Source organism: Ictalurus furcatus, chromosome 23 (genome assembly GCF_023375685.1).
Source record: "Ictalurus furcatus strain D&B chromosome 23, Billie_1.0, whole genome shotgun sequence".
In the NCBI taxonomy this organism is placed as follows: domain Eukaryota; kingdom Metazoa; phylum Chordata; class Actinopteri; order Siluriformes; family Ictaluridae; genus Ictalurus; species Ictalurus furcatus.
In genome coordinates this window covers 11,583,321-11,705,216 of record NC_071277.1, presented here as the reverse complement: position 1 = coordinate 11,705,216, position 121,896 = coordinate 11,583,321, and the positions used below count along the sequence as shown (strand labels likewise).

The following is a 121,896-nucleotide window of genomic DNA, read 5'->3' as shown; positions in this document are numbered from 1 at the left end:
GCAGAACAGAAGTCCATTCAATGTCAAGTTTTTCCTTAGAACACCCAGCTCTCAGGATTTTGTCATGAAGAGAGCAATCAGTGATCCACTGAAGACCATACTTGATAACGTCCAGGAAGCTTAACATTTGTTGTGTGGTATGGGGTGGAGGATGACCCCAATCATGTCCCGTCAGCCTTGGGAGCGTGCGAGGGAGTCTCTGACCACAGAGGAGTAGACCGCAGGGAAGTCCACAGCCCCTGATGGAGACGCACGCAGGCGTATTACTGATTTTGGAATGTTAAGGCAAGTAACGGCCTTGAGCTCATGCAGGCACACTGGAAAAAGAGTTGAACACAGGTCAACAACAGAAAAATAATAATTATCATGTGGAATGGAAGAGGATACAGTAGGGACATTAGGCACTAATGGAGTTATTGGGATGACCAGTTCATTGATTTTGCAAATTTTGTGTAAAATGCCATCCACTTCCAGCCTTAGACATTGGTTACTGGGTGTGTTGTATAGCAGAACTGTTGGCACAGTCACACCCTGCTGTAATAATGCTATAATAATTGGGCATATCCCTTCCTCCTTTTCTGAGGATGGAGGGTATTGTTTACAGGACACAGGATGACTATACTTCACTTTAGCTTAATACGGTGTAGATATCCTGCTTCGACTTTATGTAGCCCATAATGTGCCAGGTATGTTAACGAGTTCAAGATGAGGGATGCCACCATCACTGTCCGATTTGAAAACACACTGGGAACACACAACTGCAAAACCCATCATCAAATGTTCAATTTATGCATCAGATCAAGGCCTACTAAAAAAGGTGAATAATTATCAAGTGATTTACTGTATGCTGATTTTAATAGTGCAGAAAGCCATTCTGTTAGATTTCCAAGTATCTCAGGAATCTCATGTCTTCAGATCTCCGTCACCCCTTTCAGCCTGTTTTACAATTACTTCTATTAACTTTTAGTTCTGTGCTTAGAAAGTGTGGTTTTCCTCAGAGCGTTTCAGATTGATCTGGGAAGTCTACGATGAACACACACTGACAAAGGCATGCTCACAGAGACAACCCGTTTATTTCGTCTAAAACAAGAGTATTTATACACATTGATAACAGCAGTGCGTGAACGGTTTCTACTAGTGCAGGTGCCAGACAGATTTAGACAAAACACACAGCACACAGGGTCATACTACAAAATAAGTCTACTATAATAAAGATGGCAGGTAATCAGCTTATTCAAAGAGGTAATTAAATGTATACATTCATCATAGGTATTTGATAGCACAGAGACACACAAACAGAAACTATAACCCAGTATTCCCCATAACCAAGGTGTCTTAATAGCAGTTCATAATATAAGAGTACATGATATAAGAGAATTTCCTTTCACATTCAAAATGAGGAGTTCAGTTTTAAACATACTAAGTGTTCTGATGTTTACAGAGCACTCAAATTGCTCGATATAAACAAATCACTAGGCTCTGATTGTGTGGAATCTGTGTTTTTGAAATTAGCAGCTGATATTATTCTGTCACTTTTAACTTATTTTTTAATCTTTCATTAGACACTGGTGTCAGGGCTCCAGGCAAAAAAAAAAATATATATATATATATATATCTAGGAGCCATTGGCTCCTAAACCCAAAATATTTAGGCGCCAAATCAAATTTTCAGCAGCCAAAATATAGTGATGTCATATGACATATGATGATATCATTGTTAAACGGCTACCTCACACTGCCTTTTGTTTCCCCTCTGTACTGTCTGCCTTTGTTTACTCTGCCTCCCATAGTTTACACAATGTATTCTTTACATACACAATATGTGCAATGTTCAGTATGTCATATTGAATCATATTACCGTAAAAACTTAAATGTCCAGTCATTTGTTTCTTTTTTCACTTTTTTATTCATCTATGTACAATTAGTTGTTTCCTGCTTATTCAGGCTCAGAGTCATGTAGGCTGCATCGAATTTTATTTTCCATTCCCTCATCTCTTTTTCTGCGACTTTATCACTAGCACTTTGCACTGCTTTCACGTTTTGGGTGGCAGGAGGGGCAGACCTAGCAATGACACAGTCCCTGGTGTTCTTATGTTTTTTTCTGTCACCATGCTTCTTCACGGTTTCTTTTTTAAAATGACTCGAAGTGGTAATGAACTCTGTTTTACCAGCAATATCTTGTCCTGATTTAGCACAAAAGGTGCAGTACATTTTCCCATTGTCATAACGTAACCAGGCAAACTCTTGTAGCCAAGCTGATTTAAACTGTCTTGTCGGGATGGGAGCCGCAGGGACGGGGGAGGAAGACTCGACTCGCTGCTCTTGGCTGTCATCATCTGTAAAAGATTGCACACCGATTAAAACGGGCTGGGATGACTCAAATGTCACTTGAGAACTTTCACTGGTCGAGTTAGTCTCAACATCGTCGGCATCTGATGTAGAGAAAGGCAAGGTTTGGACGGGCAGGGAATGAGAAAAAGTCTGATATTTTTCGTTTGCGCATTTCGTTTTCTTGTCAGCTGGCTAACGTTAGTTAACTACGCAGTTAGCTAGCCTACATATAACGGATAAATTCAAATTCCAACGAACTAAACCACATCAAACTAAAGTAAACACCTTTAATAAAGTTTACACTTCCAACTTTTTAACCCGATAAATGTGACATTAAACCTGTTTCTGTTCATCTATACAGCCGACGCTTCAACCACTGCAGGACAAGAGTGCAGAGTTTATTTACTGGAAACCATACAGGAGTGCACGCGATAGGGCAGGTAGACGCATGCACAAGAGGAGATGAGAGTTCAGTAGCCTAACACAACAAGACGTATGGTCACTTCTATTTAATTTGTTTTAAAATTTTGTTTGTGGGTAACGGTGGCCACTGGCGACTGGCAGAAAAAAACATGGTCACAAAATTAAAAAGTTAATCACATTGCCGACCATTTTAGTTATACGAGAAATATGGAAATCAGCTTTTGTTGTTCCTTCATTAAAAGAAGGAAATCGCACTATATTAGATAATTACAGTTCAATCCCAAAGCTTTGTGTCCTATCAAAAATTTTAGAAAGCCTTATCAGTGAACATTGACATGTTATCAGATTGCAAAAAAAGTCTTTTCTGGTAATCAATCAGAGTTTCATTAAAAAAAACATAGCACCACAACAGCCGTTTTGAAAATCTTAAACAATATTGTGTAATCTCTAAATAAAGGTGATTACTGCACTTCCCTTTTTATCGATTTATCAAAGGCTTTCGACACAGTGGATCATGAAATATTGCTGCATAGATTAGAGTGTTGGTCTATCGAATCATTTAAAAATTATTTAAGTAATCCCAGAGAGGCTATTCAGGTTAAGTAAAGGTTAAATAAATAAATAAAATATAAAATGGCTCTTTCCACAGGTGATCGCTAATTCCCTGCATTTCTTGTAATACTTGATTTAATCTTGCATCCATTCACTATTTTAGTCTTCGTGTAATGTCTAATCAAAGGAATAACGGCTCTCATAAAGGGGTCTTCTACTCTCATATTTAGTTAATCTGTCAGAGTTCTAGCCTATTGTCTACAAAAATACAACCCCAAGTGGCAAAGATTCATTCTTATCCCTTCCTGAATTCCTTTCTTAATATCCTTCTGGTGAATGAAAAAACAAAAAATCCTTTAGTCTAGGACTATTTGTGATGTACACTAACCTAACATGTTAATATCCCATCTATGCTAAAGTGTGATAATCCCAATAATACAGAACTAAAGAAAATAGAGTAAATGAGATTGCGATCTAGACATGTATTTACAGTTCTCTAGTTTCTTTTATCCAACAAATTTTTATTCAAAACAACCTATTGAATTAGTTTTTACTGTGTACAACAATAGTGTTTAGTTTAAAGGGTAGACATGCATGCACCCTTTGTTCCTTATTAACTTATAACTGTACCGCACTCAAAATATCACTCAGACCCTTCATACATGAGACATTTAAATTTTGTTCACTTTATTTAAATATATCTAACTAGGAGTAATGCATATGTGTATTTAAGTTAGTCTAACATAAAATTTATCATCTATGAGCTTTGTTTCAATTTAACACAAATATGTTACCCTTGTTGAGTGCCATTTGTGAAAGGCATAAAAAATTCCCTTTATAAATGTATTCATTTCATTTAAACTGTATATGATCATATTAAGTTGGTGTTAAGTTTACTCATGTCACGAACTACATTTCCCATCCTGCACTGCGGCCTATAAACATGGCCGCCATGGACTGCAATTCCCAGATCACACACACCTGCATCCAATTCACAGCATAATCACAGCTACAGTATAAAGGGACTTTCAATTGCTTCACAAATTGTGCAGTATACGCTCTATTCCTCGTGTTTGTGACCATTGCATTGTATTATTTAAATATTGTGACTGTTTTGTATACATTGTATTACATATCCTTAGCACACCGTATATAATATATATATATTTGTATATTCACACATTATTTTATTCTATTTACCAGTCCATGGTTCAGAAAAGAAACAAATCACTCAAACTACACTGTTGCAAAGAGACTATAATTGAACTAAACTAAAAAACATCTGTAATAAGACTCACATCAGCACAACATGTCACATCAACAGCAAAGGAAACCACCATGCAATGCTGCCGATCCAGACATATATAATGCAAATTCTGAATTCAACATTAACAATTCACCATCTTATTCTAATGTGAAGGACTCAGATAACACATCTTTAATAGACATAAAATACGTTACAAAAAGTTTGAAAATAAGTGCAGACTAATATTACTATCAAGTCTTACTAATTATTCATCACTGGACATAGGCAATGTTTTAAAAGAAATATGCAGCAAATTATTCATCATTGTGCAACATGAATACCACACGCCAAAAGAACTTACACATACACTGCTCGACTTAGTAAAACAGGAGTTACATTATTTATTTATTTATTTATTTATTTATTTGCTTTGCTTTGAGTTCATTGCGATCGTGACGTGAGTGACCAGTTGGCATGGCAACATCAGGGCACGTAAAGATTTACAGACACGTACACGTATAGGAATCAAAGATACACAAATTAGTTATGGTTATTCCAGTTCTTTTTAGTGAGCCAGTTCATTTGGCTCCGCTCAGCAATAAGCTTCCAAACGGCTCTTCATTCAGTACGACTAATGGCTTTTATAATTCAGCCAAATTTAGCAATATTTGGACCTATGATAAGTGTGTGCGCACATATATCACTTGAATTGTTCAGTGTAGGCTACTTACACTAAACCTTTAATTGTACATAATTTTGGATTAATTTTAGCATAAAACCTTAAATAATATAAAAACATCAAACATAATTACTTATGTGTATTGAGCGGTTTATTTAGCTTGATATATCCAAAACTCAAACCATTACAAGCAAATCATACTCACTGCACTGCTGGACTACAGGTCTAATATGACTGTGAAGGTTGTCAGTACTCTCTAAAAACAAATGTTAAGGCTCAACAAAACATTAACCCAATAGTTTGCAAAACATCAATCATTTTGAGTTATGACAACTTTAAATTAATTTCAACCAACGAACTACACTGAATTAGAGAAATTACCTTTTCCTCTACAATCAAATGTATTTTCAATTAAAACTTAATTAATAATCTGTATATTAAACACAAGTTTTTAAGTTGATTACTCATAAAAAGTACGTTGTTCCAACTATTTTTTTTTCACATTATTTAAAAGGAATTTAAGTGTTATGTACTTAATTACCATAATTATGAACACAAGTTACTGGCACCCTGTCCAGGGTGTACCCCGCCTTGTGCCCGATGCTTCCTGGGATAGGCTCCAGGTTCCCCGTGACCCTGAAAAGGAGTAAGCGGTAGAAGATGGATGGATGGACGGATGGATGAACACAAGTTTTTAAGTTGTGTCACGAACCTCGAATCGGCACGGAAGCAGGAGCGGGCGGCGGTTGTAGAGTGTGGTATCGGGAAGTACAAGAAATGTAAGACAGGCAAAGGTCAAGCGATCGGACGAACAACACAAACGGGGTCAGGCAGAGAGCGTAGTCGAAACCGGAAACAAGGGTCGAGGATCACAAGAAGACAAACTAACTAGAACGGCTTGGTAACGCAGAGAACCGAGTTGACTGAACGTATACTTTATGGGTGAATGACTTCCCTAAGTACTAGCGGTGAGAGTGTGTGTGTGTGATTGGTGTCAGGTGTGTCTGATCAGAACTCCGGGGATGGTGAGCGCATGCGTGCATGTGAAGTGAGTGTTGCATCTTGGGAATTTGAGTTCTGATCTGACTGAGCTGTGACAGAACCCCCCCCCCAAAGGGCTCACTTCAGGAGCCGAGTTCTTTCTTGGCCTCCCCCGGGGTCGTGGACCAGGGAGATCAGGATAAGTTGCGTGAAAGTCTTTAGTAAGCTGTGGATCCAGTATGTCCTGCTTGGGAACCCAGCATTGTTCCTCAGGTCCTCATTGTTCCTCGATCTGCTTTGCGCTTGTATGTGTCTGTGGTCTCTTTCAGGTGTCGGTGGGTGTCAGCCCAGACACGCTCGCTACGTTCAAACCATTGGTCAATGGCAGGAGCTGCGGTGGGAGTCGCGTTCCACGGGAACAGTGGAGGTTGGTAACCTAGTACGCACTGGAAAGGAGTGAGATTGGTAGCCGAATGACGTAGTGAGTTCTGGGCGTACTCGGCCCATGGCAAAAACTTGCTCCAATCCTCTGGGTTATTGGCACAGAAAGTACGGAGCAATCGCTCTAGTTCCTGGTTGATTCGTTCAACTTGTCCATTGGCTTGTGGGTGATATCCGGAGGTGAGTTTCACTGTTACTCCCATCTTAGTCATGAAGCTGGACCACACTCTGGAAGTAAACTGCGGGCCCCTGTCACTGATAATCTCCTCCGGAATGCCGAAATATCTAAAAACATGCTGGAATAGAAGTTCGGCTGTCACGAAGGCGGTGGGGAGAGCAGGTAATGGGATAAAACATACGGACTTGGAAAACCGGTCCACTGTGACTAGAACTGTGGTATTTCCTTGGGATTTTGGCAAATCCGTTACGAAGTCTACGGATATGTGTGACCATGGGCGTTCGGGTATGGGTAAGGGCTTGAGCCTCCCAGCTGGGAGGGTCCGAGGTACCTTATTCTGTGCGCAAGATGAACAGGATGTCACCACCTTGTGTATATCTCCCTCCATATTGGACCACCAGTACTTCTCTTTTAGGAGATGGTGTGTGCGCTGTGCCCCTGGATGCCCTGTACCGAGTACCGTGTGTGCCCAGATGATGAGTTCTTGGTGGTACTCTTTGGGTACAAATAGTTTGTTCGGGGGACACTTTACAGGCACTTGTGACTGGGGAATCTGCTCTAGCTCCTGGTCCAGATCCCACTCTAGCGCATTGATAATACATGAAGGATGGATGATATACTCTTCATGCTCGTTGACACGTTCTGTGTGGTCGAGACGAGACAGGGCATCAGCTTTTATGTTCTTGGACCCTGGTCTGTAGGATAACGTGAAGTGAAACCTGGTGAAGAACAGGGCCCATTGGGCCTGGTGGGGTGTGAGTCGCTTTGCAGTGCAAAGGTACTCCAGGTTCTTATGGTCTGTGAAGATGACAAAGGGATGTGTAGCCCCCTCTAACCAGTGTCTCCACTCCTCCAGCGCTAACTTAATTGCCAAGAGTTCACGATTTCCCACATCGTAGTTTCTCTCAGCGGGGGAAAGCTTTCGCGAGAAGAACGCCACCAGATGGAGCTTTGGCTTCTCTCCGAGTCGCTGGGATAAAATGGCTCCTACCCCGGTTTCTGACGCGTCCACCTCCACTATAAACGGTCTGGATGGGTCCGGATGTTTGATGATGGGTGCAGTAGTGAAGGCTTTCTTGAGCTTGTCGAAGGCGGTTTGGGCGGTTGGATTCCATGATAGACGTTTGGGTTTCCCCTTTAGCAGGGATGTGAGGGGGTTGGCGATGGCACTGAAATTTCTAATAAACCTTCTGTAGAAGTTCGCGAACCCCAGAAACCTCTGTAGTTCCTTGATCGCTGTGGGTGGGGGCCAGTTTGCTACTGCCTGGACCATTTCTTGGTCCATGGAGATCCCCTTGGGGCTGATGACGTATCCCAGAAACGCAATGGTGGTTTTATGAAACTCGCATTTCTCAGCTTTGACATATAACTGATGACGGAGCAGTCGTTGTAGAACTTGGCGGACGTGGTGAACATGTTCCTCCCGGGAGTCAGAATATATTAGAATGTCGTCTATGTATGCAATCACATGGCGTCCCAGCATGTCACGTAACACGTCGTTGATTAGACATTGGAAGACCGAGGGAGCGTTAGAAAGCCCATACGGCATGACCTGATACTCATAGTGACCTGAAGTTGTGCTGAACCCAGTCTTCCATTCATCTCCCTCTCGAATCCGCACCAAGTTGTATGCACTGCGTAAGTCCAGCTTCGTGAAGATGGTGGCAGTGCGCAATTGTTCCAGAGCGGCTGGTACTAGAGGTAGTGGGTACTTGACGCAACACCGGTTTAGTTCTCGGTAGTCGATACATGGTCGTAAACCTCCTCCCTTCTTCTCTACGAAGAAAAACCCCACGGATGCTGGGGAAGTAGATGGTCATATATAACCTTGGTGCAACGCTTCCTGAATGTACTCCTCCATGGCTTTTTGTTCAGTTACCGTTAACGGATAGACTCTCCCTCGTGGTGGTGTAGTGCCTGGAAGCAAATCGATTGCGCAGTCGTAATCTCAATGAGGAGGTAGTCCACTAGCCTTCTTCTTACTGAATACTTCACTGAGGTCGTGGTACACACTGGGGATCAGAATGTTGTCCGCCTTGTCAGGGCTCTCAACGGATGTGGATGCTAAGGAGATCACAGGGACATGGAGACAGTGATTGATGCAGTGAGCTGACCAGTGAGTGATCTCCCTTTGATTCCATGAAATTTGTGGGTTGTGATGTTCGAGCCAAGGAAGACCGAGAACCACTGGATGCCGTGCCGTCACAATGACATGGAACGTAATTTTCTCCTGATGAAGAGCGCTGGTGCGGAGGTTAATGGGTTCGGTGCAGTGGGTGATTAAACCATCTCCAATGGGGGCTCCATCTATGGCTTGGACATGGCGGGGGGTGCTGAGAGGACAAACGGGGATGTTATATTGGACTACAGACTCTTGGTCAATGAAGTTCCCCGCCGCTCCAGAGTCGATCAGCGCCTCGAAAATACAGGAAACGCTTGAGTATTCTAATATAACTGGTAATACGAACGCAGACTGAACTGAGTACTGGGCAATGGGTTCTAAACTCACCCCTGGCTGAGGTTGTTTGGCAGTTTTGGTTTCCCCTCGGGTAGAGCACTGTTTGAGAGGGCATTGGTGCACGAAGTGGCCCTTCTCGCCGCAGTAGAAACAACAATGTTCACGGTGCCGTCGTTCTCTCTCCTGCATGCTCACCCGAGTCTGTCCCAGCTGCATGGGTTCACTAGGTCTCTCAGACACTGGTGCTTCCGCCTCGCTGCGTATGGAGCAGCGGCTCCGTAGTAAACGATCCAGGCGTATAGCTACATTCATGAGTGAATCGAGAGTCAGCTGATCATCGCGGCACGCCAGCTCCGTTACAATATCGGCATTTAATCCCCAGCGAAACATAGTCTTTAGAGCGGGTTGATTCCATCTGCTCCTAGCGGCCACAGTACGAAATTCAAGAGCGTAATCCGCCACACAACGTGATCCCTGCGTCAAGGATAATAATTCCTCCCCAGTCTCCCGGTTGTCTGGAGAATGATCGAATACAGTGCGGAAACGTGATGTCAGCTGATCATACGTGCTGATGTTCCCTTCCTGTTCCCATTCCGCGGTGGCCCAGAGGAGAGCTCTCCCGGTTAAGAGTTCCATGAAGTGGATTATTTTCCGATTCTCCGTCATGTCTGGGTACGTGGAAAAAAACAGGGAGCACTGGAGTAAAAAACCTCGGCAGCGTGCCAGATCTCCGTCGTACTTCTCCGGCGCTGGAGTGGGAGGTAAGCGTGTGGTCGGTGCCGTAGAAAGCTGCGCGGCTTGGTTTAGCCCAGCTACCTGCTCAGTCAGGTTTGCGAGATGGTGATCATGGTCACTAATCATCCGGCCATGTCCCTCGATGGCTTGCGGCCAATGGGGGTCTCCCGCTGCTTCCATTGGAAGGCGAAGTATTCTGTCACGAACCTCGAATAGGCACAGAAGCAGGAGCGGGCGGCGGGTGTAGAGTGTGGTATCGGGAAGTACAAGAAACGTAGTCGTAAGACAGACAAAGGTCAAGCGATCGGACGAACAACACAAACGGGGTCAGGCAGAGAGCGTAGTCGAAACCGGAAACAAGGGTCGAGGATCACAAGAAGACAAACTAACTAGAACGGCTTGGTAACGCAGAGAACCGAGTTGACTGAATGTATACTTCGCATAGATTATGGGTGAATGACTTCCCTAAGTACTAGCGGTGAGAGTTTGTGTATGTGATTGGTGCCAGGTGTGTCTGATCAGAACTCCGGGGATGGTGAGCGCATGCGTGCATGAGAAGTGAGTGTTGCATCTTGGGAATTTGAGTTCTGATCTGACTGAGCTGTGACAAGTTGACAATCATTTTTTTTTTTTTTTTTTAATTATGTTGCTCCAGTTAGATTTTCTCCAGTAGAATGCAGACTTTTAAACCAGGAAAAAAAAATACTAACTTTAAGTTGTATAACAATAGTCACTAGTGTAATTTACAATACAAATATCATACCTAACATCTCTGCAGGTTTTATAGACATGAAAGCACTGAATGAAATGAGCAATATAGACAAAAAAGAACTCTACGACTACTACTTTTATCCCTCTCATAGAACCGTCCACAGTCCAAAGGCTGCTAATTCTGGTCAAAGAGCAAACTGACTACAATGGAGCTAGAAGGCAATATGTGTGAATGACAAAAGATTTTTTTTTTTTTTTTAATGTGTCAGTACATGAAATTAGATTACACAATGTAGTTGACGTTTACATGAATAAGCAGAAATTTAATCAAGCTTTTCTTTCCTATATCACAAATGAAATGCCCTCTCTAGATGAGCAGATTTGTCAAATGAAACTTTACCATTCTTATCCACTGCTATGGTAAACTAAAGAGTAGATATTCAAATTACACTGCTAAATATGACTAGTATTAGCTAAAAATAGTCCATCAACTGTATTAGCAGGTGTAGCCTAACCTATACACAAGTTCACTATTGGTCATATCACAATTGAGAATATGACCAAATTCATTTCTTTAGTAGAATTTATTTGTAAATGAAATTATACTCACATTGAAATGTCCTTTGTATAGTATTTGTTCAGTCTACAGGTCCTCTAACACAGTCTTAACTGTGAATTTGTGGGACTAATCTTGTGACTTGAAATTAGTAACTTGAAGTTATCAAGCCAACTTCATTAAGTTACTCCAACTTAAATTTTGTTTTAAATCAATTAATGCAGAAATGTCAGGTTACATTGCACACAATCTTAAGTTGATGTAATTATCAACATTATGTCAACACAACTCATCAAAATGATGTTTACAACTTTAAATATTTAATCAACTCAATAAATTAGAATTTTTTTCCTGCAACCACACCTTTAATTAAGTTGTGGTAATAGGGCCCTACATTTCTCTACATTTCGCCTTTATTTTGTCTATGTTATTAAAATATATGTATTAAATGTATTAAAATGGAGAATGTTATCACACGTGATTTGTCACACGCACATATGTCAACACAACATTCATAAAAAGGCATAAAAAGAGAAACCCTTTATTATCACTTAATTTATAGAATATAAATTAAAGGTCCAAATGGACTCTCTCTTCCACATTCTGAAAGTCTGATTCATTCATTTCTCAACAAAGGCTTAGGGCCAGTTTACACAACAATGGCGTTTTGGGACCTGAAAATGCAAACTTTTGAAAGCAATTTTCAAAGTGCAAATTTCTATTATTATTATTTATTTACTTTTAGTATTTTAAATGAACGAGCACACGAAAGGCTAAATATGGGATTGAAAACAGAAAAATCCATCTCCACAATTAAAAATAAAAATAAGCCTAACCTATGCTTGACAAGCATGAGTTTTCACAATTCCTTATGACAATGAATCATTTTCCAAGTCTAACTATCGAGATTCTAAGTAACAGAAACTCTAAGTGCAGAAACCTTTCCGTCTTCAGTCTTTTTCTGGATCACACAATCTGGGAATATTTTTTATATATTACAGGTCCAGAAGTTCTAAGTGATTTACACAACGAGCAATCTGGCAGATGTAAAAAAAATTTACAATGCCAAGTTCTTGACTGCTCCACAATTTTTAAAACACTCACAGCAGTTATTGATAGCAAAGTAATTATTATAATAAAAACAGTCCCACCTGACTCACACCCCCACAGTCTGTACAAATGATGTAATCATTCAAACCAGATTCAAACATTCAATGAAAAAGCAGAAATATCTCACAAAGTTCTGTGTTACCCATCTCAATCTAAAGATCACACACACAGCGTCTTTTTTTCCCTCCTCTTTCTTTCACACAGATGCAGGCCGCCCGCGCAGATAAGAACACACACACACACACACACACACACACACACACACACACACACACACACACACACACACACATACTGAGGCCTTCACTCACACTTGTCTCCAAAACTAATTTTCAGAGCTTATCAATCACACCTGTCTCCTTATGTATGGAGTTCATGTACACACCTTATTCTAGTTATCATTCAGTCACATGTAATAATAGAGTGATATTTTCCTAATGGTAAGGTTCCCGGAGCACTGCCCCTCACCCAAGTGGAATCTCGCCTGGCATGGACACCCCGCTCATTTCCACCACCCACTCACTGGGGAGAGTTCAACAATCGTGCACGGCCGTAGTATCGAACCCCACGACACTCCTTACCTTACCACAGGAGAACGTCACTCAAAAATGAAGAAATCAGACATGCTGACTCAACAGAATTGGAGTGTTCTCCTGCTCGGATCAATATGGAGCTTACGATACCACGGCTCAGCAGCAAATGATACAGCTCGTGCCCACAGAGAGCCGCGGATGGATCAGAGTCATGTGGCCAGTCCGCCAGAAACTCACTCAAGTAAAGAAGACAACGACCGTACAGCCCCCAAACTAGGATCAATCACTCAACAAAAATAATAATGTAAAAAAAAAATTGTAAAAAATAAAACAAGAGTCGTCTCCACAAAAGAAAAAAGAAAAAAAAATACTTAAACCAACATTCAGCACATATAAAACTCTCAAACATCAATCAGCACATTAAAACAGCATTCAGCACTCATAATCAACAAACAGCAGATATAACCAGCAAACAGCAGATATAGCAAACAGCAGATATAACCAGCATTCAGCACAAATAACATGTAACATACAAGACTTACACCCCAGAACATATAACATAGACATACAAGACTTACACCCCAAATTACCCCTCTTGCGTGACCCCACTTAGGGTTTATTGGGCCCAATTTCACTCTCTCTTGAACGTCTTATCACTTAGTTCTCCCGAGAACTCTTAAACACAGTTCTCCCTAGAACTCTTAAACACTTAGTTCTCCCTAGAACTCGTAACATTTAGTTCTCCCTAGAACTCGTAACATTTAGTTCTCCCTAGAACATCACATCAGCTCAGCACTTCTCAATATTAAAAAAACTCATAATACATAACACACTTCTTAAAAACTCCTGGCACAGTGTACAGTGTCAACCGCTTCACTCTGACTAAGATACTTCTGCAGTACAGCAGTTCAGCAAGTTCACTGTATGACAACACTGTTAGGCTTTGAGTGTCAAACCACATTTCTCAGTATCCAATCTGACTCCATTTTACACATAGACACTGCAGGCTTGCAAACACACTGCTCAAGACAAAACACACTACAATATACACATATATCCCTCTTAGTCTGGCCCGCGACGGGATGTAAAAAAAATCATATAATCTGGCCCGCCAAATCTAATGATATTTTATAGCGGTTTCATGCCAATTCAACCTACCCTTTTGAAATAATTTAAATAAAAACACAATTCTGTTTTTTAAAAATGCATTTCGTTTGTTATGGCAAAGGTCAAAGTTGGCCAAAATGCATGCAAGGTGCTGAAGAACAAAGATGTTGCTGTCAAAATCAAAACGTAAGGTGGATGATGAACACAGACTGTTTCAAGAAAGAAGGACTACCCAGTATTTTTTGTGGAGTTTAATAGAAATCCTACCTGCCTGATATGCAATGAAAAAGTTGCAGTTTTAAAGGAATATAATATCAAGCATCATTATTGGACTAAACATGGACAGCAGTATGAAAAGTATGAGGGAGATGAGAGGGCAACACGTGCCACGCAGCTACAGAGAGGATTTATATCTCAGAAAAGTATTTTTCATAAAGTCAAAAAGGATGCTGATACTGCAGTTGAGGCAAGTTATGTGGTGAGTGAAATAATCACCAAAGCCGGAAAGCCATTCACTGAAGGCCCGTTTCTGAAGGACTGCATGATGAAAGTTGAGGAAAGTTGAGTTCTTATGTCCAGAAAAAAAGAGCTTGCTCAACAATATAGTGCTATCGGCTAACACGGTGGTGGAGCGGATCAGCGAGTTATCAAGTGACATTAATGATCAGTTACGTGATAAAGTTAAAGCTTTCACTGCATACTCTGTGGTGCTTGATGAAAGCACAGATAACACTGACAATGCTCAGCTCGCAATTTTCATAAGGGGTATTAATGAGAAGTTCGAAGTGACAGAAGAGTTGCTAAGTTTGTGTCCAACGCACGGCCGCACCACATCCAAAGATATTTTGAAAACGTGAAAGCCTTCTCCATAAAACTGAGATTGTGGAAATGTCAGCTTTCTGCAAAAAACCTTAGCCATTTCCCATCATGCAGATCTCTTGTGGAGGAGGGCACATCATTCAGTGGTGATAAATATACATCTGCTATTGACAACCTATTGCAGGAATTTGATGAGCGCTTTGCTGATTTCAAGGCACACCGTGACACTTTCCAGCTGTTTGCAGACCCCTTCTCAGTTGATGTGGGGAGTGTCTCAAGTGTCAAGTGCAGTGTAACAGTGAACTAAAAACTAAATTCAGGGAGGCACAGGGAAAAGCAGATCTCATTGGACAATTTCTGAGAGACTTACCTCCATCCTTCCCAGAACTGTTAAAAATGTTCAATCAGTTAATGTGTCTTTTTGGAAGCACATATCTGTGTGAAAAACTTTTCTCAACAATGAACTTTAATAAATGCAAGTACAGGTCCAGGATTACTGATGCCCATCTTGAAGCTGTACTTAGGGTTTCGACTATAACCTCTATCAGGGCAAATGTATCTCAATTGTGTGAGAAGAAGCGCTGTCAGGTGTCTGGCAAGAATTAAATCAAAACAAAAATGTGTGTGTGTGTGTGTGTGTGTGTGAGCTATTACATTTATGTTGAAATTGGTACCAAGTTATTGTTATGGTATTGTTATGGTTATGTTTACTACTACTAAATTTGTTTAATAAAATATGTTGGTAATGGTAATAAAAAAATGTAAATTTTGAGAATATTGCACTTTCTTGGGGTACTTTAATGCTCTTGCGGCCCACCTATGAGATGACAGTACCAAAAGTGGACCCAGGGCAATTTGAGTTTGAGACCCCTGTCCTAGACAGATCGCGTCGGGGTCACCAATTATGTCATGGATAAATCAACCTTTTTAGCCTAAGTCAAAAATTTCAGAGACAGAGGGTTAGTAGATGTCAAAAAGTAAATAAACTTTATTGAAAACCAATAAAGTGTGACAGTCTGCAGAAAGCCCAAATTATGCAAACACACAAAGCCCTTTATATAACTTTCTCCACAGCGTATCCATCTCAGGCAGGGTTTTGCCTTTCCTTATTAAAAACAGACCAATCTTCTTTGCCACAATTAAATATTCATGTCTATGTTATCTTAAATTTGTGGAGCATGCGCAGTTAGTTGTTTTTCTTGAAAAGATTTCACGAGGACAAGGTTTCTTTTTTACAAAAAGGTTTCACTCAGAGTCCTGACCTTGACCAACAATCTTCTTAGGCCTCATCTGTCTGTCTCTATCTGTTGTCCCAGTTGATATCTACCTCCCTTCCTGAGGCCCTCCTCTAACTCCCTAATTGGTATCTGGCCGCAAGGTTATTTACTTACAAAAGCAAATATCTAATACCAATTTATTGCTGTGCAGAAAAGTGCCAGCTGATACAGAAGAACAATTATTGTACACTAAGAAACAGAGTTCATCTAACTCAATCCACACTCAGAATATAACTTGATCAAACATTGTTCTATGGATTTAGATTATGCTTCTAACTATTGAATATACATATAGATTCTGCTTTTTAACCAATATTGATTATTTGATTATGCTTAAGTAATAATTCTAAATGTTGGTTATACATATTGAATACACTTCATTAACATATCCAAATGTTAGTTACACATATTGATTACACTTCATAAATATTTTCAATAGTCTCAACCCTGCTCTGCCTGTTCCCTCTGAATGATTGCTCCGCTGACAGTCTACCCACTGCCGACCTCCGCCTGGATCTGGTTTCCCCGTTTTCCTGAGCAGTGCCTGATTCTCTCGAGGCTTGGTGACCTGTTGTCTACATTTTCTGTTCATTGCCAGTTCATTCAGTAAAAACAGTTAAGCCTAGTTCACACTACACAACTTTCTATGTTGGCAGATCGCTGTGCTGTTCACACTACATGACTTGCTCTTTTGTAATCGGAAGTCTTGAAGTCATTGTGGTGTTCACACTACATGATTTCCCGGCAATATTTTTGGGCACACACTACACGATCTGACAAGGACTCTGTCACCCAACGACTCTATCTGGTGTCCAAACTATGTTTTGTCATGAAAACACACGCAAGAAGTGACACAGACATATGAAGCAAAAGCCATGCGCGAAACAGGAGTTGTTTATTTGAAGATGGACATTGGCCAGAAACAAGCAGTGTGAGCTGTTTGCGCTATGATTTGTGCTGAAGAAACCCCAAAAAGGAAAAGACAGAGATGGTACACAGGGGTAGCAGGGATTGTGTGCTACAGAGAGAGTTGGATTTGAGTAAAAAGGTTTCATGGGTTTCCCTTCCTCACGGTGACCTCACCCCATGCCTTGCTCTCCCATTGGCTGCAGATTGTTGCTGCAATCACTGACAGTGACGGCACTTTTCACACTACAGGATGTGGTGTCGCCCGACAGCTCCAGATATTTAGCATGCCAAATATCTGCCTGCCATCAGCGATGCCTCAACGAGCCTCTTTGATGCGTCATTGAGTAGTTCACACATAACGATCGACTGCAGGTTGGCGATCGCTGATTGCTTGCAGATTTGCCTCCGATTAAAGGTTTTTTTCGGTGAGCTTGGTGACTTGCAAATCGGGCTTAAAATCGTGTAGTGTGAACTAGGCTTTAACAATCTAGCTTCTGAGTACTCTGTTATTAACCCACCACAAATAGCGGGGTCAGTTAAAATTTTTGCAGTGGGCCACGGAAACATATGTGTTTGGTTGTGTGGACCGTGAGTTGAAAAGGGTTGGGAACCACTGGTGTAGTGAATGAATTTTATAAGGTTATTTTTTCATTCAACATTGGAGTCTGAACACTCCCCCTCTTCTACGTAATTAAAGTTGCAACAGTGCATGAAGTGTCCAATATTCCACACTTCGTTTTTCGGTTAATTATGTGCATCATCTGGGTGTTTAAAGTGTACTTTTTCTATTTGGAATTTTCAGTGTGAACACATTACTTGCACTATTTATACTACAAAACGGCATAGAATAGTGCATAAGAACACGAATTGGGACGCACCTTTAAGCCCTGTTCACACCTGGACGATTTTAAGCTTTAAGAAAAAACAGTCCATTTAACACCCCAATGGCTGTCAATGAGAGTGTTCACACCCAGGCATAAAACGCATGGTGTCAAAGCTTAATTTTTTTTTAACATCGAGGGGTTCATTTTATTTTTGACGCGCCACATCAAAAACTGGCTGACCAATGAAATTTGCGCTTTTGTTCACGTGCCGGGAGCTGCTGAAGTTACATAAAAGTACGACTTGATGGCACTCAAGTACAAAACTGTCTTACCGACGAAGAAGAAGATGAAAAAGAAGACAAAGAAGAGAGTGCATAAGTGAAATACCCAAAATAAAATGCTCTCTGCTAATAAATCCTTCTGCCTACACACATAAACAAGGTATCCTTTGAAAGCACCAGATTCAAAATTACCCACTAAATACTATATATATATATATATATATATAGAGAGAGAGAGAGAGAGAGAGAGAGAGAGAGAGAGAGAGCGAGAGAGAGATACACACGCATACAAGTTTATTTATTATGCTGTGGCTGTTTGCTATTTTTTTGACGACACTGAAATGCAAGCATATATTCTAAATGATCCATTTAATACATTCAGTGTTGCTTTCTACACTAAATAGCATTATTTGTTTCTTTGTCTCTTCCCTGAAAATATGCAAATGATAATCCGCTGATAGTCCATTGTACTTAAATTTTTCATTTAGCAGACGTTTATCCAAAGCGATTTACAAATGAGGAAATACAGTATGCATATAAGTATTCTTGACCTCTTATTCAAATAGCTAAGTACCCCATTATTGCATCGTTGTATTATCATACTGACCACAAAAGACTATTCCTATTCAACACCTCACCAGTTTACAGGAACATTTATATTTTTGGGCACGACAATAGTTGCCTTATACCCACTCTCTCCCAAAAACAAAATGAGATTTTAAAAAATAATAATTATAAATAAAAACATAATCTGTGTCTTCCCATAAGTATGTGAATACTATTGCTGTGACTTTGATATAACTCAAATCATTACTTATTTAAAAAGAGTATACTGTTTAAAATGAGAACCTTAAGGATTTAGCTTTAAATAAGTATTTGTTGCAGTGGCCAAATCACCAAATACCTTACAATTCGCAAAAGTACGTGCTTTAGCCAGTTTTACATTTAAACATTTTTACACACTCAAGAGCACGAGTATATAAACGTTTTTCCTAAATTACAGGATTTGCATGAATAATAACTCGTACGAACGAGTGTTAAATAAACGAAACCCAGTCTGCTGTTAAAATCACTACACAATATAAAATTATATAAAGGGGTACTTCAATTACATGCAAGTAGAAGCTTAAATGGCTTTTATTTTGATGTTACCAGGCTAAGGCGATGTATTATTTCTGGCTTCAACAGGCTAAACTTCCTCACTAATTTTAAACCAAACCTTGTATGTTTAAAATTCACTTCCAAACGCTTGAATCCATATCTAGTATTCTGATTGGAACGTTAGACCTTTTCTAAAACAAAACTAAACTTATGAACACGTTATATTCCATTAACTTACAGCTCGTAAATCGTTCGAGGCTGTTTGCTTGCTAAGGTTACATAACACCAGAGACAGACTTTCTTAAACTATGCTCTTAAAGTTTTCTCGACCATCATTACTTATTAGTAAGTCTAACATTTTTAAAACACAAACATTTAGGACACACGCTTGCTTGTATGGCTTAATTTACAAATGCAGTTTGGAATATCGTTTCATTTAATCACGGAGTTTTACAAACATCCGCCATAACCTGTGGGATTTCTCGTCATACAGATTTTTTTCTGAACGGAAATAGAATCAAGAAAACAACTGGCCGACATGAGCGGTGTTTTCTTGGCTCAAGACAGCGGTTCTGGAGCTCTGGGTACACTTCTGAAGAACACCCTACAGGTAATGAGTTTCGGGGGGGCTCTGCCGGCAGGGGGCAGCAAATACTTTCCAAATTGGCTATTAAACTGGGACGTAAAGCCGATAAAATAATATCCATATTCTAATTCATTGCACATTTTCTTTATTATTTAGATTTGTTAGCTACCTATCAACATAGACAAATCCTAATATCAATCAGACTTATTGACTGGACATGTATACCCTCACTGTCCAACTTATTAGGAACACCTGTAAACCTGCTCATTCAATACAGTATAATCCAATCCGCCAAGAATGTGGCAGCAGCACAGTTCATAAAATCATACAGGTCAAGTGCGTCAGTTAATGTGCACATCAGAATGGGAAAAAATGTGATCTCCGTGACTCTATTATCTTGGTTCTTGAGACCAGACTGGCTGGTTTGAGTATTTAATGAACTGCTGATCTCTTAGGACTGAACAGTTGAAGAGTTGACAAACATCGTCTGGTCTTTTTCCAATCTTCAACTTTCTAGTTTTGGTTTCTGAGGACAGCGGGCTAGGGCTGTGACGGGGGCTGGGTTGCAATGAGAAACAGCCTGAGGGCACTGTGGGATACGGTATTGTGATTGACCTGCAAGGGGACAGGAGAAGCCGCATATTTCTTTGATGAATACGTTATTTCTTATATTTTTAAGTGTAGTATACCACAAACCTATAAAACTTTGAAAGAAATACCAGTAGGAAGGTAACCTAAATAATAAATATTTATATTGTTATAATAATAATAATATTAATAATAAAGCTAAATATTAAATAATAATAATAAAAAAATGCAGCTAGGTCTCATGCCTGGAGATGGATCCTGAGATTTGTAGGCTAGTGTTTGCCCGTTTAACACTTATTTTCCCAACAAAGCCGACATATGGCTTCATCCAAATTTATTGGTTCACCTCTCTCATTAGGCATGAGTCCAAAATGTTCCCAGATCGCTGATGTAACATTTGGTTTCCCAAAAAGATCCATCGTGTCGCCAGAACCCGAAGAGAAACAGCAGAATTCGCCTGACTGGATTTTGCAGCACTCAAACAAACCTGCTCCAAACTAACAGACAACACCATATAAGGTTTGATTATGATTACGTAATTTGTGTATTAACATAAAATTTCCTGCTATATGGTAGACAATAAATAGAAATCAATATTACAACTGTTATTATTATTACACTTGTATACAAAACATTGTACTTTGTACTTATCATAGTGCCCACTCAAGCAGAAACAATAACATTGCATGTGATGTGACACTACCACACGTGGCACTCCACCACCTTGTCATGGTTGTCATGGCCACTGTCACATCCCTTCAGTGGGCTCTTTATGCTTTACAACTGTGGTGAGCAGAAAAGCATCACAGAAAGCCCAACATGACAAAATTTGAGGCAGCTGGGCTATGACAACAGAAGACCACATTGGATTCCAGTCCTGTCAGCCAAGAACAGGAATCTGAGGCTACAGTGGACACAGACTCGTCCAAACTGGACAGATGAAGATTGGAAAAGGACCTTTGTCAAATTGTCAACTGTATAGTCCCAGGAGGTTGGCAGTTTCTGAAATGGTCAAACCAATCCTGAATGATTCCTGGTGATGAGTCCTGTATCTGCATGATTTTATGCATTGTGCTGCTGCCACATGATTGACTAATTGGATAACTACATGAATGTGTGTATTGTGTTCCTAATAAAGTGGGCAATGAGTGGACATCTAAAATTACAACCTACTGCTAAATCTATAAGAAGCAGAAATGGTTCTTGAGGACCACTGTCCTCAAGAAAAGTAAGTAAACCTTACTGTCACAGTCATGGACTGGGTTTTACAAAATAAATAAATAAATCATTAACTTTACTATTTCAATACTTTTCAGAAGAAATGTCTGAAGTGGTCCATTGATTATAAGGAAGCCAGACAGAATTTTTCAACTTGGTGAAATGGCTAACTAAAACATTTGCTAATTTCACTTATAATAACAAAATATTGCTAGGGTAGTTTTGCAAAGAAATCATCATTCTAACTTATTTCTCTTGTTTTACTGACTCTCTAGGTTCAGATCACTAAGTGGAGTGGTTAATTGTCTTTAATCTGTACCACTTCAGGTCAAACAGTGGTTATTGAAAAGCAAGGTCCAGTGCTTACTGTGGGTATTAACAGGCCAGAGGTGCGTAATGCAGTGAACCAGGAGACATCCCAGCGGTTATTTGAAGAGTTTTCAGCTTTCAATCAGGATGATACCTTGAGTGTAGCTGTGCTACATGGAATAGGTTAGTGTTGTTCACCTGAAATTGCTTACTTGATGATCAAACACATGAAAATATTGATGATCAAATTCACTCATATTATTGTGTACACTTCCAAGTTTTTTTTAAAAAAGAAATATGGTTCTCATAAAAGCCTAGCAAACATGAACATTATGATTTTTCTTTCTTTTTTGAATTTATTCTCATCTATTATTCTTTTGTGTACTTCTCTTTTTCTGCATTTTTGGGCTGTTTTTTCAGGGGGGAATTTTTGTGCTGGTTATGATCTTAAAGAACTTTCCCAGGATTCGGTTTCCCTCACACTGGAGCAAAATGTTTCCCGAGGTCCTGCTCCAATGGTAAGAGGAGGAACTTAAACTTATTCCTTTTTCAGATTAACCGAGTATTTACACTACAGCATTATAGGATCACTACATTAGGTACACCACCAGAGGTGGACTGAGGTATAGTTCTGTTGACTCTATCTCTTCAGCAAGATATTAGCTCTAAATTGAATGGTTTATCAATTATTCATTTGTCAGAGCTGTAATTCAATAGTGTTTGTACTACCTACATATTCCATGCACTGATAGATTGGAGAAAAAGAACAGAGAAGCACACATGATTAAATTGGCTTAAAAGAGATGGAGTAACTAATGACATATATTGTGTATTTGTGTAAATTTTCATCTTACACAGTTACAAACATGATGAGTGCCTTTTTGCATCTGTTACTTGTTAATTCTAATAGAGCCGTACAAAGATGTCCACATTTACCCTTATACTGTACTTACTATTTCAGACACTTTTTAATGGGCTTCTCTACTTTGTTTGCTTGAAGGGTCCCTCTCGTCTGAGGCTATCAAAGCCACTGATTGCAGCAGTGAGTGGTTATGCTGTGGCAGGGGGGTTGGAATTGTCCCTACTGGCTGACCTCAGGGTTGTGGAAGCCAGCACCATTATGGGGGTTTTCTGCCGCAGATTTGGTAAAATACTCATATTCTTACTCCATAAATGGTAGTCCTTAAAAGTCCTTAAAAATTCACAGTTTTTAAAAAAAAAAAATCCATTGTGATCCTGTGCAAATATTACATGTTTGTCACAGCATGTGAAAAAGAACAAACCTTTTTTTTTACATAGAAAAAAGAAAAGTTTTCTTATTCTGAATATGTAAAAAAAAAAAAAAAAAAGTCCATGAAATGTACTTATTTTTTCACATGACTGTATTTTCTGACCAAAAGCTTCAGAAGATTGTACTCTGATTGGCTCTCTGCCCTGATGTGTGACAGTTTTTAGTGGGCAAACAAACATTTGAACACCATGACACAGAGGTTTTCTGAGCAAGAAAAGGTTTGTCACTGGTTATCTGTCATGTCTGTCAAATGGCCTCTTTCTGTAAAAGTAGGTTTCAGATAACCTTATCCCAGCTATTTCCAGGACACTCAGTCAGTAACGGTCCATTAATTTGATTGGGCGAGTGGTGTCCCAGGAGTGTTTATATTTAGTATAACCTCACCAGGATGTTTCACTGTTTGTATCACTCCTCTTGTCTGTGTTTGCCATGTAAATTTCCAATTCTAGCAGCAGTCCCACCGAAACTGTTCCTACAGTAGAGTTGGAGACGACATCAGCAGATATGGCAAACAATGTTTTTCATGAAAATAACTTTTGATTTCAAATATGAAGCTTGTCAGATAAAGATGAAAAGGAAGAAGGGAAGCCCGTTTCACTGTATGCACCTTTAAAGGGAATGTACAAATCATCATCAAACAGATTATTTGGCCATTTCATAACCGCACTCTTGTTTGTGCAATATTGCTTAAATAAACATTATTGAACATTGAATTGCTGCATAAGAATTCTTCACTTTGTCTAGTAGAACAACCCTACTCAGATGAAAGTACAAAGTCATTTGCTAAAAAGCACTGACTGATGTGGTGTCCTGACATTCTGTCACAGTCAGTGTTGGGTATAACGCATTACTGTAATCTAATTACTTTTTCTGATAATGCAGTAATGTAACGCATTACATTTTAAATTGATGTAATTTGATTACAGTTACTGATGTCAATAAAATTACGTTACTTGCATTACAAATTTATTGTTAAGAAAATGATATTAAGTAAAATGCATTTTTAAAATAATTCATGTTTTGCCCCAAAGATTTTTTCTTTAGCCCCGAATAATTCTCCATTTGCAGCAGTTTGTCACTATGTAACTGAACGTCAGTAAAAGAAGACAGCCTGTAATTTTATATCTTCAGTGAACGGAGGCCAGACCAATCAGACAAGGTTTACAGGAAAATACATGGAAACACTCGTGTCTTATTGGCTGACAGCTCTCAATTCTGCCAAACACTAGCTCTCACAGTCAGTGTGAGGAAAAAATGGTTATACACTCATTTTCGTTTTTTTAAACCAGTAAATGGATTGAAACTGAAACAGTAACATTCTCTGTTGCTGAGCAAGAAAACAAGGTGTGTAAATGTCTATATGAGTTTCAGTTTACTTGAACATGATATGAGCAGAGTATAAGGAAAGATAATGTATTTTGCATGGCAATACAATGATAGCTTAGCTGTGTCTCCTCTAGGCTAGTGACACCAAACTAGCCTAGTTAGAAAAGTTTTCTATTTTATCGGTCTGGTAGTTCTACAAACAGTGACAACACCCGAGGCAAATTTTATGATAAATCCAACTTTTTCTGGTCATGTCATACATTGACACACACTAAAATTACTGAAAGAACTATGAGTTTCACTTTGTAGTGTATTTTTGTATGTTTGATAGGTTTTGAAAGTAAAGTAATTAGTAATCTGGTTACTTTTTACATTCAGTAATCAGTAATATAATCAGATTACTATTTTTAAAGTAGTAATTAATATTATATTATTAATAGTAGTATTAATAGTATTATTAGTATAATCTGTAGTGGATTACTTTTTTTGAGTAACTTATCCAACACTGGTCACATTTATTTTATTTATTTTCAACTTGGGTAATTATACAACCCCTTTGCTCTTATTTTAACCTCTAATTTTCTGGAAATGGTTTTTACTTTGCAATGTGGCTGTGCGGATTTGCCCATTCAGCGACAAGAGCTTTAATGAGGTCAGGCACTGTTGTTTAACGAGGAGGCCAGGGATGCAGTCAGCATTCCAGTTCATCCCAAAGGTGTTCACTAGGGTTGTGGTCAGGGCTGTGCAGGCCACTCAAGTTGTTCCCCTCCAACCGTGGTAAACCATGTCTTCATGGACCTCACTTTGTGCACAGAATTACAACACTTTTTTACAACCCCCCTTAATAATATAAAAAATTTTATAGATAAAATATCTAGAGTTGATTTTAAGAGTGCAATTTGCATTTGGAATCTGTTGCTGTCAACTCTCAATATGAAGTCCAAAGAGCTGTCACTGCCAGTGAAGCAACCCATCAGTAGGTTGAAAAATTAAAACAAAGTCATCAGAGAGATAGCAAAATCATCAGATGATGCCAAATCAAGTATTTTGTACATTCTTAAAAAGAAAGAATGCACAGGTAAGCTCAGGAACACAAGAATGTCCAAAAGACATTAGAAAACAACTGTAGTGGATGACAGAAGAATTCTTTGCCTGGTGAAGAAAAAAATGTTTCATAATTAGCCAGATCAGTAACACCCTCCAGGAGGTAGGCGTATCTATCAACAGGTCAACAATCAAGAGAAGACTTCAGGAAATACAGAGTAACTACAGATGGTTTACCATAATGATGTAAACCAGTGGTAAGCCCCAAAAACCGGAAGACCAGTTTAGAGTATGCCAAAAACATGTAAAAATTCCTGTACTGTTCTTATGTACAATCCTATGTACAAAATGATGGGAAGAGAAGTGTATGGAAGGAACTGTTCATGATTCAAAGCATACCACCTCATCTTATGACGTGGGCATGTGTGGCTCCCAATGAACTGGTTCCCTTTTATTTATTGATGATGTGACTGCTGACAAAAGCAGCAGGATTAATTCTGAAGTGTAAAAGTTTATTGTTATCTGATCAAATTCAACCAAATGCTTCAAAACTCATTGGTCAACACTTCACGCTGTAGATTGACAATGACAGGAAGCATACTTCTAATGCAACCCGTGACGTTTTTTAAAGTAAAAAAGTGTAATGTTTTGCAATCACCTGACCTGAATCCAATTTAGTATGCATTACACTTGCTGAAGGCAAAACTAGAAATAAAGTGAACCAGGGAAGAAACCAAGCATCTGGTGATGTCTGTGGGTTGCAGACTTCAGGCAGTTATTGACTACATTCCTACACTGTTCACACGATTTGGATGTAAATACCTTAAAAAAAAAAAACTTAAAGCTGAAAGTCTCACTTTGAGGACATATTATTTAATTTAAAGTCCAATATATGTGGTAGACAGCTTAAATAACAATATTTTGTCAATGTCTAAATATTTATGGACCTGAATGTAGCTCACTGTGACAATGTTTTCTGAATGACCAGAACATGGTGATGTCTAAGAACCAGCAAAATCTTCTTCAATCCCAGATGGACCACCTTCAAGTTGATGTGTTCTGACCTTCACCAGGGTATCATTTGCCCTCAGTACCTATGTGGCTGAAATGACAACACCCCAAGGGTGTCAGGGAGGCGTCCCACACTTTTGGAATACCTGCTGTTCTAGCAAGCCTAGAAGTGGCCATCATCAGTCTGAGCATCCATGCAGATGTGTAACCTCTGTAACCTGGTTTCTGGTTAGGGAGTTCTTCTCTAAGTTCATTGAAATTCTGAGCTCCACAATCTGTGACAGAAGGATGGATGTGTTCTGGAAAGCTTTATTCTTGGTGGGGGCACACAGTAGCCAGTTGTCCAAATATGGCAGTATATTGAGGAGATAAGCCTGTCTGAGTATATCATGAAAACATCAGTGGAGTTAGAAAGAGGCTAAATGGCAGAACTCTGTTCAGCTTGGGCCCACCCTGCTTAAAGATAGTGGTACAGTCCCCTATAGGTGTTGAAACACAGAACTGAGATGTAGTGTCCAAGGGTTCCATGCTAAAAGTGTATTTAGCCATGCAGGTTTTTTGACTCTGGTACCGGCACCCTCCTAACTAGGGGTTCTTTGGCACCAAGTGCAAAAAATGGCCCTAGTACATAAGGTAGGTTTTATGGGCTGATTTGCACACATCAGGCAGAACAGATTTTGCTGAATACACCTGGTGTCATGTATACACTAAGCTGGTAGCAAGTTGCCCTATATTCTGGTATCGGATTCCCACTGCTAGGAGGTATCAATCAACTCCCTTACAGAGGGATCAGCATCTGCAGATTGAAGGGACTGCTCCACTGCTGTCAAAAGAATAGGCAAGAATATTGCCAGTGCATTCTGCATGCAATGCAATATTATAAGTTTTCACCAGGGAGTCATCAGTGCATCTGCATTCAGCACTTGTGCAGCACATATCTGCTTCGTTTGTTGAGACCAGCGATGTGACACAAGCATCAACAGCCATCATATTGCCAACGCCAATCCAACAATTTTCTGCTTGAACAGAAGTGTGAGGATGTGTCGATTAGCATAATGAGCCACAGTGGCAATATATACAACCCATTAACAGTGGTGGATTAAAGAATAGTGGAACATGTTGGGGGCTGACTCTGCACTACATTTTTCTACACAAGTCATGGGCAAAGTGTCTATGGCTGTACATATTTCCATGAGCATGGAGCTTACAGTACAAATTAGGTTTGCACATGTTCAACTGCTTTGATGCAGTTATGCAGATACTGTCATTTATTTATTACACATACAGTGCTGTAAAAAAAATTTGTCCCCATCCTGAATTCTTCTATTTTTGTGTATATCTCATAAATTGTTTCAGAAATTAAAGCAAAAGCTAAGATAAAACAAAGGCAACATGAGTAAACACAAAATACAGTTTTTAAATGATGTCATTTAATGAAGCAAAAAAGTTATCCAATACCAGCTGGTCCGGTGTGGAAACGTATTTGCTCCCATAGTTACCAATTCCCCAAATCTATGAAACTGCATTCATAATGGGGTTCAGCTAGACTAAACACAGCCAGGCCTGATTGATGCAAACCCTGTGAAATCAACGTTTAAATACAATTTTTTCAACAGCATGAAGTTGGTTAAAAGGTCTTACCCAGCAAAACACTATGCCAAAATTGAAAGACATTCCAGAAATGATGAGGAAGAAGGTGATTGAAATAGCTTTGTAACCCTTCCCAGACTGATGTATTTCAAAGGCTTTGGGGACTCCAAAGGAGCACAGTGAGAGCCATTATCTCCAAATGAAAAAAACTCTGCACAGTTGTGAACCTTCCCAGCAGTGGCCAGTCTTCAAAAATTCCTCCAAGGGCACAGCAACTACTCATCCAGCAAGTCACAAAAGAGCCAAGGACAACATCAAAGGACTTACAGTCCTCTCTTGTATCAATAAAGGTCACTGTTCATGACTCCACTATCAGAAAGACACTGGGGAAAAATGTTATCCATGGAAGTGTGGCAAGGCAAAAATCACTGCTAACTAAGAAGAATATTAGGTCTCATCTGAATTTTGCCAAAACACACCTTGATGATCCTTTGGAAGACAGGGCTCCTGTTTCATCTAGCGTAAACCAATTCCACAAAAAGAACATCATACCTACGGTCAAGCATGGTGGTGGTTGCTCAAGCGCAACTGGATTATGCAGCAAGACAATGATCCAAAGCATAGGAGTAAGTCCTAGTCCTAGAAGTAATTGAAAGACTGATCTCCAGTTATTGGAAGCATTTGGTTGTAGTTATTGCTGCTAAAGGTGGCACAAACAGATTTTAAGCTTAAGGGGGTAATTAGTTTTTCACATTGGTGAAAAGTATTGGATAATTTTTTTGCTTCAATAAAAATAAATAAATAAATACAAACGGTTTTGTGTGTTTACTCATGTTGTCTTTGTTTTATGTTGTATTTTTGTTTTGTTTTTTGTCTGCTCACAAATTTAAATAACTCGCAGTCTCTGTTAACTATCATGCTCACGAAAACTGTTCTGTGCACTCAGATCAGACACCCCATGCTCTCTATTAACAATACTGATTGCACACTAGAATTGTGTCTTTCTTTTTGTTTCCCATCCAGCATCAGCAACTTCTCCCATTCGTTTACCATCTCTGCAGCAGTAAATGGCTTCCTATGTTTTGCTAAAACCCAGGCAGTTCTTAGCAAGCATTCATTTGCATGCTCTTGAGCTGTAAGAGAGTGGATTAGCACTATGTTTAATATTTCATATTGAACTTTGATTTACGTTATCTTCAGATCTGATTTTTTTGAGTATGTTACTTTGAACGGTTACCGTTTGCTTTGTAGTGGCACTTCACATTAGCCTGTTTGACTAATGCTACAGACTCTGAGCAGACAGGTCAGTTTTGAACTTGAAGTGGGGAGAATAAATGCATGTCACTTTACTCAGACCAGAAAGGGCAAATGAAATGAAAACAACTATGCAAAAGTCTGTAGCATTCAGCCTTTTGTAATCAAATATCTCTAGAATCTGTTGTAAATAACTTACATAAATGCATAATTTGATAAATCCATAAAAGAGAATCTTATAAAGAAGCTGTGATGGTTCATGTTTAAAATACCAAGGTCATTAGACTACAGCCAGGTTTTTATATATATATATATATACTTTCTGTTAGGTCCACAGAAATATTTTACTGAGTCTGCGTCCAAACCATGGTTCACCAAATGATGACCTTCTGTCAGTAGTCATGTGGCTTATTTTCAAATCTAGTGAGGCATCTTAATGAAATCCATTATGACAGATCTTAGGAATCCTTTTTTATTCATCATTTACTTATTTAACACATGGCTTATGTTTAATGCTTTGAAGCTCTGCAATAATCTACAGTCAGGTCCATGAGTATTTGGACAGTGACACAGTGTGAAGTGTAGACTTTCAGCCTAAGTTCAAGGGGTTTAAAAAATATCTATTTTTTTAACAGCCAATGGATTTACAGGTCAATAAAATTTAATTTGGTTTTATTTCTATAGCACTTTTAACATTGGACATTGTTCCAAAGCATCTTTACAGAAATATATAAATTGAGAATATATATTTTAAATGTATGAATTTATCCCTAATGAGCAAGCCAGAGGTAACTGTGGCAAGGAAAAACTCCCTGAGACAATATGAGAAAGAAACAATTATAAATTGTTATAGTGCAATTATAAATAAATCCCTTCTATAAATGTGCTAATTCTACATGGTCAAATAGTGCAATTGTGTAACCAGGAAATTCATTACAGTTTTTACATGAAGCCTGTTTTGTTGAACTTATCCACTGTTCAATGATGGAGACTTGAGTGCAAAACTATTTGTGACAGTTGAAGTCCTTAGCCATCATAGCATAACTGTTCATATGAGTTGAGGTCCAAAGCCATCCTTATTGTTTTTAAGTGGTACCATCCTCAGTAATCTCAATAAACTTTAGGCTGTGTTATGTGGAGCCATCTTCAGCAGCAGCAGCCATTCTAATTGGTATTGATATTCCAATACTCCAACTAGAAGTAGGGCATCAGGATATATCAGGCAGGTCTGGAGAGCAGAAGGGGTTAGGATCACTGGCATCACTGGCAATGTGTAGCTCAATAGAGAGAAAGGGACAGAGAGGGAGAGATTATTAGGTATGATTGTTTTCCCATAATGGTTAAGGACAATGTAATTTTTGCAAGCAGGGACTCTTGCAAGACTAGCTATGACCTCATAACCAAATTGTTAGATTTAAGGAATCTCAGAGAGAGCCAGAAGGTAACACAGACATGAGGGCACCCTGGGACATAAGGTGACCAGCCACCCCACCATCAACAAACGTGTTTGAACGCGTGAGAGTAAACAAATATATTTCAGCCTAGACTTGAACACTACTTAGAAGGCTGTTTCATAACTGTGGGGCTTTGTAAGAGAAAGCTCTACCCCTGCTGTAGCCTTCACTATTCGAGGTACAGTACAAGTACTTATGTCTTGTCAGAATTAAGTAAAAGGAAGTTAACAAGCATCCAATGTCTAATGTCCTTTACACCTTCCTCAACTTTGTTAAGCTGTTGTCTGTCATCCAGCTTTGCTGAGATGTACAGTGGAAGTTAATTCCATGTTTACGAATAATTTTACCCAGAGGTAGCATATATAAAGAACAGAAATGTGGGCCTAAAACAGAACCTTGCGGAACACCAAACTTTACCTCGGTATGCATAGAAAAGTCACCATTTACATCTACAAATTGATAATGATCAGTCAAATAAGACCTGAGCCATTAGAAGGTCGTTCCCTTAATGCCAACAACATTCTCTGGTCTATCAAGGAGAATAGTATGGTATCAAAAGCTGCACTAAGGTCAAGCAACACAAGCAACGAGACACAAACCTCATCAGGGGCTAGTAGTAGGTCATTTACCACTTTAACCAGTGCTGTCTCTCTGACTGATACATTTCATGAATGTTATTCCTATATAGGTACGAGCATAGCTGCTGTGCTACAACCTTTTCCAGAGATCAAGGGGAGATTTGATATTGGCCTGTAGTTGGACACTTGACAGGGGTCGAGGTCAGGTTTTTTAATCAGGGGTTTGATAACTGCTAGTTTAAATGATTTAGGTACAAAACCAGTAAGGGAAGAATTTATTATTTTTAGAAGGGGTTTGATTAATTCTGGAATTATCTGTTTAAAGTAACATGCAAGTAAGGGATCTAGTATACAAGCTGATGATTTTGATGAAATTAGTTCGGTCTCCCAAAGGGGACTAAAACATTCTAATCGTTGATCCGATAATGTTATATTATTATCTACAGGGTTAGTTATAAGAGTGTCTGGTTTTAAATTAATAGTCTGAATTATTTGTCTAATATATTCAGTTATGCTAACGGAAAAATTTGTGAAAATCATCGCTGATATATAATGATTGTGTGCATGTTTCTGTTGTTGTAGTCTTATTCCTAGTTAATTTTGCTACAGTATTATATAAGAATCTAGGATTATTTTTATCTTCAATTAGGGTGGAGAGATAGAGATAGAGAAATTTTCTATATTTCAGGAGGCTGTCCTTCCATGCTGCTTGAAATACTACCAATTTGGGTTGATGTCATTAACGTTCTAATTTTCTGTCTTAAGGTACGTGTGTGATCGTTATTCCATGGTGCTAGCTTTTTCTCTCTAATTATTTTTCTTTTATGTGGAGCTACCTTATCTAGCATGTAGCAGAACTTTGACACAAAAACATGTCAAACCTAATGAAACATTATCCACCGTCATTTTGTGGCTCTTTTTTCGGTGTCAGTTCAGACACTGTGTAGGCGCCGGCATCATTTTAAAAGTATTGATTTGACACCGGTATTGTAAAAAACCCAAACGATACCCAACCCTAATTATGAGTGGGTCCTATTACATTCTGATTGACCCCTACTGAATCTAGAATGGACACAACTGCTGTTCTCAGAGGGTCTTCTGGGTTATCAAAATTAATATTTAAGTCTCCATCAATTAATGCTTTGTCTAAAGAAACATCCAGGTTTGAGATAAAAATCTGCAAATTCACAAAGGAATTCAGAATATGGCCCTGGGGGTCTGTAAATAATAATTGGTTGAATCGACTCAGTAGACTTATTTTTTGCGGCTACATATGTTATACTAGTATAAAGAACTTCAAAATTGTTGAATTTATGACTAGTTTTTTGTGTGACACCTAGATTATTGTCACGTCCCGAGACGTAAGGGAGATAGGACGGATGCAAATAAGGTTTAACAGTTTCATTTAAGAGAGACACAGGTAGGTAAATCCAAATTATGATCCAAAAACCTAATCCAGAAACATGCAAGGGTCAAGCGATCGGCAAACAGGCATAAATGGGGCAAAGCAGGAATCAAGGTCGCGGTCACGGAAAACAGGGTCAAGAAACAAAACAAGAAACATAGACTATGACTACGAACTGGGAGCGGAAAAACCAGCGTGAACTAAACAAACTAATCTAAAGTTTAACTTAACTAAATCTAACAAGGCACATAACATGGACAATGACTTTCTCTAACGAATGACTCTATCTAACGTATCTAATCTAAACTAATACTCCGCGCCGTGTGCTGGGAGGCGCGCGGTATATAAGCAGACATAATCAGCGCGTAAAGTGCTGACGGCTGACACCAATCTATACACATGCTCAAACAACAGCCAATGACAGAACAGGGAGACATAACAGAAACATAACAAATGCACGTGTCCATAGTAATGTCACGGTTGTCAACATTCACAGAGCAGGCGCTCACGCACCTTGCTTGTGCACGCACGCACGGCCCTCCTGCTTTCCAGGGCGCTACCTAAAGGGGAAACCGTGACAATTATCATTAAAAATGAGTGTGACACCTCCTCTTCTGCCAGTTAGATGGGAATGATGTATATAACTGTATCCAGGAGGACTAGCTTCATTTAATGCTACCTACTAATTTGGTTTAATCCACGTTTCTGTTAAACACATTATATTTAACTCCTGATCATTAATGGTTTCATTAACAATAACTGCTTTAGACAGAAGAGATCTGATATTTAATAGACCTATCTTGAGATCAAAGGTGCTGGCTGTGCATTCAGTATCATCTAATTTTAGGTTAATTAGGTTGTTAAAGCAAATTTTCTGAATAGTTCTACATTTTTGTTTAGCTCGGGGAACAGACACAGTTTCAATATTGTCGACCGTAGGTGATGACCTAGGTGTAGCTAGCAGACGGTTGGTTTAGGCTGCTTGTGTGCTCCCTGGCCTTGGCGCTGGATTGTCACAGATTAACTAGGCCTGTTCTGAGACCATGTGCTATCCTGCAAGAAATGAGAGCAGCACCTTCCCAAGTGGGATGGATAACGTCTCGCCCTAACAGACCAACCTTGCCCTCAAAACTACTCTAATTATCTATAAAGCCCACATTGTTTTCGGAGCACCACCTGGACATCCAGCAGTTCAGCGACCATAACCTGCTGGAAGCTACATCGCTATTACTGCATCTGACATTGCCTTCGCTAATTTACACACCTCTACAATGTTACTCTTAGTAACCTCTGACTGATGAGGGCATATATCATTAACTCCTACATGAATAGCTACCTTAGAAAAATTGTGTTTGCCTAAGACCCTTAGATTACCTTCTATGTACAACGCCCTGACTAAAGCTACTGGAGCCCCTAAAGGCCTAGCTAATTTCACATGCCTTAAAATAGAGTCTCTTCTAACCAGAGCTCTTTCAGGTTTCTTGGCAGGTGCTTCACTGAGGAGAGCAAACTTGTTGGACACGTGAAGCAGAGAGGAATGGTGCTCCCAAAGCTTTGGCATTGTGGTTATGCTGCCGAGTTGTCACCCATTCAGATGTTTACAATGACTAAACATCCTGCATCAACATACTGAACAAGCTGAACATTTGCCATATTGAGTGTTTAACATACCTTAGTCAAAGATTAGTTGATATTATTTTAGACAGATCCGACATGGAAGGATTAGTCAAAAAACAAAAACGTTCTTCTAAAAAATTTAAGTATGGCAGAAGGGAAAGGGGCGACTACAACAAATGAAAACACTAATGAAAAATTATTGATGAAAAAGGAAGGAACAGTATAGTTTAAACACTGACACAGGCAAGAAGCCAGGCCTTTTGGTGTTGCTGACCTCACCAGTGCACGGTTAATGCAATATATTTCTTAAACTCCTTGAAGTAAAGCGGAAAGGTATCTTGATTGGTTCATTTCAAATCCATTGTGGTGGTGTACAGAGGCAAAATTACAATAAATTTACACTGTCAAAATACTTATGGACCTGACCTGTATATAGTGTTTAGAATAAATGTGTTTGTGTATTTGTTTTTTTTACGTTAATTTTTCTATAAATGGTCAGTTAGCACAAAAACACTGTGTCAGACTCTGAACTCTTCTACTGTCTTCCCATCTTTCTAGGCGTGCCACTTATTGATGGTGGGACGGTGCGGCTCCCACAGCTAATTGGTTTGTCTCGAGCTCTAGACCTCATTTTGACTGGAAGACCTGTAGGCGCTCAGGAGGCACTGGCATTTGGACTAGCAAACAGAGTGGTACCAGATGGAAAAGGTAAACAGAGATGCAGTTAGTTTTTAATATTGCACTGGTGTTCAGTGTCTGCTTAAAACCTCCATTAATATTGAAGTTTTTGTGATAGTTGTTCATGAGTCCCTTGTTTGTCATGAGCAGTTAAACTGGCCATTGTTCTTCAGAAAAATCCTGCAGGCCCTGCACATTCTTTACTTTTACAGCATCTTCTGCATATTTGATCCATTTCCAACAGTGGCTATATGATGTTGAGATCCATCTTTTCACATTTAGGACAACTGAGGGACTCATACACAATATTAAGGTTGTGCAAACTAAAAAGGTGTGAACATACATTGAATCGAACCCCCAACCCTGGAGGTGTGAGGGAAACATGCTAACCACTAAGGCACCGTGCGCCCCTCTCATTGATAACATTTCGTTATTCATGTATTACATGTTCAGAAGCTAAATGTACCCTTTAGATAGTATGCTAATCCATTTCAGAGTCCATTCTTGACGTAATGTTGTAGTCCGGCTGAATGAAATTGATCAGCTTTTGAAAACCATGTTGCCTACCAGTTTCATCGAAGGTGATGCATCAATATCAATAGATGTGATATTCTTCTGTGGAAAAAGTAAGTACACCCTTGGCCTCAGAAGCTAGTATTGCCCCCTTTAGCAGAAATAACTCCTTGTAGGCATTTTGCATAATTGTCCAGCAGGCTTGCTGGAATTTTTGACCACTCTTCCATGCAATCTGGGCTTTGACTAGGCCATTCCATAACCCTCCATTTATTCTTTTTGAGCCATTCCTTGGTGGATTTGCTAGTGTGCTTAGGATCATTATTCTGTTGATAGGTCCACTTTCAGTTCAACTTCAACTTTTGGACAGATGTCCTCACATTTTCTTTAAGCACGCTTTGATATGATGCATGATGCAGAATTTATAGTTGAATCAATGAATGTAAGCTGTCCAGTCACCAAGGCAGCAAAGCAACCCCAAACCACAGCATTTCCACCACCATGCTTAACAGTTGGTGTGAGGTGCTTCTCCTGAAAAGCTGTCTTTGGTCTGCACCAAACATGTCTGCTGTGGCCAAACAACTCTATCTTTGATTCATCTGTCCAGAGCACATTATTCCAAAAGGACTGGTTTTTACCTATGTGTTCACTGCAAAATTGTAGTCTTGCAAAGGCTTTTTCCTGGCATGCCTCCCATGTAGGTCAAATTTGTGCAGTCTCTTTCTGACTGTAGATGCATGCATTTTGACAGCAACAGTTGCTGTCAGACTCGCTAGCATATCCTGTGATTAAATTTTGGGGGTCTTGGAGACTTCTTTTTGCATGAGACGGTCTGCTCTTGGGGCTGAATTTGCTGGGATGGCCAGTCCTGGACAAATTGGTAGTCATTTGAAATTTGCACAATTTATAGATTATTTTCTTTACAGTGGAAGGATGTATATGAAATAATTTGGAGATCTTTTTAAATCCCTTTCCAGACTCATAGGCATCCACAACCTTTTTTCTGAAAGCCTTGCAGAACTCTTTAGATCTTGGCATGATGACACCACACATCAATAGCAAAGGGAACACCAGATATGAGATTACATATGAGAGGGGTATGCTTTATCCATTCCATAACCAGCTTTGATGTGTGTTTGGAACACCAAATTGTGTCCACGTTTCAACCGTCTGGCTGATGGTTTGAGATTATGCTGAATAATTCTAAGGTAGTCCTCCTTCTTCAATATTCTATCCACTGGCAGCAAAACAGCCCCAGAACATAATGCCGCCACCACCACCATGCTTAACAGTCGGTACAGTGTTCTTTACTCCTCCAAACATACCTCTAGTCATTGTGGCCAAACAATTCAGTCATTGTCTCATCTGACCATAAAACTTTCCTCCAGGAGACTTTTTCTTTGTTCATTTGATCAGCCACAAACTTTAGATGGGCTTGAAGGTGTCGATTTTGGAGCAGGGGCTTCTTTCTTGGATGGCAGTCGTTCAGTTCATGGCGATGTAAAACTTGCTTGACTGTAGTCAGTGACACTGATGTTCCAGCAGCTTTCAGTTCATTGCTGGCCTGTGCCTTGGTGGTTCCTGGGTTTTTCCTGACCATCCGAACCAATTTCCTCTCACCTGCGGGTGACAGTTTGGGTCTTCTTCCAGACCTTGGCAAAGTGGCTACACTTAAAAATAACTTGTACTTACGTACAATTGTTTGAACTGATGATCTTGGAATCTGCAATTGTTTCGAAATGGCTTCAAGAGACATTCCTGACTTTCCCAAAGTACTGTGTGTTGGTGAATCCAATGAGTGCTGTCAAACAAACCCTTTTTATGTTGGCACAGAGAAACCACCAGCTGTAGTCAATCATGATCACTAACAGGAAATTAAGAGGCCTTGGTCTTGGCAAATTATATGTATAAAGTATGTATAATTTTGGTCCTGTGTTGATTACAGAAAACCCCGAATGAATTAAAACTTGAGAACCAAATTGTTTTTTTTTTATTAAAGCTGTATGTTGTACAATTATTCTGCCCCAGAAAAAGAAAAGTTCAAAGAAATTATTGAAAGCCCAATATTTCCATGACATTCATGTCCATGTTGAGTGTATGTACTTCCAACCGCAACTCTGTATATATGTGTTTGTGTGTGTGTGTGTGTGTGTGTGTGTGTGTGTGTGTGTGTGTGTGTGTGTGTGTACACAGTGCATGTTCTTTATTGAAGCAGAAATGTTATCCAATACCATCTGGGCCTGTGTGAAAAGGTATTTGCCCCATAGTTACTAATTCCCTAATTCTGTGAAACTGCATTCATAATGGGGTTTAGCTAGACTAGACACAACCAGGCCTGATTATTGCAAACCCCATTCAATCAAATTAACACTTAAATAGAACTTTTTCAACAGCATGAAGTTGTTACCAAGTAACACACTATGCTAATGAGGAAGAAGGTGATTGAAATACATCAGTCTGGGAAGGATTACAAAGCTATTTCAAAGGCTCTGGGACTCCAAATGACCACAATGAGAGCTATTATCTCCAAATGGAAAAACTCGGCACAGTAGTGAACCTTCCCAGAAGTGGACGACCTTCCAAAATTCCTCCATGAGCACAGCAACAACTCATCCGGGACGTCACAAAGACAAAAGACCCAAGAACATTAAAGGACCTACAGGCCTCTCTTGCATCAATAAAGGTCACTGTTCATGACTCAACTATCAAAGAGTCACTGGGCAAAAATGGCATCCATAGAAGAGTGGTGAGGTGAAAACCACTGCTAACCCAAAAGAACATTAAGGCTCAGCTGAATTTTGCCAAATCACCTTGATTATCTTAAAACCTTTTGGGAGAAGGTTCTGTGGACTCATAAGTCAAAAGTGGAACTGTTTGGAAGTGATGTAAATCTTTTCTGGATGATTAAAACCATGAGTAAGCAAAAATCACAATGAACTGATCATAAATGATTGAATCATAATCATGGAAAATAAGGAAGAATATTTCACAGTAGACAGAGGTCTCGTTACGTCTGGCATAAACCAAACACAGAATTCCACAAAAAAGAACATCATACATACGGTCAAGCATGGTGGTGGAACTGTGATGGTGTGGGATGTATTGTAGAATCAGGGCATGGGCGATGGGGATGAATTCTGCTCTCTACCAGAAAATCCTATAGGAGAAGATTTATGGTCTGAAGTCCATAAATTGAAACTCAAGAGCAACTGGATTATGCAGCAAGACAGTAATCCAAATCATAGGAGTAAATTCTAGTCCTAGAAGTAAGTGAAAGATTGATCTCCAGTTATTGGAAGCATCTGGTTGCAGTTATTGCTGCTAAAGGTGGCACAAACACATTTTAATTTTAAGGGGGAAGTTAGTTTTTCACATTGGTGAAAAGTGTTGGATAACTTTTTTGCTTCAATAAAAATAAATAAATAAAAACTGTATTGTGTGTTTACTCATGTTGTCTTTGTTTTAAGTTGCATTTTGTTTAAAGATCTAAAACTATTTATTATGCGAGATACACAAAAACAGAAGAAATCAGGAAATATTCACAGCACTATATATATATATATATATATATATATATATATATATATATATATATATATATATATATATATATATATATATATATATATTGGTCCGCACTTATATAGGACCTTTATCCAAAGCGCTTTACACTGTGTCTCATTGACTCATTCACACACATACTCACACAACAATGGTAGCAGAGTTGCCATGCAAGGTGCTAACTTGCCATCAGCAGCAACTTGGGGCTCAGTGTCTTGCCCAAGTACACTTCGGTATATGGAGTCATGTGGGTCGTGAATCAAACCACCAAGCCTATGATTAGTGGACAACCCGCTCTACCAACTGAGCCACAGCCACCCATATATATATTTGAGAATTGAGCACATATATTTTTTTTTTGTGCTCAATTCTTAGCATTGACGCTAAATCTGATTTTCGTTTGTTGCATTTATAGCATTCACCGCTCAGGTAAACTCAGTTTTTAAAAGGAGGAAGGGAATTTTACTTCTATTCTTTTCGTTCACCGGAAAGGAGGAAGGGAATTTTACTTCTATCTTTTCTGGACAAATTACTATAAAGAAATACCCCCATTTTCTCTCCTTTTCCACGATTAGCTCAAAGATCATCATGCAAAATTTTTGTACATTTTTTAAACCTGCATGTGTACCTGTCATTTTGCTGCTTATCTGCTGACTTATTAGCATGGGAAAATGTTGCTTCATCCTGTTCAGGATCATGTGGATGAATTCACATTGAATTCTACTTAAATGCAACCAGTTTAATCAGTAGGTGTGCTTTTTGTTAAGTTCTATGACCTGACTTCCATAGTGTTCCACCTAATGGAAATTTACAACTGTTGCAACTCAATTTAATTCACACCTTGTGACTCCCTTGAGGCAGAAAATGGTTTCATGGATTTTGGGGATAGTTAATGGTTTTACTTGAAATATGTTGTAAAAGAGAAAGAGTCCTTCTGTGAAGAACTCTTTATTGTGACTTTTTTGTTCCTAAGAGTGTACCACCAATCAGTTATCACTTGTGATAAGAATTAAAGTATCTGTAACATTTTGTAAAAATAAAATTTTGGTTCATTAAATCAACTACTAGTGTCTTTGTGAAATTCTCATTTGTAACATGAGTTTATAATGCATCATTATAGTCAGTGCTTGGGGTATTCCTTAGTTCACATACAGCAGAAGCCTTAATGAGGTGTCACATTTGTTCATACCTGAGATATGGAAAAATTGACAAATACAAAAATGCAGATATAAAAGTTGCATCCATTTGTGTAGGCTGTGCAGGGGTATAATGATCATAGCTCATTAATGAGGCTCAGATCTCTCTCTCTCTCTCTCTCTCTCTCTATTATGTGTGTGTCAGCCTTACAGGTCGCTGTTGAGCTTGCAGGGCAGATAAGTTCCTTTCCTCAGCTCTGTCTCCGTGCTGACCGTAACTCTGCATATCATGCAACTTTTGATGCCACCTCGTTCACCCAGGCCATGCAGTATGAGACTAACTATGGCCTGCCAATAATCACAGCTGAAGCTGTCCCCGGGGCAACCAGGTTCAGCTCTGGCATTGGAAGATCTGGAAAGTTCTCTTGAAAGACATGATAAATGTGTTTTTACCCTCCAATAAAAATGTACTATAATTACTCGTGTTTATAGTATTTCACTTGCGAGAAAAGACATCAGTGTGATTTTGACAAAGGTTCCACTTGAACAGCATAGAGTTTTAATTGTGATTGTCTTCCTTTGAACAGCCAACATTTATGGTCACTTTAAAGCTAATAGAAAAACCTTTTTGTTGCAAAAATTCCTAACAAACTAGAAAGCTGGCATTTCTGGATTAGTAAACCACCGTGCAGAAAAGCTGAAATTGTGCTGACATTATTAAATAGATGTAGCATTAATTACACATGTAGATGTAGACCTCCTATGGCATTACTGACTGTCGCACCTCCTCCAGAGCCCATAGGATTAACTCACTCTTCCTTCAGCCTTGCCAACATGCTTACAGGCCATACAGGCCTCCCCAGTGACTAAGGCTGTAATGAGCCCCACTGACACGATTAATGCATGCTCAGTGCCACTGGTTCCAAATGGTTTCCTGATGTTACACCTAATACCACTCCAGCACATTTGCCTAACACAACCATAGCCAATAAGACCTTCCCACTGACAAAGACAAGCCCCACTGGCACTGTTAAATAAAGGAATATCAGTGTCATACACTGCATTGCTGCAAATCTCCTTGAGTCAAACTATAGGAAGGTTGCTAGTGCTTGAAAAGCTCATTTGCTTTAAATGGTCTGTACAGTCAATTATAGTTGTATAAAGAGTTAATGATTTGCATTAAAGAACTGTTCTCTATATTTACGATACAGCTGCACTGATTCAAATTAATGGCTATTGGGCAAGCAATTGTGACTGAAATTGCAAGCAAAACAATGCATGCATTTCCACACACATCTCTTTTTCCTTTTTTCCCTCTTACAGGAATGGTTTAATAAGTATGTAAATAATATGGTATTGCCTTCTAGAACTCTTTAGATCAATCTAATTGAACACCTATGGAAGAAATTGAACTGGTGTGTTAAGCAGTGATCTCCACTGCCATTGGACAGTGCATTATACAGTGCATCCGGAAAGTATTCACAGCGCTTCACTTTTTCCACATTTTGTTATGTTACAGCCTTATTCCAAAATGGATTCAATTCATTATTTTCCTCAAAATTCTACAAACAATACCCCATAATGACAATGTGAAAGAAGTTTGTTTGAAATCTTAGCAAATGTATTAAAAATAAAAAACAAAAAAAGCACATTTACATAAGTATTCACAGCCTTTGCTCAATACTTTGTTGAAGAACCTTTGGCACCAATTACAGCCTCAAGTCTTTTTGAGTATGATGCTACAAGCTTGGCACACCTATTTTTGGGCAGTTTCTCCCATTCTTCTTTGCAGGACCTCTCAAGCTCCATCAGGTTGGATGGGGATAGCTGTTTTAGTGGCTCATGATAGTCCAGCACCTTAATCTGTCACCTGTCTGTGTATATTCCAAAGTTTCAAGAGTGCAGATGATATATTGTATATGTATACTGTATATGACAAACAATGAATGAATAACAAATGTAGAATGTACACTCACTGGTCACTTTATTAGGACCACCTGTAGATCAATCATGTGGCAGCAGCACAATGCATAAACTCATGCAGATACAGGTTAAGAGCTTGAGTTAATGCTTATAGAATGGGGGACAATGTGATCTCATTGACTTTGACCATAGCATGGTTGTTTATACCAGACAGGGTGGTCTGTGTATTTTAGACACTGCTGGTTTCCTGTGATTTTCATGCACAACACAGTAAAGCATGATACTACATAACAATAAATCCTAAAAAAAAACTGGTAGTAACTGAAGTAGCCTAATCTGTAGCTGTGCAAACAGGTTATTCAGTTTGTCGTTCAGCACCTTCTGTGGTGCTATTTTCAAATCTCTACATTAAATTATGCATAACACTAGATGGTGTTCAAACTCAGTGCTAATTCATTCTGGTCCCAGAGTACCCCTGTCCTTCATATTTTAGGGTGTACACACACTAGGCTATCTGTACCATGCCCGAACACATTTGCCCCCAAAGTCCAGTTCGTTTGACTAATGTGAACTGCGCCCAGGCCCGCTTGAAGAAGTGGATATGGTACGCATCTAGTGTGGTTGCTAACCATGGCCGAGCACGGAACTCGAAACATGGTGTCAATGATGTAACTGTCCGATGCCTCCGTAAAAATGTTCTGATACATGCATGATTAAGAGAAAATTGCTACATAACTGCTAAATCTATTAGACATGTGAGAGGACTGTGTGTCAACATGCCCCAAATGACTCCAAATAAGCCATAATAACAATAAACTTTATTTTATATAGTGTCTTTAAAAGTAGCTTCTCAAGGTGCTTTACATAAAAACACAAGCATGTATAGATACAAATCATAAAATAAGCATACATACCAACAGTTTAAAATAATTATTCAAACGTCAATTAAAAGCTAACTTAAAAAAGCATGTTTTAGGATAAGTGAAGTTACGATGATGGATTCCATTGTGCTGTGCGAGAGTGCTTTTCTTTTAAACAAAAATTTGCATCACAATGACGTACTGTAAGCATGCTCAGGCCCGGAACATTAAGTGCAATGTGAGTGCAGGCCAGCGGGGGAGTGGAGACGGGGAACAATTGTGCTTGGGCACGACACAAGACAACCTGGCCTAGTGTAAATATGCCCTTAGTGTTTGCCTTCCCCCCGAACACACATGATTCAGCTAATCAGCTAATGAACAGCCCTCTTTGAGTGGGTGTGGATGTGCTGAGAGAAAATCTGCCTCAGTTTTACACTAAGAGAATAGTTGTTAAGAAGAGTAGTTAACTCCCAGCTAGCAATTTTTGGTTCCCAGAACATAATATTTTAAGTTTCTTGGTTAGCCAGGAAGGTTTTCTTTACAGAAATAGACCATTGTGTTTAGAATGTTTTTTTAGAACATTCCCCTAACATTCTCTTAACCTTCATTTTCAACATTTACTTAAACTATTCATACATCCATGCATCATTAATCATAAAAAAAAGAAAATCAGTCTACATAAATAAATCGTCAGCATACAATCCATGTTTTTGTTGATGCGTTGTTTACATAAAATAACATAAGCCATGAATCTCAGGATATTCAAAACAGTAATTATCATTTAATAAAAAAAATAGAAATTTGCAAGAACATTTTATCATTAAAAAATAAAAATAAACTGTAACTATAAAAACAAATAAATTTTTCAACTTTTTCCACCATCATCTGCAAATTTAACAAATAAATGAGAAAGGCAAGGTAAGTTACACGGACATTAGATTAAACAATTAGAATTAGATGAACAATTAAATAAATCAACTTCTACTATATAAGCCTTTAATATCATGAATTTTGAGCATTTAGTGGTCTGCTGTTACATTCAACAGCAAATATATATATTATATATAAATCTTCTTAAAAATATAAATTTACATGAAAAGCAAACATGCAGATACCAGAGCACACCTTCAGAGGTCTTGTCGAGTCCATGCCTCAACAGGTCAGAGCTGTTTTGGTGGCGCGAGGGGAACCTACACAATATTTTTTCTACACGGTTGCTTTCAGACAGCTTTCATTTATTTGAGAATACGGCTTTATAATATGCATCATAAAGTCATTAATGTATTGTGGGAAGAAAAAAACTTATTTTACAGTTTATATGCTGAAAAGTTTATCAGAAAATTTTTACCTCTCTGGATCCACCAGGAACACCATAAGAGAAGTCTGCTTTATCTTACTGGTACTCATACTTCTCACTGGTCTGGTCACTCCCTGGTTGGACAGTGTGTCTTTTGCCTGCCTGTGTTAGTCAAAATATTAAAATGAGCTAGTTAACCAACCTAACTATTACATAACCATTTGAGACAGATGAGGCAGATGCTAGCTAGCTGATTCAACATAGCTGGCTAGCAAACAGTTTAGTAGCTAACTTTCCATTTCATTTGAGAAAACTGGAATTATCTCAATCTTTTTCAAGTAGATTAATAATAACACTAGTTTGTTCCAACATTAGTTACATCGTTTAGGTCTCTGTTCCTAACACTTATGTTTGGTTGTCAGCTAGTCGTCGGCTCCTAATACTTCCCCAAAAAAGCAATGTTCAGGAAATGCTCAGTGCCTAAAAGACAATGAGATTGACACTGTTATCCCGTCTCTTTCTCAACTCCTAAAATATATGCCACATTACCTATCGCCACATCTAAAATTGAACGGTCGTTTTCAAAGTTAAAAAGTTAAAACTTGTGAAATCCAGACTTCTAAGTCTATGTAATGAAGAGAGGCTCTCTGACCTACTGCTACTCTCATTCAAGTGTGACATTCCAATTAACCATGAGGAAGTCATTAAAATATTTAAAAACACCACAGACAGACGAGTACTACTGCTTTAAATACATGTGATTTATTTAAGAATTAATTGTGTGTTAAAATACTGTAAAAAATATTTTTGGTTATGTACATTAAAGTACTATTTTTAAGTGCCCTTTTTGGTCCTTCCACCACTGCACCTGTCAGTAAAGTATGCAAACAAGAGGTGATGCATCATTTATGCTAAAACTTAAACAAGAAAACATATTGAAGTCCCTCAGTCTTGTTACTGTTATATGCTATCCATCCACTGTTCATACAACCAAGCAAGATTATGGTCTGTTTTATTACCTAGGCTGGTGCAGCATATGGATGGTTACTCAGCAGGTTAGGTGTATAAGTTACCCAAATTCTGTGACAAAACCTTTCAACAAAGTTGCAGACAGTCCCCTCCAAAAGTATTGGAACAGCCAGGGCAATTCTTTTGTTTTTGCTATACACTAAAGTAATTATGTTTGAGATGAGAAAATTTATATAAAAAATGTGTATAAAAAATTATATGAGACAATAGGTCAGAATTTCAGCTTTCATTTCCTATTTACATCTAGATGTGTTAAACAACTTAGAACACTTTTGGTGACAGTCCACCCAATTTTTAGTTAAGCAAACGTAATGCAACATATTATAGTAAATAGCACTTAATATTTGGTGAACATCCCCTGCTTGCAATAATAGGGTATATGTCGAACGTCTGCCAAACGCATGACATTATCTAGTGACATTTAGCGACTTTCCATTGAAAGTTGTTGACAACAGTGCTCCTGTCACTCACCTGGAGTATACTGACATTATGGTGAAGACAAAGCAATGCCTGGGAAATGCAAATTTAGTCCAGCATGGCTGGAAAAGGTGCCATATAAAAATTGTTTGTTTTATTAGTATAATTTTTTTTTGGAATTTAAAAAGAAAAAATAAAGAACATGTTTGAATGACATCTCTTGTGTGGGCATGGTGGCTTAGTGATTATTACATTTGCCTAAAACCTCCAGGGTTGGCAGTTCAATTCCTGTCACCGCCCTGTGTGTGCGGAGCTTGCCTGTTCTCCCTGTGCTTTGGGGGTTTCCTCCGGGTACTCCGGTTTCCTCCCCAGTCCAAAGACATGCGTTGTAGGTTGTAGGCATCTCTAAATTGTCCGTAGTGTGTGAATGGGTGTGTGCATGAGTGTGTGTGGTTGTGATTTTGCCCTGCAATGGGTTGGCACCCTATCCAGGGTGTCCCCTGCTTCATGCCCTGAGTCCCCTGCTTCATGCCCTGAGTCCCCTGGGATAGTCTCCAGGCTCCCCGCATTGAAAATCGATGGATGGATGGACACCTCTTGTATAGTCCTTGAAAACAAAAAAATAGCATGGACTTTCATGAAACAAAATTTCATGGACTTGAAAAGTCCATGAAAGCCCTGGAATTTCATTATGAAGAATCTGTACGAACCCTGTTCCTAACCCTTCCTAACTCAAACTCTAACCCAGAGACAATTCGAAGACAGCTTCAACAGTGAGTTAATGGGGGAAATAGTGGATTCCTCTAGAAGTGATTGTGAAACTACAGTAGTAATCTGGCTCAGGGAAAGGTACCCCATCCCCTTTCTCCACCAGATGGTTTTTATTTATTTATATTTTTGCTTCTGCAGGAGAAAAGAGCAAAGTACTTATAAAAAGTCAGTTGCCAAATATCAACAACAGCAACAACAAAAAGTCAAATGGAGCAGATGTACATTGTAATGTTTTCAGCTCTACTTAGTGAAAAAGGAGGGGACCTAACAGGTTTTAATACAGATTATAGCCCATATCTAACGCTAATCAAAGCCTACATGTAACTAAACATTCAAAATAGTAAATTCCTAAGCCTTGAGAATGTTTATCAAATGTTTAGTTGCATTCATTGCTGTACAAGGGGGATTCTTTGATTTGGATTTTAACTAAGTGAACATGATGTCCGATGTTTCATTCCTCAGTTTGTCTTGGTAGAGAATCATGAGCCCAGAAAGACTGAAAGTGTTTTTATTCAATTCAATTTATTAGTATATTGCTTTTAACAGGAAACTCATTTGTCAAATGCAGAATTACAGCACATCAAATCTAAACAATATGATCAAATATTCTCAGCAACATATAACAACAGACAAGGAGGTGTTTCAGTTTTGGTGCATAAAAGATTAACATTTAATCTACATTCAATTACTACAGATTCCGAGGGGCGGTATGTCATTATCAGTTCAACTATATATGACACCAAATTAACTATAATTAACATATACAGACCCAATAATGATGATCCTTCCTTTTTTTCATTTCATATTTATTTATATATAATATATATCATATATATTTATTCATATTGAATGAATCATCAAATATTATAATTGGTGGAGACTTCTGACAGTTCTAAATCCAAAAATATGTTGCAGCAAAGGTAATCATAATAATATAATAAAACAATATATGAATGACTTTGGCCTTGGCAATAGTTGGAGATTATCAAATCGAACATTAAGAGAATATTCATACTTCTCCCCCTACACCAATCATTTCCCGAATAGACTACATCCTTATAAGCAATACATTAACGACATATGTAACAGATACTACAACACACCCAATTATAATTAGTGACCAGGCAACTGTATCTCTAACACTAAAAATAGAACCGCACACAAAATCTTCTCCTAGATGACGCATCAATATTTCATTACTCAAAGACCCAGAAGTCATTACATTAATAAGGAGAGAGTGGGCATCCTTTATGGAAGTGAACGACTCCCCAGAAATCACAGCATCAATATTATGGGAAACAGCAAAAGCAGTAATCAGGGGGAAAATAATATCATACTCATCATATAGGAAGAAAAAACAACTGGAATTAGAAACTCCACAACCAAAACCAACTAGAAGAAATCATACATAAAAAAAAAAAAAAAAAAAAAAAACCTTTAATATACAACAACTCAAATATCATAATTTTGAATTTTGAATACAACAATAAATCAGGTAAATACTTGGAAAATCGTTTACAATAATAATAATAAAACAAAGATAAAACAATAATCCCATTAATAAGAAACTCAGCAGGAGAAATCATCCAAGATCCACTAGAAATAAACAAGACCTTCTGAACATTCTATAATAAGTTATATTCATCAGAACAAGAACCAGACCTAGGAGAAATTCAGTCATTCTTAAATAACCTAGACCTACCTCAGCTCTCCAAAGAAATAGCTAACACTCTCGATTCTCTATCATCAGAATAACTTTATAAAGCCCCCCTTCAGATGCCAAATAATAAAATCACCTGGACAGTATGGTTTCCCTTCAGAATTCTACAAATATTTCTGGGACACACTATCACCATTATTCAATAGACTAACAAAGGAAATTAAACACGCATCTAAAATCCCTTTGCATATGAACATGGCCGCTATAACAATGTTACAAAGACCCAATGCAACACAACAGTTACCATCCCCTCTCATTAATGAATACAGATTTGAAAATAATTACACAAACGTTAGCCACCAGATTAGAAGCCATGACCCCCACATTAATCCATCCCAATCAGACAGGTTTAATCAAAAAAACAAAAAAAAGTACTCATCAGATAACATCCATAGATTATTTAAATTGATAAATATTTCTCAACAATCTAAAATTAATATGATCATTACATCACTGGATGCTAAGAAAACATTTGACAAGGTAAACTGGACATTTCTATTTCACACATTACACAAATTTGGCTTTGGGGAGTCATTCAACCATTGGATAAAAAAAAAAAACAAAAGAAAAGAAAGAAAAGAAAAAAAAACAAAAAAACAAAAAACAATTCACCAAAAGCCACAATCACCAAAAATGGGATTACTTTGCCTGCATTCACACTTCACAGAGGAACAGGACAAGGATGCCCACTCTACCCTTCACTGTTTGCCTTTTTTATAGAACCGCTCGCAATAGCAATAAAATCAATTGAATTCCACAATCAACTGAAACGCACAAGAAAAAATTACTCTCTTTGCAGATGATATCCTACTCTATCTGCAGAGCCCTGAACCTTCACTTCAGGAAACATTTAAAGTTACTAATACTTTTTCCAAAATATCAAACTGCACAATAAATTGGAATAAATCTACCATACTTCCGCTCTCTGATGAGGCTTGGGATTGTGCAGCTCAGGATTCACTTCTTCCAATCCGTGTTGGAAATATTAAGTACGGCATCAGTATCTCCTCCAGGCTGTCAGAGTTGTTCTCGCTTAACTACACTCCACTGCTTAAAACAACAGATGATGACCTTAGACGCTGGATGAATCTTCCTCTTTCATTAATAGGACATATAGCAACTATCAAAATGAAAATTCTGCCTCAGATTACTTATTTCTTCTCAATGCTCCCTGTCATGCCTACAGAAAAATGGTTTCAACCACTCAATTCTTCAACCTCTTATTTTTACTGTAGGAATAAAAAAGCACAAATTAAATATTCTACACTACAGAAAAATAAATCTCAAGGTGGGTTAGAAGCACCATTATTTAAAAATTATTATTATCTGGCAAATCAACTGCAATATTTAGTTAAATGGATTCATCAACACAATAATAACATCTCATGGATACAACTGGAACAAACATACTATAAAAAATTTACACTGGCATATTTGCCATTTCTCAACAGTTCGCTTAAAAACCACACTTGCTTTAAAAACTTGCTTTATCTCTACAACACTGACAGCCTGGTGGAAAGCTGTGAGAATCACCAATTCTACTCTAATACCATGTAAATATATCCCCATCTGGCACAATCTAGATTTTCACCTTCACAAGGCTCCTATTAACTACTGCACATAGGAAAAGTAAGGAATTACACATCATCATCTCTTCCACAATAATCACTTCCCATCATTCAATAGATTTGGCCCAGAAATACAAATTTGGGAGCCAGCAGTTTCTTCGATACATACAAATTAAATCAATTATTTGAAGTAAAATTGACATAACATATAATACACTTAATCCCCCCCAAGATACTAGATGACAATCCAATTTAAAGATCAGAAAAAAAAATCATTTCTAACTTATACAAACTACTAGTCAATACAGACTCTACCACCTGAGCCACAGCCGGCCATATAAGTGCTAGTTAGGTTAGGTGCTTCGGTTTATGCCATCACTTTGTTCACTCAAATTGTTTTTTATAGTTTCAGTCCCCTCTGAAAGTACTAGAATGACAAGGCCAATTATTTTGGTTTTTTATATATATACACTGAAGACATTTTGGTTTGAGATCAAAAGATGAATATGAGACAATAGATCAGAATTTCATGGCACCTTTTGTTTGAACCCACTCATTTTTCAAGTGTTCAAATATATTCAAATATGTGACTGACTGGGGTTTCTTGTTGCCCAGGTGTGCCCTGTTAGACTAATTGTTTGAACAATAGCTCTTAGTGTCTTGGTTTGCACCCAGGGTTTCACCTATGAAACCTGTATGGCTTGTTAAAAAGGATTAACTAACATGAAGACCAGAGAGCTGTCTATAAGAACAGCAAGCCATTTTGAAGTTGAGAAAAGAGGGAAAATACAGCCAATACAACAATTTGGGAATGTCCTGCAAAAGAAAGAAACAACTGGTGTACTAACCACCAGACAGTAAACAGCCATGGAAAACAGCAGTTGTTTGTGAGAGCTGTGAAGAAAAACCAAAAAACAGCAGTCAGTGACATCACCACCAAACTTCACAGGGTAGGGGTGAAGGTATCACAAGTCATTGTTTGAAGAAGAGGGCAGGAATACAGAGGCCATACCACAAGATGTAAACCACTCATCAGCAGTAAGAATTGGTAGGCCAGATTCAAAGAAAATAAATAAAAAGTGCTTCTAGAAAGTTTGTGAACCCTTTAACATTTACTGTATTTCTGCATAAATTTGACCTGAAAGGTGATCTGGCCATCATCTAAGTCCTAAAACTGGATAAAGAGAATCCAATTAAACAAATGACACAAACATTATAATTTTCATTTTTATTTATTAAGAAAAATGATCCAACATCTTTATCAGAAAAAGTAAGTGAACCTCTAGGAGTACTAGTTCATTTAAGAGAGTATTTGAAGTCAGGTGTTTCAATCAAAAGGATGGCAAGGGAGGAGTTTAGCAGGCCCTCCTATGTTTCAAGAACATAAACTTGGGTCTTTACCATTAAAGCCTGGTCTTCACCCCACAGGTTTATGGAAATGTGCCATGCCTTGATCAAAGGTGATTCCTGTGGACCTCAGAAAGAGAGTTATTGTTGCTCACCAGGATGGAAAAGGTTACAAAACCATTTCTAGAGAGTTTAGCCTCCACCTGTGAGGCAAATGATACACAAATTGAGGAAATTCAGCACTACTGTTACTCTCCCAAGGAGTGGTTTTCCAGCAAAAACCACTCAAGGGTGCAGTGAATAATATAACGGGAAGTCACAAAGAATCCTAGGGTGACAGCTATGGACCTACAGACCACTCTTGCATTGAGTAATGTCAATGTTCAGAAATCCACCATCAGGCAAACACTGAACAAAAACAGTATGCATGGCCATATAATAAGGAGGAAGTGACTACTCTCCATCAAATATATTTAAATGTTGGACAATTTTGTTCAATAAATAAATGTAAAAACTATTATGTTTTTGCATCAATTTGCAAATTTGCAATAATTTTGTTCTCTTTATCTAGTTTTAGGTGAAGATCTGATCACATTTTAGGTCAAATTTATGCAGAAATACTGAAAATTGTAAAGGGTTCACAAACCGTCTAGTGGCACTGTACAGAGATGAGCCACAAAAGTTCTGGAACCAAGATTAACCTCTACCAAAGTGATAGAAAGGCCAAACTGTGGGGTAAGAAGGGATCTGCTCATGATTCAAAACATACAAGCTCATCGTCAAGCTTGGGGAAGGCAGCATCATGGCTTGGGCTTGCATGGCTGCTTCTGGAACAGGCTCACTAATCTGTATTGATGATGTAACTCATGATGGTAACAGCAGAATGAATTCAGAAGTATACAGAAACATTCTGTCTGCCAATTTAAAGAGAAATGCACCCAATTTGACTGGGAAGAACTTCATCATGCAGCAAAACAGTGATCCAAAACACACTGCCAACTCAACACAGGACTTCATCAGAGGAAAACAATGGAAGGTTTTAGACTGGCCAAGTCAATGAATAGACCTTAACCAAATTGAACATGCATTTAACCTCCTGAAAAGGAGACTAAAAGTATGATATTCTACCAGCAAGCAGGAGGGGGATGGCTACAAGTAGCCACATGGGCATAACCTTAAAAACTAGGAGAACAGATTTGGAAACATGATGACGAATGGTACACAGCAGAAAAATTCAAGAGGATTAGAGGTAATCAAGTCCTTTTCAGTGTTTTGTCATGATGCATGGCCATGATGTTACCTATGGCAAGGAGGAAGTTGACACTAGTGAATTGGTACAAAGAGCTTTTGACAAAGAATGGCTGTGATGTTACAGCATTGCAGAGGGAATAGAGAATGCTGAAAACATTAGTGAATGGTCAATTCATTGATAAGTCATACACTGGAAAGTGGTGCTAAGGAAGGAGCCATTCTGGGCTGATTTTGAACATTCTTCACTTAGTTTAAATTATGCTGGCACTTCCTATAGCTGCAGCTCAGTATGAAAGAGGATTTTCAGCACAGAACCAAATCAAGTCATAAGTGCACAGTTCCCCTTTGATCCAGAACCCAGTGTAATGTGCTAGTTGACAAAAGGCAAAAGTAAGCGCAGACCAAACTATACTGGCTGACCAAGTGACACCGACTCTGAGCCTCAGGAAAAATCAAGAACCAACTATCTTTAAATCGCTAACAAGCAGAACAGACAGCAGCAGGAAAAAAAAAGATTGAAAAGGCAGTGTGAGGAGGGAGGAAAATACAACAATTTGTAAAGGTGAATTATTTAGAATTGATAAGATATTACATGATTGCAGTATTCTTATTTCTACAGGTTATTTATTGTAGCGTTATTACACATAAGAAGACATCACAGACAATGGGAGGTAGAGCAGACAGCACAGATAGGGGAGAGAAAAGGCAGTGCGAGGCAAACCTGAGAGTACAGTGAAGCACACAAAGTAAGTGTGTGATGAAGTATAAATTTTTATTGATTCATTAAGAAAATTTGGCTCCTAAATATTTTGGGGTTAAGACTCCTTGAGATTTTTGTTTGTTTGCCCTGCAACATAAAAAAAACAACCAGCTAAGGATCTGTTACAACACTTAAACATAAAACAAGACAAGGCTTTGCTATAGAACTGTCAAAGCTGTCAAACACTGTAAATCTACATAGTTTTAAAATATGTTTTATAAAGTTCACTGGGATGTAATCTCAGTAAGAGCTTCAGATGCTCTACCCAAAACTGTCAATCGGCTCATCAACCACACCCGTTTATTTATCATCACATAACTCCTATCAAACACATTTATAGTAAGGAAAAATATTCAAGGTAAACATCAAGGTGGCAGAGGGAGCATGTTTGTGACAATTCATTTGTATTAAGTTGCGCCCAAAAAACTCCAGAAAAGTTAAAATGCAACAGAGGGCTGGAAACAGGAAATGGCAACTAACAGTGAAATAAATGGCAGAATGCCAACTTAAATGTTATTCTGACTCACTTTTGAAAAGGTCAAAACCAAGAGATAAACAAAAAAGATCAATTACATCTGACTTAGCCTAAATCAGAAAAGAAAGTGATTGGACATGAAAACGGAGGGGAGAAAATAAAAAGATCCATCATGTACACGGCACATGTCGCACAGGGAAACTGCTTTCTTAAAATTGTTTTAAGTGTCTTGGCTGACTTGCTGGAAGTGTTGGATAGCGTTAAGAGGTGCTGTGTCAAACGGAACTTTCATCCTCCAAACATCCTTTCCCTTATAAATGAGACCCTGATCTTCCATCAGGGGGGCATTTGTTTACCGCTTAAGGCTATGTTCAAACAGACCAGCCCGTCCTCTGTTTATATGCCAACATTTTTGTTTTAACTGAATGATTAGTTTCATTATTTACACATTTTTGTTGGCACACTTTCTTAATTTTTTATATTCTTTACTTAATGCCAGTTACACAAACAACTTATTCAGACAAATCTTGACTACTTTTGCAAGCTACTGTATCTGTGTAAAATTGCTGATGCTTTCCAAGTTATTTATTCCACCCCTTTTAGAAGCATTTTATAGAGATATGCAACGTCTCAATTTTTGGATTTAAAAAGTTTAATAACATTTGTAGAACAATTTTTAAAATGGTTTTGTACAAAATCATTTGGTAGTGAAAGATACTGCACCACTTTTTTCTTTCATTAATCTTTCAGGTATAGAAACAGATGTAGAAGAAACCCAATGAAATGTACGCAAAAATAATCATACAAAATTGCAGTGTTCTTTTAAACTTGTAACTTCAGTTTTCAAGTGTCATATTATGATGCTAATCCTGGCATCAAGCTGCAAAAGCTTGTTCTGCTGAAAAATTAAATTTTGGAGATCTCCCTAAAACCCCACCTGTGGTTCTCAACACAAGTCTAGGACTAACAGAATCCTTGTGTTTTACCTGCACTAATCACTGTGTACTAGTTCTAAAAGGTTATGATAATGAAATGGTAAGGTGTAATAAGTAAGATAAAGACCAGTGACTGAATATAGACCAGTTATGACTGAAGATGGCTTCACAGTCCGAGTTTTCCCACAGGGGAATCTTATAAAACTGAAATGTGAGACAACACAAATGTGCAGTTTTAACATGTAAAGAAAATAACAAATGGCAGAATGAAGGAACAACTCCTTATTTAAAACAAAAAGTTCTCCCTGAGAGCCAAGTTACAAGATTCTTCTTACAGTAACAGTAAACTCTATTCCTGGCCCAATAAGTCAGGCTATAATGATTACTAGATGTTGAATAGACAGTTTATAAAAAAAAATGAGGAGGGGGGGTTGGGGGGGGGGGTTTCTATTACTGGAAAAGTGGTCATCAATCAGAAATACCTTTCCATTCATTGGTTTCCAAGTGAAATGGACTTGGCTGAAATCAAATACATTCAGATTTTATTTAATGATAAAAATGGGAGAAAAAACAGAACAAGATCAGGTACAAGTATAGGATATTCTGAGTAATGAGGTAGAGCTACAGCTCATCTCTGGCTTGCTTCATGACAAAGCTGTGCAAGCTCTCCAAGTCCCGTCCACTATTATACTCTTCCACCAACTGGCCTCCTCGGAATATCAGCAGTGTTGGGTATCCGTTCACCTGTAGTGATGAAACATCAACAAAAGACTTGGTCCAGTATGTATTTTTGTCTTTATTCTTAATCAAAAGTAAAATTTCACATAAATATTAATGACATACAAAACATAAAATACAGTCCCCTCTGTAAGTACTGGAATGGCCAATAATTCTTCTTCTTTTTTTTTTTGCTATACAAAAGATATTTGTGTGTGAGATCAAAAGATGAATACGAGACAATAGATCATAATTTCAGCTTTCGTTTATTGATATTTACATCTAGTGGTGTTAACCAACTTGGAATATGGCACCATTGATGTCAGACCACCCAATTTTTAGGTGAGCAAAAGTATAGGAACAGATACTTGCTTTAGTTGGCTTTAATACTTAATTGTATCACTGACCAACATCACCTGATGCATTCTTCTTTTGTGATGTTTTCCAGGCTTGTACCACAGCTTCTTTCAGCTGTTTGCTTTGGGGGAATTTCTCCTTCAAGTCTTCTCTTCAGGAGGTGAAATACTGCTCAATTTGATTGGTGATTGATTGGCCAGTCTAAAACCTTCCACTTTGCCAACACAACAAAAGACTTCATTAGTGGGAAATTGTGTTTTAGGTCATGGTCTTACTACATGATGTTCTTCCCAATAAGGTTGGTTGTTCTTCCCAGCGCTCATCAACTGCTGCTGTTTTCCAGCTGTCTGGTCTTCATGTTGGTTTATACTTTTAAAAAACAAATACAGTCTTCACTGCAAAACCCAGAGCAGACCTCAATGCATCTATCCATCTTCTTCACCACTTATCCTACACAGGGTCACGGAGATCCTGGTACCTATTCTAGTGGACTCAGGGCACAAAGTGGGGGACACCCTGGATGGGGTGCCAACTAATCGCAGGGCACAATTACGCACACACTCACAGACCCATTCACACACTATGGACTATTTAGAGATGCCAATCAGCCTACAAAGCATATCTTTGGACTGGGGGAGGAAACCAGAGTTCCCAGAGGAAACCCCCAAAGCACTGGGAGAACATGCAAACTGCATGCACACAGGTGGAATCAAACAGGTGGGAATCAAACTCCCAAGCCCTGGAGGTGCAAGGCAAACGTGCTAAACACTAAGCCACCGTGCAACCACCAAGAGTAGATTAAGAGCAACTAAGTGTTTAAACAATCAATCTAACAGGACACCTGGTCAACAAAAACAGTCAGTCAGTCACATGTTCCAATATTTTTAAACAATTTAACAAAAAGTTAATTCTGATCCATCGTCACCAGTGTTGGGTAAGTTACTCAAAAAAGTAATCCACTACAGATTACTAATTACTACATTAAAATTGTAATCTGATTACATTACTGATTACTGCATGTAAAAAGTAATCAGATTACTAATTACTTTACTTGCATGTTACTTTCAAACCTACAAAAATACACTACAAAGTGAAACTCAACTCTTTCAGTAATTTTAGTGCACATCAAGGTATGGCATGTTCAGAAAAAGTTAAAAACTTTTATAACTAGGCTAGTTTGGTGTCGCTAGCCAAGAGGAGACACAGCTAAGCTAAGCTATCACTGTATTGCCATGCAAAGTACATTATCTTTCCTTATGCTCTGCTCATATCATATTCACGTAAACTGGAACACACAGACATTTACACACCTTGTTTTCCTGATCAGCATCAGAGGATGTTACTGTTTCAGTTTCAACCCATTTACTGGTTTAAAAAAAAACAAATCAGTGTATATCCATTTTTCCTCACTCTGACTGTATGAGCTGGAAGAATTGAGAGCTGTCAGCCAATAAGACACGAGTAAAACCCTGTCTGATTGGTCTCACCTCCACTCACTGAAGATATAAAATTACGCAGTGACAAACTGCTCCAAGTGGAGAATTATTCAAGGCTAAAGAAAAAATCTTCGGGGCAAAACACATTTTAAAAATGCATTTAACCTAAGACTGTTTTCTTAACAATAAATTTGTAATGCAATTAACAATTTTAGATTTTACAATTTTACATCAGTAACTAATCAAATTACATACATTTTAAATGTAATGCGTTACATTATGGCGTTATGAGAAAAAGTAATTAGATTACAATTACGCATTACTTTGTAACAAATTACACCCAACGCTGTCACATTCATATTTTGATCTCAAACCCAAATGTCTTCAGCTTATAGCAAAAACAGAGTTGGCCTTGCAGAAGTAGACTGTATATATAAACCAATTACATAATTGATGAGTCACAGAATGGTCAAACTTCAGTTTAGACAGACTCTGCTACATTTTTACTCTACTGTATATGTGTATACACACTAATTTTATATATATATATATATATATATATATATATATATATATATATATATATATATATATATATATATATATATATATAGCTAGCTTTAGGCAGATGCAAAGAAATGCTGTAGAGCAAAGATGCCTTTAAAATAATGAAAATAATTAAATGAATAATTAATTATTTATTAATTTATAAATTAATAATTAATGAAATAGTCAAAATCCTAATCAATATTCAATTAATTGTGCAGCCCTAACACACACAATATATATATATATATATATATATATATATATATATATATATATATATATATATATATATATATATAATATATATATATATATTTATTACACACATAGTGCCTATTAATAAAAAGTGAGACTATCAAAGCCTAATAGTATTTAGTAGTAAATTTAGTAGCAATTTTCACAATTAAAATTACCAAAAAAAAAACAAAAAAAAAAAAAAACAGATCAGTCAGATGGAAAGTACACACCTATATTTATCAAATCCTACACTTTCAAATCCATAAAATTAGAATCAGGTGTTCAAGATTGGGTGCCGCCAGTGATTAGAACCTGCTTAGGGAGGGCAGGTGGAACCAGTCTTATTTAAACCGCTAATATCCAGTGTCTGGTGTTCCCAAAGCTATTGAGGTATGTGGTGTCATCGTGCCAAGATCTAAAGAGTTCTGTAAGGCCTTCAGAAAATAGGCTGTGGAAGCCTAGGAGTCTGGCAAGGGATTTAAAAAGATCTCCAAATTATTTGAAATACATGATTCCACTGTAAGGAAAATGGCACAGATTTCAAACAGCCGCTAATTTGTCCAGGACTGGCCGTCCCAGAAACTCCAGCCCAGGGACAGACCATGTGATGCAAAAAGAAGTCTCCAAGAACCCCAAAATTTCATCACAGGATCTGCTAGCAAGTCTTGCAACCGTTGGTGTCAAAGTGAATGCTTTTACAAATCAGAAAGAGATTGCACCTACATGGGAGGCGTGCCAGGAAAAAGCCTTTGCAAGACTACAGTTTGCCAATGAGCATATAGGAAAAGACCAGGCCTTTTGTAATAATGTGCTCTGGACAGACGAATCAAAGATAGAGTTGTTAGGCAACAGTAACAGCAGACATGTTTGATGCAGAACTGTGAAGCACGGTGGTGTAAATGTTATGGTTGGGGTTGCTTTGCTGCCTCAGGGATTAGAGAGCTTGCATTCATTGATTCAACTATGCATTCTGCATCATATCAAAGAGTGCCTGAAGATAATGTGAGGCCATCTGTCCAAAAGTTGAAGTTGAACTGAAAGTGGACCTTTCAACAGGATAATGATCCTAAGCACAATAGCAAATCCACCAAGGAATAGCTCAAAAGGATGAAATGGAGGGTTATGGAATGGCCTAGTCAAAGCCTGGATTAGAGTCTCATTGAAATGTTGTGGGGGGATTTGAAACTGGCAGTATACGCAAGAAAACCCTCAAACATCTTGCAACTGAAAGAATATTGCATGGAAGAGTGGTCAAATATTCCAGCAAACCTGGTGGACAATTATGCAAAATGTCTACAAGAAGTTATTTCTGCTAAAGTGGGCAATAATAGCTTCTGAGGCCCAGGGTTACTTACTTACTTACTTACTTTTTCCACAGAAGAATATCACATCTACTGATATTTCTCTTGAATAAATGATTGAAAAAGCTAATTTTCCTTGTGGTTTTGTTCAAGTATATCAACTTTATTAGAAGACACTGCTTCAAAAATGACCAAATGTTTGCTTGTTCAAAAATGTCAAAAAAAAAAAAAAAATTATTATATATATATATATATATATATATAAAATAAATCAAACATTTTTTAAAAACTTTTTTATTTTAACAAAGCAAAATTTTAAGTTTACCCCTAATGAGCAAGCCAAAGGAGACGACAAGGAAAAACTCCCAAAAGAACTCCTATGAGGAAGAAACCTTGAGAGGAACACACCACAAGACCTGTCATTTTGGAGATACTGACCCAGTTGTCTAGCTATCACAATCTGGCCCTTGTCAAAGTCTATCAGATCCTTATGCTTTACCCATTTTAAATGGCAACATAACATATCCACTGACTGTTCAAAGTGGCAAAAGTATGTGAACCTATAAGGATTAGCAGATAATTTGAAGCTGAAAGAGTCAGGTGTTTTCAATCAATGGGATGACAATCAGGTATCAGCACCCTGTTTTATTTCAAGACCAGGGATTCAAGACCATTATTACCCTTCCCAGGAGTGGTCGGCCAACAAAGATCACTCCAAGACCAAAATGTCACAAAGGAACCCAGGCTAACATCTAATGAACTAAAGGCCTCTCTCACACTGATAATGTTCATGAGTCCACCATCAGGAGAACACTGAACAACAATGGAGTGCATGGCAGGGTTGGCAGGAGAAAGCCACTACTCTCCAAAAAGAACATTACTGCCCGTCTGCAGCTTGCTAAAGATCACGTGGACAAGCCAGAAGGCTGTTGGAAAATTGTTTCATGGATAGGTGAGACTAAAATAGAATTTTTGGTTTAACTAAGAAGGGTTATGTTTGGAGGAAGGAGAACAATGCATTCCAGCATGAGAACCTTATCCCAGCTATGTAACATGGTGGGGGTAGTATTGTGGTTTGGGCCTGTTTTGCTGCATCTGGGCCAGGATCTGTCATTCATGGAACAATGAATTCTGAATTAAACCAGTGAATTCTAAAGGAAAATGTCAGGATATCTGTCCATCAACTGAATCTCAAGAGAGAGCGAGTCATGCAGCAAGACAATGACCCTAAGCACAAAAGTTGTTCTACCAAAGAATGGTTAAAGAAGAATAAACTTTATGTGTTGTAATGACCAAGTCAAATTCCTGACCTTAATCCAATAGAAATGCTGTGAAAGGACCCAAAGCAAGCAGTTCATGTGAGGAAACCCTGGGCTAAAATTCCTCCAAGCCAACATGCAGGACTGATCAGTTACCTGAAATGTTTAGTTGCAGTTATTGCTGCACAAGCAGGTCAAACCAGATACTGGAAGTAAATGTTCACATACTAGTGCCACTCACGCATATGCAAGATTGTTTTCCTCAGTGAATAAATTACCAGTTATATTTTTTTCCTCATTTGTTTAATTGGGTTCCTTTTATCTACTTTTAGGACTGTACTAAATATTTAAAATTCTTATATTTTAAAACTAGTGTAGAGTTTTACAGAATTTTTTTGGATTATAAATTAGAGAAAAAAAAAATCACAACAGAGCATTCTTCACAGGAGACAAAACAGGACAATCCTATAACAGAAGTTCACGCTCAATATTTCAAACTGGCAGATGACCAAAGACCTCCACACATGTCCAGTGTGACACAACACTAAGCCACGGGCATCATAAAAAAAAGTCTTTTAACTTCAACTGTCTGAATCAGATAGATTACAATGCCTCAACAGCACCAAGAGCCCCACAGGCAAGCAATTTAATGAGAGCTAATATAAGAGAGAATCCTAAGGTTTTAGCTACCATGCTAGTGTTACCTGGCTAGCATGCCACTATCAGCTTTAAGTTGTGATACATTCAGGTATTTAACACAGGTACAGTGGTGCTGCGGGACTGCAATAAAGAACAAAACAACCAATATTAGTATGCTAACTGCTAACAGTGGCAATGGATTCTCGTTGAATGTGTATTACCTGCCTTCCATTGCATTCATATTTAAAAAAAAAAAAAAAAAAAAAAAAAACCCCCACACACAGCACAACCCATTTTATGAAAGTTAAATGCTATTAAATTATATTAATGCTAAAATATACTATTGTAAGTAGGTGGGAATTGTTTTGTATTCTGTTGTTGCCAATTGTATTGCAAGTAGCTCACAATGCTTTGTAAATTGTTGCCACTTAAGGTACACATATCGTACCTAATAAACTGGCAACTCTCTACATTGGTGGAAATGAGATAGAGCTATATGAATAACTGCTCAAATAAAATAAAAAATCAGTAATGAAAGAAACAGTATGTGACTCACTGAAAATCTGTTGCAGAGGGTTCTCTCTACAGTACAGTCCACTTTAGCAATCTTGACATCAGTCAGACCAGGAAAGTCCTTCTTAGACAGGTCCTCCCAAACAGGAGCCAGGTTCTTGCAGTGGCCACACCTTCAATATAACACACAATGAACATTGGCATCCTGGATATGAGGCACAGCCTTAATAAACAGACATGCCAACCCCAATGAGGAATAATGTGCAGTCCAGGGATTTCCTTTCACAAATCACTTTCTAAAAGGTATAAACTGCAGCATATTATTTATATTATATTATATTATATTATATTATATATATATATATATATATATATATATATATATATATATATATATATATATATATATATATACACACACACACACACACACACATACATACACATATATATATATATATATATATATATATACACATATATATATATACACAGGGTTATTATGGTAACTACCAGCTCATCTGTTGTAGTTATGATGTAGACCCTAGAAGTTTACATGCAGAAAAGTGGAAAAGTTTCATATCTTCCCATTCTAGGAAAAATGTTATGCACATCAATATAATTACATGCATACGCATACTCCAGGTTCTACTCAGACAGTCTTGACCCAATAAATATAAATGTGGATGGACAACACAGCACCATTGACTCCTACTGTGCAGTTTCGAAGCCTAAATTTGATCTAATTGAAAATCATGATCTTGAATCATACACGCCAGAGGCTGTACAGTCAATGCAGCCAGACGTACAGTGTCTGCCTCTTGCTTGTCAATGTGGATAAGCCCCTGCTTCATGCTGCAGCCTTACATCAGAACAAGATGTGCCTTTGCTGCAGAACTGTCGAGTGCTTCAGGTGCATGTTGGAAAGTGTGTGCATGTGTTCATGAGGCTCGACAGTAGTGTCCAAAACTATCAATGACCTTTTTAGGGATGTCACGATACCAAAAATCTAGTAGGTGGTACCGATACCACCAAAAGCACACGATACTCGATACCACGGTGTGGTATAAAAATAAAATTTAAAAAAATTAAATTAAAAACTCTCCTGGAGGACATCCTCCTCTGGCTGATACTGGCAAAGAGAGAGAAAGAGGGAGGGAGGGAGGGTATTTTAGTTATCAAACACTGTCTGACAATGAGTGGAGGTGCACTCCTACGCGCGTACGCGTGCGTGCGTGCGTACATATACACACACACCACACACACCCCTTATACTCTGAATGCAAGCATTAGTTTAAATTCACTGATCTGGTGGCAGGCCAAAAAGATTTATTAAAAGCTTGAACATTTGAATAATTATTAGTGACATTAGGCTGCTTTTTGCTGACAGGACCCGGGCTGAATGGTGATGCATGGTGGCCCATTCGGAGTTAGTTTATAACATTGCAATGTGTTAGCATCGTTAACAAATAACTGGCTATCGCAAACATTACATGGAGCATAACGTTAGCTGGTTTCACGGCAACAATGCCAGCTGCCTCAAACAAACGAGTCGGGGCGGAGCTAAACTTGTTAAGCTAAGCTAATCTTCTGTAGTTTTTCCCGTGTTCTTGTAGGTGTTCTTCACCACTTGTGGACCGACTAAAACAGTTACGCGTATTTTCTACCCCCATCAGGTCTGGAAGAATTGCAACCGGTTAGAACCGGTTCCAACCGTAGTGCAGGAAAACAAGTACCATCACATTTTAAGAATGTTGGTACCGACTTGGTACCGAAGTATCGGCTCTCGTGACATCCCTAGACCTTTAAATTATCAAATAACTCATATAAAACACTGACAAATAGCATATAAGAATGAAGGAAGAAATCCCCAAAAACAAACAACTGAAAGAAGCTGTGGTACAAGCAATTTGGTAATGTCAGTGGGTTGCCGGCTTGATGCAGTTATTTATTTCACAATATGTTCCAATACTTTGTCACCTAAAAAGTGAAAGGTCTGCTACCAAAGGTGCCAACTTTTTTTAAACACAGATGTAAATATCAGGAAATGAAAGCTGAATTTCTCAGCTTTCATAAGCTATCATTGCTTATTGTTCTTATGATCTAAAACCCAAATGTCTTCAGTGTATAGCTGGTCAAATTAGACATTGAGAAGCACTTACCATGGAGCATAAAATTTGATGAAGGAAATCCCTTTAGCAGTAGACTCGGCAAAGTTGCTTTCAGTGAGGATTTTAACAGTGGACTAAAGAGACAGGAATAAACAAAAAAAATAAACAAAACAAACAAACAGACAACAATAACCATAAGCAGCAATCCTAGAGTCCTTCAGTCTTTGCAGACGGTATATGCTGCAGTGGTGAATCAATAAGGGTGATGATCAGACAATCTATTCCCAAATTTGTACGGACATGGTTTAAAGTAGCTATGAACTGAAACGTCCAATGTACAACGCTCTACAGAAGAGAATAATAGAATTTTCAGAAGCTGCATTTTGGTTATCAAACTTGGTTAGCTCCACAGACATAGAAATGAACACAACAATTCCAATTATGCACTGTCACCTGTATGCAGAAATGGAGGCTATGATGTTGGGATGGGGAGCGTGATGCTTAACTAGTTGAGCTACAGAAAAAGCAGAAGGGGCACACAACTCCTGAGGTTTTTACAATAATCATTAATAAACACTGGGGACACTGGAGATTTTCAGTAGTATGCAGAAGTTGGACCTTTTAAACACGAGTTGTAGGGCTGCACAATTAATCAAATATCGATCTCGATTACGATTTTGACTGCCCACAATTACATGAACATGATCGACTGCGATACTGACATTTAAAATTCGTCCTCAGCTCATAGAAAACTCCTGCTGCATATCAAGTCAAGCGCTTCCTAAACTTCCAGCCAGTCAGCATAGAGCGGTGCAGGGATGATGTCATTTTGTGTGCCAAAACCCGGAAACGAGTTAGCATTTTAGCGCTTCAGAGCGAGCCGCGCACTCCAGCGCTTGCGCGAGGGGAAATCATGACACTAACATTACTAAATGGCACTACAGACGTTGTCGGGGACATTAAACGTCATCACGCTGAACAGGAAAAAACTTTGCAGATAAACTGATCCCACCCCAAAAAAACAAAAACGTGGATGAAGATTCATCCAGAGAGTGAATCTTTATTATGGAAAATTTATTTAAATCAAGTTTGGGAAAAGTTGTCAGAAGCTCGGTGATGGTGTAGTTCATTTATAGCATACAGTTAGCTTTTTATTTCTGGCGATTGTATTTACGCTTCAAGTTTCATAAAAGTTGTTTATTTGTGAAAATTGATGGACAAAACGTGTTAGTATTGTAAACTTTTGTTGATCACAGAGCTTTTTTTTGTGCAATAATCCAAAAACCTATGGGAAAATCCTATTGGGTTTTTGTCGAGGGAACCAGTGCGATGCCAACTTCCGGGTTCCGATACAAAATGATGTCATCCCTGCGCAACTCTATAGGGTGATTTGGCATCTCTCCTCCTGTAAACACTGTTATTGCCTTTTCTGCACAGGCCTGAATTGTTTTCATTTGGTTGCGTATTGTTATATTTGACTGCATATTTTCATTTGGTTGATGCCATTTTTTTTTTACTTATCCTATATTTCTACGAGATGATGCACATTAAGGACCAATCTAATTTGATGCACATTAGCAGGAATGCAGCACAACAAGGTGAAATCAGTGGTCTGTTTATTCATATGTGAAAGTGCAATAACAATATGTTGTCCCTAAAATCAATGAATAATCGTGATCTCAATATTGATCAAAATAACCGTGATTATCATTTTGGCCATAATCGTGCAGCCCTAATGAGTTATAAAATAAATCTTTTAATTCCACTGTTAGAAATCCTATCACACACACACGTCTTACCTCATCTTCAACAGAATCCGTGTTCTGTGGTATTTCATTGCCTTTTGCATCCTCAGCAGCTGCTTTAACTTTTAAAGAGGCAGCTGCTAATTGATTATCCACAAATTCTTTAAAGGACTCCAGATCACGTTTTCCCCTGTACTGATCTACCTGTAAACAAACCAACCACGTGAAGGTTAAGTTAATTTTGCACTGGTGATGCAATAACAAGCTGAATACAGAGTTTAGAGTAAACTGGTTTAGCATTTGAATGGAAGAGACCTCTGAACAAGGTTTACAGCACCAAGCTGTCCATATATAAATTAAAAACAATTCATCACAATAATTCTATGCCTATAGACTACAAATGGTACTAGGGCTGCTACAGTGTCATGGTTTCATGGCAAGTCACAATAAAAGTCACTTCTTCAAAATACAGTTTACACTACATTTACACCCTTTTTTGATTGGCATGCCACATATCCTCACAGCTGCTCCCCATTTCATCTTATAATGACAAAATAATAAATACTGATGATAGTGTGTAGGCTTGCATATTAAACAGCACTAAAACCACTGCATCTGCACGTACAGTGAGGGAAAAAAGTATTTGATCCCCTACTGATTTTGTACGTTTGCCCAATGACAAAGAAATGATCAGAAAAACGCATGTCAAAAATGTTATAAATTGATTTGCATTTTAATGAGGGAAATAAGTATTTGACCCCCTCTCAATCAGAAAGATTTCTGGCCCCCAGGTGTCTTTTATACAGGTAACGAGCTGAGATTAGGAGCACACTCTTAAAGGGAGTGCTCCTAATCTCAGCTTGTTACCTGTATAAAAGACACCTGTCCACAGAAGCAATCAATCAATCAGATTCCAAACTCTCCACCATGGCCAAGACCAAAGAGCTCTCCAAGGATGTCAGGGACAAGATTGTAGACCTACACAAGTCTGGAATAGGCTACAAGACCATTGCCAAGCAGCTTGGTGAGAAGGTGGCAACAGTTGGTGCGATTATTTGCAAATGGAAGAAACACAAAAGAACTGTCAATCTCCCTCGGCCTGGGGCTCCATGCAAGATCTCACCTCGTGGAGTTGCAATGATCATGAGAACAGTGAGGAATCAGCCCAGAACTACACGGGAGGATCTTGTCAATGATCTCAAGGCAGCTGGGACCATAGTCACCAAGAAAACAATTGGTAACACATTACTCCGTGAAGGACTGAAATCCTGCAGCGCCCGCAAGGTCCCCCTGCTCAAGAAAGCACATATACATGCCCGTCTGAAGTTTGCCAATGAACATCTGAATGATTCAGAGGACAACTGGGTGAAAGTGTTGTGGTCAGATGAGACCAAAATGGAGCTCTTTGGCATCAACTCAACTCGCCGTGTTTGGCCGTGGAAACATTATGCTTTGGGGGTGTTTTTCTGCTAAGGGGACAGGACAACTTCACCGCATCAAAGGGACGACGGACAGGGCCATGTACCGTCAAATCTTGGGTGAGAACCTCCTTCCCTCAGCCAGGGCATTGAAAATGGGTCGTGCGTGGGTATTCCAGCATGACAATGACCCAAAACACACGGCCAAGGCAACAAAGGAGTGGCTCAAGAAGAAGCACATTAAGGTCCTGGAGTGGCCTAGCCAGTCTCCAGACCTTAATCCCATAGAAAATCTGTGGAGGGAGCTGAAGGTTCGAGTTGCCAAACGTCAGCCTCGAAACCTTAATGACTTGGAGAAGATCTGCAAAAAGGAGTGGGACAAAATCCCTCCTGAGATGTGTGCAAACCTGGTGGCCAACTACAAGAAACTTCTGACCTCTGTGATTGCCAACAAGGGTTTTGCCACCAAGTACTAAGTCATGTTTTACAGAGGGGTCAAATACATATTTCCCTCATTAAAATGCAAATCAATTTATAACATTTTTGACATCCGTTTTTCTGGATTTTTTTGTTGTTATTCTGTCTCTCACTGTTCAAATAAATCTACCATTAAAATTATAGACTGATCATTTCTTTGTCAGTGGGCAAACGTACAAAAACAGCAGGGGATCAAATACTTTTTTCCGCTCACTGTACATGTACGGCTACAAAATATATGTAAAAACTTTGACTATGTGTGAGACACCGTGCGGCTTCTCATATTCGTACATGGAGTTGACAGCACATTTTGAGATCTGTGAAGAGCTTACTGCTCTACAAAGCCTCAAAAGTACAATGGGAGAGGATTTTTTTGAGAAGGTTAGCCAAATAATGGAATATTTCGGATGGAATATTTGGGCAAAGCTCACAAATGTGACAACTGTCGGTGCAACCAAGCATGGTCATGTTACGTCCTGGGACATATGATTCACGGTTTGATGCAAGTATGGTGTTGTACTGGTATGGTGTTGTACGCTCTCCCTCCAACGGCAATCAATTATAGGCACGCTGATGAGCTGGCCGCTGATTAGACCTACGGAGAGGACGTATGGGATCTTGTTTACACCTACATTCAAGGTGCAGCCCACCCCACCTCGGCTACTCTGACCACATATCTGTTATGCTAATCTGAGCATACAGACGACTTCTGAAACATGCCAAACTGGTTCTGAAACAGGTAAGAACCTGGTCTGAGGGAGCTATCTCAGCATTTCAGGACTGTTTTGAGCACACAGACTGGAATATGTATAGACAGGATCCTACATACCACAACAACACAGACTTGGAGGAATACACAGCATCAGTGACTGGACACATCAACAAGTGCATAAATGATGTAACTTCCTTCAAGGCCATCACCACACGTGCAAAATAGAAACAGTGGATGACAGCAGAAGTGCGCTCACTATTGAAAACCTGTATGCTTCAAGATGACCACCATCAGCCCTGTGCCAAAAAAACATCTGTGTCCAGCCTGAATGACTACCGGCCTGATGCACTCACACCCATCATGAAGTGCTTTGTAAAAGGATGCCATGTCACTTGTTTCAACTGTAAAAAAGGATCCGTAAAATAATAAAAAATTCTCAGCAACAAGAATATGCACACTCCAGCCCTCCACTGCGAGCATAAAACAGCAACCTGGCCCTGGGAGCAAAAAGTTTCAGACCACTGATATAGACAAACCCCAAGACAGCCACACATACTCTCGCTCTCTCTGCTTTAAGCATGTCCAGGCATGTCCAAGTATTTAAAACAGTGATTTTAAGAATATCTCACCATCACAAATGTCTCAAACAAACAAAAGTTTCTGTGTCACGACGGGAAAAAATGTAAATTAAGGAGAATAGTGTGCCCATGATTTAGAAGGAGTTTTTGCAGCAAAAGCACATTAATCTGCTGATTTTTCTTATTTAGAAAGACCTACACATTAAAACTGACCTTCACAAATGACTGCTAAATCTTCCCGAGCATGAGAATATGTTGGTAGTTATTTATAGCGTAGTCCTTACCTTTTCACCATCTGTAAAGAAGAGCAATGTAGGGTAGCCTCGCACCTGGTTCTCCGAACAGATCTCATAATGTTGAGTACAGTCTAACTGCAGCATGTAAACAATCAAACCAATTAAACATGAAACAGTACAAATAATATATTTTGTACAATTCTAGTCTAGTACTGCAGTGGTAACTTTAGGCCAGAATCTTATTTTGCATCCATTTTTGTTTTTACATGGAATCTATGAAAATCAAACATTTTGAAACCTATGCACATGCAATAACATCTAAAATAGCTGTCATAACACACTGACACATAACGGCCACCACTGATGCCATAAATGTACAATGTAATAAAGTATTTTTATTGATGGATCATAGACTCAGCAGAACAGACTCAACATTATCAACAGTGTTAATGGCTGTACCTTGCTAATCTTGACCAAGTCAGAGTGTTCGAAGCTGATAGCAAGCTGCTCCCATGTGGGAGCCATAGCTTTGCAATGACCACACCATGGTGCAAAGAACTTCACAAAGTGAGCACCTGGCAAAGGAAATGAAAAATCTGAAACTTGGCATTTTCTGTTACTATCAGTTGCTATCATGGAAATGTTTTAGAACATTTAAATTGTAATTACAAAATATTTGAGAACAGTATTTTTTTTCTTTTTCAGCCAAAAAATAGTGGCATTTTGACTATTATCGTTTCAAAGTTCTATATTAACTCTTGTCTTTTTATTTATGTCTATCTTCATCTGTTCTTTCTTTCCATAATTTCTCACTCTCCATATTTCCTTCCATCAATCTACCTGTATCACTCTCACTACAGTTTTTCTACAAATAACACTCTTCCCATCTATCTACCTGTATCACTACCTCTCGTATATATTTCTATAAGAAATACTTTCTCACTTCATCTGTGTCTACCAGTAACTTACTCACTATCTACCCATTTCACTCTCTCTCGCTCTTTCTCTCTCTCCATCTTCTGGAGAGAGTATCACACCTTCAACCACACTATCCCTCTAAGTGACACTCGATCCATCAATCACTCTCTGTAACACCTTTTCTTTCTTCCTCCTTACTTTGTCTACATCTTCTCTTTCTTTCCTTCCTGCTAGTAACACTCCTTCTCCATCCATCTACATGTATCACTCCATCTCTACATCCATTTTTCTACCAGTTCTGCTCTCATTACTCTCTCCATCTCTCTTTCAATCAATAACACTGTCAACACTTAGTCACCACCCAGAACATCCCTGGAACCACCTAGCAATCACACAGAAGTATCCTAGCGACCAAGCAGAACACCCTAGCAACCACATAGAAATGTCTTCTTGAACAAGCAGAATGGTCTAGCAGCACCATAACAACCAACCCAAACATCCTAGCAACTGCCTAGCAAGAACCTACCAACCAACCTACACACTAGCAACACCCTAGCGTCAACCTGCACACCCAAGCAATCACCTAGTAACAGCTTAATGACCATCTATCTGTGTTGCTAGTTATGCTAACCACTGTGTGTACATAATAGAATAAGCTGTGTTTGCTAGTAAGCGATGAACTTTACCCATCAAGTTATATCTGATTTGGTTAATACTTTATTAAACAGGGAATAAAGTATGGTATTCAAAAAAATAAATACTCCAATTTATTGCTTTGATACCTTTGGAGACATGTTCTTTGAAGTTGGAGGCAGTAAGCTCATACATGCCCTGCAGGGGCTCTGGCACTTTGGGAGCCTCAGGCTCACTCTGTGGCGCCTGGGAAATACAGAAAAAGCAAAGACATACCAATGCCAAATGACATGATTTTATTTAGGCAGAATCTATCTTGTTATAACAAATTTCTAAAACTGAAAAAGTTACTGGCTACAGACCACTACCATTGTTCCTACTGCTTCAAAATGTTAAAAAAGTATGGAGACATGTCACCCAGTAAATAAATCAACCTGTTAAAAGCCAGGAGGTCAGAGAAGCCATTCTTACCACTGTCTCCTCCTGAAGAGTTTTCAGCATCCAGGTTTCTAGGGAATGCAGATCTCTTGGGCCCTGATACTTCACTGCCTCCTGTTCAGGTTTAAACAGCTTCAAACTACACCCAACACACACACACACACACACACACACACACACACACACACACACACACACACACACACTTATGGCACAACCATGTGAATCTGGATTATTTAACTCAACATGTAGAAACCTATTATCACAGTAGGACACACCCTCTAATTTCCTTAAAGCTTATTTACAGTCCTGCAACATAGAGAGGGGGTTTATTGGCAATTGCAGCTACCAAAGGGTCATAGACTTGCCTACACCTCCAAAATCCTAATACTGCACTGATAGAATCAGGAAGAAAAAAAAAGAAAGAAATGGGATTTGTGGATCAGGTGCGCTTCAGCAGGGATCACACTAGGGCTGCAACTAATGATTATTTTGATAATCAATTAATCTGGTGATAATTTCTTCGATTAATTGATTAGTTGGATTAAAAGGGCAATTTTTATTTTCTGCATTTAAAAAAAAAAAAAAAAAAAAAAAAATCTGCCCAATGTTGTCCTTCAAGCATTGTGCAAATTGAAGGTTATGAAAAAAGGTATTAAAATGTATGTGGGCTATGCTATAGATTGTGCAAATTATTTTTTTTAAAAAAATTAACATTATACTTTGAAAACAAAAAACATACACATGATTGTCCACAAGCTTTAAAACAGAAGTTAAATCACTATATTAAAATGCTAAAAAAGAAAAACAAAATCACAAACTAAGTGTTAACTGGTAAGAGGTTGAATGTTCTGCAGTAACATACATTCACTCATTTGAACACAGTAACAAATTAATTTATTCTATAAATGTGTGACACTTCTTACATTTATATACAATTACATGTTATAACCCCATTACAGTAACTGCTCTCATAAAAAACAATTACTTTAAAAATAGAGCCTCAAACAACATATTTGATCAAAATTAATATTTTAGTCAGAGTTATTGCGCTTCCTTTCTATTGTGCGCTGCCTCGACAATCCACGTTAATACACTTACGAGTTTGTTTGAAGTGCTTAATATCAAACATTCATGTTTTGGACAACCTGGATCGCACACTTTTCCTGCAGCATTTCACTCTGTGACCTCCGCTGTTTTTCAGATGCGTTTTATTCCAGCATTGTGAAGTGTCGTCACTAAACGGGGTTATCGACAGTGACGTCACAGACCCAACTAATCCATAATGAAATTCGTTGTTGATTATTTTAATTATCGATTATTTGTTGCAGCCCTAGATCTCACAAGATGAAAGGGAGTAGTTTGCTCACCACTACATCCACAAAACAACTGAAGTTGTGTTTGTGTACGCACGCATGCACACAGCCTTCCACTAATATTGGCACCCTTGGGAAATATGAGCAAAGAAGGCTGTGGAAATTTGTCTATTGTTTAACCTTTTGTTTAAAAAAAAAATCACAAAAAATACTCTGCTCTGATGGGTATCAAACAATTGCAAACATATGTTTATCCAAATAATAATAATAAAAAAAATCATTGTTAAAGGTGTGCCACAATTATTGACACTCCAATGAATTCATATGAGAAAAATATATTTGAAGTTTATTCCCACTGGAAAAAAATTAAAATAAATAAATAAATAAATAAATAAATAAATAAATAAATAAAACACCTGGGTGACTAGGAACAGGAAATTGTTCAACCATGACTTCCTGTTTCACAGGGGTATAAATTTGAGGTAACCAGTGTTTCCCACAGGTTGAGAATTTACTTGTGGTGGTGGTTGGTGCAGTTGGTACTCTTTTAGAGCAACATATGCTTCCAGCCAAATTCCATCCCATCTTTACTTCTGAGAGACTCTGCCTCTCAAAGATACTCTTTTTATACCCAATCATGTTACTGACCTGTTGCCAATTAACCTAATTTGTTGCAAAATGTTCCTCCAGCTGTTTCTTTTTAGTAATACTTATTTTTCCATCCTTTTGCTGAACCCCTCCCACTCCCCATCCCAACTTTCATGAGATGTGTTACAGCAATCAAATTCAAAATTACCTTTTTTTTTTCTTAAAATGGTAAATTTGCTCAGTTTAAACATTTGATATGTTCTATTGTGAATAACATGGGTTTATGAGATTTGCTAATCATTGCATTCTGTTTTTATTTGCATTTCAGACAGCATCCCAACTATTTTGGAATTGGGGTTGTAAAATACATTTTCCATTTTCAAGATGTATTAAGCACAAAACACAGACTGATTTTGATGAACATATCAAAATAAATAACTATTTACATTATGGAATACATTTTCAAATGCGCCTATTTGCACAGTTGGCATTGCGTGCTGGAGGAACATAGTAGGGGTATGCCTCAGGGGCAGGTCCATTTATAAAGATTCTGAACCATGCAGCCAGGTGCATGGTTCAGAATCTGATTACTGATTACAGAAACTGATTACATTACTTGCCCACTGTCATTTTGCTTATTTTTAAAAATAGAAATAAAACCAATTTAGTTCATTTTCACGCATCAGTGCCCATGTTTATCAAATAAAAAACCTAACTGAAAATACTAAGCACGTTATCACTACTTGGACGATGGATGCAGCAATTATAAACAAAGTGTCTGCTCCATGACTGTTTGGAGCAGCAGTGACAGCAGAGTTTAGCAACCAGACTGATCAGAGTTGTTCAACCCTGCCATGAGTACAAAGACATTGTTAAAACATTGTTGATAATGTTAAAAGTAAAGTCAGGCTTGTTGTCGGCTTCCCAACTCATTTTTAAAAAGATGAGAGCGCGAGCTGGCAGCATGGAGTGAGAGAGAGAGAGAGAGAGAGAGAGAGCAGCAGTGGTCGAGCAAGCTAGATAGCAAATGAAAAGAGCAAGCTGTGGTAGCGAGAAAGCCAGTGAATCAGAAAAATAAAACGTTATTTTCTGATTGCTAATCCTGCGGGAAGGTGACGCAATGTCCGATTTGGTGTGAATATGGCCCACAGCTCCGCTGGTTTGTGTTCATTATGAACTGACACACACACACACAATTATGCATCTTGACTGAAAATAAAATTTGGAATTCGGATTTTATCTACCTGCGTGGGTCACCAAGTAGTGCCTATGTATGGGAAATTCATTACATAATAATAATAATAATAATAATAATAATAATAATAATTGCACTGTACCACTTCTTGTTCCACTCTGCTGATCATACCTACTTTGCTGCATCTTGTGTCACCACCACACTGTCACTTTTACACTTACTCAGAGTACTGGCGTTTATATTTACTTAATTTTTTTATACTTGTATATTGTATTACTTTTACTGATTTTTTTTTAATTATTATTCATTTAGATTTTTTAAAAAAGTTGCTCACTCTACTCTTTGCTGCTGCTGTAATGTGTGATTGTCTGTAATGTGCAAGTGTGTAATATTTGATTTCCCCTATGTGGTTAATTCACTAGCTATCTATCCATCTACATATCTATCTACCTTTTTAATGTTTTAGTCATACACAATGAAGATATCAACAGTAGAAAACTTGTACTGCTTACGTGGGATATCCCCGAATCCCATGGTTGCTGGAGCAAAACTTTGTGTCCTGTGTGCAGTCTACTTTAACCACATAAACAGGGGGAGTTTCCATGCTGTTGTATTTATCTGCCAGCTCATTCCAGGTCCCCTGAAGCCTCTGACAATGACCACACCTGTGTAGGACAAAGTACAGGTTGTATCTCTCCTGGCACAATGGAATGTTGTAAATGACCACTAAAAGGCACCAACTGTTATAAGCTTTTGAAAGCATAGCTCATGCAATAATATAGATTTAACGAGGAACTGGTTTACAGTGAATGACCAAAGTAAGTAAATGATGTAAGATATTGATCCTGAAATGAAGAGGACTCTCGCCACGTAGGCTGAAGGAGCGTCTTGTGCTGAACTGACTGAATCAGATACCACCCTAGCTTTTAGCAGCGTTCTTACGTTCACACTTCCATCTAAGTTGGGGTGGGGCTACAGATTCTTCCAAACTAATGTTTTAATTAATGTTTTTTAACAATTGTAAAAGTAGACAATTAATAGCTAGCAAACTTTTTTCGTTCCACCTAAAAAGGCGTAGCCAATGAAGCTGCGATAAATGCGGGACATGTATACGAATTATACAACTACGTGAACATTAGACAGCTAGGTGAGCTACAATGGCGGATTAGATTAAATTAACAAATCACTGCAAACTCGAAACCATCTGCAATTCTAAATATATTAGCTAGCTAGCAAAGTTAAAGAGAACTTTACCAAGGTGCAAAGAACATCACGAAGTGTGGAGCAGTCGGAATAGCGTTGTTGAACATCTCCACTGTGTAAGTGTGTTTGATATGCTCATCCTGGTCTGTCTCATTATCGCACAATATTACAGTAAAAAGAAATGCACTGCAAAGGACACTTATTAAAACGCGGTGCATTTTCAGCGCTGATGTGGCCCAGATATACACTAAGCAAAGTACAGCTGCACAGTGAATGAAACGGGACTGCGCTGCTTGCACTTTCTGAAAGGCCCAAACAACAGATTACACTGTAGCAGATTCGCAACTCAGCGCTTGCCTACTTAATTCGTACCACACGTACGGAAGTACGACGGCGTTTTAATTCCACGTAAAAATAAATAAATAAATCAATTAATTACGATTACGAGAATAAAGTCATGATATTTTGAAAATGAAGTCGCAGCACTGTGAGATTAAAGACGTAATATGTTTTGATTAAAGTCAAAATTACACCGCGGTAAAGTTAGTTTTATATTGGACATTCGCAGATTCGAGATTCGCTCTTTGTCTCAATAAACACACAAAAAAGGACAAAATGTGTACTAAAAATATATTCAGTTGCACTTTGTTTTCTGTCCACTCCAATTACAAACATGTGATGAAATTTTCTGTGGACAAATCATCTCAACAATGTCTTTCAGCTGCAGAGTCAACTGCCAGACATCATCCAGTGGCTCTTTCACCTTGTCACACACAATCACAGGGAGAAGTCTTAAAAAATTCCAGTTCTGGATAGCCTGACCAGAAAGCTTAACCCCATTGGAGCACATGGCTTACTCAAGGCATCTGACGCACTGTATTTGAATTGCTTAATGCGTCTATTAAGAACTGAATAGGTTAATCATTTCTTCTTTTTAATGAAGTACTTCAGGTAAAGGGCTAAATCATAGGAAAGGATACCTTCAAAAATGTCATGGCCTAAACAAGGGGGAAGACCAGGCATGCAAACATTGAAGTAATTCAAGGAATTAAAAACTGATTTGAATCTTATACCTTCATCACTTTGTTGTCCCTCAGACTGTAAAATGTGTACAGCAGAATTGTAGCTTTTAGCAGTGCGTTCAGGACCATATGCATTTGGATCTGTTTGAATATCACTTTGTGTTATTCAGCAATATCTGCAGAACCATTCAAACACTAAAATTCTCAGTGAATCCACCAATACAGTGAGATCCCAAATTGTCACCTGCAATACAGAAAACAGTTCCTTTAACTGTTTTTTCTGCCACAGTTATGCCATTTTCTCCCAAGTCTTCAAGTCTGAATTTAGCTCTGAAAATTGTTTTTGCCAGTGTGTAAAATCTTTTTCTTGACACAACATTACAAGTGACATGATCTCTATTTGATCTTATATGAGTTGGTAAATTAGCCAGAGAAAGATACACAGCTAGTACTTTATGCTTGTGTTTTGCTTGGCCTAATGGGTTCACTACTTCAAAAGCATCTTGATAAATAATTAGTTTGAGACATACTGGGTTTTAAATGAAAAACTTGTTTTTGTATACCTGACCATCACCGACATCAAAAAACACATCTGCACATGGCACATGTGTATGCTGTCAACACAATTCTGCCATAGGTCAGACTCCAATAAACATTTCAAAGTCTCCTTTAAAGGAACATAGTAGGCAAACCTCACTGACCTTGTTTCATCTCTTCCTAAGTAAACCTTTATAGGTTCTGTGTATTTGAACATTTTTTTTTAAGCCTGAGTTCTTGAAATTTATTCTGAGTTCTTGAAATTTATTCAAAGTGTATGTCTGTCTCGGTTCATGTATGCTCTGCAGCTCTTCAACAATATTTTGTATAGTTGAAGCTGGCAGAAGAAACTGCCCGTATAATTTCAAGTAGAAAAGACACATATTTCTGAGAAACAGATCCCAGAAATTTTCTGAAAGGTGTACTTCACCTTCATCATCATCACCTTCAATCTCACTACATTTCTCTTTAGGGCTTGAAACTTCAGGTTCAGTTACAGAGGACTGAGAAACTGTCTCCTTATAAAGGTCACTTATATTTTGTACAGAACACTGCCTGTGCTTCCTGGACATCTGGGAAGTAAATGATGATTTTAAAGTGAAAGTACTGCTGCATCCTGTCACCAGACACCAACAACACGTCCTTCCACAATATATCCCTTTAAGTGAGTCGTTAGTGCTTTGACATCGTGGCACTGGCGTTGGCACATAAATACAGTATATTACATGTAAACACTGAGTACATCTTTGATAGCAAAATGTGTATCTGTCTTTTTATGTCTATGGTAAAAATGAGCCTTAAATGCTCCATATGTACAAAACGTTTTGTGGCAATCCGTAGCGATGCACTTGAACACACAACGTGGTTCATTACGATGAAGTTTGTAATGTAAAACATATTACCTTAAAGTTTGCACCGGGGTTCCACAGAAATGACAACTAAACATTTAAAATGATGTGAACAAGCACACACTGCACTGCACCGCTCTGTTAAACACCGAAATGGTGGGTTCATATCACGGACAGGACTTTTCAGAACTTGCAAGGCCAACTACAAGCGTTGCTTAGACATGTTTCTGCGTCATGAAAATAATGTGCATGAATGCAATTTATATTTCAAACCTGGCAATGCTAAGACGACTAAATCTTACTTACCAAACAGTCCATATAACGTTTATCTTACCTTATGTATTAACCAACCAAACTCTTTGCCCATCGGCACGTTGCATTTTAATTGGATGATGCTCAAGCGTTATCTTTTAAATACTTGTGGAATTTCTCTTCTCATCTTCAAATATATCCCTGAGTGCAGAGACAAAAAGCTTAACTTTCAAGCTTTGACTTTCAATATATTTTGTTTCAAACACAAAAAGTGAGTTGCTTATAATCAGTGTAGGAAAGCTGTTTTTCAGTGCAAGTTATGCTTAATCAACAGCATTTGTTGCATAATGTTGATTACTACAAAATATTGGTTTAACTCATCCCTCCTTTTCTTAACGAAATATCAAGGTTACAATGGAAGTGAAGGTGGACAAGTTTGTGAGGGTTTAATGACAGAAAATAAATCCTTATTTTATAAAAGTATTTACATTAATCTTATAGTACATGTGTACTATTTAAGCTGTAAATTGGTTTAAATTGATTTTAAGGTTGTTTTAGGGTTTGTTGACATTGCGTCTTCATGGCAACAAAGTTGTAAAATTGATTTTGTTAAATTAACTACCCAGAAAAGGTCAGTAGCTGATTTTATGGCATGAAAATCATGTTAATACACATTTGTTTATGTCCTGTGACTATAGAAACATTAGTGTTTTAACATTTACAGATTGACTCCATGCACTTCCACTGTAGGTGCCTCACTATTCTGTTTTTTTTAAAAAGGATTAAAAAATTTTTTTTGATTCAAAATAATTTTTTTGTGGTAATCAACATTATACAACAAATGCTGTTGATTGTGCTAAACTTGTATTGAACCAGGAATATTCCTTTAAATGCACACTGCACAGGAAACCAATAAAGTATGTGTAATAATAAGAAAATAATATAGCTGCAAGCAGCGATGACAGGCCCAAGCACTATGGTGCAATCGCCACCCTGTGGGTGTATGAATTCAATGCATAGTAAAGCGAGTGCTATAGAATAAAATAGACAAATATACAAAGAAAAGAGTATTAAAATTTGATGCGTTACCATGGCAACACTATTTAAGATATCAAAAATCCTTTAACAATTTATATCAGCCGTGTCTTGACATTATTTTGACCATAAGTTTGCAGCGATTCGGGTAAAGATAAGAAGACTATTACAAAGACACACTTCCTGCTGCCAGGTGGTGGCGCTTTAACCATGACTCACAATAGTCACATCCATGTGATCAGCCCCCAATACCAAACATACAGCTCAAGATATATATATATAGATTTCCCTTTTTTCACCATAAATTTATTGCCTCATCATGTCAAAACTGTTTGTGATTCTTTGTGTGATTGTGTGAGATTCTTTGCATGATTGTCTTGCCATAATGTTGACCAAATTTGGTGACAATCACATGTATACCCTAGAAGAAATAATTAAAAGTTCACCGCATGCACTTTTCACAAAATCCTGTTGGGCAGAGCTAATGATTGTCGTTCAAAAGTTGAAAGTTGCTCGGGTCGATGGGAACAATTTATGTACTGAATTTCGTACATATACGTACAAGTATGTACAATTTATGCACCAAGGTTTTGTATCATGTAAAAGGGGGCACTACAGAGGCCCCCACCACGCCCATGTGCTAACATGTTTTTTACTGTTAAATTAAATGTAGTACTCTGTAAAACAAATTACAATTTTTCACAGTAAATTCTATGGTTTTTGTATGTTTTGTAAAATATGGGTTTTTACTGTAGTATATCTATGGTATTTTACCGTTAAATTCATAAAAACATTTTTACAGTGTAGTAAACAAATGTATTTTTAAATATTTTTTTCAAGTGCAAAGTGAGTCAACTGCTTGTTGTCCCCTTTTTAGACGTGTTTTTGGTACAAGCAACAAATTGCCGTTGATTGATATTAGTGATCTTGCTGGAGTATATTTAGTAACCATATTACAAAGGGTATGGAGGGGCATTGGGGCAGTACCATTAAGGCATTTAAAAAGTAATAAGAGGATCTTGAAATCAATTCTGAAGGATACAGGCAGCTAGTGCAGGGATCTGAGTGTTGGAGAAATGTGATGTCTCATTTTAGTGTGAGTGAGTCAGGATTCATGCAGCTGCATTTTGAACTATTTAAATTTGTTAAATCGGTGTTAAATAAGATGCAGAGTAGTATGCAATCTACAATTAAACCGATAGGTGCTGTTAGGAACTTAGAGAAATGAATCATAACAAAAAGCCTCTATCAGAATATTGACCACCTACGGAATATTTATGTGTACACAAAAAGAATGAAAAGTAGGCATAATTCTGTGCTTTATCTAGTGAAGAATAATCTAATCGAGTGACATCATTCATCCATTGATTTCTCGTGATATCTTTGCATTTGTTCTACTATGAGCTGATGAGTTTAATTAGGTGTTTCATAAAAGAAACATCCAATGTAGTGTTGGGAAACACTGGTTCATGTCCACAAAACAAAATTTAGGGGTTAGGGTTTGGGACAGCCACCTCCCAATTGAAAGTACTCAATAAATGAAGATTTTATATATATTAAGCTTACTGATATTTTAAATATTATTGTGGGTTTTAATAGATAATAGAATGAGCTTAGTAAACATCTAGGATTTGAATACTTAAATGCTTTTTAAATGTGTTTTTTGGTTGGGGGACAGCAGTTTGCACCAATTCTGTAGAATGGCCCATTCATAATTTGGCACAGGGACAGTCCCATGTGTATAATTTTGCGTTGGAAGCAACCATGACACGCCCCAACCGGCTATAATATGACACAAATTGTCTCTTTGTTTGAGGGATGCCAACTGAGGTTTGAACAGACAATGGTATACAACTAGTGCTGGCAAGCTGCTGTCGAGCAAGGCATAGGTTTCTCTTTTCATTACTGAACCACTTTGTTCTCACCATCTCAGATACAACTTCTTCCTTCAGGGATACTGGTTCAACTGAGGACTTGCAGTTGCTTAAGGATCTGATATGCTTGCACTGATATGATAAGAGGCCACTCCTTCCATGTTAACTTGGTACTCATTTAATTCATGACTTTTCATTGTTCCCATGTCTTGTTCTAAACATGAAGAGGAGCACTGTGACCTTTTGCAACTTTAAGAACAGTAAATATGCCATTCGCCTTGTCAACACACTCGATTGTAAGATGGAATGCTGCGTTAATATCTTGTATTGGTTGTTCTGTGTGTTTGAGGTCCATGTGAGTAGTTATATCATACACTTTCTGTCAAACTGTCAATCAAAGTTGGGTGTGCTGATTTATGACCCTTTGTGCTTCCCTGACCGACATTTCTGTAGGTAACCTAATTTATGACCAAGGGTGGGGGTAACCCTATTGACTGTATCAGTGGGTCATTCTGGCACCTGCATGTCTGGGTCGTGTCCTTCCTTTCCAGAGGTGGGGATATGGGGGGATCTCCCCCAACAATGTGTTTATGTTTATGAGATTGTTGTGAAATCTGTTTCTCCCAGTATTAATCACACACAATGTATACCTTTTTTTTTGTGGTATAAGAGAATGTTTGTTTCTGAAATTACTTTTTGTGGTATTGTTTTATTTGAAGCTTAAGGATGGTTTAGGTCAAATATGTCTGAAAAAGTGTATCAAATGCTTAATATTGGGTATACGTTTGTGTTACTATGTTACACAGTTTGTGGCACACTTATTTTATGACCAGGGGTGGAGTGTAATCCTATCACTTTGTTTATGTTAATGAGTTAGCGTCTGGGGGGTGTTAATGTTTTTTAAATATCGGCTTAAAACATTGTAGTTAAAACCCAGAAGACAGTCTGCAACTATCTGATACAATGGCTGCTCCGAGAACTCTTAATATCCCTAGAAGACTGTCCAGCATTACACCTATAAGAGACTCTGATGAAAAGCGTGAGGAGTTAATTTTTGCTCCAAGAAAAAAACAACAATAAGGTGTTAGTTTTTCAATTTTCTTTATGAGAATGATGTTGTAAAGACGCAGATGTTTAACCCTGAGCAGGGCGTTACCAACTCCGGAGACCGTCTCTTAAGACCGCCCTCATACCATGATTATAAAAACGGGTTGGAAGGTGTTACAGTGGACACATATACAAGATGTCTCAAGATTCTGCATATGCCTGCTACAGCAACACCTCGGAGACAGCCCCGGCTTTGCCTGATGACAACGTATTAGATGCGAGATGTCCAGCATGATGTACAAGTGCCTTACGGACTGTGTCGATGTACCTGTCGCTGTAAACGGATGTGATGTTGAACCGAGATGATTAACAAACTTCATGAATCATATGTGTCTTGTGAGAGGTACGGTGTGCGATTGGTCTGCTTTGACGCATATGTGCATTAATGCATGCGATCCAATTTGGGCTTCTATCACAAAAATACTAGATCTTGTGTTAGTGATCAGACGTGTTAGAATTGTAGACATTTTATGTACGTGTACATATGTGCATGATTTATGTGTAATCCTTCGTCGAGAAATGAGCAGACTGTTGTACGTGAAATAATCAATACATTTATTGCATATATGGTTGAGAAAAACATATGTGTATAAAATTTCTACACTCCCTCGATGATGTATGATAATGTTTGTGATCTTTTACTGAAATAATTACCATTACATTTAAGAAAATCTGAGTTATTCTGTGGTGGAGGCTAAACTGTCGATATGTCGGAAGAAATGAAAAAAACATATTACACACCTTCTCACCCGGGTTCTTTAGGTGGAAAAAAAAAGTTTAAAAGATGGCATTTTAAAAGAAACAAGGATTTGTTTAATAGATAAACAAGTTTCAGATTGGCTCTCTATATGTACACACCTTAGCAGCGGTACGTAGAAATCACCCACGGTCTGGTATTCTATGATATCTGTATAAATATACATACTGTAAAACCCCGCATTAATGTCAGCCTGATAGGGCGCATAAGCATAGCACACTATGCTTTTCATGAGTATGGTTCGTAGTTTCAATAGCTACCCCTGGTTTTACTCCTAAAATATTGGTCATGATATATAAATATTGACAGAGCATGAAGCTCACCGACACTTTTTATAGATGCCTCAGCCAGAAGAAAAGCCGGAAAAAGCCAGAAAAGAAAAGCCAGAAGAAAAGCTGCCCCCTCCAATGGTTCAAAGGGATATTGGCAAAGGGACTCCAAAACCAGGGGAAAACTCCACACTGGAGAACGGGGAGAACAAGCCGGATTGAGGCACCTCACACCCTTTAAGAAACTGCAAACCAGGTTATGGGAGCACAAAGATGAGCCGTCTATAGGCGAATGGTGTGCAGGGATAGCCGCCACATAAACCTTTAAGGTGGAGGCTGCTCTACCACTATCCAAAAGACTTTGTAGGAAACCCAAAACCACAGAGATCGCACATCGTACAGGGTCAAACCCACGAGTCTCTTACCACGTACAAAAATCCATCGATAGGCATAAAGTGCTTGCGTGGAAGGAGACCTCATTTTGAGAACAGCGTGAACAACTGAAGGCTCACAGTCTGCTAAGAGGGAATCAGCCCGAGAGGCCACATCCATAACTGTAAACGGGCTGGGTTCGGATGACAAATGTGGCCGTCCAGCTGAGACAATAGATCTGTCCTGAGGGAAGCTGCCTTGGTCAGCAAGGTTAGGAGCGAGGGAAACCATGGTCTGGACAACCACCATGGTGTAATCAGAAGCACCCTATTCCTGCCTTGAGCAACTCTGTGAAGTATCTCCCACAGCAGGAATTGGAGGATAGGCATACAGGAGACAATCCGGCCAATCGTGTGATGGCGAATCCTGCCCCAGCGGACTGAAAGTTTCCATCTAGGCAAACCACAACGCGCAGTGAGTTGTGTTCTCCGAAGTGAATAGATCCACTTCCGCCAAACCGGACTCCTGCCAAATGTCCTGAACTACATCCGGGTGAAGCCTCCACTCGCCCAGATGGAGCCAATTTCTGGACAGAGCATCTGCAGCCTGATTGGCTATTCCAGGTAAGAGCTACAGTAGCACAAATTGCTGGATATGTTAACTGCTGGATATAATAGAAAGGTTTCAGAGCACACATCGCAGCTGGCTGCGTATGGGGTTGTCTAGCCACAGACCAGTCAGGATGCCCATGCTGACCCCTGTCCACTGCCGAAAGAGCCTCACAGCATCAGAACTGGACAATGGAGCAATGGAAGAAGGTGGTTTGATCTTATGAATAACATTTTCTTTTACATCATGTGCATTGCTTATCTAGGGAAAATGGCACCAGGATGCACCATGGGAGAAGGCAAGCCAGTAGAGGCAGTGTGATGCTCTGTGCAATGTTCTGCAGGAAAACCTTGGGTCCTGGTATTCATGTGGATGTTACATTGACACGTAACACCTACCTAAACATTGTTGCAGACTTAGTACACCCTTTCATCGCAACGGTATTCTCTAATGACAGTGGCCGCTTTCAGCAGGATAATGCACCTTACCACACTACAAAAATTGTTCAGGAATAGTTTGAGGAACATGACAAATAATTCAAAGTGTTGACCTGGCCTCCAAATTCCCCATATCTCAATCCGATCGAGCATCTGTAGGATGTGCTGGACTAACAAGTCCAATCCATGCAGGCCTTAACTCACATCTTACAGGATTTAAAGGATTTGCTGTTAACATCTTGGTGCCAGATACCACAGCACAGGTTTTGTGGAGTCCATGCCTCGATGGTTCAGAGCTGTTTTGGAGGCCCAAGGGGTACCTACAGAATATTAGGCAAGTGTACACTGATCAGTCATAACATTGTGCAGGTCCCCTTTGTGCCACCAAAACAGATCTGATCCTTAAAGCCCAATAATTTAAAAATGTAACGTTTAAAAAAAAAAAAATAGAGCCCTTGGTGGACCACAGCTAGCACCACTGAGAAAACCAGTCAAACTTAAAGTCCTTTTTACACCAGATGCAGTAAACAAACATGTATGATATGTATTAAATACAATGCTCATGCTATACTGTGCAGTTTAGCCCAATAATAAAAACAGCACGAGCTATTTATATTTCATCATCATAGGCTTGGCCAGCATTTGGTCAAAATTCCAAACTTTATGAAAACGTTACTTGCGATTAAACACAGAATCTCTTTGGGTTAATATGCTTTATTTTAAGTACTCTAGGAAGCACTACAGGAAAAGAATCCAGTTATGAATAGTTTGCTTCATTTGTTTTTGTACAGCCAACATGATTTGATCATGTTTATCTAAAGACCTGGAATAAAATTGATGAACTCACCGGAGCACAGGATTGAACACAGAATGCTGCAAGTATGAGGCAGCAATGCTATTAACTGCACCCCCGTGCCATGCATGAATTAATCATGTTCATTTAATAGCAGTCATTTCTTAATGTCAGCACCAACATCTTTAGTGTTGTTATGGCATCACATTAATAGTACGTGAATGGATCAGACTCATTGTACAGAATTCAAGCTAGTATATCGGATTTGATTTAAAGATTTTGTGTATGCAATGAAATCACATTTTGATTAATAATTAGGGCTGGGCAAAAATATCATTTCTACGATATACGATGTGCGCAAAAAAGTAGTAAAATAAACAAAAACATTAAACCAAGTTTGACGATACTTTAATGCCTACAAAGTCCAAAGATATTATTCTTTTTTTAAATTACGTAAAATCAACATCCATTCAGTACCATTTATGTGTAATTATTAAAAACATAAAAAAAATACATCACCATACCAAAGCTAAGTGTATCACAATCATTTATCATGATATCCATATTATATCAATATATCACCTAGCCCTATTAACAACTAAATATTTTTATGTAAACCACATGTACATGCAGAGAGTAAATAACACTTTCATACTGGTGGTTTATTCCAAAACAGAGCACGGTTCGCATGAAAAATTGTTAATGTGAAAGCTGTCACGTGAACTGGGAAGCCCACCGTGGTTCCAAACCAGAGACTACCTGTAGGAGGTGGTCTGAGAATGTGAACATACTCCTTCACAGGTTCCACACTTTTTCAGGAAATAAAGTAACCTGTGCATGTGTTTTAGTTGATGGCGACAGTATTAATTTCCACAACACACATGTTGTATGAATTTCAGGGGATTTTGTGGGACACAGAAAAGGTCCACTGCTACACATAATATCTCTTGCGCATAACAGGACCAATTTTTTTTTCAGTATAAATGGTGATTCGCGTTATGTTCTCCATGCGCGTTTGTGATGCTGGTAGATGAATGCAAATGCACCGGGGCTCAATACAATCAAGTGAGTCTGAAACCATACTGTTGGGAGGGTTTGTTGGGTGGCCACTGAGAACAATCTCATTCGGATTGCAGCAAACCTGCCCAGTGTGAAAATCACGTAAAGCGAGCATCATTCTATGTAAAACAAGTTACAAGCTTCCTTAGCCCTTCTCTATACTTTGTTCAGCAAATTGCTGTCAACACAACATAATTAGTTTAAATCACATCTCGTTGAAAGGTGGCCTGTGTCTGCAGAAAAACATTTTCTAACAAAAACATGTCCAAAAACAGGAACATCTGTGGAAGACATCAAAAGTGGGAGAACTTGGCAAGGTCTTTCTTCATCTCACTGTACTGGATACTAAGTCTGCCCACGGCTTTAGCATGCTCCTCGTCAACCTCCTCCTTTAACCGAGCCTGCTCTTTCAAGAAGTCCTCCCAGTCAGCTTTGCGCTTCTCCATACCCTCCTGAAGAATTATGCTCTACACACACACACACACAAATATTACTCCAGTCACAGAATTTAGTATGCACAATTGTATCTTATTTTAATTACTTTTCTATAAAGTAGTAGTATTTGGATTTACATGCTGGGTTTCTAGCTCCATCTGCTGGATTCTCTGCATCATATGATTTACTGCTTCCACTGTGTAAGAGAAAGCATACATTTTTCAATTATTCATTCAACAACTTATGATCTGTGGTTTTAATGCTAATAATTTTGTTTTTAACAGTAGAAATACTATTTGTTTCTCTAACTGGCTAGTCAATACAAGTGTGTGAAATCATTAAATAAGTACATAATAGGGCTGCACGATTATGGCCAAAATGATAATCCCGATTATTTTGATCAATACTGAGATCTCGATTATTTATCACGACTATTCATTGATTTTAGGGACAACATATTTTTATTGTACAAACAGACCACTACTTTCACCTCCATGTTGTGCTACATTCCTGCTAATTCTTTGCATGAAATTAGACTGGTCCTTAAAATGCATCGTCTCATAGAAGCAAAATATAAATAAAATTGTACCCAAAATATAGGATAAGTAAAAATAAAACTGCCATCAACCAAATGAAAATATGCAATTAAATATAATAATATGCAACCAAATGAAAACAATTCAGGCCTATGTAGAAAAGGCAGTAACAGTGTTTACAGGAGGAGAGACGCAGCCAAATCACCCAATAGAGTGGTGCAGGGATGACGTCATTTTGTACTGGTACCCGGAAGTTACCATCACACTGGTTCCCTCGACAAAAACCCAATAGGATTTCCACATAGGCTTTTGGATTACTGGAAAAAATAAGCTCTGTGATCAACAAAAGTTTACAATACTAGCATGTTCTGTCCATCAAGATAATTTTCACAAACCAACACATTTATGAATTTTGAACCTAAATACAATCGCCAGAAATAAAAAGCTAACCGTACGCTATAAACGAACTACCCCACTGTCGTTCGACTTCAACGTCACCATCACCAAGCTTCCGATAACTTTTCCAAACTTGATTAAAAAATTTTCCATAATACGGATTCACTCTGTGGATGAATCTTTATCCACGTTTTTTTGGGGGGGAATTGTGCCCAGCACACCTGAACCAGTTTCAGGGATCTACAGTAACAATTTCTATACAATTCCAAAAAATTTAGGAGCACAGTCGAAGTTTAGGTTTTTGGGTTTTTTTTTTTTTTAGAGATGGTAACGTTAACGTGCTACAATATAACACACAAGTATGAGAAACCTTGAGCTTGTCAATTATGACAGAATTTAGGAACATTGTGTGAGCCATGACAAATTAATTTACCTTCCGATAAACTAAATGTAATATTTTCAGTTAATTTTATAGACTGTATGCAAAAAACAACCGTTAACCTGTTCCACCTTGTAAACAAATACAATAAACATTAATGTTCAGTGTTTGAAGTCTGCTCCTCTTAAATATATTTAAAGCTACACTATTAGACATTTTCCGCTGTCATGGTTCTGGGCTGGAGTCAGTTCTCGAACCACTCTGCGTATATTGTGTATATATCTGAATAATCTCATATAGTATGTGATTGGGTGAGTTCATCTACCCGTCAGATGGGAAGCGCTTTAGTTTAATGGTGTTCATTAGGAATGCACCGATCAGGATTTTTACGACCGAAACCGATCCAGATACCAATCTTATTCTGTTTCAGCTTTAATCAGGAGGTCCGTCATAAACAGATAAATGTAAGCTCTCTGCTCACTGTCACTGTTAATTGAATTAAAATAATAGCAATGATAAATACTGTTGGTTAATTGATAAATAAACAAGCATAAAATATTTATTTTTAAATATCTTAAACAATAAAGAGTCCTAATTAAATGTGTAACACAAAAATTATCCATATTAGGAAAAAGGCTAATAGCTTTCTATGGAAATAGCTTACTAAGCTTAATGTCAAATTGATAATAAATGCAACCCATAGTAATCAAGCATTATTTCATTTCTCATTTTATTTATATTTTATAAGTTATTATAATATCTATTTTTATATTAAATGATTTATTTATAACTAAGCACATTTTCTGTCTTTACATTTTAGTGGTTTTATTTTTGTTTATCAGTTGTTCCTTTAAGATGGGTTCCCCATTACAGTGTCCATGTCTGCTGATAATATTGCGTTTTTTGGGGGATTAAATCAGAACATGGAAACTGGAGTTGACTTTTCTAGTGATATCTGGCAACCGTGAGTTTAAATGAAGTCAATGCTCTAGTAGAGTTGGTGTAGAAGGAGAGCAGCAGCATACTGTATGTTTACAGACTGAACAGTTACTACGCTTGATTATGATTGGTGAAGAATTATTTAATAAAGTTTGAATTAAACCCACCTTGTAGCGTTAGCATTATTTTTAATTTACTCCGCCCGACGCCGCTGTGTCTACACGAGCAGGTCACAGTCGCAGTTTCAGGTCATTTTGCGGGATCAATAAAAGATAGCAGTTTGTGAGATCGGGAAGTTGAAGCAGATGATGTACAGAGTTAGTTGTCATCATAATGGCTTCTCTGCAGTATTTACACACTTGTTTGGCTGACTGAGGTGATGAAAAGCAGTGCGAAAGTAACTGTTGCGCGGTGTAGATATGTAAATATTTATTCACAGTCGCACAAAGTACTTTTCAGTCGCAAAAGCGTGATAGTGTCATGATTTCCGAAGCGAAGCTGGCAGCTCGAGGGCTAAAATGCTAACTCCTTTTTCAGGTTTTGGCATTACAAAATGACGTCATCCCTGCGCCGCGCTATGGTGATTGGTTGCAAGTTTAAGAAGCACTTGATTGGTGAATATCGTCACCATCATCAATAACGCAGTCGATCATGTAATCGTGGGCAGTCAAAATTGTAAGCGCGATCGATATTCGATTAATTGTGCAGCCCTAGTACATAAAACATTTTTATAATTATAACAATATACAATATATTATATAATAATTACAGCAAATGTTTACACATTTTCACAAATTATCCTTAAATTAAGGTTATGATCAAACTAGTTCAAACCACCACTACTTTTGAATAATGTCATTTCAAGATGCTTGAATATTTTCCATTCATTCATCTTTACTAATCGCTCGTCTGGGTCATGGTGGATCCGGAGCCTATCCCAGAAACACTGGGTGTAGGGCAGGAATACTTTAATGGGACAGCAGTCCGTCACAGGCCACCGTACACATACAAACTTTAACTGAAACTGTAGCAATAGAATCCAGCCACACAGGGCCACATTCAAGCCATAAAAGAAGTTATTGAATCTTGTGAGATTGATGAAAAAATGTATGCTTTTTCTACATACAGCAACTGAGAGCGTCAAGTAAATTTGCTTTCATGGTCTTGGTGCATCTGGGCAGTACTTGTTCTTCGGTCTCAGTCACCAACTTGTTCAAGTTTTCTAGTAGACGGCACTCCCTAAAGCCCCGCTTTTCCTGTAGAACAAAAATATTCACTAGTATTGAATGGAAGGAGTAGGTTTACACGTGCTTCCACAGCCACACACATGCAAACACAATAGTGCTTCATAAAAAATGTAAAAAGTTATAAAAATGTGAAAAGCTCTATAAGATTAGTCCTGAAGCAAATGAGTACAAAACTTTTCTCACCTCAAATTCTCTTAAAAAGTACCTGATCTCTCCTTGTAAGACTGGCCTATGGTCCAGTAACCTTGACTGAATGTCACCAACATCTGCTGATATTAAACAAATGTATATCAAATTGTACACTCTACAATTATTAAGTTATTTTTCTTTACAGATAAATAAGCCTAACCAGTAGCCAATTTTCTTTAATAAATTCACAGATGCAAACTGTAAGATTGAGTACTGTAAAATAAGTAGTTACAGTGCCTGAAAAGCACTGTATTGTTATTACTAATACTACTACTTATTATTAACACTTTTCTATGATGAATACAGCCCAAAATGTTTAACATACAGACTCTGTTCAAACTGTGCTTCGAAAAAAATCCCCCAAAATAAATACCCCTAACTATTAAATGTGCCAAATGCAAAAATAAATACCCCCTCAATGCAAAGTACTCCCAAATAAAAATCCATCTCATTGGTAATACCCCCTACCACCAGAAACTGCTGTATGCCCAAAACTTAAAAACAAATAGCCCCTCAGTCTTAATGCCCTAAGAAAATACAAATAGCCCCTCATTGCTAACTGCCTCAAACCCAAAAATAAATGGATACAGCACCATGCTAAATTACCCAAACATACAAATAAATTCCCCCAAACACATAAATACACCCATGACAGCTAAATGCTCCCAAACCCAAAAAATGACCATTTGTAATACCATAGGAACACCCTAGCATCCATCTGTGATACCATTGCAACTGCTACTGCAACTTTTATGGAGAAAACCACACAATTTGGCAGTGACCTGAATGAAGCACAAGAAAAGGGGCAAAACGAGAGCAGGAGAGGGGAAAGGGTGTGGGAGAAAAAGGAGAGGAGGAGAGCAAGGCAGTATGCTGGCAGGTGATGCTTGCATTATTTTAAATGGGAATGATTTAAATGAACAGATAAAACAATCAAATCAATTATCAATTTATAATTTATAATGCATTTGCTATTTATCATAAATTGGTAAAAAAGAATTCTTATTTTGAACAGATTCATATATTGGTCTATCAAGGTGATTTGCCTAGAACTATGATACTTACAATAGTCCTTCTCTACATAGTCATCATTTGTGAATTAACAGTAGGCCTAGACCAGATTCTGAAGAAAGTTGGTCACGTATCAATTGGAGGCTACTAAATCAAACTGTATTGCATCTTCTTACAACCCCAATTCCAAAAAGGTCCATTCCATATGCACTAATGCACCCCCATACCATCAGAGATGCAGGCTTTTGAACTGAGTGCTGAAAAAAAGCCAGATGGTCCCTCTCCTCTTTAGTTTAGAGGATGCGGCTTCCATGGTCTCCAAAAAGAATTTAAAAAGTCGATTCATCTGACCACAGAACAGTTTTTCACTTTGCCTCAGTTCATTTTAAATGAGCTTTGGCCCACAGAAGATGGCAGTGTTTCTGGATCATATTCACATATGTGAATATATTCTACATATTCTACTTTGCATGACAAAGCTTTAACCAGCATTTGTGGATGGCACGGTGAACTGTGTTCACAGACAATGAGTTCTGAAGGTGTTTCTGAGCCCATGCTGTGATTTCCATTACAGAATCATGCCTGTTTTTTTTAAATGCAGTGCCACCTGAGGGCCCAAAGATCATGGCCATACATTACTGATTTTCACCCTTGTCCCTTGCTCACAGAAATTTCTCCAGATTCTGTGTATCTTTTGCTATTATGTATTGTAGATGATGAGATATGCATAGCCTTCGCAATTTTACATTGAGGAACATTATTCTGAAATTGTTCCACAAATGTAGACACAGTTTTTCACAGATTGGTGAACCTCTGCCCATCTTTACTTCTGAAAGACTCTGCCTCACTAAGATATTCTTTTTATACCCGATCATGTTACTGAACTGTTGCCAATTAACCTCCAGCTGTGTCTTTTTAATAACACTTACTTTTCCAGCCTTTTGTTACCCCGTCCCAACTTTTTTGAGATATGTTACGGCCATCAAATACAAAATTACCATTTCCCCCCCTTAAAATGGTACATTTACTCAGTTTAAAAACATTTGATATGTTTTCTATATGAAAACATATGAGTTTAGGAGATTTGCAAATCACTGTACTCTGTTTTTATTTACATTTTATACAGTGTCCTTGTCCCAACTTTATTGGAATTGGGGTTGTACAATCAGTGGATTGATGCATTACGAATCAAAATCGCACCACGTGGCAGCCTGACGTTCAGATGACAAATATAGGTTTTTGTTTTGTTTTTTTGTTTTTTTTTTTTTAATGCGCTTTCAGCTGCATTGCACAGTGATAGAGAACTGCTCACAGCTTGCTCTCTCTTTTTTATTGGGGGCAGAAAACATAGATCTAAAAAAAAAGTTGCTGATAAAAGAGTAAACAGCATTTTTATGCTTCCATTAAGGCCATGATTCTCTTATGGTAAGATTTTTTCCTGTGGTAGATGCTTTGTTTTCTTAGGTTGACTTCTGGTAAATTACTTGCCTACGATAAGTAAAAATCAACTAAGTTACTAAGCCAAGTTACTTTATTCCTTTCACTAACGTACGATGGGACTAGCTTAAAGGTAATAGTCGAATTCCTTTTGTACATTTACCATTAACGAAACAATTTGGCTTAGTTATAACGTTTCAATAAAACTGTCTTGTAACTGACAGTTCTCATGTGTTGCCATTCTTACCTACCGTGAGCTATTTTGTCCATGTTCACAAGACGTCAGTAAAAGAAATAATAATGACTCCTAAAGCATTTGTTTATATCCGACCTTTTTGTTATCAGCTTACACAAATCAAGATTATTTACAATACGTGATACTAAAATATCACGCTTTGAAATAATAAAATAAAATTTTAATTGGCAAACTACTAACAAAAGACTTCCAACAACAATAGCTAAACGGCAACAACTTCTTCTTCTTCTTCTTCTGTTGTTATTATGGCGGTTGGCAAACCAGCTAAAATGGCGCATTACCGCCACCAACTGGACAGGAGTGTGAAGAATTGACAGAGAGGAAAATAATAATAATAATAAGCAGAAGAAAAAGAAGAGGAAGAAGAAGAAGAAGAAGAAGTAGTTTTTATTATTTATATTTTGCTATCCAATTCTTCATATACCATGCAATGTAGTATTAGATGCTGTCTCTTCTTGATTACAATTCATATATAATCCTGTTTCATGTTTTCCTATTCTTAGTAACGACTTAAACTGGAGGGTCCAATTCGGAGACGAGTTATTACAGTAACTTCTTTCTGTTGTTAATTACTATTATGCTTATACCTACTTGTTTTTGTATACTGTAAAATTGTCTCCCACTTATTTCTTTATCCCATATATCCTGCGATCTTTTATTCACAAAATTCTTTATTTTTTCCCTTTACCTCATCTTTACTCAGCGTTATTTGAAAATCTACTTCTGAGTGACCAACTGCTTGTTTTGCCAATCTATCAACCATTTCATTCCCATGTAACACCCCCCCCCCCCCCCCCCCCCATTATGTTCTAAAGATCTCATATATAAGTCTTGCCCTGACTTGGACTTTCTACTTCAAAAGCTGAAAGCGAGTCAGAGCATAGGACAACTTTCAACACATTGAAAGGCTAAAATAATGCTACTAGTTCTCTAGTAAATTCTTAGAGACTGTGCCTGCACTGCTTCAATTTCTTTAATTAATGTTGCTGATGCACTATACACTATGCTTCCACAGTCTAATGCAGACCTGATCAATGCACAAAATATTCTCTTTAATTGAACTTTCACCCCATTCAACTCCTGCTAAACATCTTAATATATTTATTCCTTTTTTACATTTATCTATAAGTCCTTCACATGTTAACCTTGAATCCATCCAGACCACTAAATATCTAATAACTGGAACCTGTTCTAGTATTTGCCCATAAAGATATACCCAATTTTGTTTTAATAAAATTATAATAATATTAAAAACCCATCTTTGTGCAACCTGTGAAACACCATGAAAATGGCACACAAGAAATGGTAATACTGAACTGGGCAACGCAATGCGTCCATTGGGGCAATGAATAATACCATCTGAGGCAAAATTGCAATGTCAATATCATGAGGTGAACATGCATGCGTGAACAAGGAAAAAACAATGTTATGATCAGTGTATGGCGATGATGAGCCCTCTTTGGTGGCCCATTTAGCCACGTCACACATAATTGGTTAAATAGTTAGGTACCGAGTGGCACAGAGAATAGTCTTATAGCCAGAACAATGCTGTGCAGTCATATGTTGTGTTTGGATGTTATTAAGAATAGAGATTACCTGATGTTGCACATGTAGGGTAAGCAGATGTGAGAGAACCAACTTTCCAGGATCAGAGATGAGCAGAGCAGAGGATGCTACTGAGTGCAAGCACGCAGGCATGCCCTGAGCCACAGGGTCAAGGGTCTTGGACAGATAAGCTACTGGATGATAACCTCTGCCATGCTCCTGGGCCATGACCCCTGTGACCGTTCTCCTGTCCTCCAACACATACAGTTGAAAAAGAGACTGATAGTCTAGCAGACCTAACTCAGAGACTGCCTGAGATAACAAAAAGAATGCATCATTTCCTTTGTCCCTGTAATGGTGTCAGGTTGGTCTGTGATACAACATTGCCTGAGCACCTTGTCATGATGTGAACAGTCAGGAATGTGCTGATGACAATAGTTTATTATTCCAAGGAAACTGAGCATACCTCGTTTCATTGATAGAGGTGAAACATCAAGAATGATTCTCAGATGATCTGCAGAGAGACGTTGTTCACCTTTGCTGATGCGACAACCCAGATAACACACCGTGGTGAGGCAGAACTGGAGCTTTGAGAGCGAAACCTTGAACCCACATTGTGCCAGGAGCTTCACTGAGCCATTCTGACATGTCAATGTTAACAGCTGATAATAGGATGTCTTCCACATACTGCAAGAGGGCACACACATCTGGGAGAACCAGTGAAGAGAGAGCTGCATGCATGGTGGCAGAGAACATGGTATAACACCAAATTTTGTGACCATCATATTCTGTGACCGTAGTTGGCATTGTTGTCACTGTGCAGCTTGAACTTGATTAAACAGATGAGTTCGCTACGCAAACAGCGTAAGTTCAGATTGTAAGCAAATGAAGGTGAAAACTGTACGGAACATTTGTTTAGAAATGCTGGATATTTACATCATAAATCTCATCTGCTTGTCACATTAGATTAAATGCAGTGTAGTTGTTTGCAAAGTATCCTGTTCGTGTGTTTCAAACATGACAGACAACCGTTTAATGATGTTTATGAAGCTGACATCACACAGACAACTTTAGGCTACTATATTTAAAGGGGCCATCTGGATATGTGACCTCACTGTTACATGGCTGAAAATGTCTGACATACCAGTCAAACTCTCTCAGGTGACTTATCTGTCCTTCCCATGTATAACCAAAAGACAATCACCGCTCTGGTCATAAGCTGGACCTGGACACAAGAGGTCACACATTTTGAAAGCTGTCATCACAATATGTGACCTCACTGTTACATGGCTGAAAATGTCTGACACACCAACCCAATCATCTCAGGTGACTTCTGTTAACTTCTCATGTATAACCAAAGACGATCACCGCTCTGGTCAACAGTCCATGTACTTGGGTAAATAAGTTATTTTTAAAATAAGGCAGTCCATTACTGTACTCTGATCATCCCTGTACATGGCATATCTTTCTAAGAGTAGGATACATATGCATAACATCTGCATGTTGCACGGTATCTCAGATTTTTACCCTAAAAATGTTGCTGTATTATTATTATCCTTGTTGTTACAGATCCAGTGTGGCGTGTGCCCGGTGGTACCATATGCAGTGTGTTCAAGAGCCTGACCTCATGAAGTCCTACAGCTGTGCAGTGTACCAGTTGTAAGCTTCCCCTCCTATCCTTTTTTATTATTATAATTTTTATTATTATACATTATTAAAGCTAATAAGTTGTAAAGAATTTTGTTCCTTTGTCATTTTTTTATGTTATTTAAATAATGTGTAATACATACTGTAGCATTTGAAATATTAAAACATTTCATTGGAGATTTATGCAGTTTTTTTTTTGTATCATTACATGTACATGTAGTAGATGGTACATTTATTTTACATTTGTGATCATTTTTTTTATATATATATACAGTGGGGCAAATAAGTATTGAACAACATTTCTTTCAGTAAATATATTTCCAATGAGGCTATTCACATGAAATTTTCACATTGGAAATATATTTACTGAAAAAAATGTTGACCCATCCAATATTTATTTCCCCTACCGTATGTTATTGATTTCACGCCCATTGATTTGAAATCCATTTCAAATCATACATACATTTCAGACTATACATTTTGAATAGCTTTGATCAGTTCAGTTTTTCAGTCTTGATGAAACTTAACTTAAAACTAACTTTAGTGTAATAAAAGTGTAGCATTTTTGTTATTTTCCATTTTATTATTTCTAGATTGTATTTTGTACAGTCCTAAAGTTTGAAAACAACACTGTTAGTGAACACTCCAGTAATGTTTTGCATTTATAAACATTAAAAAAAAACATTGAGAGAACGTGTATCTAACAAGAGCATGGAACATAAGGTTGCAAGCAACATTCCTATAACCTAAGAAGAATGTTGAGAAAATGTTTGTATGTAATGAAAATTAAATGTTACAGCAACGTTTTACATAACGTTTTCATGACCATATGTGGAGGCAGAGGCGTGGATGAGCGCTGGTTTGTAAATGGAGGGCGGAGCCAGAGAAGAAGAGTGGTAAGGGGTGCACCTGTGGGGAATTTTGGCTAATGAATGTTCTCTGTTTCACTGAGATGAGGTGAGGATAGAGAGAGAGACACGCGCCCCAAGAGAGCGAGAGAGAACAACACCGTGCGCGTGCTGAGAGTGTGTGTGAGTGTCAAAATAAAAGAAACCCCAGAACAACAGAAAAAATAATAAATCGTGGGAGTATGTCAAGTCTGCTTGTGTCTTCCTTCTCCTTGCCCCACCTTTAAAGAGTGTCACACTGGTGCTGAAACCTGGAAAGAGAAAGAGTCACCACCATGGAGTCATCACTGCTGGTTCTGATGGAGGGTGGCTCGTCAGGGCCCTCGCCACCCTCCATCAGAACCAGCATCAGGCCTTGGGGCAGCTGCGCTGCGACCATGAGCAGCAAATCAAGGACGTCCTTGATGCCCAGGCCAAGGACTGGCAGGTGCTACAGGGCCTGGTACAGCAGGCCGGAGCAGCGGCAGCCGACTGCTGGAGGTGCGCCCCATGCCATCCTCATGTAGCAATGTGGCTTGTTTTTCGTAAATATACTATGGAGATCCTGCCGACTACGCCATGTGTAGCTATGTGGCTCATTTGTTTCGTTTTGTACCAACTACGCCACCCCGAGAAAACGAGGAAAATAAAAAATAAAGACACGCAAGTACATTCCACTTAGAACAGGCAAGAGGCATGGGTTTCCATACAAAAATACATTTTATTTTAAAGTTAAAAAGATTGGCCAAGAATTATTTTAAAAGAAGCAACATCCAACACAGTCAGGCATTGGTCAAATAAAACAGTCACAAGAGGAAGTTAACAATACTCATAGGAGGACTGAGGCTTCCTGTACTCTTGGCTAGTACGACAGCACCAGCTATACAAAAAGGGTAAAGCACCCCACTAATCAGAATCATACCCACAAAATTCACTGCAAATAAACACAGCAATAATAACGACCCTTAATTAAGTAAAGCCTAAGGTGCAGCAAAGAACTCCCCCCAGCCTCAGGAAGCACTCAACTCCTACAAGGAGAAAACAAAAACACAAAGTCAATTACAATATGCTCAAAGCAGACAAACAAAAGAATAACACAAAACAAAGACAAACTTACTGTCACAAAAACAGAGATAACCCCACACTCAAACTGATTACAGGTGGCAAGTTTACCAAAGCTGACCAAAACCACTACTACCACAGAGCAGTATCAGCATAACTGATAAAGACTGTTACAACACAGTTGAATTAAAGAAAGCTGATCTCAGTTACAGTAACCAACACAAAGCAAAATAACAAAACAAAACAGACATAAAACAATAAAAACAAATCAAAACATCAAGCAGCAAAACCAAACAGCACCGTGGCTCTGCGAGTGAGGGGGAGGCGCTATACCGAAATGACCACATCTCACTCAGCCCACCTTAACGCATGCAAAATCGAGGACCCTAAGAACAAACAGGTGTTACAACCTCAATTTGGAAAGCATGCAAGATAGTTTAGCTCGAGTAATAGAACTAAACAATTTACCTACCGTGATCCGATGACATGATACTCACAATGGCACATACGAAAATCATGATAGCGTCTTTAATAGTTGTGGCGGCAACAGCTGGCACTCCGACCGGAGCTACGTTAAACTACCATGCTACACAGTTGGGAGCCTTGACGGCACACTGCACTGATTGTGAGCAGCACATCAGACCTGCACACAGTCTCGGTAGCCCAACGTCACAAATTGCATGGTAAATGGACAACGCTAGCATCGAACAGCTACACAACAAAGCTAAAAACACATACAGTATCTCACAAAAGTGAGTACACCCCTCACATTTTTGTAAATATTTGATTATAACTTTTCATGTGACAACACTGAAGAAATGACACTTTGCTACAATGTAAAGTAGTGAGTGTACAGCTTGTGTAACAGTGTAAATTTGCTGTCCCCTCAAAATAACTCAACACACAGCCATTAATGTCTAAACCGCTGGCAACAAAAGTGAGTACACCCCTAAGTGAAAATGTCCAAATTGGGCCCAGAGTGTCAATATTTTGTGTATCCACCATTATTTTCAAACACTGCCTTAACACTCTTGGGTATAGAGTTCACCAGATCTTCACAGGTTGCCACTGGAGTCCTCTTCCACTATTCCATTACAACATCACGGAGCTGGTGGTTATTAGAGACCTTGTGCTCCTCCACCTTCCGTTTGAGGATGCCCCACAGATGCTGAATAGGGTTTAGGTCAGGAGACATGCTTGGCCAGTCCATCACCTTCACCCTCAGCTTCTTTAGCAAGGCAGTGGTCGTCTTGGAGGTGTGTTTGGGGTCGTTATCATGCTGGAATACTGCATACTTATCATGCTCTGCTTCAGTATGTCACAGTACATGTTGGCATTTATGGTTCCCTCAATGAATAGACGTATGAGAGCTGCCAGCATTGCTGCAGAGGTTGAAGGGGTGGGGGGGTCAGCCTGTCAGTGCTCAGACCATACGCCGCACACTGCATCAAATTGGTCTGCATGGCTGTCGTCCCAGAAGGAAGCCTCTTCTAAAGCTGATGCACAAGAAAGACTGCAAACAGTTTGCTGAAGACAAGCAGACTAAGGACATGGATTATGAGACCAAGATAAACTTATTTGGTTCAGATGGTGTCAAGCGTGTTTGGCGGCAACCAGGTGAGGAGTACAAAGACAAGTGTGTCTTGCCTACAGTCAAGCATGGTGGTGGGAGTGTCATGGTCTGGGGCTGCATGAGTGCTGCACTGGGGAGCTACAGTTCACTGAGGGAACCATGAATGCCAACATGTACTGTGACATACTAAGCAGAGCATGATCAGTATGCATTATTCCAGCATGATAACGACCCCAAACACACCTCCAAGACGACCACTGCCTTGCTAAAGAAGCTGAGGGTGAAGGTGATGGACTGGCCAAGCATGTCTCCAGACCTAAACCCTATTGAGCATCTGTGGGGCATCCTCAAACGGAAGTTGGAGGAGCACAAGGTCTCTAACATTCACCAGCTCCGTGATGTCACCATGGAGGAGTGGAAGAGAACTCCAGTGGCAACCTGTGAAGCTCTGGTGAACTCCATGCCCAAGAGGGTTAAGGCAGTGCTGGAAAATAATGGTGGCCACAAAAAATATTGACACTTTGGGCCCAATTTGGACATTTTCACTTAGGGGTATACTCACTTTTGTTGCCAGTGGTTTAGACATTAATGGCTGTGTGTTGAGTTATTTTGAGGGGACAGCAAATTTACACTGTTATACAAGCTGTACACTCACTACTTTACATTGTAGCAAAGTGTCATTTCTTCAGTGTTGTCACATGAAAAGTTATAATCAAATATTTATAAAGATGTGAGGGGTGTACTCACTTTTGTAAGACACTGTACCTCTGTTGTCCATAGCAATGAAAGGAAGGGGCGGGTTTTCGACCATGACGCATTCTGGCAGGCATAAACAACAACTTATATACTGTGGTAGGGAGAGAGCCCATTGGCCACGTAGTTAATAAGGGTGACGTTTTAACCACGAGACACCCCCCACTACAATCACTAAGATGGGTCCGCAGGATAACCTGGAGACCTTCCTGGAGCTCTACGAGCACTTGGCGCTGGTGTGGGGCTGGCCGATGGAACAGTGGGTGGCCTGCCTGATACCGCTGCTATCCGGAGAGGCTCAGCTCACAGCTCAACAGTTGCTGGTCGCCAACATGATGGAGTACCCGGACCTGAAGCGGGCAATTCTGCAGCAAGTCGGCCGGACCCCCGAGCAGCAGCATCAGCACTTCCGGTCCCTGATCCTCTGCGATGTTGGTTGACCATTTTCGTTCGCCCAGAAACTCTGTGACGCCTGCCAGAGATGACTGTAGGCTGAGGGGTATGACACAGAGGAGGTGATGGACCTGGTGGTCCTGGAACAGTTTGTCAGCTGGCTGCCAGATGGGACAGCCAAGTAGGTCCAGTCCCACAGTTCAGCATTGTTAGAGGAGGCGGTCCAGCTGGCAGAAGACCACATTGTGGCATATCCTGGGGCAGGCTATCTTCCCCCCTCTTCCTCCTCTGCATTCTCTCTCGCTCTTGTGTCTCCCCCTCTCCTCTCCATCCTGTCCCAGCACCCCGGCAACAGAGGTTGGCTCCCCCGAGACCCCCCCATACCTGTTATTTCCCCCACCCCCTCTCCACCTCTTTCTGTTCCCCCTCCCCCCCAAGTGAGGGCCACAGACGCTGCAGGTGCAGGAATAATGACCGGCATGCTAGTGTTGCGAGGACACAGGGCACTGGTTCTGAAAGTGGGGTGGGGTGAGGGCAATGGTCATAGAGGTGGGGGCAATGGTCTGGCTCCCCGACACAGGCTGCCCCCGTTTGAGCCGTGCCGCATACCGGTAAGTGTGAAGGGGGGTACATACCAGACATTGGTGGATTCAGGCTGTAATCAAACCTTGATTCACCAATGCTTGGATCAAGGGAAGGCATTGGGGAATGTATGTTTGGTGAAGGTGAGGTGTGTGCATGGGGATGTTCACGAGTACCTGATGGTGCCCATCGTCATTGAATTCCAAAACATAGAGTAGAGGTGGAGGTTAGTCTGTACCTCACCCGTGCACTAATCCTGAGGACAAATTTGCCAGGGTTCCAGTCATCAGCCCAAGAAATATTCACAGATGGCTCCTGCACAAAGGGGAGGTGGTCTGGGATATGGTCTGGGGAGGGGGGGGGGAGACACTCCTCCCCGCTCAGCGGGGATACCCCTTGGGGGTTCCCCTTGGAGCAGTTGCACAATGAGACACTGAAACACGCCTTTGACCAAGTGAGAATAATCGATGGTCAACTGATCCTGCCAAATGCTGCGCTCTCCCACCCCTATTTTTCAGTGATCAACAATAGATTATATTGAGTGACGCAGGAAGAGATAACCCAATTGTTGGTTCCATGGAGCCATCAGGAATTGGTATTCAAGGCGGCTCACCATAATCCTATGGCAGGGCACTTAGGACAGGAGAAAACACTTGACCGACTCCTGTCCCGCTTTTATTGGCTGGGTATTCAGGACGATGTATGCCAGTGGTGTGCAGCATGCCATGAATGCCAGCTGTTGAATCCACTGGCCACCCCAAATGCACTGGGCTGGTGGAACATTTTAATCAAACACTTAAAAACATGATCTGTAAGTTCGTTCATGGTGATGGGCGAAATTGAGATAAGTGGTTAGAGCCCCTGTTATTTGTGGTGTGAGAGGTCCCACAAGCCTCCACATGGTTTTCCCCTTTTGAATTATTATATGGCCGCAGGCCACATGGCGTGTTCAACGTGATTCGAGAACATTGGGAGCAGGGACCTTTAAAGTGTAAGAATGAAATTTAGTACATTCTTGACCTAAGAGCAAAACTCTGCACCCTCAGCCAAATAACCCAGGAGCATTTGCTACAGGTGCAAGAAAGCCAATCCTGGCTGTATAGCAGGGGTACTTGGCTACAGGAATTCATGCAGGGAGATGACGTGTTTGTTTTACTAGTGATGTCCAGCTCTAAATTGCTCGCCAAGTGGCAAGGGCCCTTTGTGGTCACATGGTGAGACGGAGATGTCGACTTTGATGTAAAACAAACAAATAGAAGCAGGATGCACCAAACGTCCACCACCTTAACCTCCTCAAACCCTAGAGTGAGGTGGCGCCCATAGCTTTGGTGACGGTAATGCTGGAGAGGGAGGAGTTGGGAATAGAGGTAAACCTAAAAGTGGCATGCCAATCCATCCTGGTCCCATGTGGGGACCACCTCTCTCCATGCCAAATCATGGATGTGTCATGGAAGGGATATTGACAGATCCCCTTAACTCCCATGTCCTGTGAGAAAATGACCTTTTCCACTCCATTTGGGTTACACCAATTCGTGACCCTTCCTTTCAGGTTGTTCGGGGCAAACACAATGTTCCAGCGGCTCATGGACAGAGTGCTCTGTCCACACGCGGCCTACGCCGCTACCTATTTACATAATATTATTATCTAGAGCAGGGGTCTCAAACTCAAATTGCCCTTGGGCCACTTTTGGTACTGTCATCTCATAGGTGGGCTGCTAGAGCATTAAAGTACTCCAAGAAAGTGCAATATTCGCAAAATTTACTTTTTTTTATTACCATTTCCAACATATTTTATTAAACATATTTAGTAGTAGTAAACATAACCATAACAATACCATAACAATAACTTGGTACCAATTTCAACATAAATGTAATAGTGCACACACAAATTTTTGTTTTGTTATAATTCTTGCCAGACACCTGACAGCGCTTCTTCTCACACAATTGAGATACATTTGCCATGATCCAGGAGGTTGTAGTCGAAACCTTAAGTATAGCTTCAAGATGGGCATCAGTAATCCTGGACCTGTACTTGCATTTATTAAAGTTCATTGTTGAGAAAAGTTTTTCACACAGATATGTGCTTCCAAAAAGGCACATTAACCACCTGAACATTTTTATCAGTTCTGGGAAGAATGGAGGTAAGTCTCTCATAAATTGTCCAATGAGATCTGCTTTTCCCTGTGCCTCCCTGAATTTAGTTTTTAGTTAACTGTTAGTCAATAAGTTGACTGTTAGTCAATAAGTTCCATTTGAAACACACTTGGGACATTCTCCACATCAACTGAGAAGGGGTCTGCAAACGGCTGGAAAGTGGCAAAGCGCTCATCAAATTCCTGCGGTAGGTTGGCAATAGCAGATGTATATTTATCACCACTGAATGATGTGCCCTCCTCCACAAGAGATCTGCATGATGGGAAATGGCTAAGGTTTTTTGCAGAAAGCTGACATTTCCACAATCTCAGTTTTATGAAGAAGGCTTCCACGTTTTCATAAGCTGCTGTGATGAGCTGATCAGGGCCCTGGAGCTTCAGGTTAAGGATGTTTAGCTCATGCGTTATGTCCACTAGGAATGCAAGATCCATCACCCATTTTGGATCATCAAATTCATGAACATCCATTCTGCCATCTTCCATGAATCTCTTCACCTCTGAGTTCTTAACTCAAAGAATCTCTTCAGGACATTTCCCCTGCTGAGCCAACACACTTTAGTAAAGTAAAGTACATCACCATATGCTGACTCAATTTCTTGCAAAAAGGCCTTGAACTGGCGGTGCCAAAAACCCCTGGATCTGATATAATTAATACATTTCAGGACAACAGACATGCCATATTCATATTTCAGGCACTTGCTGCACAGTGCCTGTTGGAGTATAATGCAGCGCAGAACAACTGCTGGACCTGCTTTTTCCTGTTCTAATTTTCTTTGTACCAGCGCAACCAGTCTGTTTTTTCCGCCTGTCATAGATCGGGCTCCGTCAGTTGTAATGCCTACCAGTCGGCTCCATGGTAAACGAGCACAATCAAACGCATCACACAGCTCGTGAAAAATATCTTTGGATGTGGTGCAGCCGTGCATTGGACACAAACTTTATCACGTAACTGATCATAAATGTCACTTGATAACTCGCTGATCTACTCTGCCACCGTGTTAGCCGATAGCACTATATTGTTGAGCAAGCTCTTTTTTTTCTGGACATAAAATATCTGCAACTTTCATCATGCTGTCCTTCAGAAACGGGTCTTCGGTGAATGGCTTCCTGGCTTTGGCGATTAATTCACTCACCACATAACTTGCCTCAACCGCAGTATCAGCATCCTTTTTGGCTTTATGAAAAATACTTTGCTGAGATATAAATCCTCTCTGTAGCTGCGTGGCTCGTGTTGCCCTCTCATCTCCCTCGTACTTCTTGTACTGCTCTCCGTGTTTAGTCCAATAATGACGATTGATACTATATTCCTTTAAAACTGCAACTTTTCTGTTGCATATCAGGCAGGTAGCATTTCTATTAAACTCCATAAAAAAATACTGGTTAGTCCATCTTTCTTGAAACAGCCTGTGTTCATCATCCACCTTACGTTTTGATTTTGACAGCGACATCTTTGTTCTTCAGCACCTTGCACGCATTTTGGCCAACTTTGACCTTTGCCATAACAAACGAAATGCATTTAAAAAAAAACAGAATTGTGTTTTTATTTTAAGGGTGGCTTGAATTGGCAGGAAACCGCTATGAAATATCATTAGATTTGGTGGGCCAGATTATATATTTTTTTTATATCCTGTCGCGGGCCGGACTGAGGGGGAAGGCGGGCCTGAAGTGAACATATGCAGCACTTAAGAGCAGTCCTGAGGTCGCTGATGCAGGCAGGACTCGCGGTGAACTCGAAGATGTGTGCAATTAGATATGGGCATGGGCCATAGGCAGGTGCATCCCCAAATTAACAAGACTGCAGTGATTGTGACCTGCCCAAGACCCAAGACCAAAAAGAAGATGAGACTGTTTCTCGAGCTGGCTGGCTATTATCATAGATTCGTGCCTAATTATTCAGAAGTTAACAGCCTGCTCACTGCTCTCACTAAAAAGGGGTCACCAAACCCGGTCCAGTGGATGGCACCATGCCATCAGGCATTCACTCCTACATTCTTCTAACTTCTCTCTCCCTTATATTTTCCATATGGACACATCGGACAAGAGATTGGGGGCCGTGTTGTCCCAGGGGTCGGAGCACCCCATGCTGTACATCAACCGAAAGCTCTCCATGCAAGAGACGAAGTACAGCACGATAGAGAAGGAGTGCCTGGTGATCAAATGGGCAGTCCTCACTCTCCGATATTATCTGCTGGGGCGGGCCTTCACCCTCTGTTTGGACCACACCCCACAGGCCGGATGGCTCCCCGGCTTGAGTCAGGCACTGGGGGTATGTGGAGGCGGAGGTCAGAGCCGGAGAAGGCGAATGGCAAGGGGTGCACACCTGTGGGAAATTTTGGCTAATGAATGTTCCCTGTTTCAGTGAGATGAGGCGAGGATAAGAGAGAGAGTGCTCAAATGCGCCTCTAGAGAGTGAGAGAGCACAAAGCCAAGCAATTCAATTCAATTAAATTTTATTTGTATAGCCCTTTTTACAAAGGTCATTGTCTCAAAGCAGCTTTACAGAAATATATAAACACAGGATACAGATTTTAAGTGTATGGATTAATTCCAATTGAACAAGCCAGTGGCGACGGTGGCAAGAAAAAACTCCCTAAGATGATAGGAGGAAGAAACCTTGAGAGGAACCAGACTCAGAAGGGAACCCATCCTCATCTGGGTAGCAATCTATAGTGTAAAAGCAAAGGAAAGTTGATTATGATTTTTATATGAAGTCTCTTTGTTGAACTAGTCCACTGTTCAAAGGAGACCCAAGTGCAAAACTGCATGTGGTAATTGCAGTCCCAGGGCCATAGTAGCAACCGTAGTCCCAGCAACCACAGTGAGGATGTCCATGTGGAATTGGAGTTAATGAGACCTCCATCCAGAGGTAGGGAATCTGAATGGATCAGGCAGGTCCGGAGAGCAGAAAGGATAAGGATCACATGCATCTCCATAAAATTATGCAAGGCACTAACTTACCATCGGGAGCAACTTGGGGTTCAGCGTCTTGCCCAAGGACACTTCGGTATGTGGAGTCATGTGGGCTGGAAATTGAACCGCCAACCCTACGATTAGTGTACAACCCGCTCTACCACCTGAGCCACAGCCGCCCACAGTTATAAAACTGTATGGTTTTAATTTAATAGCCTGAATTTCACATCTAATATTTTCAACTTTACCAATGAAAAAATACATGAAATCTTCACTGCTATATAATGATTGTGTGTCTGTTTCTGTGGTGGTTTTATTCCTAGTTAATTTTGCTACCGTGTTGAATAGAAATCTTGAATTGTTTTTGTTTTCTTCTATTAAGGTGGGGGGGTAGACTTTTCTAGCATCACTAAAAGACTTTCTATAGTTCAGAAGGCTCTCCTTCCATGCTGTTTGAAATATTACCAATTTCGTTTGGTGCCATTTACGTTCTATGTTCCATTTACGAATGTATGTAAAAATAAAAGAAACCCCAGAATGAGAGAAAAAAAATAAATTGCGGGAGTGTGTCAAGCCTGCTTCTGTCTTCCTTCTCCTTGCCCCACCTTTAAAGAGTGTCACACCATAGAAAACATTGAGCACAAAGGCATTGTCATGGTAGAACAGGAAAGTGCCTTCTCCAAATTGTAGTCACAAAGTTGGAAGCACACGTTTGTCTAGAATGCCTTTGTGTGCTCAACCATTAACCTATTTGTTCAGAGGGAAAAATTTGAATTAAATTTTTGATCTGTCCCAAAAAATAAAGCACTGCACATCTACTACCCATGTAAATTAAAGGACAGACATGTACCAAAATAGATCATTGTTTAACTAAATAAAGTATAACCATTCTTTCTACCCATAAGCTGTATTGTATTGTTGGAACATAATTTTTTGATGGTAAAATTACTTGGTTTGTGATGTCCCAAATATTAGACACATTATTTTGAGATTCTATAAAGTCCAGAAGTGACATGTCTGTTCAGTTATTGAGTGCTCCACAACAGAGAGACAGAGAAAGCTCAATTTTCATATTACTTTGAACTTTATTTTGAAAGATGGCATTCTGCTTGTGCTGATATTGTCGCTATTTTCTTTATACAAAAGCTATTTTTGCACAATATTCAGATTGTACTGACCAGTGTCTACACTACTAGGGGGCCTGAACAGACAGGCTGTGACTTCCTTTACTGGAATGAAGGGGCCTTGCCACGTGGAGCAGCCTTTATTATTTAAGGCTTTGTTATACTATGCATGCAGGTAGCGTTCTCTTTGCATCTGCCAAAGGGCAGGGCAAATTTGACAAGCTGATTAATTGTAAAGGTGGCATATAAAAACAGTTCCCTTTTGAAAGTCATGGAGCTCTTCAGCAGAACCCATTCTTCTGCCATTGTTTATCTATGGAGATTGCATGGCTTTATTCTTGATTTTATGCACCTTTTAGCAATGGGTGTGACTGAAATGGACAACTCCAATGATTAGAAGGGGTGTATACTTTTCCATGTAGTACATGTTGAACCGTACAACAGATGGTTTCTATTTTAGAGAAGGTTCCATGTAGGTCCCTTTTTGAAGCCTTGTGCATGCATATGTGGTATAATGTACATACTTGGTATTTTATAAGTTTCTATAAGTACACTATATGGTCAAATGTATATGGACACCTTACCATAATACATATGTGGGCCTTCCCCAAACTGTTGTCACAAAGTTGGATGCCTATTCTTTAGAATGTCTTTGTATGTTGTAGCATTAAGAGTTACAGTCACTGGACCCAAGAGGCCTAGCCAAGACCTGTTCCAACAAGACAATTGCGTTCACTCAGGTTTGTTGATGGTAGAGTGGCTGGCCACTTTATGTCTTAGGGAACCCTCATGTCTGTGTTACCTTCTGGCTCTCCCTTTTAGTTATGCCACTCTGCACAAAAGGTACTGTAACGGTAAAAGAGCATACCACCCCCTCCCTCTCTTTGTTGAACTACACATGATACTGTAATAAATCTCTCTCTCATATTATATTATATATTTAAAGAGGTTTAACCAGATTTATACAGAACAGAGGGTACATCTCACCATCAGGACTTTATAGAAAAATTTCACTTTATTAACAATTCTATTTAGAAAAATATAACCATTAAAACATTCAAGAAAGTTCAACAAACATTTACTCTGTATGCCCTCACTAGGCCAAATGATGATACACAAATGAAACTAACTCTGCACTCTGGTGGTTATTCCCAACCCACACGGCACAATAGAAATTGTGATCAAACACTAATCAGTGTGGAAAAATCAGCATTTCCCCAGTCCAGCATACAGGGAGTAACATGTTCATATAAACTTTAACACACACACACATGAAAATATAAAACACTTCCCCACTTCCAGGAAACAAGACCCCACCCCAGGGGCTAGGGAAAGGTATCAGCCGTGCCAGATCAGTGCCCCAGAGAAAGCTCACGCTCTTCTTCACTTTATTTCGGATGATGAGTCCTCTTTGTGCACGGAATCTTTTTAAACACTCCTGAAACATATAGCCAGTGCTTCTAAATACCTACCACCAATATCTAACTATACAAATACAATCTATCTAACTATCTTTGTTGCCGGACAAACCCTAATGGTCTCGAGTAACACAAAGTGTCCCAATCTTCTCCATAGCACAAAAAGCCAGTCACGTTTCTCAGCCAAACCTGTGTCCTCTCACCTCTTGTCTCTTAATTATCCTCCACCCAGGTGAGTTTAATCATCCCTGCCTTCAGTCAATGGGAAGAGAACATGCTGTGGAAAGGTTCAGATAGGCGGGGCCAATGCTAAACAAAAAAGAGAAACATAAAGCATTCATCACAATACTTCTGAGGCACTGTGGATCCTGAGTGCTTCTGCTCTCTGGATCTGCCTGATCCATCCTGACCATTTCTGCTTGGAGCCTTGCTCACCAGAAATCACTCATTGCTGCTGAAGATGGCCCTGGATGGATAGCCTATACAGATCACAATGAGTTTACTGTGGATGGTACCACACAGACACCCTTAAGATGGTTGTGGAAATTCTTTCAGCAATTGCTAAGAACAGTTTACACTCAGGTCTCCATCACTGAACTTCAGTTTGATATAAGAAACTTAAACTTTAAACTTATCCAGTGTCACCAAGATGAGCATGGTTCCTTTTTGAGTGTGGTTCCTCTCAAGGATCTTCCTCTTATTGCCTCAGGAAGTTTTTCCTTGCAACCATCAACTCTGGCTTGCTTATTAGGGATACATTTAAATTTAAATTTTATATCCAGATTTCTGTAAAGCTGTTTTGTGACAATGTCCAAAATGTTATACAAATACAATTTTATTTCATTTAATTGAACAAGGCCTCTGTGCACAAAGTGAAATCCAGAAAGACATGGTTTGCAAATGTTGGTGTGTAGAAACATGAGTGGCCTGCACAGAACTGTGATCTCAACTGTAGTGAACAGCTCTGGCAGTGAAAAGCTTTCTCAGAAGAGTAGAGCCTGTTATAGCAAAAAGAGGGAACAACTCAATATACATATGATTTTGCAATGGGATGTTCAACACTCAGGTATCCACATACTTTTGGCCATATAGTTTATCTCACCAAAAAGAGCTCAGGGTTATCCATTGTATAGCACAGTATCAGATGCTGCTTACATTGATGCAGGCCACTTAATTGTGTCATGAAAACTTTCCAAAAAGAGCCCCAAGGTGGCAGAAGAGGATCAGTCCCACTATTTTTCAATATTACATTCTTAGACAATTTGGAATCATTATACAGTATCTCATAAAAGTGAGTACACCCCACACATTTTTGTAGCCCAACATCACAAATTGCATGGTAAATGGACAACGCTAGCATCGAACAGCTACACAACAAAGCTAAAAACACATACAGTATCTCACAAAAGTGAGTACACCCCTCACATTTTTGTAAATATTTGATTATAACTTTTCATGTGACAACACTGAAGAAATGACACTTTGCTACAATGTAAAGTAGTGAGTGTACAGCTTGTGTAACAGTGTAAATTTGCTGTACCCTCAAAATAATTCAACACACAGCCATTAATGTCTAAACCGTTGGCAACAAAAGTGAGTACACCCCTAAGTGAAAATGTCCAAATCGGGCCCAAAGTGTCAATATTTTGTGTGGCCACCATTATTTTTCAGCACTGCCTTAACCCTCTTGGGCATGGAGTTCACAAGAGCTTCACAGGTTGCCACTGGAGTCCTCTTCCACTCCTCCATGACGACATCACGGAGCTGGTGGATGTTAGAGACCTTGTGCTCCTCCACCTTCCGTTTGAGGATGCCCCACAGATGCTCAATAGGGTTTAGGTCTGGAGACATGCTTGGCCAGTCCATCACCTTCACCCTCAGCTTCTTTAGCAAGGCAGTGGTCGTCTTGGAGGTGTGTTTGGGGTCATTATCATGCTGGAATACTGTCCTGCAGCCCAGTCTCCAAAGGGAGGGGATCATGCTCTGCTTCAGTATGTCACAGTACATGTTGGCATTCATGGTTCCCTCAATGAACTGTAGCTCCCCAGTGCTGACAGCACTCATGCAGCCCCAGACCATGACACTCCCACCACCATGCTTGACTGTAGGCAAAACATACTTGTCTTTGTACTCCTCACCTGGTTGCCGCCACACACGTTTGACACCATCTAAACCAAATAAGTTTATCTTGGTCTCATCAGACCACAGGACATGGTTCCAGTAATCCATGTCGTTAGTCTGCTTGTCTTCAGCAAACTGTTTGCGGGCTTTTTTGTGCATCATCTTTAGAAGAGGCTTCCTTCTGGGAAGACAGCCATGCAGACCAATTTGATGCAGTGTGCGGCGTATGGTCTGAGCACTGACAGGCTGACCCCCCCACCCCTTCAACCTCTGCAGCAATGCTGGCAGCACTCATACGTCTCTTTCCCAAAGACAACCTCTGGATATGACGCTGAGCAAGTGCACTCAACTTCCTTGGTCGACCATGGTGAGGCCTGTTCTGAGTGGAACCTGTCCTGCTAAACCGCTGTATGGTCTTGTCCACCGTGGTGCAGCTCAGTGTCAGGGTCTTGGCAATCTTCTTATAGCCTAGGCCATCTTTATGTAGAGCAACAATTTTTTTCTTTTTTTCAGATCCGCAGAGAGTTCTTTGCCATGAGGTGCCATGTTGAACTTTCAGTGACCAGTATGAGGGAGTGTGAGAGCGATGACACCAAATTTAACACACCTGCTCCCCATTCACACCTGAGACCTTGTAACACTATCAAGTCACATGACACCGGGGAGGGAAAATGGCTAATTGGGCCCGATTTGGACATTTTCACTCACTTTTGTTGCCAGCGGCTTAGACATTAATGGCTGTGTGTTGAGTTATTTTGAGGGGACAGCAAATTTACACTGTTACACAAGCTGTACACTCACTACTTTACATTGTAGCAAAGTATCATTTCTTCAGTGTTGTCACATTAAAAGATATAATCAAATATTTACAAAAATGTGAGGTCTGTGCTCACTTTTATGAGGTACTGTATGTTCTTGGTGTGGGGAACCATTAAAGACTCTATGTATAACCCTAAATCAGAGTATTTCCCCTTTAAGAGTCCGGTTGAACCTTAAACAATCCTTGAAGAACCCTACTACTTCAATACCAATCATTATACTGCATGTAGTGTGACAAATCATTGAGTCAGTGACATGGGCATAATCTGGCCTGGTCATTCGGGGCTGTAGCTTTGAAATTTTTTTATTTAGCCCTGAATAATTCTCCACTTGGAGCGGTTTGTCACTAGGTAACTGAACATCAGTAAAAGAAGACAGCAGTGTTGTAATTTTGTATCTTCAGTGAATGGAGTGTTGTATTTTATCTTCAGTGAAATGAGGCAAGACCAATCAGACAGGGTTAAAGGAAAATATGTGGAAATTTGCTTATTGGCTTACATGTCTTAATTCTGCCAAACGCTAGCTCAGACAGTCAGTTAGTGTGAGAAGAAATGGAAATTAATTTTTAACCAATAAAGAGGTTGAAAGTGAAATACTAACCACTTCTCATGCTGAGCCAGGAAAACAAGGTGTGTAAATGTTTATACTAGTTCCAAGTTACATGAACATGATATGAGCAGAGCATAAGGACAGCTACCATACTTTGCATGGCACTGTAACCTGCTAAATACAATGATAGCTTAGATGTGCCTCTCCTTTACTAGCAACTCCAAACTAGACTGATCTCCTGTTAGATGTTTTATATTTTATCAGTCTGGTAGTCCTGCAAAAAGTGATAATACCCAAGGCAGGTTTTATGATAAATGCAACTTTTTGTCCAATTTTCACATTTTCTAAGCAATTAACCCTCACATACAAGACTAAAATGTTTGATTAACAGTCCAGCTAACGCTTCTGGTCAGTGATACCCCATTTTGTCTGTTACTGCCATATAATACATACGATCACTGTCCACTTTATTAGGAACAGCTGTACACCTGCACATTCATGCAGTTACAGTGCTGTGAAAAGTATTTGATTTATTCTGTTTTTGTGTATCTCTCATACTAAATAGTTTTAGATCTTCAAATGAAATACAACATAAAACAAAGGCAGCCTGAGTAAACACACATACAGTTACATTTTTTACATTTTTTTATTGAAGCAAAAAAGTTATCCAACACCTATCCCCAATGTGAAAACCTAATTGCCACCTTAAACTTAAAATCTGGTTGTGCCAACTTTAGCAGCGATAACTGTAATCAAACGCTTCCAATAACTGTAAATCAGTCTTTCACTTACTTCTAGGACTAGGACTTACTCCTATGTTTTGGATCTCTGTCTTGCTGCATAGTCCAGTTGGGCTTGAGTTTCAACTTATGGACTAAAGACTGGACATTCTCCCTTAGGATTTTCTAGTAGAGAGCAGAATTCATGTTTCCCTCAATTATTGCAAGTTGCCCAGGCCCTGAAGGAGCAAAACATCCTCACAGCATCACACCTCCTCCACCATGCTTGACTATAAATGGGTCATTCTATGGAAATGTGCATTTTTCTGTCCCTGGACTTAACAGAATGATTACACTTGAAAAAATACTTTATTGTTACAATGTATTTATATTTGAGCCATCAATGTGGCTATATTTGTTTTTTAATCAATTATTTAGAATTCCAAGCAGCATAAAAGTGCTTGTCCCCACTGTCATGTATAGAGGTTGAGTGTTGTATTTTGAAGTCAGAAACATGTTTTTTTTTTGTTTTTTTTTAACCATTTAAACAACAGTGATGTATGCATAACTATCAAATATGTGATATAAATGACTTTAAAAATGTCAAATAAATATTATAAAATATACAATAAAAGTAGGCGCACGGTGGCTTAGTGGTTAACACATTCGCCTCACACCTCCAGGGTCGGGGGTTCGATTCCCACCTTGGCCCTGTGTGTGCGCGGAGTTTGCATGTTCTCCCCATGCTGCGGGGGTTTCCTCTGGGTACTCCGGTTTCCTCCCCAGTCCAAAAACATGCGTGGTAGGCTGATTGGCATGTCCAAAGTGTCCGTAGTGTATGAATGGGTGTGTGAATGTGTATGTGATTGTGCCCTGCAATGGATTGCAATGGACACCCTGTCCAGGGTGTACCCCGCCTTGTGCCCCATGCTCCCTGGGATAGGCTCCAGGTTTCCCCGTGACCCTGAAGGAAGGATAAGTGGTATAGAATAAAAGTAGTTGTCCCCTGGAGTCATGTCACTAGTGTTACCATACAATAAAAGTCTCTTATTTTGAAATAAGAAATCATACTGATGTCATAATTTGACTTCCTGTGGCCCCTGCCCTGAGGATCTATGAAGAAAGGCACATGGTAAGTCCACTGTCTCTTTTTAGTTATTAGAAATGTTGTCATTTATATCATGATTTCATACGAAGCATTTTGTTGAGGTCACTGGTATGACCTACTTTATTATTAGGGAAATGAAAAAAAATTGAATACAAATGGATTAAATTACATATTTTAGTGGGTATGCCATGATTTACAAACATGTGGCTTGAGGCCCTGTAGCAGCCATTTTGTAAACTGCATTTTTCATGAAAATTGTCACTGGTGTTACAGTCACTGGTGTTACCTTACTGATAGGTAATACCAGTGATGATGAGTAACACCAGTGACTCCCATGTATAAATAAACTATATTCAAAGCTGTTCCTTGAGTTCTTTTGTATGGAATATCACTCAGTTTTCAGGATTATAACTTCTTTCTCATTGTTAATGTTCCTTTGCACAATTATTGCTAAATTGAGTGCAGCTGAGAAGCAGCGGCAGTACAGGCAGCGTAGGGATGCTGATCCCGAACGCAGAAAAGGATATTTGCAGAGCAGGAAGCAGGGCTATACCAGAGATGTTAAAATGAAAAAGAGGAAAAGAGTGAGTGAGTTAAGTGAAAGAGAGAAGAGAGCACAACCAAAGGCATGGAGGGTCTGTCAGCAAAAGCACAGGGCAGGAGTTAGAGCAGGAGTGGATGCAATACAAGAGGATGAGCTTGTAGCACAATTCCAGGACAGGCTGTTTAACTTCAGGAAACAGCTTTTTAATATTCGCTGGCAATACAGTGCGTACAAAAAACTCAGAGAGAGCCTCACTGTCAAAGATTCTCTGATCCACATCGATTTCAGTGCGAACTATACTTGTAAATACTCCAATGAAATCCAGTCGGTCCACTTCGGGGGGTCACATCAGCAGGTGACCCTCCACACCGGGGTACTGTATCTGGAAAACAATGACCCCATGCCCTTCTGCACAATCTCCCCCAGCAGAAGGCATGACCCACCAGCTATATGGCCTTATTTGGACCCTATTCTTCAATTCCTGGCAAAAGACCACACTAATGTCCAAAACCTTCACTTTTTTAGTGATGGACCTGCCACACAATTCAAGGACCGTGTAAACTTTTATATGATAGCCACTGAACCACACCAAAGACGTTTCTCAACAGTGACGTGGAACTTCTTTGAGGCAAGTCACAGAAAGGGTGCACCAGATGGAGTGGGGGCTGCACTGAAAAGAATGGCAGACAGACTAGTTAGGCAAGGTAGAGATATCCCAAATGCACAGGCCTTTTTCCAACTGCTAAAAGATACAGGCAAGATTAAACTCTTCTATGTAAGTGAGGAGGAAGTTGAGAAGAAGGGTGAAGGTTTGAAAGAAGTGTCCCTGTTCACCATCAAGGGCACAATGAGGATGCATGAGGCCCTCAGTGATTTGCATGGCATTCTAAAATACAGGGACATCAACTGTTTCTGCCAGGCTGCTGAGGGAATGTTTGACTGTTTATGCAACGGTCTAGAGGAGGTTACTCTTGTAGCTATGGATGCAATTGATGAAACGGATGAAGAGTTTAGACCCAATGTCATCGAACACCATCACAGTGGGCAATGGTGTGTTGTTTGCTATGATGATGAACCCTACCCTGGCATAATATTGAAGGTGGAGGAAAATAATGTGGAAGTCAAGTGCATGCACTGAAATGGAGTGAATAAGTACTTCTGGCCGAGCCCCAGAGATGATATTAACTGGTATCATGATGACCAGATCGTGTGCCTGATTCCAGAGCCCCTAGCACTGAATAGGCATTCAGGTGAAATTGATCAGAGGTTCTGGGAGATCATTCTGATACAGCTAGACAAGTGAAATAAGGCAACATAAAATGGGGACAGTTTACCCCTTTAGTTATAACCTAGTAACATAGCATGACATAAAATAGTAGCAGACAACTGCAGTTTAGATAATGGTCTTTGTTGGGCCTTTTTAGTTGTTACTCTTAATTGAGTTCAAATGTGCTTAAACTGTTGTTTATGAACATTCAAGTGTTTTGACCTATTGTCAATGAGTTTGACTGCATGCCAAATGAAACCATTTTCTTAATTAGAATTGAGCAATAAGGATCTTTGGTCTTGTATGTCACTGGTCTTTCATTGTGTCACTGACGTTACTGTGTGTTTTTCTGTATCATTTTCTGTATCATTAAATAAAATGTGTGATGTCTGACATGATGATAATTTTATATTCATTACATTTTGCTACACTCAGGAGTTCAAATTCCAAGGACTGCATCATTACTTGTTTATAACAGTTATTTTTTTATATTTTCATTTTTATAGGAAATTCATGGTTGTGCAACTGAAAACATCATTCAACCACACTTTTAACAAACCATAAAAAGTCAAAATAAAATAATAATCTTCTGATTTGTTACATTATCGATGTTATTCTCTACCTCTGACTACATGTGCTGAAGAGATTGAAAAAATAATATTTCATAAAGGCCTTTATTATTGCCAAATGAGTAAGGTAACACCAGTGACAAATAGACGTGCATGCCATCTTTAAATAAATGCACAAAAAAAGAAAAAAATCATTAAGCTGTCATTTAAGCGTATTCATACAGGCAATGATTTAAGTAATAATGTGGTCAAAGTTTAAATGTTAAAAAAAGAAAGACATTCTACTTTTCCAAAAGTGCACATTTCTGTAGAATGACTCAGATATGATGTTCTTTTTTTGTGGAATTCTGTGTTTAGTTTACACAAGATGTAACTGGACCCCTGTCTTTCAAACAGTTCCACTTTCGACTCATCAATCCACAGAATATTTTCCCAAAATATTTGAGGATCATCAAGCTGTCATTTGTCAAAATTCATATTAGCTTTAATTTTCTTCTGGGTAAGCAGTGGTTTTCGCCTCGCCACTCTTCCATGGATGACATTTTTGCCCAGTGTCTTTCTGAGAGTGGAGTCATGAACAGTGATCTTTTTTGATACAAGAGAGACCTGTAAGTCCTTTGATGTTGTCCTTGGGTCTTTTGTGACTTCCTGGATGAGTAATTGATGTGCTCTTGGAGGAATTTTGGAAGGTCGGCCACTCCTGGGAAGGTTCACTACAATGCTGAGCTTTTCCATTTGTAGATAATGGCTCTCACTGTGGTTCTTTGGAGTCCCAGAGACTTTGCAATAGCTTTGTAATCTTTCCCAGACTGATGTTTTTCAATCACCTTCTTCCTTAATTTTGGCATAGTGTGTTACTGGCAAGACCTTTTTAACCAAATTCATGCTGTTGAAAAGTTATATTTGTTGATGTGATTGAACAGGGTTTGCAGTAATCAGTCCAGGTTGCATCTCGTCCAGCTGAAGCGCATTATGAATGCAATTTCATAGATTTAGGGAATTAGTAACTATTGGGGCAAATACATTTTCACACAGGCGCAGCTGGTATTGGATAACTGTTTGCTTCATTAAATAACATTATCATGGGCACAGATTCACCAAAACTGGACAGCTGAAGATTAGGGGAAAAAATCATCTTGTCTTTTTCCAGTCTTCAACTGTCTGGTTTTAGTGAGTCTGTGCCCATGATAGCCTCAGATTGTTGTTCTTGGCTGACAGGAGTTTTTGGTTTTTTTGCACCATTCTGTAAGCTCTAGAGACTGTTAAATTCCCAGGAGATCAGCAGTTTCTGAAATACTCAAACCAGCCCATCTGGCACCAACAACCATGCCACAGATGTGTGTGTGATTGTGCCCTGCAATGGGTTGGCACCCCATCCAGAGTGTTCCACACATTATGCCCTGAATTCCCTGGGATAGGCTCCTGGCTCCCCCACAATCAGGACAAGCGGTACAGAAAATGGATTGATGGAGGAATGATTGTTTAGGTCTTCCTAATAAAGTGGACAGCAAATGTACCTCTGAAGTCTAATTCAGCGTGTTACATTTCACTAATGTTGACGAAATTCTGAATCATCATGACTGATCAGTAGCCATGGTCAAATTATCATCATTAGCAGCAAATTCAACATTGTTTTTGAAAGTAATTTTGAGGCATTAGGCTTTGATTGCGAACGGTATTTAGCAGCAGACGTACTAAAACAGGAGTGAACCGCCAAAATCCATATCCATCCAAAAGATGGCGACAGAGAACGACTTAAGAAAGGTAGAACGGCAATAGGTGGTGCAGCAGCGCAGGCGCTTCCACAATCATTCAAAAATTCACTTTAATTGGTATTTTACAACCAGGCTGTGGAAGCCAGGAAAATAAATAAATAAACAGCATAGATAAACCTCTGCAAGCTACTGCTAGACAGCGAAAAGGAAAAGAAAAAAAAATAAATAAAAATAATTAGGCCTAATTAATTAATGAACAGCAGCAACAACAACAACAACAACTATTATTATTATTATTGTTATTATTGTGTATTTTTTGTGTAATTATTATTGTGTAATTTTTGTAATTATTGTGTAATTTTTTGTACAAATATTAAATATGCAATACTTGAACACGCTTTCCAACTAAACATGCACACACACACACACACACACACACACACACACACACACACACGCACGCACGCACGCACGCACACCCACAAAAACACACACGCACGGGACGCGCAAGTAGTATTCTTATATTTCGAATGCTTGAAGATATAGGTCATTCAATACAATTGACAATCTGGATATTGTAAGAAAAAGACCTAATCTGTATTGCGTTTTCCCCGAATGATCTACATACCTGTACATAAAAGAAAAATATGCACAGTCAGTAGAACTTACTAATAATAATTTAAGAAAACATTAAATTCCTTTCCAGGTTTTTTAATAACGCATACGCAATTTTCTTATTCAAATAGCCTAAAGTAAGATACTATGCATAGATCAATAAAACAAGTCCCAATCATTTTATTAGTTTTATCGTTTTTTTAAAATAATGCTCTCAAACCACTGATTATGTCCTCAATGTACTTTTGTGAGGTTTCGATAACCATGCCTCACAATGGCGATCTCCGTCGAATTTTACGCATATGATAAGTAAGTCTAGTGAATGTTGTTGGGAGGAATTTCTCAAGTATTTTTACCTTTTCGTGTGTACAGTAGTTTAACCTCAGACATAGGCAATACAGTGCGCATGCGCCTTGAGGTGAGTTTTTTTATGACTAGGTGAGTGGATTTTGTTCAGGTAAAAGTGGAATTTGGCTTAAGGACAGGAGACTAAATGCGGTAGTACGACGTGTGATCTGTTCAGCAAGAAGATTCACCGATTTCAATAGTTGGCATAATGGGAGATTGGCAGGTACGTGCTTCTCCGTTGGGTCATGGAAGGTGTGTGCTTTTACTTTTTTAACTTTGAACAATCAACGGGAATTCTTTATAGCCTATAGCTGCGTTCTCAGAAGAAATCACATAATTTTATATCATGCACTTTAATTAAGATCGCAGCATGCACATTTTCTTGTAGTAGGCCTAATGAAACTGCATGCTTTGAGAAGATATGCCGATTCGAACTAGGTGAAAAGTAAAATATCTTTCGTGAATCCACGCATTTGTAAATAGTTGTGCAGAAGTGAATATGCTCGTACTTAAGAACCTGTTGTGAGAGCAGAAACTGACTGGTCGTCTAACTCCGAGAACACATTTCAATAAATAAAAGTCATAGGCTATGTGTTAGCACGCCGGTAAAATAAATTAATAAAAATAAATAAATAAATAAACAAACAAACAGTTTTCTAGGAGAACTATTTAGTTGCATGTCACATTTAAACATTTCGAACGATGCTGGCTCATCTCAGACCTCTTGCTTTGCAAAAACAGCAGTTTTTGTATGTTAGTTTGGTTTATCCTTTTTTTATTCATCAAGACATAATGTGCATCGACGTTTGATATAAGCCTGTGAACAGCTGAAATTTGAACATGTTCAATATAGCTTCTTACTTTAGACGGCGCGGTTCTGGTGTTGCAGTGTTCAAGAATGCAAGAATTCAAAAATAAGAAATAATTGTACCGTTACATAGACTGGCGTGCGGTAACAATAGATAATTAAGTTAACTAAATACAATAAAATAAAATACAATGAAAATAGTTGCTTCAAATTCTCCATGTGAGAGACTGAAATATCTATATGACTGATATACACACACACATGTGTGTGTGTGTGTGTGTGTGTGTAGTCATTGTTATAGTTATACAGTATAGTAGGCTATATATAGATTAAGAGGAGGCGGCTAGTTACACTATTACGGTATTACCTAAGCGTGAAACCCCCACAAAAAGTAGCACAGAGGGCAGTTTCTATTTTACTTTTCTCTGTCGTTATTGCCATTCTGAGCAAAGTTTCTTTCGTTCTCTCATTAATGACAACTGTTTGGGGAGGTTCCTCACCAAAATGATAATGGCGACCAGAAAGGACCAACGCCTTAAACTGGTCGACCTGTCCCTGACTGGCAACCCGGGGTGCTCGTGTCGCCGCTTTCGAGCACCTAAACCCCACTCGTCCAGTCGCTCATTCATATTTAACAACCTATGTTGTTGTGTTAATTATTTACATTTCTAAAATCGCACACTTTACTTGTCCCGTACACGCACAAGGATTGACATCTTAGCATAACAGTGGCAGTACTGCCTCACGGTCAAAGATCTCAATAGGTCTAAAACAACAATTTACGAAAGTCAGTGTGGTAACAAAGTATTTCTGGCGACGGAGAGACGTGGAGTATTTGCATTGCATGACAGGCTCAATGATATGCTTAAAGATCTTACTTTGGGAGCTGTCATTCTTTGTGACACGTTCTCTGTTAAAAAATTCCATCTGCATAAATTTCAGGTATGATCACAGGAAATATCGGAACAATTTCGTAATTATTTCCTATTTTCAGGTCATTATGGATAAATTATAATAAGTTGTATGCATTTAATAAAACACTTATATGTTTGCCTTATTTTAAGATTTGACCTCTACACATACACTGTGCATTCGTGACTTGAAAAGAGAAAAAAAATATTTAAATTCTTCAGTGCTCTTGCCAGGTTTTACCTGAGTATAGTTATGGATGTTGAATAATGAGAATGGAGCGGCGGTTAATATGCTAATGAGGAACACCAGTGTTCATGCTGTAGTGCGCGAGGCTCTTAACTTTCACCATTAGAGGGAGACCTGAGCGCGCGCACAGCTCAAGCTGCCAAAAAGCCTGTCCTGCTTAGCTTTCGCGCACTGTGCAAAACTAGGCAAAAGACGCTGTTCAATCTACAACTCATGAAAATGCTTTGGAAATTAACTGATAATATTAAATATGAAGACTGCGAGGTAAGACAGTTTAAATATTTTTTTTTTCAAAGACACACTGTTATTGTGATTTTTAAATTGTGTTATATTATTTGTAATACATCCGTTTACTGCTGAATGTGCGGTGTTGA

General features: G+C 38.9%; 4 protein-coding genes across 5 annotated transcripts in view; 2 read left to right on the top strand and 2 right to left on the bottom strand.

The window, feature by feature from the left end:
- The first annotated feature begins 19,314 nt into the window (after positions 1-19,314).
- On the top strand, positions 19,315-40,896 carry zgc:101569 (uncharacterized protein LOC449822 homolog). The gene is made up of 7 exons (XM_053611322.1): positions 19,315-19,596; positions 19,745-19,861; positions 21,971-22,135; positions 22,373-22,470; positions 22,953-23,097; positions 35,081-35,230; positions 40,616-40,896. The coding sequence occupies exons 1-7, from the start codon at positions 19,560-19,562 to the stop codon at positions 40,837-40,839; spliced, it is 936 nt and encodes a 311-aa protein (XP_053467297.1). The 5' UTR covers positions 19,315-19,559; the 3' UTR covers positions 40,840-40,896.
- A 13,566-nt stretch (positions 40,897-54,462) lies between these two features.
- Positions 54,463-75,670, bottom strand: txndc5 (thioredoxin domain containing 5). The gene is made up of 10 exons (XM_053611321.1): positions 75,391-75,670; positions 74,649-74,801; positions 71,071-71,176; positions 70,749-70,845; positions 69,508-69,623; positions 69,097-69,183; positions 65,682-65,831; positions 63,934-64,016; positions 61,815-61,944; positions 54,463-55,507 (listed from the first exon to the last, which is right to left on the bottom strand). Exons 1-10 carry the CDS (start codon positions 75,555-75,557, stop codon positions 55,385-55,387), a joined length of 1,212 nt encoding a protein of 403 aa, XP_053467296.1. The 5' UTR covers positions 75,558-75,670; the 3' UTR covers positions 54,463-55,384.
- A 9,973-nt stretch (positions 75,671-85,643) lies between these two features.
- On the bottom strand, positions 85,644-93,378 carry bloc1s5 (biogenesis of lysosomal organelles complex-1, subunit 5, muted). Of its 2 annotated transcripts, none has more exons than XM_053611922.1 (5): positions 93,131-93,378; positions 90,426-90,511; positions 90,122-90,251; positions 86,883-86,941; positions 85,644-86,777 (listed from the first exon to the last, which is right to left on the bottom strand). In XM_053611922.1, the coding sequence occupies exons 1-5, from the start codon at positions 93,147-93,149 to the stop codon at positions 86,604-86,606; spliced, it is 468 nt and encodes a 155-aa protein (XP_053467897.1). In that variant the 5' UTR covers positions 93,150-93,378; the 3' UTR covers positions 85,644-86,603. The 2 variants fall into 2 exon arrangements, with proteins under 2 accessions (XP_053467897.1, XP_053467898.1); XM_053611923.1 differs by having other exon boundaries at positions 90,426-90,508.
- A 26,048-nt stretch (positions 93,379-119,426) lies between these two features.
- Positions 119,427-121,896, top strand: part of tfap2a (transcription factor AP-2 alpha) — an 11,175-nt gene continuing 8,705 nt past the window's right edge. Inside the window, exon 1 of the mRNA XM_053612019.1 lies at positions 119,427-119,779. Coding sequence (XP_053467994.1) covers positions 119,765-119,779 — 15 coding nt within the window. The 5' untranslated portion in view covers positions 119,427-119,764. The remainder of the gene's footprint in view (positions 119,780-121,896) is intronic.

Excerpts from the sequence above, each read along its gene's own strand:
- zgc:101569 (XM_053611322.1), top strand. The coding sequence starts at position 19,560 with ATGCTCTTAAAGTTTTCTCGACCATCATTACTTATTA. Across the intron at positions 22,136-22,372 it reads AGCTGTGCTACATGGAATAG|GGGGGAATTTTTGTGCTGGT; the intron begins GTTAGTGTTGTT and ends CTGTTTTTTCAG. Across the intron at positions 23,098-35,080 it reads GGTTTTCTGCCGCAGATTTG|GCGTGCCACTTATTGATGGT; the intron begins GTAAAATACTCA and ends CCATCTTTCTAG.
- bloc1s5 (XM_053611922.1), bottom strand. Across the intron at positions 90,252-90,425 it reads ACTTTTTAAGAGAATTTGAG|GAAAAGCGGGGCTTTAGGGA; the intron begins GTGAGAAAAGTT and ends TTTGTTCTACAG. Across the intron at positions 86,778-86,882 it reads TGGAGCTAGAAACCCAGCAT|AGCATAATTCTTCAGGAGGG; the intron begins GTAAATCCAAAT and ends GTGTGTGTGTAG.
- txndc5 (XM_053611321.1), bottom strand. The coding sequence starts at position 75,557 with ATGCACCGCGTTTTAATAAGTGTCCTTTGCAGTGCATTTCTTTTTACT. Across the intron at positions 65,832-69,096 it reads TCTTTACAGATGGTGAAAAG|GTAGATCAGTACAGGGGAAA; the intron begins GTAAGGACTACG and ends GTTTGTTTACAG. Across the intron at positions 64,017-65,681 it reads CGGATTCTGTTGAAGATGAG|TCCACTGTTAAAATCCTCAC; the intron begins GTAAGACGTGTG and ends CTGTCTCTTTAG.